At 39.6% G+C, this 134,169-nt stretch overlaps 1 protein-coding gene and 1 pseudogene across 4 annotated transcripts; one reads left to right on the plus strand and one right to left on the minus strand.

Annotated features, from left to right (window-relative positions):
• Nucleotides 1–34,049: 34,049 nt before the first annotated feature.
• On the minus strand, nt 34,050–95,938 carry SOCS5 (suppressor of cytokine signaling 5). Of its 4 annotated transcripts, XM_074331945.2 has the most exons (3): nt 95,429–95,662; nt 59,965–60,048; nt 34,050–38,685 (listed from the first exon to the last, which is right to left on the minus strand). In XM_074331945.2, exon 3 carries the CDS (start codon nt 38,671–38,673, stop codon nt 37,063–37,065), a length of 1,611 nt encoding a protein of 536 aa, XP_074188046.1. In that variant the 5' UTR covers nt 38,674–38,685; nt 59,965–60,048; nt 95,429–95,662; the 3' UTR covers nt 34,050–37,062. The 4 variants fall into 4 exon arrangements, with proteins under 4 accessions (XP_074188046.1, XP_019604195.1, XP_019604198.1 ...); XM_019748636.3 differs by lacking the exons at nt 59,965–60,048; nt 95,429–95,662 and adding an exon at nt 95,763–95,938; XM_019748639.3 differs by lacking the exons at nt 59,965–60,048; nt 95,429–95,662 and adding an exon at nt 95,713–95,733.
• LOC109456346 (AP-3 complex subunit sigma-1 pseudogene) lies at nt 60,196–67,633 on the plus strand (annotated as a pseudogene).
• Nucleotides 95,939–134,169: the final 38,231 nt, after the last annotated feature.

The raw sequence follows: 134,169 nt of genomic DNA on the forward strand, positions 1-134,169 counted from the left end.
GCTAAAATGTTTGGGTTTCTTTACCACTGAGCCTATCTGACTGACAGTAGGAGATATAAATAGGGGACTGGAAAGATTGCCAAGTGCAGGGGTGAGAAGAGGAGAAAGAGCGAGAGAGAGGGACAAAGATAGGGATGGAGAGAGGCAGAGGTGATGGAGAGAAGCAAAGAAAGGAAAGAGAGGAAGAGAGAAAGGAGAGAAGGAAAGGAGGGAGAGAGGGAGGCAGAAAAGTGGGCAGGAGGGAGGAAAAGGGAAGGACAGAGAGTGAGGAAGGACAATGTTTCCTAACATTGTGTCATCTGAGTGACCACCCTCTGTGACTGAGGCGGTGAGGAGAGCACGTCAGGAACCAGCCCGAACATGGAGTGACTTTCTGACACCCCACTTCCTGGGTCAGCACTGTGCTCCCACAAAGGCGGGTTCCGAACCTCCTCATTGCACAACTCTGGGAGCATTATTTACCTAAATAAAACACAAAGTGAGCAAGTGCCCTGGAGCTGTGCAAAGAAGTAGCAGGCCCTGGGTGGCTGGCAAGTCCTAGTAACATAATTTGATGGGGATATAACTTAGTACTCAAAATACAGCATGTATTGTCCCATTCACTAAATCATTAAATATATTTTTAAATCTCTTTGCTGGTTCTGAAAATAAAATCCCCTGTTTACTTAATGCAATCATTAGGATCTCTATCCATCCATCTACTTATCCTTCTATCCATTCATCTGGAGCCTATTCTGTTTTTTAACTTTTATTTATTTTAAGTGTATTTTTCCAGGACCCATCAGCTCCAAGTCAAGTAGTTGTTTCAATTTGGTTGTGGAGGGCGCAGTTCGATCCCATGTGGGGATCGAACCGGCAACCGTGTTGTTAAGAACACCACGCTCTAACCAACTGAGCTAACCGGCCGCCCCTGGAGTCTACTCTTTGAACTGACTTTAGTCGAGAATCTACAGTGTGCCAGGCACTCTACATTACCAGGTCAACCATGAAAACTTCTCAATTGTTGCCCTCACCGAGTTCCCCCTCTCTTGGGGAAACACACATAAATAATGTATTGTAATATACCATTACAAGTGGAACAATAAAAGTATTACCAATTGTTAGCTAGGAAAAACAAGACAAGAGAAATCTATGGCGCCAATCAACTATTCCAAGTTGTCTGTAATGTGGGTCCCCTGGCTTCCAGTAGGAGGCACCCTGCTCTCTGCCACTCAACCATACGTGGTTGTTTGGCTGGAGTGCCCTGAGTGTAGAGTTGGTATCTACATCTTTCTCAATATATTTTTTAAAATGTCATTTTAAAACTACACAAAACATTCATAGTTTAAAAAGAACGATAAAGCAAATATCTTTGTGACCACTCATGAGGTCAAGAAACAGACTAGAACATCTCCAGGACACGCGAAGTTCCCCTCCATCAAAACTCCTTCCCTCCTCTCCAGCGGTAACACTATCCTGACTTTTCTGTTCATCATTACTTTGCTTTCCCTTGTGGTTTTATCGCATAATAAACTATATTAGGGTGAATCGCAGAAAATTATCATTCTTGTGAGATAAAACTGACATCTTTTTAATACCGACTCATCCATCCATGAATATAGTATAATTTTGTATTTCTTAGAGCATCTTTTAATGTCTCTCAATAAAGTTTAATACTTTTTTTATAGAAATCTAGTATAAATTTTGTGAGATGCATTCATAAAGACTTCATTTTTGTTGCAAATAATCACTTTTAAACTATTTCATTTTCACAATGCTTATCGTTCATGTATTGAAATAAACTCATTGTTTGTACACAAATCTTATACCAAGCAATCTTTTTTTGGGGGAGAGGCAACATTTCTTCCATTTTTAACCTACACGTTTGGGTCTTCAATTCTCTTAACAGGTTCTGCTGACATCACCCTGGGAATTAACAAAGTCCAATGCAGCCACTAGTCTTGCAGCTCAAAAGGAGGAAAAAGAAGTTATGTGTTCACAGCCAAAACAGGAGTTCACAAACTTTCATAAAATTACTAGACGTGTGTCATTTATGGCTGAGTCCCTGAGGAGCAAAGAGGAGACTGCGAGGAGACTGCATGGTGAGAGGACAGTCGTGCAGCCAACAGGTTCTCAAGCGTGGGGAGCAGCCGGTGATGGGCTGTGGGCCCAGGAGCAGTGTAGGGAAAGAGGGGCCACAGCAGTGCTTTGATCAGTTCTTGTGCCAGGATGTTTGTGGGCTTCATACACACAGAGCACCTGCATGATGGCCTGCTTCAAAACACCATGTGGGCCCCAGGTGCCCCCTGGGGGTAGTGATGGCTGCCCAGCTCACCAAGAGCCCCTAGAGATTCTTCCTGCTTCCACGGCCCTTCCTGCTGCAGCACAAATGTAAGATGCCTGGAGACAGGGATGTCACCAAGGCTGGGCTGATGACCTCAGTGCAGGGCAGCTGCACGTCAGCCACCAGCTGCCACCCCAGATGTACCATGGGTGTTCACTCGTGGAGCATGCACAGGTCAAGAGAGCATTCTTTGTGCAAGATGGCCCCCCAAAAGGGAATCAACAGTCAACCTTGGTGCAGGAAGTGGAAAAAAAATAAAGAAAAAACTCTGCAGGTGTCTCAGGACACATTCCTTAAGGACAATGTGAAACTTTTGTGTATCTATTTTTCAGCAAGGACACACTGAGGTATGGGCAGCTCTGACCTTTCCAAGGTCACACCGGTGATGAGTGATGGAGATAAGATTCCAAGTCCATATCTGACAGCCTAACACATTCTCCACCACCTGCTTCTCTCTATGCCAGGTGATAAACAGGCAATGCTGGTACACTAAGCAATCTTGCTAAACTTTCTTACTACGTCTAATAATATTGAATATTATCTGTATACATTTAAGCTTTTGTTTCTTCTTTCTCAATCTTAACCCTTACGCTTTTTTCTTTCTTTGTTTGAAATGAGTAGGACTTCCAGTACAATGTCGATAGAAGTAGTGATAGTAAACCTTCTGGTCTCGTTTTCCGTCACAAAGAGTGGTTGGACAAGATACCCTCTTGCAATGCAAAGATCTTGATTTTCCTCATGATCATATGTATTCTTACTCATGGCTTGCTAGTCTTTCTCCTGGTCCAGAGTAAGCATCATAATGTGTATCCAGACCTTTGAGAGTTTCATATCTCTGGCTTGAATCTAGAACTGAAGTCTGAGCCCTTATTCTTCAACATTTCACACTCATTGAGTCATTTCCTCTGAAACTCAGTTCCTCCTCCAACTCCCAAACCATTTCTGGTTCACATTTTGAATCATGACTAATCTTCCAGAAAACTGTGATGGCCGAGAGGTTGGCTGTGCCCATGTCCCTTGTTTGAAACTCTCTCTGGCTTTCTTTAGGGTGGGAGACATGGACAGCGTCTTTGCTCCCACATCTAAACCCTGCCTGAAAGGACAGCGGCGTGCTACTCTATGCGATGGTATGCTATTATCTCCGGGTGTGTAAGCTGCATCCATGTGTAAGAACATCAGGAATAGCACAACTGGACTCACCAGATTAGCCCCCTTTCATCAGAGAAATGTCTAGTGTTCTAATCTACCATTGTTGAGAATTGATGTAACAGTTATTGGAAGAAGGTTTGCCAAGTAACTACTGAAGTTAGTGTTCACCATGTTATTCAGTGTTCCTTGTATAAGGACCCACAGAATACATTTCTTTTGGAATTTAATATCAGCATACTGCTCTCTCCTGTTGAATTAACATGTTTCTGCCACAAAGTTAACACTTTTTGGAATTATTTTTTAATGAAGTTTTATATCTTGTAAATCTTATTGTTCTAGGGTTTCTTGTCCATTGAAGCAATGTTTGGGGCAGCAGGTAAGGCAGATAAAATACTAGTTCAACATATTCTGTCTGGCTTGTAGCAAGAATCTCAGATGGAAAGCTTTAGAAGAATTGTTGGAAGAAAAGGTTTTCCAAATTCCTTGAACTCTCCTTTAACATATCAAGAGTTAGGCCTGCCTGACTCGGTCTTAGCAAATGAAGAGGGGAAAGCCTATTGCTTCTACTCTAATAGATTGTGAGAGGGAGAAGGGAGGTAGAGAGAGAACAGGGAGAGCAGGCACCAGGGTTTTTCTCTGCCACTGCCATTGTCACCTCTTCTACCTTCCTCACGAATATGTCACTGCACGACCCGGCATGTTGGTAGTTTGAAGCACCCAGAAGAAGTATGAAGGAGAAGATAGCGAATATCTAAGCCAGAAGTGGCCTTATTCAGGCCGGTGGGGGAGACCGCAAGGCCAGGAGAAGCACCCACACAATGGCGTAAAGGCGTGGCAGGAAATGGTAGGTAGGGGAGCCCAAGATAGCACCCCAGCAGGTACTGAGAGAGCCAGCAGAATGGCATAGGACAGGGCTGGCAATGGGACCCAGGGGTCACCTGAGCAGCTGGCAGGGACCACGGGCTCTAGCGCCCGTGGAAAGCAAATGGGGCCCCTCTCACCGCAGTGGTCATCAGTTCAGGGAGCAGGCTAGCTCAGCCCCATGCAGTGGAGAGTGGAGAGGCTCCGAATCACCCCACAGGAATCCAAGGACCCTCTCCTGGGCTGCCGGGAGGAGCTGGTCAGAACAATTCACTGCATTGCATTCCGCAGCAGACAAAACAATTTCCCAGAGGTTGAGATCCACCTGAGTCATCCACATTACCGAGAAAGGCAATTCTGTTACTGAATCAGATTGGAAGTTTACCAAATTGGACAAAATTTAGGGTTTTCCCCCTGATACTTAGTGGAACTGATAAGAAAAAGGAGATTAGTTATAAAGACAATACAAAAACCATTTTTTCCACAATTGCATGATAAAGTGAGTACATGTGCCCGGTTGCACATCCTGTCTTATGACTCTGAGAACTATTTCTCATCACAGTCTCTGTTTAGTTTCAGAGCTAACTTGCATGTTGTACTCAATGACAGCAAGTATATTCGCGTAGGAAAGAGTACAGGTTTGGAGTTAGATGGACTTTGTGGTTTGGGGCTGCATTATGACTTTTTGGGGTCCTAGGCGCTTTTAGATTGCTTAGCTCCTTCCTCCATTAAAAAGTAAAAATTATATCTTATGATCATGTTGGTATAAATATATTAATATTATATATTAAAACTAAAATTACATATTAAAATATTTATATATTAATATTATGTAAAATATATATACTAAAATTTTATATATAAATTTAATATTCTATATTAAAATATATATATTATATATTTTCTCCAACCTAAATGTCCTTTTTTCCTTCTTCTGATTTCAAAAGAAATTGTAAAACATTTTCCTGGGCTCCTAAAAGTATCATGGGTCCCAGACCCTAATGGAGAAGTTTTTCTTTCACCTGCACCTGCCCTGGGCGCACTGCTTTGCCTGTCTTTCTCATCTGTAAAATGGGGTTGTTGCATTAAGTGACCAAGTGCACACAAGAACTTGGTGCATGGTGATGATAAATGTTGGCTTCTTTCCGTCAATTCATGGATTTGAGTTTCTATTTCCGTGATCTTGCTGCGTATGTGGTTTTCATTGTGAGTCACCTTCAGAATCTCTTTGGAAGTAGGTGGGGTCTAACTCATAAATAAAAATTCCTTTTTACCTCCTCAGCCCTTAGCACAATGCCTGGCTTTATATTCTCAATCCTTGTTTGTTGACAGTATCGGTAAACAGCTCCCTCCCTTCCCAGCCTCCACCCACCACCCTATCCCACCCTGGGGCCTCACAGACTAAAAGTATCCTTCCTTTCTTTTCCCTCTGCTGTCTCCCTCAAAATTCTTCTTTCGTTCGTGGCTTTTGCTCAGAGGGTTGTTAGAGCGAGAAAGGCACCCATGAAATGTCAGACACTGAACTGGGTGATCTCCCCACAGCCCTGCTCTATCAATGAGGAGGCTGTAAGGAATTGGCTCTGTACATCATGGGACAAGGATTTGAACCTGGGCCTACCTGGCCATGACATGCTGTGGTGTGTTAAGCCTCCATGATTTGTAGTTTAGGTAGGGCTATTTGAGAAGTAACCCAAAAGAATGCCTTTCCCGAGTCGAGGGAGATGTTTTCAGATGATTTGAGAGGATTTCTGGATGCTGCGCAAATCAAACCCTATAGGAAAACATGAAGTCTCTCTAGGTTGTCATTGTTCAGCGTTGTCATCGTCACCTGGGCCCTGCCATTCACCAAGGTGAAAGTTTGTGCTGAAACCCTTCCTGAAGTTAGAAGGGAGTGACACCGGAAGCTAAGGGGGAACAGTAAGGAGCCACAAAATCAAGTAGGGGGTTTAAAATGGCGTGTCCATTGAAAGAATAGAAACTGAACAGATTTCTTTCATTAGCCAGGCATTTGAGGGCTTATTATCTGCCAGGCGTGGGGACTTTAAGAGGGTGTCGTGCGGGGGACCCTGCTCGCTGCGCCATTGTCATGCAGAGTGTCATGCGTGGTCTCTGCTCCCGCTCCCTGCACAAGAACACAGGTGTCGTGCGGGGCGGCCTGCGGGATCTCTACTCCCGCTCCCCACATAAGAATGCAGGATATGGTGAGGCCAAAAAGGAACACCCACAGAGCCATAAGTAGGGGAGTCATATCACTATATTCTCGCTGGCGGCATCCGCCTCTCTGCAACCCTCTCTTGCTAGCTCAGCCTCCATCTTCTTGCTAGCCCCCCATTTTCTGCTAGCGTAGCCACAGCAGTTATATTAGTGGCCAATGGCTCACTGGTTACAGCTGACGGCCAACTAGCCACAGCTGATGGCCATGCAATCACAGTTGATGGCCATTTACTACCTGAGCTAGCACCCTTCTATGTGAGGCCGAGAGCCTGGAAACTGCTTTCTGGGGCTCTGTCCCCACACTCCACCCCTACAGGCTCTCGCCTCACAATCTTCGTGAAAAGCCTCTTCCGAGAGGGGCCCTGTGCGAGGAGCCTGGAGGTGAATGCAATATCCTGGACACAGCCAGGCTCTCTGGACACAGCCAGGGTTTCTCAGGGCACCACCAGTACTTCTGGGCACAGCCAGACTTCCTGGGCTTCTTAGGGTACCACCAGTTTCCCCGGGCATAGCCAGGGTTTCTCAGGGCACTGCCACTCTCTCTGGGCACAGCCAGACTTCCTGGACTCAGCCAGGGTTCTCAGGGCACTGCCACTCTCTCTGGGCACAGCCAGACTTCCTGGACTCAGCCAGGGTTCTCAGGGCACTGTCACTCTCTCTGGGCTCAGCCAGATTTCCTGGGCTCAGCCAGGGCTCTTAGGGCACTGCCACTCTCTCTGGGCCTCTCAGGGTACCCTGCTGGAATAACAGCGGCTCACAGTCAAGGTGCTTACATATTCTCGATGGCAGCTGGTCAAAACACAAAAGGAAACGTCCACCAGTTCCATTACATGGTGGTATGTTCCCAAACAGTCAAGCGGTCCATTAAATTAGGGATGGAAGGCAATTCCCCATAGTCCATAGTCATTTGCCAGGGCTGTCCTGGGGGTGAGGAATGACCTTGATCTCACCCTCAGCTCCCACGGAGGACTCAGCAAGCATTTCCTCCTGGGACTACAAGTCCTGCATCTGGGCTGCCTGAGCAGGAACTTCCCAGCCCACAGGGCTGCAACGACTTTCGCTTTCTCCGGCCTGTGCTTGTTGGCGGAACCGTCCACGTCTTCCCACCCCTCCACCTTCACTTTCTCCGACCTATGCTGGTTGGCAAACCATCCACGTCTTCCCACCCCTCCATAGGAGTCCAGCTCTCCGGCAGCTGCTCCTCCTGGTCTTCCTCAGACTGGGTGTTCATACGCACAAACTGCTCCACCGCCCTTCGGAGAGCCTTGGCCGTCACCGTACCCTGCCGACTACACCATGTGTCGTGTGGGGGACCCTGCTTGCTGCGCCATTTGTCGTGCAGGGTATCATGCGGGATCTCTACTCCCGCTCCCCACATAAGAACGCAGGACATGGCGAGGCCAAAAAGGAACACCCACAGAGCCATAAGTAGGGGAGTCATATCACTATATTCTCGCTGGCGGCATCTGACTCTCTGCAACCCTCTCTTGCTAGCTCAGCCGCCATCTTGCTAGCCCCCATTTTCTGCTAGCGTAGCCACGGCAGTTATATTAGGCGCCAATGGCTCACTGGTTACAGCTGACGGCCAACTAGCCACAGCTGATGGCCATGCAATCACAGTTGATGGCCATTTACTACCTGAGCCAGCACCTGTCTATGTGAGGCCGAGAGCCTGGAAACTGCTTTCTGGGGCTCTGTCCCCGCAGAGGGTACCAGAGCATTCAAAGAATTAATGTGTGTGAGGCACTGAGAACAACATCTGGCACGTTGGCTCAAACAGAACCAAAAGAACCAGCACCCACGGAGCACCCACTGTGTGCATGCTGGGGAGATGTGCATAAAACATCTTCCCTCTCATTCAAGAGAAGATAAAGCAAAAATTGCTCATTATGGGATGAACCTGAAATTTAAAAATAGAAGCATGAGCCAATTTATTTATGTCCTGTTACACAGCTCCTCTATTCTCCACCCCCTCCCCCACCCCCTCGATCTGTCACATTCAGGGATCTGAGCATTCACATGAATTAAACAGATTCAATGGCATCTTGGGGTTGGAAGGAGGAGAAAAGAAGAAGGTGGAAGCATGAGATGGAGGAACAAATTAAAACGAGAGCGGATATTATAAGTCAATACACAAATCTCTTGGAGAAGAGACTGGGGATCAGACAGGGACCTGGAATGTTCCAGCTGGAAAAGCCCCGTCCTTAATGACGGTGATAAAAGCTCACATGTATTGAGTACGTCCAGTGAGAGGCACTATTACTTGTATTAGCACATTTAATCCTCCAATTATCCTGTGAGGTAGCTTCTATCACAAACCCTGTCCTGTTGATGAGAAAGCAGGGGGCTCAGAGAGGGGCAGTGACTTGAGCCACCAAGAGGCAGCCCCCCAGCTCAGCCTGCACGCCACAGCTTCTGCTTCAGAGCCTGGCACGCGCGGCGAGGCAGGTGCGGTCACGGTGAGTGCGCAGCACCGTGACAGCCTGCTGCGAGGGGGATGAGAGCAGAAGTGTGGGGCGAGACTGCCAGCCTCACCATTTATTAACTCTGTGGCCTCGGACAAGCTTTTGCCCTTTCTGTGTCTTAGGTTCCTTAGACGTTAAGTGAAGAGTGATGATGATGATGATGACGACGACACACCTTACAGGATGGCTGTAAGGGTTTAATACAATTCTGCATACATAAAGGGGTTAGCACAGTGGCCGGGCCCCACCAGTGCTCGATAAATAGCGGGCTTTCCCGAGAAGGTGATTTGCTTCCTGGGAGAGCTCCCCGCCATCCCATCGCAGGCTTCGTGGATGCCCTGTGGACTCATGTTGACTCAGCACCAGTGTCCAGCCTTCAGTGCTCACACAGGCAGGGGCTGGAGGCCTGGGGAGGAGGCCAAACTGATGGGCAGGGTGGGAAATGAGGGTGACTGTGCCAGGCCTGTGGGAACAGCTCAGACATGGCCGCCTGTGGCTGGCCATGGGAGGGCGAAAGATTCTTCTGCACAGATCAATTAGTGGGCCAGCCAGGATCTTCCCAAGAGCCTGGCAGTCCTGGCTCGTCAGAGAGCAGGTCTGAGTGGAGCAGTGGGGAGAAGGCAGGGGGCTGCGGGAGGCAGCATGGGGGAGGGGGCTGTGCCTCCGCCACCCCAGAGGTGAGCTTCAGGTCTTCTCTCCCCACCTTTGGTCAGCTCTCCACTCTTTTGACCAGGTAGGTGTGGTTTTTCTCCTTTTATTCCTCTTGGCCACAGGTGAGGCACAGCGAAAGCAAGGTCCTCCTTTCCAGAGCTGCTGGGGCTGGGCTGACGGCGCCGTTTGACTGTGCAGGGCTAATTCTGCAGTATGCCAATAAATGTGCCAATAAAAAAGAAGACCTTTAGAGATGTGTTTATGCAGATGATTCTGTCCCACCTGTCACAGAGAGAGAAACACGGGAACCATCTGCTACATTTTTTATTCCCACCCCCCACCCTACCCCACCCCCCGGTTCATTTTTAACCACAGATTTTCACAGTTTGCATTACTTATTTAAATCTGTTATTTAAAATGTCACATGGATTGCTAAGTAAGGCAATGGCAGCTTTTGCCCATTGAAGCCTGTTCTTTCCGTTCTCTGTAGCTGGCTGTGGCCCCATGAGAGATGGCCGTGTACATGCCTGGGTGTCCCTTGACCAGGCTGGATTTCGGACTATGTCTACCTTGGACTATCCATGTTGGCTGGATTTAAGACTTAAGACCTGATACTCTGTACTTGAGTCGGGGGAGAGGGTGCAGAGACAGGATTCCAGCCTTGGGGCATCATTGCTGGCTTTCCTTGTCACTTCCTGTGAAATCTAAAGCGACACATCTTTAAGACGAACGATGGGACCCCAGTGTCTTGAACTCTCCTCTAGGGGAGGTTGACCCCTACTGTAACCCAGAGACGATACTGTGTGTTCAAAGAAGCACAACGCTCTTCAAGGCCTGCTGTGTAGCCAGACCATGGATTCAGTTATTCAGAACCTACTATGTGCCACTGTATGCAAAGCACCAGTGATACCAGGATGAGAGATCTCCCACCCCCATGGAACTGACCCTTTAGTGGGGAGAGACAGACAAGGAAAGTCAACAAGGACAAAATGTCTTAGGTGCTGTGAAAGGAACAGATTGGGTGCCATGATAGAGAAAGGAGAATCTCGAGGAAGACCCAGGGGTAACAAGGGCTTCTGGGGAGGGACGTGAAGCTGGGACCTGGAAGATAAGGGGTGTTAACCACACTCCACACAGAGGAAAAGCATGTATGTATGGAGGGGAGGGTGTTTCAGGCCAAGTAATGGACATGAGGAGAATTTTATCTATTGAGGAGCAGGACAATACCCGGCCCTGGGCCTCTTTCACACCCGCTACCTGCAAGACCCTCCTGGGTCCCGTCCTGGCTCTCTCTGCCTCTGGAGCTTCTCAGGAACGAGAAGGACCAGACCCTGTGCTTCTCCCCTTCCCAGCAGAGCTCCCTGGAGGGCCTGGTGTCCCTGCTCACCCAGTAGCCCCAGGCATCGCCTGTGCCTGCACCTGGCCGAGTCCCGGAGGTGTTGTGAAGCCTCTCCCCTCCTTACCATTCACATCCTGCCCTGCCCCACCCACCCTGCTGCCACCTCACATCTCTGATCAGCTCTCCTGAAGCCTCTTCACTCTGTGTTTTTCTGCTGTAGCCACAAGGCACCGCTCACTGCTCCCGCCCACACCTTCAGCCTTCAGCCCACTCTCAGGAATGGGCTCCTGCCTACGTGCCTTTCTTCCTGGGGACATCTGATGTCTCCTTCACGGTCTCTTTAAATGCCACTCCCTCCCACACCCCCAGATGCTTTCCTTTATGTTCCTGGCACTTCACTAGGACACTTACCCAATTGTGAATATTGGAGTCTTTCTCCTTGGCTTGCCAGGGACAGGCTTTGAAGTGCTTTTATATTTACGTATTTAGAACCTGATGCATGGCAGAGTATCAGTAAAGGTTTGTTGAATGAATCTCTCATGAACCTCTTAGAATAATAATCTGCTTCATTTATTCAGCATTTACCAAAGCTGTTTCAAACCTGTCCCATTTTATGCCCACAGCACTCTATAAGAGTAGGTGGTGACCCACTGCACCGGGCGGGCGATGAGAAAGGCTATTTGAGGAAAAATTGAGGGGTGCTAGAGGGGCGGGGGGTGGGGATAAGGGGAAGGTGAGAGGTTTAGAAAATAGTCGGTAACCACAAGATGGCCACGGGGTTTTGAAAATTAATTTGGGGAACATAATAATGTAAAGATGTTGTAGGGTATCCGATGGACACGTGTCCCATTTGGGAGACCACCTCAGGGATGATGTAGATGCCTGATCTCTGCACAGTACACCTGAAGCTGAACAATAATGAATGCCAACTATAATTTTATATAAATATATATATATATATGTATATTTATATATTTGTATGTATATTGTTACAGGAAGCGGAGTACAGCATTAGGAATAGAGACAGTGGAAATGTATTGGCTCTGTGCGAGGTCAGTGGATAGTGGATGGGGGAGGAGGGCTCACACAGTGTGAGGGATATAAATGATAAACGTCTAAGTTTTGCTTTGTCTTGTGCACCTGAAACTAATAAAATTAAAAAAAAAAAAAAAAAGAGAGGCTATTTGATTCGCTCTGGAGCACACCCAAACCGGTGACAGAGCTGGGCCAGGGCTCATGTCTTTAACGCCTAGCGCAGTGCTCTCCACCACCCGCAGAGCCCTCCAAGCGTGGAGCCGGAGGAAAGCCAGAGTTCTCAGTGATAAACATTAAGGGGTAAATGGAGTGTACACATTTGTTAGGAAACAACGTTGTTAAAAGTGCATCTTAAAATATGAGGTAATACAGCTTTTCATTCTTTCCTTCAAGGAGCACGTATTGAGCACCCACTGTATACTGAGCTATGCACTCTGGGAGACATCAAAGAATTACAAGTCCCTCCTTTGTAGCATTCAGAGTTATTCAGGGGAGAAAAACCTAGAATAACACAACAAATGGAGAACGCGAGTCAGTATAAGACATGTATGATCAGGTAAGTGCAGAAATGCCGCATGGCACAGGGTTATTCCAGAAAGGGCCTTTGGAAGGCTCCAGGAAGTCATTCCCATGTGGGAAGAGGAGTGAGAGCAGAGAGGGAGTGTGGGAAAGAGGAGCAGGGATAGGAAGGGGCAGTGGGAATGGAGGCAGTGGGGGTGGGGTGGGGGTGGCGGGAGGGCTTGGCTGCCCGGAGGAGCTTCATGGGGGCACCTGTGGGAATGTTGCTTTTGGAGGCCAGAAGAGAACCCTGAGAGGATCGTCTTCCTCGATGTCTTGTCCACAAGTAAAGCATTTCTCTTCCTCAGTTGTTAGAAGCAGTTTTGAGGAAAACAAACTCAATCTCAGCACAGAAAGGATGCTTCGCCCCAGGAGATTCTAAGAGGGTACCTACCGATCTGTCTTTCCAACTCAACTCTCAGCTCAGCTCAGCTCAGTTAACCTCGCTCCTCACATTACCTGCCAGTCACAGGTCAGCACGCCCTATCTTCAACTTCCACAAAGCTAGTGAAATAGGTAAGACACACAAAGATTTCTGTCTTCTCTGTCCCAACCTCAATCGTGACAAGTCACTTTCCTTTACCTTCACCTACCCCCATCCCAGGCTCTCCTAACCAGAAGTAAGGCCCAGCTCCTTTAGTGAACGTGGGAGCTGGGGGGTGACAGGCAGTCTCCAGCACTGACAGCAAAGCCCCTGGAGGACACTCGGCTCAGGTGAGTGCGACTCCTCCCCTTGCAAACCTAGTCCAGGGAGAAATGGGCAGGATGAGAGAAGGGGTAGTTGCAGGCCCCTGGCTCTGTCTGACCTGACCATTGAGGTTGCGCTGGAACCCCAGAGAGGCTCCAGAGTGTCCCTAAGTTGGCTTTCAAGGTGGTAAGGAGGTTCCTGAAGGACCCAGCACATGTGAGTCTCATGAAAAAGCAGGATTCGTGGGGCCCTTCTGTATTTCCTCTTTCAGAGCCAGGCATCAGGGCTGGTTGGGCGCCAGGCAGGCTCTATGTCTTTTCACTCTGTCATCAGGCAGCACTAATGCATTCCGGCAGTTCTTTAACCTCAAAGACCTGTGGGTCACTGTGGAGCAGATCACACGCAGAAAGAACATCTCTGGCGGAGCCCACGGCCGTCGCAATGTCCTTGAGCTATTCATGGCGGGTAGAGGCTATCAAAGGAAAGGTCATCTAGTCCCACATTACTCTCGTGAGTCAACACAAGAGCTGGTCACTGATGAAAACATAGATTGTGCACCAACAGATTTCCTGGGGAAACATTCCCCATCTCTTTTTATAACTTCTCTCAGTGTTTGACCTTCCTTGTTCGTCTTTAACCTGAATCTAATTTCCTACTACAATATAAGCCAGTTCTTTTGGAGACAGCTCACTGAATGAGAAACTCCTGGCTCCGCAGCATTATACTGGGAGTGCGAGGGTGGGGCAAAAACGAGACAAAAGAGGGGAAATTCCTACAGCCATTTTAAACCAACAAGCAAGACTGTGGTAGATACAGCAACAACTATAACAGTTCCCATTTAGTGGGCACCCACTCGGTATTAGGCACTGGTTATGGACTTTCCAAACATCTCATTTGATCATGATGTGTAGCCTCCTTATTTATTTACGAATGAGGAAACTGTCATAGTACTCGAGGGCAAAGCTCACATCTAAGCAGAGGCTTAGGATTTCAACCTTGTAATACTCAGCTATTCCAAAAACATTTGTAGAGTATCTACTGCATGGCAGGCACTGTTCGAGGCCCTGAAGAACACAGACAAGTACAAAAGGAGACAAATGTCTCTGCCTCCCTGGTTTAACAGACGTTCACAGAATCACAGCGGCAATGGAGAGGCCAGCAGTTACGCACAGATGAGTAGCAGAGGCCCAGAGACCTGCGTGGCACGCTCTTGGTCACTCAGGAAATCCAAAGGCAGAGCTAGGTGTCCTGACACTTAGCCCCTCCTTGCTATTCTGCCCATCTTTGGAAGTGAATCTTTACTAGGTAGTCAAAAGAAGTGTTTATTTTCTAGATTCCCTACTCAGGAAGTTCTCTTCACTGCTTTGGAGTTTTCCTAGGCAAAGACCACTAGTCCTGGGGACCCGGGCACACTGGCCTCTGGGGTGCTGAGCTGTGTGGATGCCTGCCACTGGCGGAGTTCCTTGTCCTAGACCTTCGTCTTTTGGAAATATGTGAATGCACGGCATTGCTTTTTTTTTTTTTTTTTTTTTTAATGCATGGTATTTATGAGTTTTTTCCCCCCTGGGGCTTACCATGTTCTGAAATGTGAACATGGCAAACAGGATGGATACATTTTTAGATCAGTAAGTACAACCAGATGTGTGGATGGGGCTGAAGAAATACAACAAGCTTTTGTGAGGATGCAGAGCCCTAGACACAGCCGATTTCTCTCCTCTCTGGGGAAATGAGTTCACAACTGGCAAAACTCCAAAGGCCTAGGTGTTCTCTGAATAGGAGTACCAGCTCCAGGTACCCACTGCCAGGCTGGGGGCCTGGTCCCGCATCCATCCACTCAGCTCTCAAGGACAGCAGATGTAGCCAGGCGCTTGACGCAATTCTCTCATCTCACTCCAACAATCATGCCCATGAAACTGATGAGAAAACTGAGGTTCGGTTTGGCTAAGTAACCGGGCCAGATTCACACGGGTCGGCAGCAAACAGGGTTGAGATTCAGACCAGGATGACTGGGCTCCAAAATCCATTTTCCTTTAGAACAAACCTTCTCTCTAGACCCGCCTCTTTCCCCCGGGGGCTTGCTGGCGGGGGTGGGGTGGGGTGGGGTGGGGGGAGACCTGCGGAACTCCATTCCAGGTAACAGACAAGGAGAAACACCTCCCGGCAGTAGCAGCAGAGGGCAAAAAAGTAGGACTCATCCTTGAGGCATTCAAACCCAAAGGTGAGGCAAGACACAGACGCATTCATGAGTCGTGACTGACACAGGTCAATATGCAACCATGCCTGATTCTGGAGAAGCAAGTGGTGAGTGCTTGAAGAGTTCCAAACTGTGGCCTGGCGTCACCTGGCAAACATTCAGGGTGGAGGGATTTAAGATGCATCTTGAAGTGTGGGAGGAATTTGGAGAGGCAGAGGGGTGTGAGAAGCATCCGAGGCTGAGAGCGTCAAAAGAGCAGGGACTCAGAGGCAAATTAAAGAGGTGGGGTTGGGAGGTGAGAATAATATTAAGCACCTATTGTGTGTCATCACTACACACAATAGCTTGTATATATTGTTTCACTTATTTAAATCAATTCTATTTCATTTTAATTTACATGTAAGAAAATGCACTCATTTTAAATGCAGAGTATAGCGTCAGTAATCTGTGCGCTAATATCAAGAAGTCCAGTGTTCATGAAATTGGAGTTCCAGAAAGACAGATGAAAAGGGGAAACGGAAAAAGTGTTTGAAGAAATTATGACCAAATCTTTTCTTCCCCAGATTTGAGGAGAACTATAAATCTACAGATCCAAATGTCTTATGCCATGCCACAATATGATCAAGTTTCTGAAAACCAGTGACAAAAAGAACATCTTTAAAGCAGCCAGAGAAAAAAGACACATTTTGTACAAAGGAATAAAGATAACACGTATCACGATTTATTATTAGAAACAATGTAATGTTTAGAAGGCAGTGGAATACATCTTAAAGTGTTGAAAGAAAAAAAAAAAATCAACCCAGAATTCTAAATCTAGCAAAAATATAAATCAAAAATGAAGGCGAAATGATGATTTTTTCAGACAGACAAAAGATGAGAGCATTTGTTGCCAATAGGTCTGAACTTAAAAAATATTAAAGTTCTTCAGGCAGTAGGAAAATGATGCCAGATGGAAACTTGGATCGACACAAAAGACTAGAGAGAGATCAGGAAATGGTAAATATGTGGGCAAAAATAAAAGCCCTTTGTTTTTCTCATTTAAAAATTAAAAAATAATAATGATTTAAAGCAAAAGAATGTATTGTGTTTATATAAATGTCTAACCACTATGCTGTATACCTGAAAATAATATAAAAGAATATTGACTGTCAACTGTAACGGTAAAAAATAAATAACTAAAAAATTATTTTAAAAAAGGATGTATTGTGGTGTTAATAACATATGGAGCAGTAAAAGGCAAGGCAACAATAGCACAAAGTACAGAAGGGGAAAATGGAAGTATAGTGTTGGTAGGTTTTTTATATTATATGTGAAGTAGTATAATATTATATGAAGGTAGACTGTAACACATTAATTATGCACATTTTAAACCCTACAACAACGACTAAAAAAATAAAACAAGGTGATATAGTTAGCAAGTCAATAGGAAGATAAAATGGAATACTGAAAAAATGCACAATTCATGCAAAAAAAATGACGAAAGGAATAAAAAGGGCAAAAAGAACAGATGGGGCAAATAGAAAAGAAGTAGCAAAATGGTACATAGAAAGCTGACTCTCAATAATTACATTAAATGTAAATGATCTAAATACCTTCCCTTGATGAGCAGAGGGGTTTCAGAAACAGAGACCCTCCCCTTTGAGGTGGCTCAGGGAAGGGGGTTAATTCAAGAATCTATGTGGAAGGAACGGCGACTTCTAGAGCAGGAGCTTTGACTCAGCTGGCTCTCCTGGGAACTGGGACTGAGATGGGAAAACTATTCCAAGCTAAGGCCACGTTTCCCATCTTACCAGGGACCTGTGGCCTCTAGTTGCTGCTGTTGTCTGAGTGTCTGCTCCATTCTCCTGTCGCTGCCTCTGGGTCCATCACGTCCTCTGACCTCAAGTGATCATGGTGGCGACCCCCTCCCCCTCGCCCCTTGCTGTGCCATAACCTTTAGCTTTGGCTCCCATTTCCAAATGTCAACAGCTTCTCCGTTTCCCACACTTAGGTCCTGAAGGGGGACTTTTAAGTGGCTCAGATCATCTTTTTCACCAGGTCACAGCTCAATGGCCTTAGGGGAGGTATCTTTAGATCAGAGGTCCACCTGGTCCAGTTAGTTGTACCTGACGTGGGAGGAGGGGCAGTTTTCATGGGAATGGGTCTGGGAAGGTGAAACAAGGTTGGCTTCTCATCTGCCATCTTTTTTCTTAATGGGAACAGAGGAGACAACAGCCATTCTTTGAATTCAGAGATGGCCTCTCTTCTCCAAAGAGAAAGCAAATGTTATCTATAAAGTCCAGGGTAATTTCATGGCAACTGTGGAATGTTCAAGAATTCACACAGAAAAAGTTTCTATGTGGCAACATCTAGATTTAGACCATGAAGGTTTGAAAATGAGATAAGAGAACATTAGTTCATCGTTGCCTTCTTGGAAAAGTAGGCATAACAACACAACATCCGTAACTGACTCTCTATGTAAAGATCTCCCTTTTTGTCTGATTGCAGCAGAGGAGTTTCATAATTTGCCTTGTTAAATCCTCACTTTCCTGGGAGGAAACTGAGAAGGTTAAAGTGAAAAGACAGGCTGTAATTCCCTAAAGGTGGTGGGCACGACAAACAAGTGGGTATAGCGTAGAAAGGGCATTGAGCAACATACACCCTCTTTGCTCCCCGCACCAAGCGGGAGACCTAAGCCACCTCTGGGATTCTGAATTCTCCCGTCTATGAGGCAGGCGTCACTCCATGAGGATTTAGAGTCTGTGAGGATGGAGCAGGGCCCTTACTTCCAGTGCCTCAGCCAGCCTTGCCAGGAAGGCTTGGAGCTACTCCCTGGCCTGGGACTACCCCTGGGAAGCAACAGGCTAAAAGCTCTGAGCTGGGGCATCAAAACTGCTGGAAGGGTCACAGAACTCTGCCAGAGCCAAAGCTGACATGGCCACAGAGCAAGCCACCTCTCCCGAGGTCAGGAGAGCAGGAAGCCCAGCCCTGTTCACGTAGCCTCTGAGAGACCACCCTTCATTATTATTGCTTTCATCACATTAACACAAGGAATAACAAGCATTTTCAATACCCAAAATCACATACTTGGAAGTTGCAGGAGGTTATAATAATTCAAGCCTACAAAGACTTGGCTACTTGTCTGGGCTTTGAAGTTCAGATGGACTTGAGACGTGTCACACTTGATCCTGAGCTCGGCCTCATGTCACCAGGTTGCCCTGCCTCAGCAAGGCCAGACAGCACCGGCCAAGTTCAATGTTCTAGCCAAACATTGTCATCTCTAGACACAAAGACTTGCAAGAACTAGGACTTGGAAATCTGCTTGGTCAAGAGAGCGTTCCATGAGCAAGTCCCGCCAGTGGCAGCGGGATCCGGAGTGGCCCAGGCCGCAGGTGCCTTCATCCAGTGCTGGTTTTCTGCCCCCAGGGGCCTGCTTTGCCCACTATTGTCACAGTGATGGCTGGCCGCAGATGGGAGTTGGGGGGCACATGCCAGGCTCTGGGAGGCCCCACACACTCCTACAGGAGAGAGAGCGAGGGAGAGACACGGGGAAGGGAAGAGAGCCACTGAGGGATATGCCAGCGAGCTCTGGCCGTGAGCTCTGGTCATCTGAGAGGCAACGCTGCCGAGGCCTCACCGAGGGCAGTGCAGAATGCACCTGGGAGTCACCCCACTGAGGGCGAGGAGGGTGGAGTAGCCGGATGCTGGGGTTCCACCCACTCTGGTTCCTTGTGATTTGAGGGGTGCTCCTAAAAGGCATTACCTCCCCCAAACTTTCAGTCCAACCTGCTGGAGGACATAGCACACTTCTGGGATCTGAGGTAGTCTCAGGTGATTGAGGTAGGAAGTCACCTGCATGTACAGGAACAGTCCTCTGAGCCTGCAGCTGACCTCCGGTGGGCCAGAGCAGTGTGCGTGGGACTCAGACCATGCCACGCTGACCAAGGCCCCAAGGCTGGCTCTCACTGCAGACGCCATCCATGGGGACTCAGGAAGCTAGCTCTGCCCCCAGCGTCAACCCTGAGCAGCTATCTTTACCTCTAAGCCTTGTTTTGCTCTTCAGTTGAAATGGGGGCACTCATACGTCCCCCCCAAGAATGTTGTCATCCCCAAAGGAGGAGAGGGCTCTAGAGACATAAATGATCATGGAGAATAAGCAAGTGCCCAACACCTGAAATAAACAGGCTATCTGCCACCCCTGCACACCGTAACTGTCCCCCAGCTCTGAACGCCACTGCCCACAGCTGAAAAAAGTCCTGAAACGGCACTGCTGTGTGGTTTTTGAGAAATGACACGTGCCAAAGCTTAGTCTATTTGATTCATTTACCACATCCTGCAGTTACTGTCATAGTCTTGACCATTATGGAAGCCTCAGTGTTAGGAAGAGCCGGTGCGGCTATCCGGTGCATTCCTGCTGATCAGCTACTTGCCTACGTCTTCCTTGCCTGAGCCCAGATTTCTCCCAGCCTCCAGTCCTGCTGTTTCTTCTCCTTCCCTTCTTTCCCGCCAGCGTACCCTGCACCCTCCCAACAAGAAGACATTCCTAAGGTGCCGTTTTACCCTGGCATCAGCCGGCGGAAAAGTCAAGAGGGCTTTCTTCTTTCTCCTGTTACTGTACTAGACACCTCATGAGACATTCAAAGAAGCAAACAAAACAAGACACAACCAGTTCTTTCAGCGGGTTGGGGGCAGGGCAAGGGGAAGCCATGTGTTCAACATGCAGCATCCCTGAGGCCGACTACCATGACCGCGCTGGTGATGCGAAGATAAACAAGGCCCTGCTCCTGCTCTCAGGCCTTCACAACCCAGTGGCATGAACACAAAGCGGGGGAGGTCTGTAGTGTAAAAAACCCCCCGCCCCCCAAACCCACCCCAGTTATAATGGAGGTGTGAGCAGAATACTCGCAACACGGAGCAGGGGGGAGATGTCAGAGAAAAGAACAGAGAGGTGGTAACAGGGCCTGAGGTTGAGCAACGCTTTGCCAGGCAGATGGGTTGGTGGATAGAGGGAAGGGCAGGCAATCTAAGGAGAAGGAACAGGACGTGTAAAGGCAAAGCTGAGAGCAGTGGTGTGTTGGGGGCTGCGAGAGTCCAGAGTAACCAGAGCACAGAGGGCACGGGTGGGAGAGTGGCCAGAGGGAGGCGGGAAAGGCCGTCAGTGATCAGACCACAGAAGCGCTGGTGTGGGAGGAGCCTATGGGACCTGGGTTGCATTTATGGCCCTCGGGAGTCAGTGGAGAAGTGACCTGGAGAAGGGCTATTCAGGAGCTGTGGTGAGAGAGGCAAGCCTGAGTAACCAGGGCAAGGCAAAGAAAGCAGTGGTGGGGAGGACACCAACCGCGGCCTCTGCTTGCTTTATAGCCAAGCCCAGGGCTGGCCCCCGACCTGGGCTTCATGAAAGGAATGCTTGTTTCTCATGATGAGTTCTAGGGGTGTCACATTTGCTTGCTGATGTTTTACGTAAAAAGCTTTGCCTAAAACAAAATTTTAAAATCACCACTTAATCTACTTCTCAGGACCCCAAATAACCCATGTGGCAACACAGCACAAAACTTGGGACCTGGGATGTTAGGATAAGAAGGGATCTTAAGGATTCTCTAGTGCAACTCCTTCTCTGATGGCAGTTCTTCCAGAAACGGCTCAAGTTTCCTGCAAACAGATCCACTGTGATCAGACCACAGTCCTCTGCACGGCACACAAAGCTGAGGGGCTCAGTGCTACTGAATAGAGGGTGCCAGAACTAAGAGTCATGCCAGGTACTGTTGAGAAAGTGGCTTTTGACCTTCCAGATACCGTAGTTACCAGTGGAGTGACGTCCATTCTGACCAAGTACTCACAGTTATGATTAACGTCACCGAGGCCCACACAGTAATGCTGGGAGCAAGGACCTGGAGCTGACCGCCATGTTTCCTCGAAAAGAAGTCCAGGTCTTATATTAAGTTTTGCTCCAAAAGACGCATTAGGGCTTATGTTCAGGGGATGTCATCCTGAAAAATCATGCTAGGGCTTATTTTCCGGTTAGGTCTTAATTTTGGGGGTGGCTGGAGAGCACACACAACAGCTGCAAGAATAATAAAGACTTCCATAGTTGACATTGCTGAATGCCTGCTGGATACAAAGTCAGTAAAGGAGACCAGTGCCCCTTTTCAAAGACCCCAAAACTTGTCAAATTATAGATTTCACTGTAACATGAAGTTAGTACCTCATCTACAGAAATACACGTTTGCCTTAAAAATGGACAGATGTGGCTGGATATGATGTCTTGCTTGTATTTGTCCATATTAGCCCTCAATGAATCACTGAAGATCTTTTGTTATATGAATGCTTGGCAACAAACACATGTGCTGAAATGGTCAAAGTGTTGAATAATTTCTTCAACACACTGTATCGAAATGTTCATTGATGGTGCAAAAGCAATGATGGGCAAAAATTGTGCCTTCACACCAATCAAGCAGTGGCACCAATCTGTACTAGGAGTTACTGCATTCTTTACTGATCATGTGCTGGCAAAAAAGAAAAAGCCAGTTCAAGCTAAGAATGTCCTTAATGAAGCAGTAAAAATGATTAGTTTTATTAAATTTTAACTCCTTGAATACACATCTTTTTAATATTGTGTGACAAAATGGAAGGGCATGAAAGCATTCTGCTGCATCCTGAAGTAAATGGTTGTCTCCAAGAAAAGCACTTGTGTGACTGTTTTGAGTTTCAAACTGAACTAGCTGCTTTTTAATGGAACACCACTTTTATTTGAAAGAATGACTGATAGGCAAACTATGGTTTATCAGACTCTAGTATCTGGCAGACATTTTCTTAAAAATGTCACTTCAAGGAAAACAACTGACAGTATTTGTTGGTAATAATAATATTTGAGCTCTCAAGCAAAAACTAGAATTTTAGAATACTTGTATCCAATATTAAGAGTTGCTCAATACTTAAAGATGAGATCAGGGGTGTTACTACCAAATGTGACTTTTTTTTCAATATTGTATATTGAATGAGTAAACAGTTGGAAGAACTGCATAATTAGTGAACTAATATTTTCCAAATGACCAATGTATGATGCTATAAAATCCACTCAGAGTGCAAGATGAACCATTTTAATGTAGTAAGTTCATTGATAGAATTTCAGACTCTACTTTGCAATGAGCCTTTAAGAAACTACCATTTGCTGAGTTTTGCTCTGGTATCATTAAAAAATATCCATAATTATTTGAGAAGGCTATTAAAATACTCCCCAACTTTTACAACTGCATATTTATGTGAGGCCAAATTTTCTTCATATTCTTCAACCAGAGCAACTTATTGCCACATATTGAATCCAGAGGCAGATAAGAATATCCAGCTGTCTTCTATTAAGCCAGATATTAGACTTTGAAAAATTAAAAACAATATTGCTCTTCTTGCTAAAGTTTGTTTTACAAAATATAGTCTTTTTCAAAAAATGTTATTTATGTTAATATATAATGGATTTTTATTATATTTAAATTTCTGTTTTAATTTCTAATATTATAAATATTGATAAAGCCACAAATGAAAGTTTTTTGGGGTCATCAATAATTTTATAGAGTGTAATGGAATACTGAGACCAAAATTTTGAGACCTTCGTCCTAAACTGACGAGAACCTAGGGTATGTTAATAAATGAACTCAAGTGACCTGAGGTATGCATCAGTTAAAGGAAGTAAGTAGTTCTAACTAATTCCAGAAAGAAACAAGAGAACATAGACACAGGTAAAAGGCCACGCAATGGCCATGCCTGAATGTCTGGTGGGACTAGAACACAGGTTTTGTAGGGTTGGGCCATGTCTTTTCTTGGAGGAGTCATTTATTGAGACTTCCTGGCAAGTACGGTGACATTCTTTTTCCAAGATGTGGGGTTGGAACATCCCAGATGGTTATTATTATTTTTAACCACTGAATATAATGAACCAAAAAAATTCAAATGAAAGATATTTTGGGTCACTCTTTTCCTTTCATTCAGTAACAGAATAAAATAATCATGGGATCAAAAACTATAAAGCTTTTACACCTAAAAGAACTAGAATCACCCAAAGACAGATCAGGGGTAAATTGGGATTGGAATTATGCTCTCCTCAAAATGTTTCTGGTTTCGGTAAAAATATCATGGAATTAGCTTTCTTGAACTTAAAGAAGAATCAAATGATTTAAGGTAGAATTGAGCTTCGATTCTAAGGCTATGGTCAGAGTAGTTTGTTTTGGAATTCCCTTCGTTCATCTTGACCTTCCTTCCCACACTGCCAGACCCGGGCGACATATGGGCCTGGGCACTGAATAGCACACATGCTGTTACTCAAGCCAGGGCCTAAGGACGAGATGCACACGAGGAGGACAGAACAGAAAAGTCAAAATACCCCTTTCTTTGGATTGATCTATATTGTGTGTGTAGGGACACTCCTTCGAAGGGTAATACAGTTTTCAGAACATTCTGTTAGAAACCACTAGGTAGGTCCAAGGACAAGATCCTTAACACTGTGCTTTCTAGAATGAAAGCGCCACTCTGGTATCCATCTGGCATAAAGAGAAACATTCAGGAGTGACGGCTACGTGGGCTTTTACCGATGTCCCATTGTCTCGTCTCTTTTACAGGAAAAAGTTTATGTTAATTAGGTAGAAGCACTTTCCTCCTTTTAGTGATGCACCGTAGGACCTCTGGGCCCCACTTCTCAACAAATGGTAGAAACTTGAACTTCAAAACTAACATCTTTGACTATGTCTTTCAATAAAACTCCATACTAAGCATCCTCTACAGGTCTAGAATCAGATGTGAATGCACTCTCTTTATGATTTAAAGGAGGTATGTATACATATATATACATACCCTCCTTTAAATCATAAAAAGAGGCCTACGAGATTGAGTCTCAATTTTAAAATTAACAAAGTAAGAGACTTTTAATTATAAGGCAGTTAGCTAATTGAGTCATAAGGTTAGAATAAAGAATGATGACTTTTTATTAAAGTTTTTGATGTAAGGTGTAAAATTAGCAGTGACACAATGCTATCTTTTTCTTTAATTCTTTCAAATCAAAGAGATTTAGGTTTTAGGGCAAAAGACCACGTTTTATGCTTTTAAAATATATGCTCAATAGATACTTACATGATTTTATCTTTGAAAATTAATTCTTTCTTTCAAGCAGTACTTACCGAGTGCCTGCCACGAGCCCAGCCCTGGGCTGGGTACTAGGGGTACAGTTGGCAACACAATGGTAAGGTCGTGGCCCTAAGGAGGCCCACAGTAACAACCTAGCTATGATTCTGTGTATAAAATGGGGAGCGTTGAACAAATACGATGCAAAGGGACACAGGGAATTTTTCCAGAAATCTCAGTCATGAAAGGAGCCACACTTGTTCTCAAAGTCTCAGGCACCTACTGGTAACAATGTGGATTTCCCACAGGTTGACACAGTTGTGATATTTTCTATTGGTGGTACAAGATGGCTACAACAGGTCTTCTGGCTCACTGCAGCCATGCCCCATGCAACGTATGTGTGTGTGTGTCCCAGTCCTATGGTCATAGCCAAGGTTATAAAATAGAATGGTGCATTTAGAGAAAAATAAACTTTAATGAAACTTTTCTATGTGTATTGTGTATTGCCACATTTCTATCAGGATGTAAAAACATGAACTAAATTTATAATAACTATCCTTCTGCTGACTCCAGAGATAGATTCTTTCACTTTGTGAAAACACTAAAACATTTTATGAGCATAGAAATAAAAATTTGCATAGAATTATGGTTGGCTTTCTCCTGCTTCCAAGTAATTTCCTGAGCAAGGAGTTTTATAGACTTATTCATCATGAAGATTTAGAGATAATGTTTCAACGTTTTGACTATGTCTTTCAATATAACTGCACATTATACCAACAGTATCTAGGAGAATTACCGGCTGAATTTACATTTTAGTCAAGCCTTCAGCGGTAAAAGGAAAGACCAGTTTTGTTCTGGAGCTCTAGATTTCAGTTCTGCATTTCTACGAATGGAATAATGGATATAAGGATAAAGAAATCAATAACAACATTTATTGAGCACTTACTATATGCCAGGCACTGTGCTATGTATGCACTTCTCAGGGATTGTTCAATGTAGTATTCCCACAACACAATGAGGTAGGCAGACGAGGTAGATGAAGAAACTGAGCCTCAGGAATTAAGAAACTTACTGTTTAGTGCGTAGCTGAGCTGAATGAAGCACAACCCAACCAGTATGACAATAGCTATAAAGCTATGAAATTTTTGAGTTCATCAGAAGAAAAAAGTGATATAAAGAATAACTTTCTTAGCTTAAAAATTATTTTAAATAAATCTATCTTACATTAACTCATATATACAAATTACAAAATGTTCATTTTTCCAAATGCAACAGAGTTCAGAAAATGATTGGTGCTGTATCTGCCATTTCTTATCTGAGGTGGTTTCCAAATAAGATTCTGAGATAGGCAGATTTTTTTTTTTTTTTTTTTTGACAAGAAACAAAGGCCAAGAGAAACTGTGGTTTGACCAAGACCATACAAGTCTTTTAAACTGAACTCAAGTCTGCTACCACCCCCGACACATCGCAACTCCCTAACATCTCATAAGATCTTGGACATTTATTCAAGGGGATTGTTTACCACTGAAAAAAGACTTTCAGTACCGTGTAACTTAGATCCTGTATTTTCACAGGTATAGTTACCTCCAGTGACATGAGACTGTTGCCTTAGTGCTTCCTAAGGCATTCATTTGTTCTGTGTATTATTCACTGGCTTCATCCATTCACTACAGGAAAGCCATTATGTTAATTATCTCCTTATGTCTTTTTTTTTTATTAGTTTCAGGTACACAAAACAAAGTAATACTTAGACGTTTATCATTTATATCCCTCACACTGTGTGAACCCCCCTCCCCCCATCTATCCCTCTGACATCGCACACAGCCATTACATTTCCACTGTCTCTATTCCTAATGCTGTACTCCGCTTCCTGTAACCATATACATACATATATATACACATATAATTATAGTTGGCATTCATTATTGTTCAGCTTCAGGTGTACATCCTTATCTCTTTTTTAAAGCTACCTGGACGGACAGCTTTGTGCCCACACCACAAGAGAACACATACTTACACTTCATCCATTCGAACATGAACATGAGTCCCCCTGAGTCTGTTCCCTCATTTAATAAGGATTGAAGAAATAGCAATCCTACACCTGCACACTAGACGTTTAGTTCAGTGAACTGAGACTACAACCACAATCCATTTGAAAACACGATACCATACTTGCATTTCTCTATTTCCAAAGCATTTTTCATGGCTTTACTAGTTTTAAGGTTATAAAAGCAATTGTTTTATCTATCTATCTATCTATCTATCTATCTATCTATCTATCTATCTATCTATCTATCTATCTATCTATTTATCTATCTATCATCTATTTACAGTGCTTCCCCAAAAATAAGACCTACCCCGAACATGAGCCCCCGTTAAGATCGTCAGCCAGACGGACGCATTTAGTACATTATGACGATGTTCCAGATGATGACATGACTGTATTTGGATAAATGCAGATTGTTGTACATGAAAAAACAAGACATCCCCTGAAAGTATGCCCTGATGCATCTTACGGAGCAAAAATTAATATAAGGCCCTGTCTTATTTTGGGGGAAATACGGTATAAGACCCGGTCTTATTTTCAGGGAAACACGGTTATCTATCTATCTATCTATCTATCTATCTATCTATCTATCTATCTATCTATCATCTATCTATCTATCTATCATCTATCTATCTATCTATCTATCTATCTATCTATCTATCTATCTATCTATCTATCATCTTCCCTCTTTGTATTGGAACTCACTAGAAGCTACCCAAAGAACTTTGAAAAAAACACGCATGCTTAGAAAAATCACAACATATAAGGAAGGAAGATGATCTGAACACTAAGTAAGAAAACAAGATTGGGGGAAACACGTGAAGAGGGAAAAAGGTAGAGCTCTGTCCTCTTGATTTTATCACCCCCAGGGACCTGCATGCTGGATATTCAGGCAGAAAATACAATCTACGTATTTTTTTTTTTTTGGTAGGAAATTTACTCTGAAACAACTTTTAAAAGCCTCAGATATGGCTATTTCCAATTTTCTGCTCTTAATAAGTCTGCATTCTTTTAAATACAGGTATTTTCAAAAGTTCACATTATGTCCCTTTGCTTTTATGAAAGACCTACATGAATCCCTGTTTTTGCTAACCAAAAGAAATCCAAAGAGGATTTTTGCTTTTACGATAAAAGACAAAAAGTGAAAAGAACGTTCACCGGTTTAAAGTGAGCCATTAAAGAGGCAGCAGGCACCGCAAGCAGGGAGAGTGGTCGCGCCAGCTCCTTCCCCGGGAATCACACCGTACATTTCAGCATCAAGCCTCCACAGCTTGGAACAGTGACTATGAGCATCTGTGGTATATCTCCATTTACTTTGTGCATCGTTAGCAAGATGTGTCTTATTTTTTCACGTTATGCCATTTCGGCTTATGGAAAGTTTCATAGAACTCTCTACTTTTGGATAGTGGAGGAAGCCTGCCTCTAGTTGTACTTTTTTAGTATCTACAACAGCATATTTCATCTTAAATTGCAAGCTTTTCAAGAGGAACTATTTTAGAGTCACCTGTTTCTGCTACACAGCTGTGGTATGCTGAAAGATGACCCAAATGAATTGACAAAGATAGCTGACCTACTACTACGAAAGTAGTTCAATTTAAACACACATACTATTTGTTATGTTTGAGATAAGCAGATGATGTATAAAGAAATAGTCAATGGTATGTTAATTGATGATGAGAGAACTCAGCTACCCAATTTCTATTACACTTTTACCTTTTTCTGAAAAAGGCAGAATACTGGCAAGAAGAAATTGATGGTCCAAATGGGTGAAGAGATTCTAGAAAAAACATTAGCTGCTATAAATGTTCAAACATCCTGGCTTAGACTGGTGTTTTCCAGAGAACTGAGTGTCTCCAATGAAGGTTTCTGTGAAGACTCAGGCAGGCATCAGAGGTGTTGAGGAAAATGGAAGGCATGCTGGAAGACTAGAGCGAGTCCGATATTTAAAAAAGCGGAGGCAGGTGGTTCCACAGACTTCAGAACATTGAACTGGGCATAATCCTGGGCAACATTCTGGGATGGATTACTAAAGGTAGGCCTTGTGAGAATTTAGAAAAGAGTGGTAATCTCCAGGAACCTGCTTGGGCTCAACAAGAACTGCATCTGTTTTCATAGGACAAAACAACGAAACCAATTATGGAAATAGAGCAATACAGATTTTAGAAGGGCATGCAATAAGATTTTCATGATATTTTTGTCAGTAGTGAAATAAATTAAGTGGATTCATTCATTCATTTATAACAAATATTAAGTATCTACTCTGTGTTAAGTACTCTGGTAGGCATGGAGAATAAAATAGCAAGACAGACATGGTCTCTGTTTTTAGAGTTTCTCGAGGGAGAGTCAAAACTCCAAAACTCCAAAGTTTTTGTAATAAAAACTATGAAGAAAACAAAGCCAGGGCAACAATAGAGGATAGTCAGGAGGTAATCTCATTTATATGGCTTGATCAGGTCTCTCTGAGGTGACATTCAAGTTTAGGTATAAAAAAATGACAAGAATCTATCTTGCTTTGTGGAAGAGTGGGAAGATGAGAATTTCGGGAGGGGGCAACATGTGCAAAGGCCCTGAGGTGGGAAAGATAATGAAGTGTTGGAGCTATTCAAAGGCCAGTGTGACAGGAGAGTAGTGAGCAAGGGGGAGAGTAGTGCTAGATAAAGTTGGAGAAATAGGCAGGGGCACGCCCCAGGTAACTGGAAAATATGCATCAAGGAGACGCTAGTGACCTGTTCTTTTAACATTTTTATCAATGTTTAGAATCTATTTTTATCAGTTGCTTACAATCTAGTCTCATCTTAAGATGACAATAAGAGGACAAAGTGTCAAAAGACATATTAATTTGGCTGACAAAAATTAAGATCCAACAAATATAGTGGGTAACAGCTTAGGTTCTGGTCTCAGATGTTTGAACTCCACCTCTGACATTTACTCTGTGACCTTGGACAAGTTACTTAACCCCTCCAAGTCAGGTATCAAAGACAAGTAGAGGATTAGACACAGGCAGCTCAGGTGAACCTTCCCTATTACATAATAATCTGTCTGCTGCATCAGGATATATACAGAGGGTGCCAAAAAAATACATACACATTTTAAGAAAGGAAAAAACTGTATTAAAATTGTAATACTCGATATATAGTCACGTTTGACTTCCGAAATTACAAGAGGTGCTCAAAGTGGTTACCATCAGCATCTAGACACTTCTGATTACAGCAAACTACTATTACACAGATAGCATCTCTTAAACTGTGTATACATTTTTTTGGCACCCTCTGTATATGGTTTGCTTGCTGGGCCAGGAAGCCATTATGGTAGCTTTTCCTCTAGGGCTATTTTAGATAGGTCACACAGCCTCTGACAGAATTGTTTATAGATCAAATGTAGGCCCTTACATTTATTTTGTTCATGTCACCAATAAACTACACCGCCTCTCAGAATGTTTGAAGGATGAGAAATTGAGCATAGCCAAATTTTAGAAATTAATTTTAGCCTTTTAATCCTATTATCAGTATTAGAAAATTGCTAAAAGTTAGACAATATTTTAAAGGTACAATTTATAAATTTATATCATTCAGTGTTGGAACTACACTACCAAAACACTTCTCTATTCCTATAATGTCATTAAAATTCAATACTATCTAAATTACACCCAAGGGCACCTAAAAATATTTATAAAATTAGGTGACAAAGCTTTAAATTATTCCAGTTTTTAAAAAATATCTTAAAAGGTTTAAGAAAAGCACTCAAAATTTAAAATAATTCATCCTAAAAAATAGAAGCAAATAAAGTATTGAATTAAGTGCATAATTATATTCAATACAGATGAGAAAACATTAAACAATTTGGTGTAGTGATAGATTTACATTAAGAAAATACCCCAAAACCTTGGGTTTCTAGTTAGAAAGGGATGCTTTGTAAATACATACAGAAAAAAATGTCAGGCAGTAAACACTATACAATTCTAAATGTAATATTAACTACTAAATACAAATTGAATGCAGTTTTCACTTTACAATTATGAGAAAAGCTATAGCAGGTCCTCAATCATTGTAACATTGATGAGATGCTGTAGGATCTTAACTCTTGCTTATATCAATTAGCATGTGGTAAAATTGGTTCCATTATATGTCACTTTGCTTAGGATCACGGGACCTATTGGCGACCTTAAGTGACACCTTACTGCACACCAACACATAGCATTTTGGGGATCGAATTCAATTAACTCCCTCGTAAATCTTATTTTGCCACCTTTTCTCAGCACTTTATTCAAATAAAAAAAAAAAACCTTTTTTTAATGTTTAGGTTTTACCTAATTTTCTTATTTTCTCTATGTAACTATACCTAGGAGTGACGTTTTTATTTGATCAAATGTTCGTTTTTTGCATTAAAAATGTGCCTCTCAAAATATACTTTCCATATTTAGTTTTATTGAAAAACAGGATATATATTTATATTAAATGGAAGATACTAGCTTGGCTTTCTCACGATTTGTTTAAATTTGGAGAAACCATGACGTATTTAAATAAAAAACTCCTGCACAAATTGCTTGCTTTTCCTTACCTCAAATTGTGCTCTTTTCTTTTGCACCTTCTCTCAGATGTACTCTTCAGTTTAATTCCAGGGCTATTTGATCTAGGCAAACTTCACAGGGTCTCCTGCCTCCAGTCTCTCCTGGTTATACTCCATTTTGCAACTTCTTGCATAATTTCTAATTCTATGATTAAGAACCTAAATTCAGACTCTTCAGTCTCACATACACAAATGCTAGAGTGAATGGATTCTTCCACCTCAGCCCTGCGTCTCTTCAGTTGCTACTTACCACTGTATTTCCCCATCGTGTTTCTCCACCATCTTCTGCTAAGTCAAATCTTAGACATTATTGTGATGAAACAAATCCAAGACTCCAAATCACCGTGCTTCCACTTGGGTCACGTTTGTTTTTCCTTATCAAATATTTTGTTTCCTTATCAAGTATCCAATCAGTCTTTGCTTAATTATTTGTACTCGGTCGATTTCCCTATATTCTCATCATTATACATTGATATATTTGCCCGTGTCCTCACATTATAAATCCCATGAGGTGAGGGTCCTCACCTTCTACTAAAGTTTTATTTCAAGAAGCTATCAGTGACGGGGACTTTGCAATCTGTTATTCTACCACTGAAGGACCTGCCTCAAAGTCTGAAGTGACCTAAGAAACTGAGGCCCGCACGAATCAGGTGAAGAGTAGAATTTGGAGCACATCTAAATGTACAAGTAATTCAAGGCCTACAACTCCCTTCCCATCTCTGTATGTTACCATCGATCTCTATTTTATAAACTTTGATCTTTTAAGTGTTAAAAATAGTGGAAGGGAATAAATGTTAATAGCAGTTACCCCTGGAAGATTACAAAACGGGAGTTGGGAAGGGGAGTTGGGAGTTGGCCATGGTTGAGAAAATGATAATATGGACTTTTTATTTTAGTACTGATTCTTTATAATTTTCAGTACTTTCTAAATATTCCCTAATGAACTTGCATTTCTCTATAAAAATTTTTACCAAAAAAAAAAAAAAATACACAAGTAAACTTGACATGGAGAGCATGACAACCAAATTTCACATGAATAAAGTTTTAAAATTGAGTGCAAGGTTTGATTCCAGTATTTAAAAACTTTTTGAAAGGTAAATTTCTTATTAAAATTAGTTGGCTTTATAAAAAAAAAGGCACAGAATCTTGAATGGACAAACTAAGATAAATGTTGCCATAATTATTTTCCCCAAAGAAATAACTGCATGCAAAATCCCTAGCTGTTGCCATCCTGTCTTATGGTTTTAAATACTATCCATATAGTGACTCGCCATATTTATTTTTCCCCCTTACCTTTACGTTTATACATTCAATTGCCTAGTCAATGTCTCCATTGGGATAATTAATACGAATCTCAAAACTCAACATATCCAAGGCAGGATTCAATTTACACCAAGTTTGCTCCTCCCCTGGTTTTCTGAAATCTCAGCTAATGGCATCACCCTCCTTGCTCAGATCAAAAACTGGGGTCATGTTTGATTTCTTTTGTGTTTTCTTCACATTTAATTCACCACCAAATCCTGTCAACTTTACCACCAAAAGACATCCTGAATCTGATTTCTTCCTACAACTACCACCCCAGATGAGGCTCCAAGCTTCTCTCACCTAGATGACTAGGGCAGTTTCCCTTATTTTGCCCCACAATAGCTTGTTCTCCATAGGGAATATGTCACTCCCCTACCTAAAACCCTCCAATGCTTACCAACACATTCAGAATAAAATCTAAATTCCTTACTATGGGCTCATAGCCTTAAGTGGTTAGGCCCTCACCAAGCTCTATAACCTCAGAATCTACCATTTCCCACCACGCTCACTGGATTCATTTTAGTGGCGTATTCTTTCTCGTTCTTGCTTTGAGACATTTAGTTTTATTGTTCCTTTCATCAAAATGCTCTTTTCTTTGATCTTGGTGATTATCTTCTCTTCCCACCACTCAAGGTCACTATTCCCCAGGGACCCTGTATCTTTGTCTTATGCCCCAAGGCACACCCATCACTTAAAATGGTACGTGTCTTCAAAGAGTATTTGTTGAATGAATGGCTGAAGTCTAAATATTCAACCAAGCTTCCTGAGCATATAAAGTTGTTCCAATTGATCCACACTTTGCAATGGCAAGCCCTCCACCTAACCCCCAAAACAACCAAACCTCCTCCCACAAAAATCCCACCCCAAACCTTCTTAGAAGACACCATTTAGAAAGTCTATGTTCTGTATCGACTGTTGCAAAAATGTGAAACAAAAATATGAAACAAAACCTGAGCCTCACTGATAAATAGTTTTTATGCATACACACCAAGAAGTATTGTTCCCTTTGGAAACTTTTCTCACCTTTAAGTCAGCCCTTTGTGTGCATTTTTATGTAATTTCATCTAGGTGAAACTGCGTTGAGGTACAGCACAAGCGAGTGAAGTGGTGTGATTTGCTCTGTGATAACACTCTCAGGGATGGCTATAGTGTCTGCATCTTTCCTAGGAGAGTCCTGACTCACAGCCTCTTTCCCTCCATCAAAAAGCAATTTTATAGCTTTCTTTGCAACAAAAATAGGAGATCTAAGACCAAGCTCCATAAAACTTACCAAACTAGTGTTTAGTGCCAGGGAGCAAAGGAAGCTTGGGGTGAAAATGAATAGCAACAAGATCAAAATGTCAAATTAAAAGGGTCATAAACATTGAATTTTGTCAAAATGAAGCTCAGAAGTATCAACTTATATGATTCAAGCCGTTAAAATCTCATATAAATCTTCTAAAATCTCATATAAATCTTCTAATAGACCATAGGGAACAGATCAGTTTGTGAGGTATGATTATCGGGGCTAAATTTTTGCCTAAGAAAATAAATTTAGTTATGATTCTTAATAACTGTATTTAAACCAAGCTGTTTTTCAAAAAATTTTTACTGTGTTTAGCCAGAAAAGAAAATACTGATGAATGCTTTCTTTTTATAGTGATTGTACAAACAAGACTAATAGTAGCAAGACTAAACTTTAGGTGCAGATAATCAAATTTGAATGGTACAAGGATAGTCTATATATGAGTATACAGAATAAGGCCTCTAAATGATTTAAAATCAGATGGTAATATTACTGTCAAAGTAGTATTAACACCATAAATGTATATGTGCGCGTGCGCGCGCGAGTGTGTGTGTGTGTGTGTACACATGTATGTACACAGAGGGAATGAATGAGTGAAAGAATGAGAATGAATGTAAATCAGAGCAACCTGTCTCTGGATTAATTACTTCACTATGAAGATGTGTCCAAACTTCTAAAGAGTTTCCTGGTTTGTATTAAAATGCACTTCAAAAAGACCATGAAAACACAAATTTAGTTGACAGACTACAATGGGATTCAGAAAAAGACACAGTGAATATAGACTTAGGTGCAATTTCATGCTGGTGGTTTTTCTTTTTTAAAATGTAAGCCACTAATTTTGTAAGAAAAAATTTTAACCCAAAAGTTGCATATTAATATTACACACAAACTGAAACATAAGTGACTTTTAGCACAGTGTATACATGCTTACATAAACTCAAATATTTACACATTTAAAACAATTTCCATTTAACATATGAAAGTTCTGAAATACATAAAAGCATTAATACTTTCTATAAAACTACAGTTAGAACATCAATTTGCTACAAGCATATAAAATATTAAGTGCTTTCTTGGAGTTTCAAGTTACCTCTTTAAAACAAGATCTTGCTTGCATGTACAGTTCTTCTCCAAAAAGCAACATGAACTTTTTCTTTTACCAAGAGGTTTATTTTCCAGGTACATTATAAGCTCAAGAAAACGAACTCAACAATTATGCAATATAATTATGTCATTAACAACATAATTGCACATAATGCTTTAAAGTAGGTTTGGATAAAGTTCTCAAACACTTTGGTATATGTTTTTCAGGGACTTCTACTAGAAATAACAGGAATTTTAAGTCCCTTCAAGCCCCATTTTGCTTTAAAATGGACAAATCTTTGGTTAAAGTTCTACATTTTGGGCATTTAATATTAATTAAAATGGTCCCCAAACCAATAAATGGTACTGATGTGTTAGTTTACAAGACTTCCTTTAACCTGTTTCTAGTACAGTGGGAAGCTATACATACTCATTTACAATGACATGTCATTGATACTTTCAATTTTTCACTTCTAAGCAGAGAAATCAATAGGTCTAGTCAATATTTCTCTGTTCATTTTGTTATAATCTAAACTGTACAGTAATTTGCAGTAACTATATTGTTTCACAGTATATATGATTGGAAAGATGTATAGCATTAAATTTAGTTAGCTTACTCAGAATAAGTCAATATTAGGCTGTACAGTAATTTTGTATTGACTATAGTAGGTTGTCAGGTAATGCTTATTTAAAAACCCCAAACCATTCCATTTACAAGAGAAATTGTTGCAAATGTATAAAACAGCAGATATACAAGGAGAACACCAAACATACTTTATTAGCACAAAAAGCAGCCATAACAAGGCACGGCAAGCAGAAACATACATTAGCAGTCAAAGGGTTAGTGTTGCATACAAATATAGCTTTTCTTTTCTGTAGCCTTGGCAATAGCCATCAGGATGTAAAATAACTTTCTGTAGCAGCAGGTAAGGAAACTCAGGAGCACTCACCAATGGTACAGAGCACATTGACAAAAAGACACAAGAATGGATTCGACTACTTTAGTGCAAAATGTCTAGGACAGAACTGTAAATTCAGTTCAATACTAAGAAGCAAACACTAGAACTTGGTATTACTTCCAAAATAGCTCACTCAAGTAGTATTGCATACTATTCTAAGTGACAAAAAGGTGCTAAGTAAAGTTATTTACAGACACAATGGTTGTACAGTACCTTTAAATCTGCAATTTAGGTTTCAGATTTTCCATTAAAAATTGCACTGAAATTCTATAAATTGTACTTAAGCAATTCAGCTATGAGTTTACAACAAAGATAAGTACTGCCATCCAAATTATTACAGTTTAACAATAATCTCAATATCAGCAACCACTGTAGTTATTATTATCTGACTTGTTTGGGCATCTAGTCTCATTGTTTTCCATGGTTCACAAACTCATCACGGGCATAGGAAAAGATCCAACATTAATCAATCAACAATTAGACTGCACATATCAACTTTAAAAAAATCACAGATGGGACTATACTGCAGCAGCTATTTCCAATGTGTTTTAAGTTAAAGCACTCATAAAAAAAAAATTAATACCCAAGGCCTTTAAATAAAATTCTCCTACCAACTTTATAAGTCTGAAATTTTAAAACTACTATTTAGAAAACCTGGTTTACTTAACAGTACCTTTTGCAAAAGAGAAAAGGAGACTGACTATAAACTATATCAACACTTAAGTGAACTGCACTATGCCCTTATGGCCAGAAAATTGCATTTTTTTTTTAATTCTAAAAGGAAGGCAGTCTTTATTTTTTGGACTTCCAAAGCTTGATTTATAATAACTACAAACATCACTACTTTTTGGAAGGTTATAGAAAAATTCTTAGAAAAAATAACAACTTTAAACATTAGTCGCATTGTTGAAATCCTCATCCAATATTAGCAATTTGTTCTTCAGTAAGAAATAGAATTCTTCATAGCAAATGCCCCAGAGTTGCTCACTCAATTACTACAGCCATTAAAAACCAAATGGTTAGCTAAGTCGGCAAAACGTTTTTGTAGCCTTACTGAACACCTGTAGTTCTATTCTCTGTTGTCTCAATAGGCACCACGTTTTTCTGAGTACGTAACAGCAGATCGCATCTGACAGATACTAACACTAAGCTTACATACTGTACTGAGAAAAACCTAACACTGATATGTGTGCTTGCTACGGGGGACTGTCTGATGCACATAAAAGCAGAGCTAGTTAAAGCCATTTGGGGACCAGTTACTTTGCCTTAACTGGTTCTCGTTCTAACCAGCGAACTCTAACTTTTTGTTTATAATGATACTCTTTTAAAAAATCCTGTAACATTGATGGTAAAGGAAGCCCATCAATTCCATCGTATGTAGTGCATCTGCAGATCACTGCCCGGCAGATATACTGCAGGCTAAAAGGGAAAGTCCGATTTAGTGAGATAGTAAGCAATGGTTCAAAGAACATGCAAGAACTGGGATCTTTATAATGTTCCAAAAGTCCTGTTACAGTGGAGGAGTGAAATACACACGGGTCATGAGCATCAAAACTAAAGTTGTGATTCCACTGTTCAATTCGGGCATGCAGGGATCTGTTGTAGCGACGGAAGCTCACAGAGAAGAGGTAGTCCTCTTGTGCAGAGTCCCTGAGCAAAAACGTGCCTTCAGGTTTCCCTTCAAGAAGGGCTTCTGCTTCATAACGGTCCATCACGCCCCAGTAACAGGGATTACCTGTAATCTGAAGCAAATCGGGCACGAGGCAGTGTATGTAATCAATCTGTGTGTGGACTTTCCACGCTCCCTGTCTGCTAACGTGGGCATGGCTGTCTCCAGACACCTGACGTTGTTTCTGCCTGCGTGACTGCAAACACAGGGTGGTCGTGTCCTCTTCAGAGTCACACTGAGCTTGTGGAATTGCACAACTGTCCCCACTTACTTCAGTCATTCCAGGAGCTAACTTTGGTCCCAGTTTATATAATGGATTAACCTGTGCAGTGGCTTCAAATGTATGGATTTGTGCATTGGGAGGGGGGTCAACCCCTTCTTCAATACTAAGCCGCCTTCGCTCTCTGAGCCGATCTTCTTCATCTTCTGTAGAAACCAAGGACGGGTCAAACGTATCAAAAAATGTTGAATGTGGGCTCACAGGGGCTGTATGCTGTTTAATCAAATGCCATTTTTGGGCTAAATCTGAGCCAGCAGGAAAAGGGCATTTCTCAAGCATTAATTCAGAAAGGTGTATTTTCCTTTTATTAGAAAAGAGAGGCTTCGACTGCTTGTTGTAAGTTCTCACGGGAAAACACAAGCCCACGGTATCCTGCAACCGCTGCCTCAGAGAGCGACTTCCTACAGTTCTGCTGGAAATGCTGTCCATATCGTGTACGGAGCTTACGCCGTATCGCCTCTCTCTCCTTTGAAGTCCACTTCGAGTTCTACCAAACTTTTTATCAGTATCCAATGAACTTTGTGTCTTTGTAGAACAGGAATGTTTCTTCTTCCCACCCCATGGAGCATGTCGAGAGTAGGAATCTCTTCTCGCAAGTCTTGTTCCTGGGGTGACACATGAGTCATTATCCTTTTCAATGCTTATTTCAACAATCTGAGGAATTTCAGTGGCACAGTTTTGGTTTCTCCTTGAAGAATTCTTTGAAGGGCTTAATCCCAGTTGTAAGGCAACATTTTCTCTTAAGGGGCTGCTTTGTTGTTGAGGAGCTGAGTCTCCTATGCTGATGTTTTTCTCTTTGACAGACAAACATCTGTTGGAGTTCACATCCACATTTTCACTACGGCTTCCTGCCTCATGACTGAAGAGATTCTGACATCTGTATTTGAAGTTATTCCACATTTTCCCTACTTTATCCATTGATTATATGATCTAAAGACAAAACAGAGAAAGGAGAAAAATAAGTTAAAGTGGTGTGTGAAGACAGAAAAGGCAGCACTCACCCCCTTTCTCAATGGAAATTTCAGTGATACTGGCCAAGAATTCACCTTACTAAAAGGCATCCAGATTGGGAACGAAGAAGTCAAATTGTCATTTTTTGCACATCACATGGTTCTTTATATAGAAAATCCTAAAGACGCCACCAAAAAACTAATATAAACAACAAACAAATACTGTAAAGCTGCAGGATGCAAAATCAATGCACAAAAATCCAGTGTTCCTATGTAACAATGACATTTCAGAAAAAGAAATTGCTTTTGCAATTGCAACAAAAAGAATAAAATACCTAGGAATAAACTTAAAGAATGTGAAGGACCTATACAGTGAAAATTATCAGACATTTTTAAAAGAAACTGAAGAAGACACAAAGAAATGGAAAGATATTCCGTGTTCATGGATTGGAAGAATCAACATAGTTAAAATGGCCGTATTACCCAAAGCAATATACAGATTCAATGCAATCCCCATCAAAATCCCAATGGCATTTTTTAAAGGAATGGAACAACAACAAAAATCATCAGATTTGTGTGGAATCACAAAAGATCGGAAGTAGTCAAAGCAATCTTGAGAAAAAAGAACAAGGCCAGAGGTATCACACCCCCTGATTTCAATTTATACTACCAAGTGACAACAATCAAAACAGCATGGTATTGGCAGGAAAAAAATGACACACAGACCAATGGAATAAAACTGAGAACCCAGAAATAAACCCATATATATATGGGCAAGTAATTTTTGACACAGGAGTCAAAAACATACAACAGAGAAAAATAAGCCTCTTCAATAAATGGTGCTGAGAAAATTGGAAAGCCATCTGCAAAAGAATGAAACTAGACTACTACCTGTCACCACATACCAAAATTAACTCAAAATGGATCAAAGACCTAAACATAAGACCTGAAACAATAAACTGCATAGAAGAAAGCATATGTATTAAACTAATGGACTTTGGGTTCAGAGGGGATTTTATGAATTTGACCTCAAAGGCAAGGGAAGTAACAGCAAAAATTAAATGCATGGGACTATATCAAACTAAAAAGCTTCTGCACAGCAAAAGAAACCATCAATAAAAAAAGAGGCAACCAACCGAATGGGAGAAGATATTTGCAAACAACGCCTCTAATAAGGGGCTATTATCCAAGCTAAAGAATTTGTACAACTCAACAACAAAAAAACAAACATGCCAATTAAAAATAGGCAGAGGACCTGAACAGACACTTCTCCCAAGAAGACGTATGAACGGCCAACAGATATATGAAAGAATGCTCAACTTCACTAGCTATTAGGGAAATGCAAATAAAAACCACATGAGATACCACCTCGCACCTGTTAGAATGGCTATTGTCAATAAGAGAAGTAACAAGTATTGGAGAGGTTGTGGAGAAAAAAGAACCCTCATACATTACTGGTGGGAATGTAAACTGGTACAGCCACTATGGAAAACAGTATGAAGGTTCCTCAAAATATTAAGAATACAATTACCATATGACCCAGCAATCTCTCTTCTGGGTAACTACTCCCAAAATATGAAAACATTTATTCATAAAGATATTTGTATCGCTATGTTCACTGCAGCATTATTCATGGTGGCCAAGACATGGAAACAACCAAAGTGTCCTTCGATAGATGATTGGATAAAGAAGATGTGGTACTATAGACAACAGAATACTACTCGGCCATAAGAACAGATGAAATACTGCCATTTGCGACAATGAGGATTATCATTGCAACAAGATTATCATGCTAAGTGAAATAAGTCGGACAGAAAAAGTCGAGAAACATATGATTTCACTCATATGTGGGCTACAAAACTGAAAGCAACAAATGAATACAAATAAATAAAAACTCAGTCAGAGACAGCAGTCTAGTGGTTACCAGAAGGGAAGGGGGGAGGTGGGATGGTATAAAAATGTAAAGGGGGTCAAATATGTGGTGATGGAAAGAGAAGTGACTCTGGGTGTTGAACACACAGTGCAATATATAGATGATGTATTATAGAACTGTACACTTGAAACTATATAATCTTATTAACCAATGTCACCCCAATAAATTTAATAAAAATTTAAAAAATTCACCTTATACTGCCGCACTAAAGTGACAAGGCAAAGGCAAACATTCTGTCTGGTAGTCGTTCAGGTCACCAGGCCCTTTTGTGGCACTGCACCATTATGCAAGCCAGTCCTCACTTCTCATTTCCTGTCAGATAGAACACTCAGAACTCAGGGGAAAGGCAATAAACCCTCTCAAGGAAACTGGTTATTTTTGCCATGTATCAACCTAATTTCATCATGACATTGATTGTCTTCTTACTCCGAATAATTTAGATACTGCCTCATGTATTAAAAGGGAAAATATATTTTGTATTGTTGAAACATATCTGTATTCAACTTCTCAAACGTTATAATCAGGCCCACATTTGTGTAACACATTAAAATTAGTTCAAAAACCTTTAAGTAGCAATCTTCACTTACCAATTGCTACTCCACTGATCTAGCAACCTAAAGCTTACAGGTTAATGACTTGTAAAAATTCCCTATCTTCCTTCCCCACCCTACAATGTATCAAATTTTATCCATGATTTTGAAGGAGTTTGAGTAGAAAGGAAAACAGGAGGAAAGAAAGAGAATATAATATTTAGGCTTGAATGAAAAGGTGTCTTTAAGCTTCCCAATTTTTAATCTTAGAAGAGCTTAGAGTAATAAAAAAAAGTTACGATACTGTAATAATAAACAAAACAAAAACAAAAAACATGCAAATTTGGCATCTTTATTCTTGCTCCTTTAAAAAAATCTATAGCAGTTTACGGCACTCTACAAATAAATTATTTTAAGACTACAACACTGACAGGCACACCGTCTCATTCAGCAACCTAGAAGTCAACATTAGAAGAAATGGAAAACCCTGAACTTAAAGTTCAACTGGTTTTGTCACAACATGACAGCAGAAACTTTTAAAAAATGTCTTTTTCTATTTTGCTATTTAATCAGTATGATACTGCTTTTCTCCAGAATTTTTTGTTCATATTTATTATCTCATTATGTACTATTCTTCAATTTAGAATCAGTATTGGCAAGGTATTTGAGCATTGTTTTCTTACAGTGGTGAAGAGTCATTAGAGCTGACCCTTCCATAATTCTGACTAATCCTCTTTGCCATAAATACTTGCATTTTCAAGAAGTTGACTAGGGTTAAGAGAACAATAAAGAATAAACTTTCTTAAAATGAATGATAAATCTTCCCTTTAGTTTCTTACATAAAGAGCTCTTGGACTAATAATGCTCTTGGACTAATGACAATGAAAACAGACTTTGTCTCTGAAATCATGAAATATATTTTCAGATTATTCTTTATTAAAAGCATACTGCTAGGTTCATATGAGCTTGCATGGTAGGTGGTATGTGTTTTAATAAAATCTATTAGATGGAACTGTTAAATCTTATTAAACTTTATCAGAATATTTTGTCTCCTCCCCTTAAAAAAATGTTTTGTTTTGACCCTTTTCTGAGGCTTACCCCACTTGAACTTAACACGTCTTGTTATCACTTCTTCTTTTTTTTTTTTTTACATTAAGATTTCTGTTCTTCACTCGTAGTCCGATTATATGTACAGGGTTAATTTCTGCCTAGTCACTCACTAATTCTTGGTGACTCCAAAATCTTTGTAGGTGTACTCTTCTAATAGCCTAGCCCTTCCTAGCCTAGTTTTCTTCTCATTTCTTTACTTTTAAGTTTTTTTCACCTTTATTTTTACCCTTTTATTTCTTCTTATTTTATTCATGCATTTATAGTTTCAAAGTTTAAATATTACTACAAAGCTTATAACAACAACAAAAATAGCACCGCCTGCCACATCCTTTCCATCCTTGAGTCCTAGGGAATCAAGGAAAATTACTTTAAATTCTTTTAAGCTGTTCCTGCTGGTATTTTCCTCCTCATTTCTAGATAACACGCTCATATTGCTATTCGTTGATAACTTTCTAAGTTGGAAATAATTTACCCTCAGAATTTTGAGGGTATTACTCCACTGTTCTAGTAGCTTCTAGTGTGGCTGTTGAAAAGTCCAGAATCATACCAATTCCCAGTCTTCTTATGTGATGTTTTTATTTCATGAAAAATTGCAGCTTCTTCTGTTTATCCTTAGCCTAAGTCCTTTCAATATCCTTCCCCACCCTCCCCCGAAAGTCCTTTTTATTAGACACTAGACCATCTTTTGATTATATTTTATTTTCAATATTGCATTTCTTTTCCTTTTCTACTGTCTGGTAGATTTCTTTGGCATTACTTTACAACACTTCCATTGCAGTTACAATTTTTCCTATTAACAGTTTTAATTTCCAAGACCATTTTCTTGTTCTCTCAATGTGCTCTCTCTTTTTTTAAGATTTTATTGGGGAAGGGGAACAGGACTTTATTGGGGAACAGTGTGTACTTCCAGGACTTTTTCTTTTCCAAGTCAAGTTGTTGTCCTTTCAATCTTAGTTGTGGAGGGTGCCGTTCAGCTTCAAGTTGTCCTTCCAGTCTTAGTTGTGGAGGGCGCAGCTCAGCTCCAGGTCCAGTTGCCGTTTTCTAGTTGCAGAGGGCACAGCCCACCATCCCTTGTGGGAGTCGAACCAGCAACCTTGTGGTTGAGAGGATGTGCTCCAACCAACTGAGCCATCCGGGAGCTCAGTGGCAGCTCAGCTCAAGGTGCCGTGTTCAATCTTAGTTGCATGGGGCGCTGCCCACCATCCTTTGTGGGACTCGAGGAATCAAACAGGCAACCTTGTGGTTGAGAGCCCAATGGCAACCTTGTGGTTGAGAGCCCAATGGCCCATGTGGGAATCGAACCGGCAGCCCTCGGATTTAGGAGCATGGAGCTCTAACCGCCTGAGCCACAGGGCCGGCCCGAAGTGATGTATTTTCTCCTCCTCTTGTTCTCCTGCAGATCTGCCAATGTTCTTTTTAACAGCATCCTATTTTAACTTCTTGAATATAACATCTCATTTGTCTAAGGATATAAAACTTTTAAATGTTTTCCTTTTTTTCTTTTAACATTTCAAATATTTTTATCTGTTTCTTCTCAGTACCTTTTTTCCTTAAGTCTTTAGGTCTCTTTTTTATTATTATTTTTAAATTTTATTTTAGAGGCTTCAACAAGCGTCTGATGATCCCTGGCTACCCACCAGCGCTAACTAACATGCTAATCAGAAGCTCTGTCTAATTGGGGGGGGGGGGGAGTTGTTTGTCAACTGGTTGGCTTCACTACAAGGTGATGAGGCAATGAGTTAGTTTTCTATTAGGGAATCCCCAAAAGTCAGTATCTGTAAGCCTGTCTCCTGACTGCGTAGCTCAGAGAGAAACGCTCCAATCGCCTGTCTGGGGCATATATACCTGACTGCCATGTTCTGTGAACAGGGCAAGGAAATGGTGGGGTCTTAACCTGAATATTCAGACTTTCGCTTAAGTCCCTGATTTTTCAAAAGGTGTCCTTATTTATAAAACATATCCCAACTCCAGCTATGACTGAACCTCTTAAATTTCTCCAAGCTCTAACCTCTGGTTATATCCAAGGTAAAAGAACAATAGTCTCCTGGCTGCTCAGGGTGAAGGAGTCTGATACACACTTGAAACCATTCCTGTTTTCAGCTCCATACTTCATTCTTACTTTCTGAAGTAACTGGCTCCTCTAATTTCTGAGCCAGCAGTATAAGTTGGTTTGCTTCTTTTTAATGTACTTGTTTGTTGGCACTTAGATCACCTTTCTCAGTTCTCCTAATTTCTGGCTACCTGCTTCTACCAAAAACTTGACGAATCAGGCCTACTTCTATCTTCTCTCACCTGCTTTCTACTTGTGAGTTTATGCCTTATATCTTTTTTTATTCCTTTAGTTTTAGTGGGGTTCCAGGAGGGAGTAAAGACAGAATGCCAAATTGACATATTATAACTAAAAAGTCCTCTTTTCACTGTTAAAGACATGAATGGTACCATACAGAATATCGCCCAATCAGATCAGTAATTCCTTCCAATTGCAGAAATAGCAAATTTTTCTAGAATGAGGGATCTGCACAATAATGCTGGCTGCATAATATAATCACCTGGAAACTACATGATACACAGGCTCCCTCCCGAGAGATTCTGATTTAACTGGTCTGGGGTTGGGCATGAGCACTGCTATGTTTTATAAGCTCTGGGTGAGGCTCCAATGGTAGCTCCAAAAGAGACAAGTAAAAGAACACTGCTCTGTTGTGGGGTGTGAATAGTACTAAATAAACTAGGTGCCACAATCTCATCACCATGTCTCTTCTTTTTATTTTTGTCACTGTATACAAGAGGCCTACAGAATCTTAGGAGAGATCGTCTAGAGCAGTGCCTCTTAAACTATCCATTGTAAAGAGCGAGTTGCTTTTTAATTTTGCAGACTGATTCTTTTGTAAGATATAATAAGAATAAATTACTGGAAATATGAACTGTAAAAAAAAAAAGACGTGAAATACAAGTGCCAATTTTCTTATTAGTTGAACAAACATAAAATAATTGTCAAACTGCTATAAAATATTTCAAATGCTTGCTTTTAATTTCTATACCTAAACTTGTCACAGGCTGGTAATGAACTGTACAGCGGCACCAATTGGTGGTCCATATTTCGAGTAGCTCTGGTCTAGAGCCGCGCTGTCCAATATATGTGGTTATTGAGCCCTGAAATGTGGCTAGTGCCACATATTGAAATGATAATAGCTTGGATATAATTGGTTAAATATATTATTAAAATGAATTTCATTTGCTTTTTAGTTTTTCAACGTGGTTACTAAAAAAATTTAAATTACATATATGGTTCAAATAATATTTCTTTTGGACAATACTGATCTAGAGCAGGGGTCAGCAAACTATAGCCCAAGGACCAAATATGGTCTGTGGCCTGTTTCTGTATGGATCTTAGCTAAGAATGGTTTTTACATTTTTAAAGATACTAAAACACAAAAAACAAACAAACCCACAAAGAACATTGACAGAGACCACATGTAGCCTGCAAACCCTAAAATAGTTTCTATCTGGCCCCTTATAGAAAAAGTTTGCTGACCCTGGTCTATAGTGTGTAAGATTATAAACCATACCACTGTATACATTAGAATATTACTATTCAAGAAGTACAGAAGTCTCTCTTCTCTGTTTATAATACAAATTTTGTAGCTATCTGAAGATACTTCTTTGACAAGCAAATTATACCTGAAAAAAGTGATTGTTTTAGAAAGCCAGCAAACTTAAAATCACTTATCTCCGTATACAGTTGTTTGTAAGTTGAATAAACAAGTAGGACATACAGAAAACATTTGTACTTGCCAGGTTACAGAAGGCAGTTTCTTCTCTTTTATAGACAAAGCATGGAATTTAGTGATTTCTCTATTTCTAATCTGAATACAGTTGATAGACTGCGTCGTGACAAAATATTCCAATTTAAAGAGAGACTATTATGCTTCCACACCCCATGGGGATAGAAAGTGGAATTTTTCTTGATGTGGGAAATGCTATGTGGGCGGCTATAATACTGGGAATAAAAAAATTCTGAAAGTGATTTATAGAAGAGTCCACCTAAGAATCAGGAAGGCACTTCAACTATCTTAATATTTACAATGTCATTTTTGAGGTTCTTTTGTTTGTTTTGTTAAATTTTTGGAAATACATTTAGCTAAAACCCCTTGAAACCTAAATTACAACTCTACATATGGTTTTATATAAAGTTACACATGGCTAAGTGTTAAATTTCAATTACATTGATTCTAGAATGAAAGTTCAACATCCATTACAATCTTTCACATTTCTACACCTGCATAGTTATCCTTAAACTATCCAAAACAAATTTCTAAAAACTCATTCCTTCCTTCAAGGACAATCATAATTTTAAAAGAGTTTTATAATGCTGTTGCAAGTTAAGCAGCTTTTGTTGAAAAATGTTATTTAACAGGATAAGTTATAAATCAGAATTATGGAAAATAAGAGGTCAAATTCCATTACTAGAAAAATTTACATATATAAAAAATTAAAGACTACAGTCAATAGTTAACTGCCAATTTGTTAACTATTACAAAATTTTCACAAAATAATTGAAGTAGTTTCTAGGAGTTTATTTCAATGGGACTTAATTCACACTTTACTAGAAGAAGAATTAAATTCAACAAGTTTTAAGATTACACATGGGTTAGAGGGGTAGTAGATTGGGCAGGGGGACAGTTATCACTTTGTGAGGGGTGTAAATGTCTATTACATTGCTTTGTACACCTGAAATAAATGAAAAAAAAAAAAAGCCAATCCATAAAAAAAAAAAAATAGTGTATGGCATGCCATAGCGGGTAAACAGGAAGAATGTGACAACTCAACTCCCTCCTGTACTGTTCAGTCTATCTAGACTACTTAGTCATGAGATACACTTCCAGTATAAATTCCTTCAGTTACAGTAACAAAAATTGGGACACATGGATTAAAGTATTTCCGTGCCAAATTCAGGTACAAGAGGCAGTTTAGGAGATTCAACGTTTGATTGATATTTTGGTGGCATTTCAATAATTTTTAGAAAAAGGTAATACAATATTCAGTATTAATATGACCCAGAAATCCAGGGATGCATGGCCATCATAGCTATAGGCCCTTAAATAACCTAAGAACCAGTTGGGTTTTTAAAAAAATTATTTATTTCTTATTGTTTACACTCTTTATTGTGACTATCCGACTGGATGCCTATTTATCTTTTATATTGCTATTTAATATTACGTTCAACCATATAAAATTACTGTTTTGTGGGTAATAAATGGTCATATAATTCAACCTCAGAGTTCAACTATTACAATATACATAATATATTCACACAGTAGATGTACATGTGCGCCCAAAAACATGGAGCCCACTGATCTAGTACACAGATACTTCTGTACCCACTGGTTGAGTTGTATTTTTCTGAGTTAGTTATGTTAGTTTCCAAATATGTTCATGCCACTTATTACTGAAATTATGTGATTCAATTAAGTGTTCATTAAACTAATGAAATATGGGAGCGTAGGGAAGAATGAGTTGAATGACTCTGAAATACTTAACAAAAGTGAGATACTTATGCTGTTGAATTAGGTATAGGCAAGAAAATAGTTTAAGAAATTAGAAAACATATTGCAAAGATCTATAAGGATTCTAAACTCAGAATGCATCAAGAGTCTAAATTTGTGTTCTATTTAAAAAACCCAAAAGGGAAACCTTAGATGATACATTATGGATGTGGTTTCTGCTGGATAAATAATATGGAACTGCAACAAGAGGACCTGCCTTCAAAGAAAAGACCTTCCTTGGCCCCTTAATCGAAAGACTGACAAGAGAACATGCAACCTTATTCTTAGAGTAAAACATTCCAGGTGTGTATCCTTTCTATGATTTCCTGCTTTATTAGACTTTGTAGACTGCTGATCCTGATTAAATCAGATAAGAGGTCTTCCTCAATAACCATTTAATTAAAATTCATAGTAATGTCAGGAGAGACAAATACAAAGTCCTAATGTTAACAGGGAGACACGATCTAGTTTACGGGATAGTAAGCAAGAAAGACCTCTCTGAGGAGGTGATATTTCAAAACCTTGTGCTAAAGGATGAGTAAGAACGAATTAGGATTGTGTTCTGTATGCAGAAAGAAGGGCATCTGCAGAGGTCCTGAAGCAGGAACGACCATGGCACGAATAATGGCTAATGTTAACATAGACTGAAGAGTGCCCAGATGAAGTTGAAGACGTGGGGCTTGTAATCCAGGCTAAGAGAACAAGAGAGGATGCTGACCCTGCACTGAAGACCACCGCAGAGATCTGAGGAAGAGCTGGCCTAGGGTGGTGATAGTACAGATGGATTTGAAATGTTTACCAATCAAATCTACAGGATGAATGATTGATGGCTAATGGGGAATGAGGAAGAGGGAGGTGTCAAAAACGACTGCCAAGTCTCTGGCTTGGGGAAATAGTTGGAGAGAGATGCTATCTCAGAAACAGGAAACACAACAGAGCAGTTTTGGCAAGTGAAGGGTTGGAGAGAGTTAATAAATTCAATTTAGAAAATGTTACAGTTGAGACTGTCATTGAAACATCTAAGTGAAGTCTCATTAGTCCCTTAGTGTGTATTTATATTATGGATTACGATACAGCAGGGATGATAAATTATAGTTACTTATATCTGTACACACAAATCTCAAAAACATAATGCTTAGAGAAGTAAATGATACAGATGAAATATTCATTATGAATTCATTTACCTTTTAGACAGGCAAATCCAAAAATACATTGTTTAGGTATACATACACATATAATAAAAAATATAAAAAGCAAGGAAATGGTTACCTATTTGGGGGAGGAATACAGAATTAGGAAGAGGTACTCAGAAAGCTTCTATTTCTTAGCCTGGGTAATGGGTACATGGTTTGTACTTATTAAGTATTCTTTAGATTGCACTTATATTTTGTACACTCTTTCTTGTATATGATACATTGCATAATAACATTTTTAAAATTATACAGGCCAAAAAAAAAAACTATACAGGCCACATTTTGACCACAATGGGATTTAGCAACCAAATATTATAACAAAACAAAACAAAAAACCACCAGGAAAATAAAAAGTTCTCATAATTCTTAGGTAAAACAGGAATTCAAAAACGAAAATTACAGACTGTTTAGAAAATAGCATTATTAATATTTTGCAAACTTTCTGCTGTATAGCAATTTGGCAATATTTATCAAAATGCTCTTACTCTTTAACTTGACAATCACATTCTAGACTAGATGGTTACCCTAAAACCAGGAAAAGTTGAAAAAGAAAAACAACCAACAACAAGAACAAAACACAGTTTTCTTTAATGTAGTACAAAAGGTCAGCAAACTTCCATATAGTAAGTAAATATCTTACGCATGGTGGGCGGTAGGTTCTTTGTGACAACTACTGAATTCTGCCATTGTAGTCTGAATGCAACCACAGATAATATGTAACTGAATAAGCCTAACTATATGTCAATAAAATTTTACTTATGGTCAGCGAAACTTAAATTTCATATAAGTTCCACTTGTCACAAAATCATTCTTCTGCTGATTGTTTTTTCCAACCATTTACAAATGTAAAATCCATTGGCTCAGAGGCTGTACAAAAACAAGTGGCAGGCCAGATTTGGCCTAGGGGCCATAGTTTGCCAACCTCTGATACGGTATATCATAAAACCTTGCACAGTACATTTACTAAAACAATGTTCATTCTATAGAACAATTTGGGGAAACAATACTCTAAGAAGATAATCTTGAGTACATAATAACAAAGATATATGGATGGTCCCTAGAGCGTAATAGTGAAAAAACTGCAAATTATTTGTAAAAATGAAACATATACATATTATAGAAGTAAAACACTACTTAAACATACCAAAAAAAAAAAAAAAAAAAAAAAGTCTAACCTTCACCTGAAATCCTACCACCCAGAGATGACCACTGTTACTACTCTGGTGAAAATCTTTCCATATATTCTCTTTTAAGCAAAAAGTTGTACACAATCTTTTATAATTAAAAAAGTCTCCTTCATGTCTGTGACTATATTCCTTTCTCATTTTTTGAATAGTAGTGTTTTCTTTTTTCTTTTTTAGTTATCTATGTCAGAAATGGGATCAGACTAGTAAAACAGAAAAACTTCTGGCAGCTGTATTTTTTAAATTGATAAATAAATCCAAGAGCATCTGAAGTGAGCAATAAGACAAACCCCTGGGAAGCTCAAAAAAGAGAATGACGGTGATGGCTGTGATGCCTGTTTACCTTACTGAACACTAACCACGTGCCAGACACTGGTATAAGCATTTCACTTCTCCCAACAACCATATGAGTAAAAGTTTTCTCAATTTTATAGATGTAGAAACTGGTACACAGTACTAGTCTTCAGTGCAGTGTTAATATCCTCTCTTGTTCTCTTAGCCTGGATTACAAACCCTACGCCTTCAACTTCATCTGGGCACTCCTTAGTCTATGTAAATAATAAACTGGGCTTATTAATAATAAACTGGGCTTAAGTTTCCTCCATTATTATTAATCTATTCAGGTTTTCTACCTATGCTTGAGTCAGTTCTGGAACTGTATGTTAACAATTCTTAGTCCGAGGAGTGTGATTAACAAGCTCTTTAAAACTTCAAGGAATACATCATTTCTATATTTTTTCAGTAACAGAAATGGAAAAGTTTCAACTTTTTGAAACTGCAGAGGAAAAAAAGTGATGGAACTGATATTAAAATTTGACAAAGGTAGCACATGCACTCTCAAAAGAAAATTACTGACTTATTCCATTTTATTGTAATGTGTGAAACAATACTGACCAAAAGAATCCAGAGAAAAAGCTAGATTCATAGGCCAACTGTGAATGTATTGGTGTTTATACTCTATGCCTATCTATTATGAAAGTCATCACGCTTTGTATAGGCTTGTATACCACTCAGAAACGTTCTGATATTATTATAACTAGTGGATCTACATATATGACTAAGTTCTGTTTCTTTTCTAGAATACTACTTTTAACTAACTACATGGTCAGTTAAGAATGTGTTTTGAAACCACATGCTTAATTCAAGTGATTAAGTTTAAGAAGTTCCTATATTTCTTTCTGCATATTAAGAAAAATATAATAATCAATTTTAAAAAAGAAGAAAAAAGAGGACATAAGAGCAAATTAAGAGTCATAGTGGTAAACAGATTCTGCATTAATACCTCCCCAAAATGATAATTTAAGGGCTGTTTCTTTTTCTAATGAAAAATAAGTATCTAAAATTTGCATCTCCACTTCTCGAATTTTACTCACACAGTTCTCACTTCCCGTGTCATGTATGAGGGCGCTCTAGGCCATCAGAATGCCATTCTTAAACCCAAATCACTTGTAGAGACACCGCCTGTGCTTCGCTTAGGTGATAAGCATGAGAGAGTCAATGGGAGGCGGTGGGAAGAGAGCAGGTTAAACTCCAGCTGTACCTCTAAGAACACTGTGACCCTGAATATATTCCTTCACACTCCTGAGCCTAAATTTGTCTCTGGGTAAATGAAGTTAACAATACCTACCCTCATGGGTTGGATATGAGGATTAGAAACCTTATCTACAAAGCCTTTGGCTCACAGGAGACACTGAAAAGACAGTGGCTTTAAAAATGTTACCAGTACTATCTAGCGTAAAGCTTTAGCTTTTCTTTCCTTTAAACATAATCCTCCCTTTCATTTCTTGTGGTTCATGCCACAAATGTCAGTATTGTCCTATGGACAATATCTGCCAGACTGCAAGTTCTATTCATCATTTAACCTTCTGTTATTTCCCAGGAAACACGATGAGGATTTCAATGCTCCTCGGCATTGAAGCTACAGCTCATCTACAACCTAAAAACTAGCACAGCTGATCTGTACAGTCCTCGGCAAAGCCCAGGACCGCAGTCCTCATTTTTTTTTTTGGCTTCAAAATTCCTTTTTAGTCTATAAAACACTGCCACAATTTAAATTTTACTATATAGATATTGCACACTAGAGAAGTATAAAATCCTAACAAGTTACACTTCATTTTCTATGGAGAAAGTATCTTATGTAATATACTAACAAATGCACTACTCATTGAAATGTTTCTTATCTGGCCAGTATTACTGGCAGACTGGGATGGAACACAAAGAACATGTGCTTTAGCTTCAGAGGGCCCTAAAATCAAACTCAAGCACTCACTAGCTGTGTGAAATCTAAGTCTCAGGCTTTCCATCTAAAAACAGGAAAATTGCCCCTCTTTTACAAGGGGTTTTAAGAGGATAACACGACATAAGGTAAGTACAGCTGAGTATGTAATGGTGGCTCAAAAATGGTAGCTTATGTTATATAACCGATCCAAAGTAGAAGATTTATGTTGGTGCTAGTGGCAAAAAGCAAAGCTATTTTTTATGTCTAGGGAGAGATCATGGGTAAATTAGTCCTGCCTTTATCTCCCCCCTCAAGGGAGTCTACTTCAGTTAGGTAAATCAAGCAACTTCACTAAGCAAAGCAACTCTGTGTGTTTTAGTACTGTAAACACTGCCTCTATGGCTCATGCTTCCTAGAGCACAAGCCATTACCATCCCATAAATCTCCCTCAACAACAAAAGGCAGCTAGAAGCAAACAAAAACCAACAGCTCTCAGTTGAGGAATTTAGTGGATCAAGCTACTACACTGGCTTTAATCCAAAACAGAATCTCTAATTTGGGGAACTGCTTAACAGTGAGCTTATTGTGATCCTACAAATAATTTATAAAGAATATTCAGTTACCAATGGTAGGTGAGCAACTGCAATCTGGACCATTTCTTTTTCTAAAAAGGATAACCAATTCATAACCCCGGCAGTTTAGTGTCACGAGAAATACAAAGACTTTAAGGACTGAAATAAAATGATTTTTTATAACAATACTTTCCTTTTCTTTTTTATTTGAAACTACTTAAAGACATTTATCAACCTTTTATGAACTAAAGGACACTACTGTCTTCTATGCCAAATTTTAAGGCCCGAAGAAAGCTGCAAGTTTCCAAATAATGTGACAGTTATAATGAATGAATGAAAGGAAGGAAAGAAGGAAGGGAAAAAGGGAGGGAGGGAGGGAGGAAGGGAAAAAAGGAGGGAAAGAGAGAGGAGGGAGGGAGGAAAGGAAGAAAACATAATCAGGACAAGTTTCCTTTTTTTGATCTAGATTCTTTACTAGCATAAGAAGAAAGAAACTTTAAACATCTCAAAATTAGTCTGTTCTTTAGAAAGAGATGCGGGAGGGGTACCGGGAGAAGTAAAGGCAAATAAGGGTATCTTTTAATCATCTAAGAAAACTAATGCTAAGAGAAGCATTTTGACCAAAATTACAGAAATTCCAAGTAAACACCCCAGTTTTGTGTTAGTGTTACCATATAACACACAACTTTACTTTTTAAAAATTAGGAAAATTAAAAAATCTTTGCTTGTAAAAGAACTGAAATAAACCTCACCTATCAAAAGCTGAGAAACAAGCAAGCTGAAAAGGTGATAAAATATATTCATTTTAACATTTACTGACAGCACATGCGGAAAACATAATAAAGCTCAAGTTCTCAGACGATAATACTTAAAGCCCTTGCTCTACGCATAGGAGGACTGACAAATAAGTTCGAACTCATTGCAACAATGTTGCTAACCTTTTTTTTTTTTTAATTTTTTTTTTTTTAATTGGGGAAGGGGAACAGGACTTTATTGGGGAACAGTGTGTATTTCCAGGCCTTTTTTCCAAGTCAAGTTGTTGTCCTTTCAATCTTAGTTGTGGAGGGCGCAGCTCAGCGCTAGGTCCAGTTGCCGTTTTCTAGTTGCAGGGGCACAGCCCACCATCCCTTGCTGGAGTCAAACCAGCAACCTTGTGGTTGAGAGCCTACTGGCCCATGTGGGAATCGAACCGGCAGCCTTCGGAGTTAGGAGCATGGAGCTCCAACCGCCTGAGCCACCGGGCCGACCCCTTGCTAACCTTTTTTGATATCAGAGGCATTATTCATATGAATTTGTACCAACTGGACAGTTAACAAAGTTTACTATTTGGAAGTGCTGAAAAGGCTGTGTGAAAAAAGACAACCTGAACTTTTCACCAACAATTCATGGCTCTTGCATCACGACAATGCACCAGCTCGCACAGCACTGTCTATGAGGGAGATTTTAGCCAGTAAACAAATAACTGTATTGGAACACCCTCCCTACTCACCTGATCTGGCCCCCAGGGACTTCTTTCTTTACCCGAAGATAAAGGAAATGTTGAAAGGAAGACATTTTGATGACATTCAGGACATCAAGGATAATACCACAACAGCTCTGATGGCCATTCCAGAAAAAGAGCTCCAAAATTGCTTTAATGGGTTGACTAGGCAAGTGTTGGTGCATAGCTTCCCAAGGGGAGTACTTTGAAGGTAACTATAGTGATATTCAGCAATGAGGTATGTAACACTTTTTCTAGGATGAGTTTGTGAACTTAACTGTCCATGAACTTAATTGTATTTACTCTAAACGAATCCATAGTTTAAGTAAACTTCATTCTCTTGACAACCAGTCCATAGTAGCTTAGAAATTGCCAATCAGAAAAGGTGGTGTGAAAGGATGGTCAGAGAGAAGTGCTATGAGCAAGTACACTTACCAGAACAAGACCAAAAACCTTAGAGAGCATGAAAGCCTGGGGTCACTAACTACATGGGCACACACTGTAAGACAAAAAAGTGAACAAGTAGAGATATAAAAAAAGATTTAAAAGATAAGAGACTATTATGAACAACTTAATGTCAATAAATTGAAAAACGTAGAAGAAATGGCTAGATTTTTAGGAAAATATAAATTTCCAAAACTGACTCAAGAAGAAATAAAAAATCAATGGCCTGTAACTCTTAAAAACTGAATCAGTAATTAAAAATCTTTGCATAAAGAAAGTACCACTCCAGGCAAGTGTTCCAAGCAGACGTCAATCTGTCTGACAACTATGATTTCTTATCACTGGTGGCCATAGCAAGAGGTCAGGGTCAAAAGAGAAGTGACAGCCAGCACAATAAGGCAAGAAAAAGAAATGCATATTAATTGAAAAGGAAGAAATAAACTCTCCATTTGCAGATGACAAGATTTTCCACATAGAAAACTCAAAGGAATCTTCCTTAAAAATTAAAAATAAAAAAAGGAAAGAAAATCCTAGAACTAAGTAAGTTCAGTAGGGTCACAAGATATATGATTAACACAAAAATCAAATCGTATCTATATGCTAACAAACACACACATGGAAACTGAAATTAAAAGAGATACAACAAGGAATATGACATTAAAGGGCAAGGAAACAGACTGACAGGATATTTCTTTAAAATTATTCCATTAGTAAAAGTCCTAACTTCTGTATGCTCCAGAATGAGATTCAAATGGCTGGAGAAAACTATGCTCGATACCCTCGAGTCCCCACTGCCTTTATCCTTCCCCCAGGGAAGGTGAAGTGTAAGAATGTGGTCTCCAGTCCGCTCCACAGATACATCAGGTCCAGCCCTCCTCTGTACCCCCACTGCCCTCTCCCAGGCTGTCTTCATCATCATGTGCATGTACACATTAGTTGTAACAGCTGCCTCAATAGTCTACCTTCCTCCATCTCACTCCCTTCTAGAACATCTTCCATGATATTGATCCCAGGATTTCAAGCAGCTTAGGAAAAGTCAAGAAGACTCTATGTCTGGCCACTTCCTCCACACTTTAAGAATTTAGCACAAAAGAAGCAACAGTTCTCAGTATTATAATTTAGGGATATAAACGAAACACAGCTAAAATTATGTCATCTGGAGAAAAAAGGTGACCTAATGGTTGTTTTTATGTATATGAAGAGTCTTTCTCTAAAAAGGAAAATTCTGGTCACTCTTCAATCTATCTAAATACAAAAACAAACAAAAAAAACACTTAGAAAAAAATTAGTATTTCAAATATTAAAAATGTAAATAAACAACCAAAAGAGATTTGTGAGAAGTCTTTCATGGGAGATGCTCAAGAGGATAAGCAACCCTCTGTCTCCATCCAGCCCAGGTATTCCTTCCTCTACAAGCAACTGAATTAACTAACCTCAAAGATCTGTGATTTAAAAAAAAAAATTGAATTTAAAAAATAAGCACAGCACTCCACAAATAGACTCAAGTTATTTAAAGGTCTAGCAATAGCACAGCAGTTAAAACTGATTCCTAATCACTATCCAATTAAACTAAAGTATAATCATAATGTCCAAGGTACCGAGTTATCCAAATAGTCTTATACTCTATATGTAGTCATGTTTCAGTCAGGTGCTAACTTAATGTTCAATTTAAACACTACAAGTTTAGTGCAAGCTGCAAAAATACTAACAAAAGCAATACTGTTCTGTCAATACAAACTTTCTCCTTCCTGTCTCCCCTAAAAAAAACAAAACAAAAAACAAAACAAAACAAAAAAAACAATGCTTCCTACACAGTTTAAGATATAGTTTCTTCCCATAAACACAACTTAAAAATGAGGGTTCTTTTACAGGTAAAGAAAAGTAAATTTAAATAGTTTCAAAGATGAACTGAGCAATTTAAAGTACAGTTAATTCGTAGTATTTTTTGCTAATGAAGGAAGCAGTGCTTCATGAAAAAAAATTCTTCAACATTCTGTCAGATTTGAAATGAAATAAGATTTACTATTTACTTAAACAGTTCACATTACAATTGTTTGAAGGGCAGCAGGTAAAAATAGTCTGTTATTGCTTGCAAGTAATCCTGGAAACCCACTTTATGAGGTAATTATCCACCTTATCAAATAACAATAGACTCTAGTTTTCACAATAAAATATCAAACTTTTCAGTTAAACACTTGGATCTAAGGTGGATGAACCATTCCACAATTGCTATTTCTAACTAGAAATCATAAACATACATAAATCAAAATTTGATTTTTAAAAACCATTGTTGTGTTGAAAGAGCTAGTTTAAGAAATAGCTAACCATCCACAAAGACTTTCTATGCTCTGTCCCTTATCAAATTACTTCACCAGAAAGATAATATGTGGTTTGTATTATTATGACTCCCTACAGATACACTTTACCAGAATTACAACTTAATATTATGCCCTTAAGCTTCATTGAGTTTATAAAACAAATGGCCTTGTATCATTTCATGTTCTATAAAAATAGTATCGAAGACACCATTCCTTATATAAAGACTCACATAAAAAATTCCTCTTTGACTTTACAGCCAACATTTCTCTCCTGAAAAAACTGATACGCTTCCTTAAAGCGGACAATGAGAAACATATAAATCATTGTGTTCCTCTTCTTTTCTGCTATTACCAACAGGAAATTCAAATCGAAGGCTTAGTTTATAAATTTCTGATAGACTTAGAGATCCCCTCCACTTCCTAGTATAATTCTGTATCAATTATCATTATACTAAATGTCCAAGTATGAGTTTATTATTAATCATCTTTTTTCCCTTCTTTTTGGAAGTAGATAGGACTAAAAATAAAGTTAACAGTCAAATTTTCAGAAACTTAAAACTATACTTCTGGGTCTAAAATCTAATAATCTCAAATGTTCCTAGAGAGCAACTGATGAGAATTTCAATGGACTGTAAAATAGATAAACCCACCATAAAATAAAAGTAGTAAATTATAGGAAGCCATATGATCTCTCAAAGAAGAGACGGAAAGCCTATTTAAGCAAACTGTTCAAGAAAGAAACCAAAAGAGAAATACTTAGTGACAAAACTTTAAACTTTTGCATATTAAAAAATATGCCATACATAAACAAAATGATAAGCTGGATAAAACATGTTCAATATATGACAAAGTGTTAATGTATTTATAAGAAAATGATAAGATGCAACAACTCAAAGGGAAATAGCAAAGGACATGTCCAGAAAAGTCACAAAATCAGATATATACTTGGCCTATAAATGTATGAAAAAAGTTAATTCTTAGAATTTATTAAAGATATCCAAAATAAAATGTGATATAAGATTTTTCACTTACCAATTTGGCAAAGGTTTTTTTGTTTTGTTTTTTTCTTTTACATTTTAATGGTAATATCTAAGCATGGGTACTGGGAAACTAGCATGTTCACATGTTCATATGAGAATATAAATCCATGTGGCATTTCAAGAGGGAAATTTTATATTACATATCCAAGCTTTAAAAAGTTGTATACATTTTGACCCAAGATTTCACAATTAGAAATTATTTTTAAAAATAGTCAGATAAGGACACAAAGATTTATATACAAGAGATATTCCTCATAGCATTAGTTATAGTAGCAAAAAATTGGCAATAACAGTATTATTCAGTTAACAGAGGATGGATTAAATAAACTGTGGTACTTTCATATGCTGGAATAACAGAAAGACATTAAAAACCATGTTTCTGGAAGCATTTAATTTTCTGGAAATGTTCATATTAAATTAATATGGCTATAAAACAGTATGTGTAAACTGACCTCCACATACATACACATACGCACACAAACATATGTTTTAATAAAAAGATTATGGGTAGGAAATTCTACTGTGGTTATCTTGGGTGGTTTTTTACTATTGTAATTTCATTTTTTCTTTTTTTTCTGTATTTTCCAAAACATTACATTCAAATGTTTTAATTTCCTAGCTGGAAAAAAAAAAAGCTATTTTAAAAGGAAGTAGATCTTGAAAAAGACCAATCTAATTTCATATTATAACTGAAAATTATGCGTAAAATGCAGAACAAATAAATTAAGAAGTCTTAAAAATAAACTTTTTTAGAAAAGGTAGGGGAACAGTGTGGAAGCAAAAGACACACAAAGAAGGGATGAGAGGGGCAGATTAACACAATCAGGGGAGAAAGGAATAACAAATACAGAGATCTTCACTAACCCAGACTGACTTTCTCAGACAGTACTGGGGATGGATGAGTAGTAACATTAGATTGGGAGGTAGGAACCACCCTTTCCAAGAGAGTACCAGAAAGTAATGTGCATTCGTTTGGATATAGAGATACTATTTATAGGATAACCAACAGAAATAGATTATGTGATGCCATGTAACATTAACATTTCCAGTACAGCGGAGCTTCGATTAATTTCCAAAATGTAATAAAGGTGGTAGGAAAGGTGGGTATTTCATTGTAATAAAAAGTTTTCTACTTGTTAATCAAAAAGTAGCACTCTGATATGAATTCAACTCTTACATATCAATCTCTTAAGGATTCAACTCTTTCTTTATATATCAGTCTTTTCTCATTGCTGGGTACTGACCACATTCACTCAGGTTGGCAAATGTAGGTGTGCGTGGTGATGGAGAAGTCCTGGTTTGAAGTGTGAATTTGATGGTAAGAGAAATAAGAATTCTCACTGAAATCCAAGAACAAAATCAGTAACACAAGTGGGCCTAGTCCTCAAAGCACTGGAACTGAGAGCCTGCTCCAGTTCCACGGTTGCCCTAGAGATTAAGCAGCAGGAATTTCTGCGTCCTCATTCTAGTGCTCCTGCCATTACTCTGACTCAGCAAGTCCCTGGGTACCAGCTTTTGGTACCTGATTTGCCTCCAGCTCCCAGTTGGTCTCCCTGCTCCAATACTCTATTCTTTTTCTACCTCACAGCTGCCACTTTGTCAATGTCATACCTTTGGCTAATTCTCAGTCTATCACAGGTCCCTCCTATCTCTTTCTCTTGACTTTTCAAATTCTGCTGATTTTCTTTGCTTACCTGCCAAATCCCTGTTTCTTATTGTGCGTTTGTGATCTACATCATCGTGTATATTCTTCCAGTAACCACCTTTACTTGTCAGTCCTGAAATCATCCAGACAGAAAATTAAAAGCAAGAGCTATATTTCTTTAACCAGACAATGAGCTCTGTGAGAACCTGACTGGTTTAGCTTGTTCCCATTTGGACTAAACTTATCGTGCTAGTGCACCGACCTGGCCGGTGGCTGATCTATGACTGGCATCATCTCTGATGTGGGCACCCATGCCAGTCCAGCCACCTATGGCCAAGTAAGGGAAGGTTATTCCAGGCATAGCTGCCTTGTTTTACTCCCTCACAAATGTTCCCCTCAGATATGACTGTGGGAAAGCAGGAGCTGAAATTACTCTGTGACAACGTGTAGTAATATAGATGTTTAATGCTTTAGTACTACTCAAGCAGCTATAAATCATGTTCCCTGGGATTCTAGTATGCTACAAGATGTTAAAAGGTATTTTATAAATAAAGGTTTCAGTTCAAATAAGTTTACCTTAGCTCTCTGAAAAGGATATCTTCCTTAGCATTATTTCCCAGCCTTACTTGACAATGGCAACCTAAGGTTTAACAGGACATTAATGCTCTGTCCTATTGTTCTAGGAAAATGTTGTCCTATTATGTTGCATCTTTCCCCACAATCCAGAATCCACTACTACAGTGTTAATTTCAAGAAAGCAGGGACTTTGTTTTGTGTCATGATTGGTACATTTTAGATGCTCAATATATGAACTAGACGCTCAATATATAAATGTTTGTGAAAAGAAGTCATTAATATAGAGGTGGGAAAAAAAATATACAGAGGCGGAAGTAAAAATGCAAGGTAAATGGAAGAGAAGTGGGGAAAAAAATCAAGAGGACTACCATTTTTGGTAATGACAGACTAGGATTTTTCAAAACAACCCTCCTGCTGGAAAAAAGTAAAAATCCTTCGAAACCAAAAACCCAAAACCTTAAAATAAAAGCTGACAAGATGGTAGGAAACAACTGGACCAAATTCTAGGGACAACTGGGAACCCAGAGAGGTAATAAGAAACCCCAGAAGACTGACCCCTTAGGGCACTTGCAGATAGAGATCAGCAACTTAGATCTTTGGTTTCAGTGGCCTCACAGAATTAGGGGAACAAATGTCAGTGTACAGATTCCTCAAAAGGGGGAGAGCCCAAGGGAACATCTCCCCACATTAAACTGGGATCCCCAAGATATAACCTCAGATAAAGGTAAACAATAACTAAGCCTAAACCCTGATCCCATGCCCAGGAAATGACAGGGGAGGTTGTTTCAGCTCAGACAGAAGTGAAAGGGAAAAAAAGAATGGGGGTAGGACATCCAGGACCTGGGTCCCTAAACAGTTTGACCAGCCTGGGCAGGGTATATAGTCTGGGTTTGCATGAACTCCTTCAAACTGTGAAATTCTTTAAAACTATTACTGGGATAGTGATACCTTCACATCTTAAAAGAAAAAAACACAGGCAAGTTTGGAGCGGGAGGAGCACAAAAAGAAGTGTACTGTTATGCGATACCAGGTAGCATCTGGAAGGAGTTTTAAAAATTTTTAAATAATTATAGATTAGCCTTGGGCAGTCAGGCAGTGGCTGACCTTGCCCTGCAAGGGAGCCCCTCCCAAGAGGCCCCAGAACTAATATTCTTGGTGGCTGGCTTCAGAACACAACAGAGCACCACCTAATTAGCTCCAAAGGGGGGTCTCAGCAGGCACCAGCGCTCACTGGGGTGAATCCTGCTCTGTGGGGTCAGATTCCACACAGCATCTCATGCTCTGTGGTCATGGGCAATCTTCACAGCCTGTCACTGAGGGTCAATCTTATCTACAAGAGACCCACTTCAGAGTAAAAGACACAGAGACCAAAAGTAAAGGGATGGAAAAAGATATTTCATGCAAATGGAAATAAAAAAAAAATCTGGAGTAGCAATACTTATGTCAGACAAAAAATGACTTTAAAACAAAGACAAAGAAGGGCATTTCATAATAATAAAGGGACCAATCCTACAAGAGGGTATAACCTCTGTAAACATTTATGCACCCAACATAGGCGCACCTAAGTACATAAAGCAAATACTGACTGACATAAAGGGAGAGATAGACAGTAATACAATCATAGTAGGGGACTTTAACACCCCATAGACATCACTGGATAGATCTTCCAGACAGAAAATCAACAAGGAAACAGCAGCCATAAATGACACATTAGACCAGATGGATTTGATATTTTTAGAGTATTACAGTCCAACGCTGGAGAACATACAATCTTTTCAGGTGCACGTGGAACATTTTCCAAGACAGACAACATGTTAGGCCACGAAATAAGTCACAATAAGATTGAAATCATATCAAGCACCTTCTCCAACCACAGTGGTATGAAACTAGAAATCAATTACAAGAAAAAAAACTGAAAAACACACAAAAACATGGAGGCTAAACTAAATAACATGCTACTAAACAATGAATGGGTTAGCAATGACATCAAGGAAGAAATCAAAAGATACCTTGAAACAAATGAAAATACAATGACCCCAAATCTATGAGACACAGTGAAAGCAGTACTAAGGGGGATATTCATAGCAACACAGGCCTACTTCGAGAAACAAGAAAAACAAATCTCAAATAAACAATCTATACCTAACGGAACTGGAAAAGGAACAGCAAACAAAGTCCAAAGTGAGTATAAAGAAGGAAATAAAGATCACTGCAAAAATAAACAAAATAGAAACTAAGAAAACAATACAAAAGATCAATGAAACCAAGAGCTGGTTCTTTGAAAACTGATAAACTTAACTAGAACCATCAAGAAAAAAAGAGAGGACCTGAATAAATAAAATCAGAAATGAAAGAAGTGACAACTGACAACACAGAAATGCAATGGGTTATAAGAAAATACTACGGACAATTAAATGCTAACAAAGTGGACAATATGGAACAAATACATAAATTCCTAGAAACATACAATCTTCCAAGACTGAGTCAAGAAGAAATAGAAAATCTGAACAGACTGATAACTACTAACAAAATCTAATCAGTAATTAAAAAACTCACAACAAACAAAAGCCTTCGATTGGATGGCTTCACAGGTGAATTTTACCAAACATTGAAAGACTTAATACTTATCTTTCTCAAACTACTCCAAAAAATTCAAGAGGAGGGAAGGTTTTCAATCACATTTCACAAGGTCACCATTACCCTGATTCCACAAGCAGACAAAAACATTACAAAAAAAGAAAGTTATAGGTTGATATCCCTGATGAACATATATGCAAATATCCTCAACAAAATATTAGTAAATGGAATTCAGCAATACATTAAAAAAATCATACACCATGATCAAGTGGGATTTATTCCTGGGATATAAGGTTGGTTCAATGTCCACAAATCAATTAACGTGATACACTACATAAACAAAATAAAAAATAAAAATCCTATGATCCTATCAGTAGATGCAGAAAAAGTATTTGACAAAACCCAGCATTCATTTGTGATAAAAACTCTCAGCAAAGTGGGGACAGAGGGGACATACCTGAACATAATAAAGGCTATCTATATATTACAAACCTATAGCTAACATCATACTCAAAAACAAAAAACTAAAAGCGTTTTCCTTAAGATCAGAAACAAGACAAGGATGTCAACTTTCACCACTTTTATTCAACATAGTATTGGAAGTCCTAGCTACAGCAATCAGACAAAAAACAGAAATAATAAAAGGCATCCAAATTGGAAAGGAAGAAGTAAAATTGTCATTATTTGCAGATGACATGATACCATATGTAGAGAACCCCAAAGATTCCACCAAAAAACTATTAGAACTGATAAATGAATTCAGTAAAGTAGCAGGATACAAAATTATTTTTCAGAAATCAGTTGCATTTTTATATACCAATAACAAACTATCATAAAAAGAAATTAAGAAAACAATCCCATTTAGAATCCCATTGCAACAACAACAAAAATAGCTAGGAATAAATTTAACCAAGGAGGTAGAAGACCTGTATTCTACCTGAAGAAAGAAATTGAAGAACGTACAAATAAATGGAGGCATATACTGTGCTTATGGATATGAAGAATTAACATCATTTAAATGTCCATACTACCCAAAGCAATCTATAGATTCAATGCAATCCCTATCAAAATACCAAGGGCATTTTTACAGAACCAATGGCATATTTCACAGAAGAAATCGTTCCCAAATTTATATGGAACTACAGATAGTATGGCAATCTTGAGAAAGAAGAACAGAGGTGAAGGTATCACACTACTGATACCAAACTATACTACAAGGCTGTAATACTCAAAACAGCATGGTGTTGGCATAAAAACAGACACATAGATCAATGGAACAGAATAGAAAGCCCAGAAATAAACCCATGCCTATATGGTCTATTATTCTATGGCAAAGGAGGCAAGAATACACAATGGGTAAAGACAGTCTATTTAATAAATGGTGGTGGGAGAACTGGATAGGTAATATGCAAAAAAATGAAACTAGATCACCTTCTTACACCACATACATGAATAAACTGAAAATGGATTAAACACTTAAATGTAAGGCATGAAACCATAAAATTCCAAGAAGAAAACACAGGAAGTAAACTCTCTGACACTGCTCTTAATAATGTTTATTTTTCTGATATATATCCTCATTCAAGGGAAACAAAAGAAAAAAATAAATGGGACTACATCAAACCAAAAAATTTTTGCACAACAAAGGAAACCATCAACAAAACAAATACAACCTACTGAATAGAAGGAGATGTTTGCCAATGATACATCCAATAATGGGTATAATATTCAAAATTTATAAAGCACTCACACAACTCAACACCAGAAAAACAAAAACAATTTAAAAATGGGCAGAGGACCTGAATAGATATTTCTCCAAAGAGGACATACAAATGGCCAACAGACATATGAAAATATGCTCAGCATCACTAATCATCAGAAAAATGCAGATTAAGACCACAATGAGATACCACCTCACACCTGTGAGAATGGCTATCATCAATACATCAACAAACGACAAATATTGGTAAGGATATGGAGAAAAGGGAACCCTAATGCATTGGTGGTAGGATTGCAAATTGGTGCAGCCACTATGTTAAAGAGTAGGGAGATTCCTTGAAAAATTAAAAATAGAACTACCTAAGACCCAGTAATTCCACTTCTGGGTATATGCATATATCCAAAGAAATCCAAAACACTAATTTGGAAAGATATATGCACCCTTATGTTCACTGCGGCATTATTTACAATAGCCAAGACACGGAAGCAACCTAAGTACTCATCAATAGACAACTGGATAAAGAAGATGTGGTACATATATACAATGAAATATTACTTGGCCATAAAAAGAATGAAATCTTACCATTTGAGACAACATGGATGGACCCGGAGGGTATTATGCTAAGTGAAGTAAGTCAGACAGAGAAAAACAAATACCATATGATCTCACTTATATATGGAATCTAAAGAACAAAATAAACGAACAAACAAAACAGAAAGAGACTCACAGATACAGAGACAAACTGATAGTTGCCAGATGGGAGGGGATTGGGGGGCTGGGTGAAAAAGATGACAGAATTAGGGAGTACAAATTTGTAGTTACAAAATAGTCATGGGGATATAAAGTATAGCACAGAGAATATAGTCAATAATATTGTTATAACTATGTATAGTGCCAGGTGAGTACCAGACTTAACGGGGTGATCATTTCATAAATTATATAGATGTCTAACTGCTATGCTGTACACATGAAACTAACATTGAATGTCAACTGTAATTGAAAAATAAAATTAAAAATTAAAAAAAAGAAGAAAACATGAACCTTTACTGAAGGAAGACACCTTCATTCTTGGCCTCAAAGAATACCTACAAGTAATTTTAAGCACAATAAGCAGTAGGCACAGTCAAACGTAGGCATACAGAAGACATCATGAGTGAAAAGAAGCATCCACAGGAAATAAAAGTATCAATAGTCAAATTTTTTCCAACAAGAAAATCCTAGGCCTCGATGGCTTCATTGGTGAATTCTATTATTATTTAAGGAAAAACAAAAAATTCGAATCAAATTCTTCCAAAGACTAAAAGAGAGAAACATTCCCCAGCTGATTTTATTAGGCTAATACAACCTGATACCAAAGCCTAACAAGGACACTGTGAAAAGAAAGGATACACGCCAATCTCAGTCATAGGTATACATAGAGGTTTTTTAAACAAAATATTAGCAACCTCACTCCAACAGCATATAAAAATGATCAAGTTAGCTATCGTCTAGGAATAAAAGGTTGTATGAACATTAGAAAATCAATTAGTGTAATAGATCACACTGATAGTTACAGAACAAAAAATATATGATAATCTCTTTAAATGCAGAAAGGCATGTCATGAAATTCAACATATACTTGTGATGGAAATTCTTAGCAAACTAAGACTGAAAAATAAACCTTACCTAACTTAATAAAGAGCATTTCCAAAAAATGACAGCTAACCTTATCCTTGATAAAATGCTGAGGTTGGAATAAGAGAATACTTATTATCATCACTTCTATTTTACATTGTCCTAGAGGTGCTAGTGAGCAGATTAAGGCAAATTAAGAAGTAAAAGGCAATCCAGCCCCCACCCAGCGCCCACCCTGCAGACAGGATCCAAGTGATCTTATCCTCAACAATCATGGAAGCCGCAGCTCTCCGAGTTCTACCAGCCTCACAGTGAAGACATACAAAGCAAATCATCAGGGAGACCTTCCATTTGGTATCTATAAAAGATGAAAATGTTTGTAATTTCCTAGAAGGATTACTAATTGGAGAATCTGACAACAAACTGATTTACGGATATTATGCAATGTTATATTTTGTCTTTTGTGGATTCTTCAGAAAGTGAACTTGGCATTTCCGATCTATGTTAAGTATTTTGGAAATATTAGACAAGTGTTTTGAAAATGTCTGTGAACTGGATTTAATTTTCCATGTAGACAAGGTTCACAATATTTTTGCAGAAATGGTGATGGGGGGAATGGTATTGGTGACTAACATGAATGAGAACTGTTACACCACAAATTGACACACAAAATAAACAGGAGAAATCTGAGATTGGCTTAGCGGGAGTTCCAGCTCATGATATAGCAGCTGTAAAGAATATGAATCTTTCCGGGAACCCAAGAAATATCAGCATTGGTGAAATCAGTATAAAAGTGCCAAACCTGTCCTCTTTTAAATAAAAAATTTAAAAGGCCACTTTCCCAGGTAAAATCCAGGGGGAAAGTCATCTAAGTTTACCATGCAGTTTATTAAAAATAGAGGAGTGTCTTAACTTTTTCTCTTGGATTTAAATCAAGGTACTGGACAAAAAAATACGTAACATCAGTATGGTGGTTCAATGTTGCTTTTCTTGCTCCATTTTGAAGAAATTGAGTAGTTGCAGTGTGATTTTTCTTCTTTTTCTAAACTGTATTCCTATGCCCACCTAAGCCATGCCTCTATGTACTAGTTACAAGAATATTTCAAAAAGTGTTTGAGACTTTTTTTTATATTATAATCAACCCAAAATGTTGGTGTTTTATATGGGTCACAAGTACAGCATTCCTTAATTCTTTCTGTTATTTTTCACAATTGTTAAAGAACAAAGTATGCATTGCACAAAAACATTATGACCTTTTCTTTTTAGTTTGAGAGAGAAAAAGGCATTCATTAACTTCAACTCTACAGATTTGAAAGGAACAAACAATTATTATTCCCGGATGAAATAACTGTGTATTTCAAAAATCCAAAATGATCCACAAAAAATCAAAAAGGAAAAGAAAATAAAAACAAAAAAAGATAAAGACAAAATGATCTACAAAAGAAAAAAAAGATTAGAATTAATAAGGCAATTTAGATTCCACTTTCTTATTTAGTAGCACGGGGGAAGAACTTCAGTTTCCTGAATGTAATTGACGAATTTCATCTATTTAACCTAGAAGAGTCAGTTGCAGTGAAGCTAATGGGGGAACAAATTATCCGATTTTAAGAGTTTTTACATGTATCTAGAGGCTATGAGAACAGATGTTCTTGCCTTTACAGTTATAACCGGGATTTTTCTGGATGTGTGCCGGAAGCACATTCAATCCACACATCCCACCCACTTTACAGTCCACTAATAGCCTAAAAAGTCTGTCTCAATTTGGCTATTCCTCATTGTACCTCAAATTCACAGTATCTAAAATTAACTTAAGATTTCTCCCCAAAGGGGGTTATCAGTACCACATTTCTATGCAAGTTCTTAGAAAAATTTTATTTTACTCTTCTTCCACTTAACACCATTGTTATTTAATGTTACCTAGTTCAAGTTTCTTTTCCCAGAATGGCTCTCCAATTTACCTTTTCTCTGCACCTACGCTGCCAGTAAGCTTATCCAGAGTTCTAATGCCACCCACATTCCCAGATTTCTACCACCTTCGTCTCTCCTCTCTTTCTAGACTCATTTCCTTTCAAGAACATCCAACAGTCATACACAGCATCCTGTGCCTGACTCTCACTCACCGCCATCCATGATTAGGCCCCATTTTATCCAAACTTAGTTCTCTTTACTCTGAAATATCTCCACTACTTTGTCCTTCACCATTCAATTCTATTTTTAATGTCTACATCAAGTTCTAATTTTTCTAAAAGGATTTACTACGAACACCACAATTTGTTCTTTTTTTCTCAGATCATTTCAGGCATGTCAAATTATCTCTACAACAGTACACCAAGGGGAGGGATAGAAATTTACATCCAAATTTTTTAGGAAAAGACAAAAGGTGCCAGAGCCAAGGTGCCCTATTCTATCCTGGTGCCTGGGTCTTGGCTCAGGTAATTAAGTAAATCAACAGCTGGTCTGTGAGTTGGCTAGTGAAGTATGACTCACCATTCTGCCAAAAGGACTAAACAATTAGCTGCAATGGGAAAGTGTCTATGAGATTCTGTTTAAACTGCGGGGCATGTATTCCACTTAAGTAATTATTAGGTTGGTACAAAAGTAATTGAGTTTTTGCAATTTTTTTTAACCTTTTAAACAGCAATTACTTTTGCACCAACCTAATATTTGAAAGCTTGATCAGAGAATTTTAGTAAAAGAATTTGATTGCTAATTTGGACTATGTCCCCAGTGGGATAGAGGCCAAAATCAAGAATTTTCTAGGCATCAGTCTTATTATTGGCAGTCAAACATTCAATAATAATTATTGTCACTAAACAAACTTCCTTCTGATAACAAATGAGGTCAGGTGATAGGAATGGAGCCGATTTTCCTTACTCCACCAATTCTTAACCCTTTTCTTTTCAATGCTAGAATATATGGTGATGGAAGGAGAGCTGACTGGGTGGTAAGTACACAATGTGACATACAGATCATGTATTATAGATTGTACACTAGAAACCTATGTAATTTATTAACCATTGTCACCCCAATAAATTTAATTTAAAAAAATGTTACCGAAATTTCATAAAAGCAAACCCACCAAGCTACAGCTATAATTTCTTTCTCATTGTCCAGTCATGGTATTATAATATCTTCCTATTTCAAAAGGATAGGGATTCACAGGTTGTACTCTCCTGTCTCATTACCATATAATCAAGAGATTCTTCATTAAAACAAATCTGATCATTTCCTGTGAAAAGCTACCATATTTCCTTCTAATTCCACTCTTGTGCCTATTTTCCAGATTTACACCAAAATAATGTTTTTCATAACTTAATTTTATTTTTTGAATTTACACTTCAGAAACTATGATTGGGAGAAGGGGGTGTATTACTTCCTATAAAAATAAATTCCTAATGTAGATGATTGTTTTTGTCTTCTTTGCACTTTTCTTAAGTTTTCTTATAAAATGGTATGTAATTATATGGCTTCTGTTTGAGGTTAGTTGTGGTGAGATTACCACAGAGTAAGACACTACTTCTATTAAAAATACTTGTAGAAAACAAATTTAAAAAATCTTGCAAAAAACAGTGTAACACAGCAGCCCAAGCATTCACTGACAGTTGAAAGGATAAACAAAATATATATATATATGAATATATTCAGCCTTAAAAGGAAATAAATTCTGACACATGCTACGACATGGATGTACCGTTAAGATAGTATGCTAAGTGAAATAAACCAGGCACAAAAGGACAAATATTGTCTGATTCCTCTTACATGAGGCTCCTAGAGTAGTCAAATTCAGAGACAGAAAGTAAAATGATGGTTGTCAGGGGCTGGGGGGAAAGGGGATTGGGGAGTTAGTGTTTAATGTGTACAGAGTTGCAGTTGGGGAAGAGAAAAAAGTTCTGGTGATAGATGGTGGTAATGGTTGCACAACAATGTGAATGTATTTAATGCCACAGAAAGGTGTACTTAAAAATGGTTAAAACGGTAACCTTTATGTTTATTTTACCAAAATAAAAAAAACAGTATAACACAGAGAATACACAACCTTTCAAATAACTTTGTATCCTATCTGTGTGGTCAATTCTGAGGCATTATTGAAAAGGAGAAGCTATGCCGTCTATTATTGGCAGTGTCCACCTTCTTGCTACATAATAAGAGAAAACAGGAAAAAAAATTAGGTCTAAGAAATCAATGTCTACATAAGCAATTACCCTTGTTCACATGGGTATTTAAATATCACCACCTTTTTTGTCTCTGATAATTTTGCTGTAATCTTCCTGAATGTCTTTATCTCTTCATTCAACACTTTATGAGTGCTAAATTTTATTTAAAGTGCTAGAGATTAAACCATGAAATAAATACATGCAATCTCTGAGAAGTCCACAATTGGTGGAAAAGGCAAATAAATTACAATACAACCTAAACGCTAACTAATTAGAAGAGTGCTGTCAGGAACACAAAGCGACTACCTCTACCTGGGGAAGTGTAGCACACTGCTAGTTGCACCCTCTACCTGTCCTTCCTTTCTTCCATAATATAATCAGCTGGTACAGAGCCACAAAGAATAAAGACTTAGCTCTCAGCCTTCCTTCAAGCCAACGAGATACAAACAGAAATGTAGTGTGGGAGCTTTAGGGAAACTTTAAGAGACAGCTTGCATGTGCCCTTAGTCCTTCCCTTCATACCCATTCTGTTTAAAGAAAGATACTTCGATTTTGGACCATGAGAACAAAGGTCTGAGAGATCTGAGAGATTCTGAAGCCAGGAGTTGGAAATTACTTCCCTAGTAACTTCATGGAACAGAGCTGTCACTTTAGCCCTACACTGCAAATTCCAAATTTTTATAGGAGAGAAATAAATCTCTTTTGTTTTTAGGCCACTGTTACTTTGATAGTTCTGTTACTTGTCACTGTACATAATCTTAATGAATGCAGGGGTCAGGGAAGGCTTCACAGAAAAGGTGACCTTGAGCTAGGTTTCGAAGAATGAACAGTTACCTGCCAAATGGAGAAAGGCATTTCAGGCAGAGAAAATGTGAAGGCACAGACTCAGGAAAGGGTCTGGATTCCCAAAAGATGAGGAGTGGTTCGGATGGATGGCTGAAGTACAGGGCAGGCGGAGTGAAGTAAAAGAAAAAGCAACCTGAAAGCTGGGGAAAAGAGACTCTAAAACGTCTTCCATGCCATGCTAAAAAAAGATGCTTTTACTCTTCCCATACTTGGTCATAATTAAATAACTAAGAATTCACAGACGATTCTCTGCGTATTTTAGAAGAGCCAAAAGGCTCTGTCAGAAAACAATCAAAGCAGTATGGATTAAGGTATGGTAAGGGGTAAGGGAGAAAAAGAAAACCTTGTTTCTATACGAGAAAGGCACACTAGTATTTCTGTAAATGTGGAGGACTAGAAGAAATCTCTGGCACAAAGAAAAGATTAGGGCTCCTGACATGGTTAGAGGGGAGAGGAGTCTGGACAACAAAAAAAAGGAGGGTATGTATAATCTTGCAATGTTTGCATGAAGTAAACATTAGAATACTTGCCTTTAAAAGTGAACTGAGGTCAATGAACTACAGTATAACTATGACCATGTGATTGTAATACATTTTATTTTGATTATTTACCTATACCCATGATTTCCTTTTACAAGTGGCTGTCATCGTAATAGCTGAACAACATCTAGTCTATAGCAGGAACTTTTTTCCTATCAGAGAAGTTATAAACATGAGTGAGGGTAAAAGAATTCAGTGCTCCTTAAGGTTATTAGAGTTTTAATTTTTACTCAAGCAAGTAGTACTGTTTTACTTTTCTGAAATAATCACGTGTTATGTTTGTACATTTATGAGGTGTGAGCAAACAATATGGTGACTGCTCAAACAAAAAAATTTATTACAATAAAAGCTATATTGCCATTAATCCCCCTCAAAATACTTCTCCTTGCTTCAAATACACTTATCTCATCACTCTTGCCACTTTCTGAAGCAGTTCTGGGAGTCCTCTTTCTTGAGTGTCTTTAGTTGCACTATTGTGGCTGCCTGGATGTCCCGAATCATTTTGACTTTGAGGAAAAGCCAGAAGTCACACGGTGCCAGATCTGGTGAATAAGGTGGATGAGGACACACCGTAATGTTACCTGACAGAAATTGCCATATACCACAAGCAATGTGTGACACAGAGCGCTGTCATGATGGAGGATGATTTACAGCACACTTTAAAACACACCTTCTCTCAACCGTAGCTCACAGCTGACTGATTCCAACCAATAAGTTGAAACTTGTCACACCCTGTTACGAAGGTTCGATGCGCTGCTTCCCATATTGAAGTTCCCTGCCTTTCCGTTGGATGGCACTGGACAGCAGCATGCACCGCGTTTCTAGATCATAATGGAAAGGTTTCATGTCACACATCGCTTCTGGTACGGCAATTTCTGTCAAATAAAAACATTACCGTGTGTCCTCATCCACCTTATTCACTGGATCTGGCACCGTGTGACTTCTGGCTCTTCCCCAAAGTCAAAATGACCAAGAAAGGTAAACGTTTTCAATCAATTCAGGACATCAAGGCAGCCACGACAGCACAACTAAAGACACTCACAGAAGAGGACTTCCAGAACTGCTTCAGAAAGTGGCAAGAATGATGGGATAAGTGCGTTCAAAGTGAGGGGGAGTATTTTGAGTGGGATTAATGGCAATGTGTCTTTTACTGTAATATTTTATTTAAACATTTACCGTATTTTTTGATCACACCTCATATAGTTTTATAATTTAAAAAACCACCACCCATGCCTTATCAAAAAGAAAAGACAGCAACTATTACCTCATAAAAGTATCAGAGACAATTTACTCAGAGGATATATGGCTTCTCTGAATCCATAATCCATTAATTATACTCTCCAAAGTGTTAAAGACCAGAAAATTCTTTAAAATTCTCATAATGTTTCCATTTATTTTTGTCTCTAGCTCTTCTTAAATACTGCCTTTCAGCCTTTAACATATATTTACTACATGCAGATAAGACCATACATACTGTGTGGGATATTGGAGTTTATTAACTAGAAAACTGTAGGACATGGTTTTTAAATGTTTTAGCCTGATATTCCTGTTTTCAATTAGTTTTAGAAAGTGTCTCTGGTATCTTCAACCAGATTATCAGTACCCTACTCTGGTAACAGACATCAAAACACTTGCTGAGGAACAATAAAAGAAAAGATATAATTTTTTAAATGATGGGATAAATAGCTTTCTTAATTTAGACTTGGTATTCAAGTGTTTTGCATCTAACTTTCGTTTGAGGGAACGCAGTTATATCATTTTTTAAACGCTTAAGTTTCACCTGATATTTATTCATCCCTTACAATGTTAATTCTACATTATAAAATAATTCGGACAAAAATAGTAATCCAGAGGGCAGAGAGACATTTGACCCATGTAATTATTTTTCAATGAATGCACATTACAATAATAAAACTTCTCCAATGATGATTCATCACACCATTTTTAAGCATTGTAAACATGAAGCTAACCGTGAAACTGGCTATTGTGAAGGCAGGTTACAAATTCACCTGGCTTGTCACTATATAGAAGACTAACTCTCATGGCCCTAGACCTTAAAATTAAGAAATAGGATTATAGTAATAATGACTTCTAGGGACACAGAAAGGAATAGTTGCTAGTAAGCATCTATAGTTTTATGATATTCTCAGAGGTCAAGCCTATGAAAGATTCACACTAGGTCCTCCTTACCTCACTAGATTCCCAGACTGCAGCTGGACCTCCTTCAATCTGCCCTCCATACTGTCACCAGGGAGTGCCATATCAATTAGTGTTAGAAAATATAATTCTCTGTCCAAAATTTTTCAGTGTTCTCTACCCCCTGAGGGATTAAAATGTAAATTCTTTCAAGTGGCATCTAAGGCCATTGAGAATCTAACTATCTCCTACCTCCCTTGCTCCCTCCAAGCTTTAACCTTCGTTTAACACTGAACTACATAAGGATTTCCTGAACTCACCAGGCTTACATCTGTGTGCTGTTTCACAATGCTGCTGTTCTGTTACCTAGAATGTTCCACTACTTGTACAATGCCTGACAAAGTACTGTACTCAATTTGTCAAGTCTGAGTACAACTGCCATCTTCGTCAAGTTCTCTAAGACTCCTCCAGGACAACGGAAGAGATCATTCTCCAGTGGTGTGCTGGTAAACTAATTCTCGGAAGGAAAAAAAAGCCCTGATATAGTCAGTCCTGTTATAACATGTTTTGAAAACTCAATTGTTTCAATGTGCTTGTTATATTAGGAAGTAACATGAGCACAATATTAATCCCATTTGCTTATGTGCCATTAAATATTAGATGGTTAGATGAATACAGAAAACTGTACCCAGCTGCACCGAGCCCTGAGCAGTAGGAATACATAGCACACACATTCCTCAAACATCTCCCAGCTACCTTAGTTCACCTCTTGTGTCACATCACATCAGGTTTTTAACTTTTCCCTCAGATTACAGACATTTTCCTTCCACCACTTCAAAATAACTCACAAGAGGCAACCTTTCCCATGCCCACTTCCACAAACAAACTTCAAGTATTTTTCAAGGCAAAAAACCGTATTTATTACATTTATGTACAAGTTTTTCTGTGAACACAAGTTTTCATTTCATCCACACAAATATGGTCAACTGATTTTTGACAGAGATGCAAAGGCAATTTAACGGAGTACTCTTTTCCATAAATGGTGTTGTAACAACTGAACATCTGTAAGTAAAAACATATGAACCTCAACCTAAACCTCACAGCTTACATAAAAATGAACTCAAAATGGATCATAGATCTAAATATAAAAAGCAAAGCTATAAAACTTTTAGAACCATACGATAAAATTGTTGTGACATGGGGTTAGGTGAAGAATTTTTAGACATGATACTAACAGCACGATCCATAAAAAAAAAATTAAAAATTAGACTTCAAATTAAAAACTTTTGTTTTGTGAAAGACACTGTCAAGAGAAGAAAAAGCAGACTACAGACTGGGAGAAAATACTTACAAATAAGCATATCTGACAGAGGATTTGTATCCAGAATACGTAAAGAACTCTCAAAACTCAACAGAAAACATAGACCCCAATTAAAAAATAGGCAAAAGACCTGAAAAAAGAGTTCACCAAAGAGAATAGATGGAAGGCAACTAATGAAAAGATGTTCAACATTTTTAGCCATTAGGGAAATCCAAATTAAAGGCATAATGATATCAGTACAGCTAAAAAAATTTTAAAAATTGGTAACACCAAATACAAGAGACTATGCAGAGCAACTGCAATTCTCATACTTTGCTAGTAAGGATACAAAATGGAACAGCCATTCTGAAAAAGTTTGGCAGTTTTTTATAAAGAATAAATGTACACTTACCATATAACCCAGCAACCCCACTCCTTGGTATTTACTCTAGAGAAATGAAAACTTGTGTTCATAGAAAAACTTGTACATAAATGTTTGTTACAGTTCTATTCATAATTACCCAAAACAGGAAATAAGCAAGATGTCTTTCAACAGGTGACTAGATAAACAAATTGTAGTGCAGTTTATCAATAGAATAGCACTAAGGAATAAAATGAATGAATTACTGACACATGCAACAGCTTGGATGAATTTCAAAAGCATTAGCTGAGTGAAAGAAGCCAGTCTGAAAAGGTTACACACTGTTTGATTTCATTTATATGATAACAGAGGTTGTCAGAGGTTAAGACAAGATAGCCAGGAATTAGAAGTGTGATACAAAGGGATAGAATGAGGGAGTTTTGGGGATAACGGAAAAGTTCTGAATCCTGGTTGTGGTGGTGGTTACATGGATCTACATCTAGGTTAAAATTTATAGAACTATACACCCTCCCCCCAAAAAGTCAATTTTACTATATGTTAATTTTAATTTTTTAAACGTTTAAAAACATATACATACCATACCTTAGAACTTTCTAATTCTTTACAAATTAAGGCTCAAAAGTAAATGTTTTCAGTTGTGTGTATATCAGCGAAATGGGAACATGCAGAGACAGCTAACAGGAGACTTAAAATGTTTTAAATCACCTATAAAGATATGGCCCAAGTATAAATTCTAGACTCAAAAACAACTATATCCTTAAACCAACCATAGAGGCTATTAATAACTAATGTCAACTAAACACAAATATTTACTATCACATAAAAAAATAAAAACGGTAATTTGAGACAAATACAATATATATCAAATCAAAGGAAGTCTAAATGAAGATTCCACATTCATACTAGATGCTATTTTGGTCCTTGGAATAGAAATGACATTACTGTCCATTATCATTATGTACTATATATAGATACACAGATAGATATAATGGAGTATTAGTCAGCCACAAAAAAAAGAAAAAAATATCCTTCCATTTGTGACAACCTGGATGAAACTGGAGGACATAAAGCTAAGTAAAATAAGCCAGACATAAAAGACGAATATTGTATGATCTCACTGATACTCAGAATCTATAAATACCAAATGCACAGAAGCAGAGAAGAGAGTGGTGTTCCAGGAGCTGGTGGTAGGGAAAATGGGGAGATACTGGTCAAAGGATATAAACTTTCAGTTATAAGATAAATAATTTTGGGGCATCTAATATATACAGCATGGTGATTACAGTTAATATTACTCTACTATATACTTGAAATTTGCTAAGAGAACAGATCTTGAATGTTCTCACTCAAAAAAGGGGGGTTAACTATGTGAAGTGATGGATATGTCAACTAGCTTGATTGTGGTAACCATTTCACAATGGATACATGTATCAAATCGTCACATTATACACCTTAAATATATACAATTTTTGTCAACTATACCTCAATAAAGCTAAGGGCAAGGGGAACGCTGACTGGGATTAAGTACTAAGACTGGTCACAATTGCACTATTCTGTAAACCATCCTGAGAAGGCATGAAATATTATTTTTTCTCCCAAGAAATAAACCCAGAGCAAATCAGTCCACTGTAACACCAGAGAATTACAATTCAAGACAGCTATTTTCTATAACTACACACACACATATATATATATATATATGGATGGCTGCCATTAAAGTTAGTAGATCTTAGACTGTGATTTTAGGAAGCAAAACAACCAAATGACCAAAGTCACTTATTTAAATAAGTAAACAACCTCACCATCTCTAACTGTGTCCTAGTTTTTAAAGCATTAAATGTAAGTTATCCGTGGGAGCACTCAATTCCTTTCAAATTACAACCACACTTGTATAATTTTTCAATCTTAAGTCTTCTGAAGATATGAGCTTTCCGAAGCAAATCCAGCTCTTTGTAGAGCTGAAGTATGTTAAAATGTAAAGTTTGGTGCAACTAAAAAATTGACAACAAATATTTACCTACTGTTCAACAGGCTAATTGAGTGCTTAAACATTCCAAGCCCTAAGGGGAGGTCACACAGAAAGATCGCCATGGTATAGATTCTCAAGGACTTGGCTGAGGAGACAACAGACCCCTGAGAGAGACAGACACCAGAACTATAAATAAAGTGCTATGTATAATAACATCTACATAAGATATGAAAACATTCTTTGACAAATCTCTCATGTAAGTCAAACGGTAACTCAGAAGAGAAAATAATTTCATCTGCTGTAGAGAGGCACTGGGACACAGTGAAAAGAAGAGCATGCTGAAGTGTAAAGACTTGTCTCAGCTCTGCATGAAAAATTCCAGGGTTAAGTTCCAACTGCTCCACAGTGCAGTTAGTAGACATAGTACCTGACACAAAAAGGACATTTGTTCATTTACCTCTGATTTGGATTTGGCTAAGCAAGGAAAGAGGGGTAGGCAGGGGCTCTGTATAGAACGGACTCACTCAGAATGTCTGCAACCAACACCTATGGCAAGCTCGCTGCTTTAATTCAATATTGCCTTCTCAGAACCATGTGAGAGGAAAGATGCTGACACCCAAAAGAAGGAGCTGGCCACTCTCCTTGCTCCTCCAGAGCACAAACTCTTCTATCAAGGGCCTCACTGTCCTGGACCCCAGCTGCGCTGGTACCTCAGGCACAGGGACCCCCTATGATGCACCAGCTGTGTGGCTTAGTGTCAGTCTGGTTCTGAGTCTCAGAAAGCTCAGCTGAAAGAATGGAATCGGATTAGGTCCTTTACAGCATCACAATCTACAAATACAAAAATTAGAAATATTAACCATAGAACACAAACCTTACTAAGTTGTCAGCTGTATGAGTAAAAAGAGCTTATTATATTTGTTATATGGACTTCACTTGTTTGTTCTACAAGAAATATCAAACTGTTTGAGAAATGCCAAACTGGAAAAGCAGACACTACTGAATTCTTTAAAAGAACGATTCTTACCTTAGTCTCAAAATATTAAAATGGCTAGATCTCACAGTGAAGAATAACCTATGCAAAGATTCATCACAACTCTTCACGAGATTGACTCAGAACAATGTTGTTGTAAATCATGTAGTGTTAGTGCCTCTACACCACCAAGTGCAGCCGAGATCCCAGCAGGTCTGCATGCAGCAAGAAAAGGTCAGGAGGCTTCTGTGCAGCAAAAGAAACCGTCAACAAAACAAAAAGGCAACTAATCGAATGGGAGATGATATTGGCAAACAACGTCTCTGATGAGGGTCTAATATCCAAAATATATAAAGAACTTGTACAACTCAACAACAAAAGACAAACATGGCAATTAAAAATAGACAGAGGACCTGAACAGACACTTCTCCCAAGAATACACATAAGTGACCAACAGATATATGAAAAAATGCTCAACTTAACTAGCTATCAGGGAAATGCAAATTAAAATCACAACGAGATACCACATTACACCTGTTAGAATGGCTATTGTCAACCAGACAAGTAATAACAAGTGTTGGAGAGGCTGTAAGGAAAAAAAGAACCCTCACACACTGCTGGTGGGAATGTAAACTGGTATAGCCACTATGGAAAACAATATGAAGGTTCCTCAAAATATTAATAATACAATTACCATATGACCCAGCAATCCTTTTTCTGGGTAACCACCCTAAAAATCTGAAAACACTTATCCACAAAGATATGTACCCCTATGTTCACTGCAGCATTATTCACGGTGGCCAAGCATGGAAACAACCAAAGTGTCCTTTGACAGATGATTGGACAAAGAAGATGTGGTATATATATACAATGGACTATTACTTGGCCGTAAGAACAGATGAAATACTGCCATTTGTGACAACACGGATGGATCATAAGATTATCATGCTAAGTGAAATAAGTCGGACAGAAAAAGTCGAGAACCATGATTTCACTCATATGTGGGATATAAAACTGAAAGCAATAAATGAACAATACAAACAAATAAAAAACTCACAGACACAGATAACAGTCTAGTGGTTACCAGAAGGGAAGGGAGGAGGCAGGGTGGTAGAAGAGGGTAAAGGGGGTCAAATATATGGTGATGGAAAAAGAATTGACTCTGGTCGCTGAACACACAGTGCAATATATAGATGATGTAAAATAGAATTGTACACTTGACATTTATACAATTTTATTAACCAACGTCACTCCAATAAATAAAAATTTTTCAAAACAATCACCTTTCTTAACTTCCAGACCTCAAATCCAAAAAAAGAAAACAAATCATCTTAACAGTTACTGATAAAGAGTTAACGAATGGCAACTACATATTATGCATTGTATTAGTCACTTTACATGGGTTACCTTATTTAGTTCTCACAACAATCCTATGAGGTAGCTAGTAATTATCACAATTGTAATGATGAGAAAATTGAGGCTTGGGATTAGGAAATTTGCCCACAGCTACACAGCACTTCACAAAGTCTAAAAATAAGATAATCAAAGACGAATGTACCAGTATCTCAAGCCTCCAGGAAAACACACACTGATCACTGCACCCAACTGTCCACATCCCTTTGGTAGATGTAGCCCTACAATGAAGATGTGGGCTACTACACTATCGTGGCTTGATATTATTATTTCTTAATGTAAACTAGAAATTAGCTTTGCTTTCCATCTGAGTCTTCAGTCAATTTGCTGAGCATGAAATCAGTTCCCCTAAGCAAACCGAGTTATTTAGATCTGCAATCGCTGAGGAACAGACACCAGACTATTCAAGTTAAGGTCACTCCCTGGTGGGCATGTCTATTTCTTTACTCATTAACCACAACATTCCTTTATCTCTTCTTTTGAATATTAACTTTCTCTACTGGATTTCTAATATGTTCTATATATAGCAAAAAATGTGATGCTGAGTCACTAGAGTGAGTTCCTAAAGAGCACCAGGTCCATATGCTTAAGATGCCAGGGATAGACAGCAAATACATAATATTTTATTGAGAAAACTAAAGACTATGACTTCCATTCTTTCTTTAACATAAGGACATCTGCAAGGAGGTGGGCAGTAACAGTGGCTGCGAAAGCAAGACAAAAACTTCTTAAAAAAAAACAGCTCTGAAAAAAAAGGAAAGAAAGCAATATTAAATCTCTCCAAATATACAAAGAAGTACTTGATAGAAAAGCCACAATTTTAAACTATGAAACATGAAAGACCGCCTTAATTTGGAAAAAATTCAGAATATATATTACACATTTAGTGTACGAATAAATGTCTTTTTCACTAAATCTGTACTGATAAAGCTCAAGCTAAAGTATCTGCAAAAATAGAAAAGAGGCATGCATGGTCAAGATGAAAAAAACTAAAATCACTTAAATCCTTCTTCCCTTATCCTCATAATCATTAATTTTATCAAATTTAAAAAATTAAAGTAAGTAGTTTTTCAGATCACTGTGAGCCAAGGTACATGCTTATTGTAGAAAATGTGAAAAATATTAAATACTATAAGCGATGACTGAAAAACCTAACTACTCAGCACATTTTATTTTATATCCTGTCTTTTTAATAAATGTTTCCTTTTTGAGACACTCAAAAGTACCATCCTACTTTTTTCATTTAGCATATTGTGAACATCTTCTTACACCGTATACTCTTCAATATTATAATAAAAATAATTGGCAGGTGATAAAATCATGATTTTATCACCTGCCAATTATTTTTATTATAATCAATATAACAAACAAAAATTTTAAAGAACATGATTTATAATGGTTTTACAGTATTTGGTTATAATGGCTGTAGCATAATTTAATCATGTAAGAGGCCTCCAATTTTTTAACATTATGAATAGCATTGTAATGAGTAACACACACATGCACACACATATTTGTGCACATCTCTTATTTCCCTCTTAATAAATTCCTAAAAATGGAATTTTGGACAAAGGGTATGAACATTCTTAAGGATTCCAAATACTGCCAAATTGCTATTGCAATGGACTAAAATGTTTATGAACCCCCAAAATTTATATGTTGAAGTCTAATCCCCAACGTGATGGTAGTTAGAAAGGGGGCAAGGTAATTAATTAGGTCATGAGGGTGGAATCTTCATAAAACAGGATTGGTGCCCTTAGAAGCAGAGGCCAGAGAACTACCTAGCTCTTTCCTCCATGTGAGGATACAGGAAGTCTGCAGTCTGCAACCCTGAAGAGGGCCCTCACCAAAACCCAGTCATGCTGGCACCTTGATCTTGGACTTCCAGAACTGTGAGAAATATACTGCGTTGTCTATAAGCCACCTGTTGTTTATGATACCATAAATTTATGGCATTTTGTTACAGCAGACCGAGCTAAGATAGCCATTTAGAAAGTTGTACCAATTTATGCTTCTATGCTTCTACCAACAGCAAATATTTGCCGACACTTGATTCTTTTTTACACGAGAGATCTATTGAAGCATGCAGTCTATGACATAATGATTCTAACTTCTTAGGCTTTTTCTAAAATCTTAGTTCATAAGCTGAGAGGAAAGTCTTTTAGAAGTAATATCTCTTGTAGTAAATAAATACTTATCTACAGTAGACCAATTTTTCCAGTGTCACATTTGCTTAACAAATTTACTTGTGTTAATTAAATTTAAATGCTTTTAATTAAAAATAGTACGAACTGCATAAATCTATTTTTAAAATAAGACTATCCTTCTATGTGTATATTTGCAATAAGAAATGTCTGAAATGATGAAGATAACCATGGTAAACTAAGGATTTGAGGATAATGAGGTTTTTTTCCCCCCAAACTTTCTTCTTTTTACTTCTCTGTATGACTTACTTCTCTATGAAAATTAAACTATGAGCTATCATTATTTTTTTAATGAAGCCACTCTAAAAATTATGACATATAAAAGTCATAAAGTTCTTAAAATAAGAAAAATTAAAGTAAAATTCTACACTTCCATTTTCAGTGATGATGGAGTAGCTGGTACTGGGCTAGACCCCCTGCTGTAAGTGACCATGAAACTGGGCAATATATATGAAATATTATTATCAGATGTTGGACAATAGACAGCTCAGGACTGTGAATCCTGAAAGAAGGGAAACAAAGACTCATGAATGCTCTGGCTTTCTGCTTATGCTATAGGGAAGAGAAACCCCAAAAGAGCACAGAGAGCTCACCAGGCTGAGAAAACAGAGATCAAAGTTTGAGGCTACTGAAGTCGCTGGAATTTGAGGGGCAGATTACAAAAAAGAAGGGAGCTATGGAAAGAAAAAGTTTCAGAAATCTGTAGAGATCTCCTAATTCATTGCCTGGAGATTAAGCTGTATGTACAAGACTCCATGAAGCCAGTCAAAGAGTAAAATCTGGGGAAAGAACAAGTAAGGAATGTGAGCTGAACAACTTCTGAGCTTGCAAAGGTCTGGGAGCTGTTCAAATTACTGGCAGCTACAGTGGAGAGACCTTACTATCACATGCATCCAATAGAGATCCCAGAAAGGCTATGCCTCTGTATTAGGGATAAATTAGTCCTGGAATTAATAAAACTGCTGAAAACCAAGGATAAAGAGAAAAAGGAAAGATCTTTAAAACAGCCAGAGGGCGGGGGAAGCATATCAAATGAGCAATGGTAGGAATGACCACTAATTTTTCATCAGAAAACAATTTAAGCTAAGAAATACGAAAATGATTTTAAAGTGCTAGAAGAAGGGGGAAAAAATCTGTCAACTTAAAATTCTATATCCAGCATAAATATCTTTCAAAAATGAAGGCAAAAGGGAATAACAACATCCAGAATTGTCCTCCTGATATAAACAAGTAGAAAACTAGACAAAATACAAAACAATTGTTTTCAGATACTGTATGACAGGCAGTATGGAAACATGATCCCTGAAAGAAGGGAAACACATGAGGTGACCCCTAAGATTATCCCAGCTTTCTGTCTGGAACTACAACACAGACAGTGGGAACCCAAATAGAGCCAATGGTCTCACTGAGTTGAGGTGATATAGCTTAGAGTTTGTGGAGTCTGAGACAGTTAGAATTTGCAGGGTATAGTACCACAGAGGAATAAACTAAACAGAAGTGCTCCAAATATCTACAAAAGGGGTCTCCTTGAGTTTCTGGATAAATACCAATCTGCATATGTGTGGTGTGTAAATTTATGAGGCTAGACAGAGAACAGTTACCAAGCAAATAACAAATACTGGGGATCTCTAAGCCAAACAACTCCCAGAGTTCACACAGTGCCAGGATCATTCAGTTGCCACCAGCCAGGGTGAATAAACCTCGATGAATATATAGGGCAACCAACGGTGACACAAGAAGACACACACCTCAGCAACTGGCCCAAACTAGCCCTAAACTGAAATGTATTCTAGAACTGCCCAAATCAAAACCCAAAAAACCCTAAAAACAAAACTCAAAAGGTCACACTGATCCACAAGTAAACTGCCTGTCAGAACAAAATATTCGAGGGAAAAAAAAAAAAATCAAGATACACAACATAATAACTTCATAAAAAATTACCAGACATAAGAAAAAATAAAAGTGGTAACCTATGATTGGGACCCAGAATTGGCAGGTATAAAGAGAATTTTAATACAAGGTATTTAAAATAGCTATTAGAAAAGAGTTCAAAGGCTTAAAGGAAAAGATGAACATAATGAAGAAAATTAGAGAAAAATCTCAACAGAGAAGAGGAAATTACTTTTTAAAACACCAATGGTAATTCTAGAACTGAAAAAAAAAACCTGACATAAAAAATTATCTGGATGGGCATAATAGCGTATTAGACAAAGTTAATGTTTAAAAAGAAATCAATATACTTGAAGACAAGGAAACAGAAACTTTTCACACTAAAGGAAAAGAGATTGAAAGAAAAATGGACAGAGCTTCAGTGACTTGTGAGTTAATATTAAGTGGTCAAACACATGTAGGACTATAGTCTGAGCACAAAAGAAATACTTGGGAACTAAAAAATCTGTAGTTACAAATTTTATAAATATGATGAGAACAATACATAGATCAACCTCAATAAACTCCAAGAATAAACAGAAACAAAACTACACCAAGAGGCATAATAAAGTTGCTGTGAAAACCAGTGATAGAGAGAAAAATCTTAAAAGTAGCCAAAGGAAAAAGTATATTACATACAGGAAAACAAATATAAGGATCACAACAAAGTTTTTGTCAGAAACTATGCAAAAAAGATAGTGGCATAATATCTTTAAGGTGCTAAAAGGGGAAAAAAACCTTGAAAACCTAGAATTCTATATCCACTAACAATAGTAACTTTCAAAATAGAAGGTAAAATGACAGAAAGAAAAAGAGAGAAAGAGAGAGAAAATGTTACACTATAAGAAATACAAAAGGAAGTTTTTCAAGCAAAAGATATATGATACCAGACACAAACTTGAATCTATATAAAGAAATGAAGATCTGAAGAAATGGGTAAAATGAAGATAAATAGTAAAAATATATTTCTCATTTTTAATTGCTCTAAAAGGTAACTACCTGAGAAAACCAAAAAGAATAGCAATGCGGTTTAAGCACACATAAAATCAAAATATGTGTCAAGCACAAAAGATGGAAGGGAAGAATTAGGAGTACACTATTATATAAGATTCTTGCATTACACATGAAATGGTATAATATTATTTGAGGGCAGACTGTTATTAAGTAATTAATAAGTTATAAGGGCCACCACTAAAAAAATTTTAAGAGATATGTTATAAACCAATAGAAGAAATAAAATGGAATCATAATAAAAACCTCACCTAAAAGCAGATAGTAAACTAAGGAAAAAAAACAATAGTAAGATGGTACATTTTAATCCAACTATATCAATAATTACATAAATATAAAAGGTCTAAACTAGTGGTTGGCAAACTTTTTCTGTAAAGAGCCAGAAAATATTTCAGGCTTTGAGAACCGTATGTTCTCTGCCCCAACTATTTAACCTTGTCACTGTAGCACAAAAGCAGGCATAGACTTTATGTAAATGAATGGGCATGATTGTGTTCCAATAAAACTTTATTTACACAAACAGGTGGCAGGTCAAGTTTATTCTGCCAGCCAGTTTGCCAACTCAGAGTCTAAACACACCAAATTAAAAGAGATATTACCAGACTATATAAAAGAGCAAGATCCAATTCTATGCTCTCTACAAGAAACCCACTTTAAACAAAATGATATAAATACGTTAAAAGGACAGAAAAAGATATACCACGCAAATATTAATCAAAACGAATTTTAGTATCAGAAACAGACTTCAAACCAAAGGGAGTTCCCAGGGATAGTAACTTCATGATGACAGAGAGGTCAAGACTTAGCAATCTTAACCGTGCTTGTATCTAATTTATTTTCAAGTTGATAAATTTGACAAGTTAGATGAAACGGACAGGTTCCTTGAAAGACACAAATTACCAAAACAGGCATAAAAAGAAATAGAAGCTCTGAATAATCTTGTACCCAGTCTTTTAAAAACTGAATCTTTAATTAAGAACCTTTCCACAAAGAAAACCGCGGGCCAAGATGGCTTCATTGATGACGTCTATCAAACATTTAATGAAGAACATCAATTGTACCCAAACTTTTCCATAAAAGAGAGGGAAAAGAAACATTGCTGGTAGAAGTGTAACATGGTAAAGCCACTTAGGAATTTGTTCTGTCAGTCATAATGTTAAACACACACCTATTCTATTCCCCAGCAGTCCCACTGCTAGGTATTCACCCACAACAACATGAGTCACAAAAAGCCTTCCACAAGAATGTTCAGAGCAGCATTAGTTCTAACAGTTGAAAACTGGAAACAACCCTTTCCATAATAATAATAAATTACAGATATCCATACAATTGAATACTAGCTAGCAACTAAAAGGAACTAACTACTGTTACATGTAACACAGATGAAATACATATTTTAAACCAGAGCTTCATGTAATTTTTATTCCCAGAAATATAAATTTATACCACAGTTATATAAGTACTGTAAGTATATTAAGTATATAAGTAAGTAAAAAAACAAAAAGAAGATATAAGGGATTTAGGTAGTTTATAAATTCATCAGTGTTACATAAGTCATAAACTATATGTAATAGCTGTCATCTTACATAAGTGCTTAATTGCCATTTAAGTCATGTTACAATACTCTGTTAAAGTTCAATTTTCTACTTTTGTGCTTCAAAGAGTTCCAATCCCAAAATTTGGTCTTCAATCACCTAACTACCCTAATTTCTCATTAATCCTAACTCAACCTGTACATTTTAGATAAGAACTCCTGCTCACCAGTTCCCTTGCTCTTTCTTCCCTGGTACTGTTTTTGCCACCTCGTTACTAGTGTTCTCTTACTTTTCGCTGCACAGACTTGTCTTTCTACCTCCTTTAAAACTGAACCAAAAACTCATCTTTTCCACAAGTGCTAAACCACCTCAGATTCTTTCCAAATTCTCTCAGCATTTGAAGATCTTGCTCCTAAATAGATGTATTTATTTTACTGAATTTGGACCTCTCTTCTCAATGACTCACCACCTCCATCCCCTGGCTTAGAGAGTATAACCTTTGGGGGAGAACTGAAAAGATTACAGTCCTCTTCAAGGTTCTTTCTCTTGTGCTGTTTTTACTTTTCTTTCTTGGAGTGCATTCTATTTGCCAAAGGCTTAAACTTCATAGGGATGGAGGGGGTAGGAGAGAAACAGAGGCAAAGAGATGGTAGATTAGGGCTGCTCTGGACTCGATTTTAAAGTTGAAAAAACCTTTAGGCTTCAATATCTGTTCCGACTACTCCACAGCCCAAAGAAAGCAAACAGGATTTCAGAGACTTTAGGTGAGGAATAAGGAAGTGTGTTTGTCTACGAATTCCCTGTATTGTACCGGATGGCCGGACAGGATGAAGCACTGTTTCAAGGACACTAAAATATTTCTGGCTTTCTGGCAGCAAATATTTCTATGGATTTCTTGTTAAGTCTTAGTGGGTGGGGGTTTGACTGGAGCTGGGCAAAAAGTAAGTATTAAAAAATGTCTACACTCTCAAACTAAGTGCCAGTATTGGCAGTTACTTTTTGTTCTGCGTGCATTCTTACTTAGGAATTACGGTCATTACTCATCTCATTTCACAACTTTCAACTATAAACTTTATGCCTGCCAAATCATATCTATAAACCTGACCACGCTCCTGAGCTAGACCCGTATTTCCAACTGATAAATCGGTCTTGCTGTTACTTATCTCAAAACGTAACTATTTATCTGAAAGCAAACTCAGTATCCGCCTCTCAAACTTGCACATATCATTGTTCTGCCAAGTCAGGAACCTTGGATTCCTTCTCAACTTTCTCTGTCATCTCCAAACACTAACCAAGTCAGAAAGACTTAAACTCCTAAATCTCTCTGAAATCAGTGCTGTTTCTACCCCCACTACAATTCTGTAATTCAGACCATCATAGTCTCTTTCCTGAACTAGAGCAGAGCCTTAAATAGTATCCTTGACCGATCTACCTACCAGAGGCCAGAGAGACGGCCCCATCCACTCACCCTGCCATATGTATTACTCGGTGAATAAATGTCTCCATTCTCTGTTCCTACACACTATTCTCTTCATTACTGCTATAATCAGTTTTCTAAAACACCAAACTATGTGCATCACTTCCCCACCTATAAAACAAAATAAAAATCCAAATCACTAGTATGGCATATGAAACTATTCACAATTCGTTCCCGTTTTACCTAGTGTGATTTCCTAATTTTCTTTTTGTATTCAACAGATCAAACTTCACCTTTCTCCTTAAAAACACTATGCCCTTTCATTTTTAATAATCTAGAATACATAGGAACTCAGTCCAGCTTATTTTATTTTTATGAGCTCCCTTATACTATTTAAAGCCATTAGCTAAAGCTGTACAGTGGTAATGAGTGAAGAAACAATCAGGCGACAGAGCCAACTCTCAGCTTATTTATTAACATGGTCAGTGCAGACTAAATGGAAGTGAATAAAATGTTCCAACCACCTACTGAGTTTCTTCCTTAGAATAAGTTAATGTTAAAAGTCTTCAAATACAGACATATTAACCCTTCTTTTGATTGACAGGCACAAAGAATACTACAATTCAAGTTTCTTCACATGTGTCCATTTTCTTTCTTTCACCTTTCACACCTCCCTTCCCCATTTCCGCCCTTTCTTCTTACACTTTTCTCCTCCTGCGACCTACGTTTCCACAGCACCCCCTTCGTCCACCTTCACAAGATCATCAGCATTTCCTCTATCATGCTCATCGGTAGACGCTTAAAAATTTACAAAGCACTTCCACATATACTTACTTGGTTCTTAGAAACTCATTTTTGGGATTGCAAAATCAACAAATATAAAATTGTTTTATATGTGTAACATTATATACAACAGATGTTGCCCTTATAAGTAAAATATAAGACACTTTTCTTATATTTTAACTTGAATTTGAGGAAATTGCAGTTCACAAAGTTCAGTGATTCATCTTACCTACTTCTCTATTCCCTCTGCCTAGAGCTCCGTAATTCCTCCTTTCCTGCTCATCTCTTAAGACACAGCTCACGCCTTCCCCTCCTCCCAGAGCAAGAATGTTATTCCTGTTTCATTGCTATCAGAATATTTTCACACCACTAGAAGAATCAAAGTCTCTGGATTCCTACTCTGGTGTCTTTTTTACCAAACAACATTTTCCTTATTAACTAATGTTATCTTTATTAATGCCCATTAATGATCCAGCATTTTATAAAGTCAACCGGAGAAACATTTCATGGGTAGCCAATGTTGATTTACCAATGTTGAGGGTAAAACTGTACACCAAAACAGCCCTAGCTTTCCTTAAAAATCAGGAGTTTAAGGAATGTCTCTAAATCCTCTAGAAAAGATCTAGATACTATCTCTTGAAGTAATGACATCTGAAGCTGCCACAGCAAAGGAGTGAAACAGCACTTCATAAACCCTAAATTAAACTACCGTGTTTCCCCGAAAATAAGACCTAGCCGGCCAATCAACTCTAATGTGTCTTTTGGAGCAAAAATTAATATAAGACCCGGTATCATATATAATATCATATCATATCATACCCGGTCTTATAGTAAAATAAGACCGGGTCTTATATTAATTTTTGCTCCAAAAGATGCATTAGAGTTGATTGTCCGGCTAGGTCTTATTTTCAGAGAAACACGGTAGCACAAGTTTTAAGAGATGCCTCTTAATATCCTGGAAACACTTAGGATTTACGTCCCAATTCCACCACATATTTGTCTGACGTGGGCAAGTCATTTAACCTCCCTGAGTCAAATTTCCTCTTTGACAAAATAAGGTAATGCCACCTACCTTTCAGAATTAAGAGAATTAAATGAAAGTATGACTGCAAATCACTTAGCCTGAAACATAATAGTGAAAAAATGGTAACCCCTTTTATAATTGTTTTTATGTACACCATTATTGTTTTCAAAACCATACCCAACAACCAACTCTTAACATGTCCTAGGACTTTGTGGCCCAGCAGCAACCACAATAAATGCCTTCAAGGAAGTTATCTCCATGACTTCTGGATCCCCTTCCTGGGTCATAACTCAGGTCCTAGAAATATAATTTGGAATATCTCCTCCTAAATGCATTATCTTGTTCTCTGCTGCACGAAAACTCAAAGGACGTTCCTGTAGCTTCTCCTTGTTGGCTTGGCTTTCAACTACCTGGAACAACACACAGAGTCAGCTGCAAATCTGGCAAATTTTACTGCCAATCTGTTTTTTCAATCATTTATAAAAAAATAAAATAAAATGAAATAAAAATGGTCCCAGCATTGATCACCTGAAAGATAATGAGGCTGGACTGTTGTTTCATGTTAATAACCGAAGTCAAAGACTAAATAAATATAGATAAAAGAGCTCCCCTTTGGTTACACACATATTTTAACCCTTAAGAAATTACATGGACTTCTCCCAACAGATTATATTTAATGTTTAGTAAGCTTATCCTTTAGCTTTAGAATACACTTCAGCAGTTTTCCTGATACAAAAACATGCCATCTATAGAACCCAGAATCTACTCTAGGGCTAAACTCCTACAAATTCTTGGTTTTCCTCAACATTTTTCTCTATCCATCTTCATATTGCTTCCTGAGCTCCCCTTCTGACTACCCACTATAGATGTAGGCTTAAGGTTCAGCTCCCAAATCATTTCCATTACATCATTCTACCTTTCATGTTCCATTTTAAGGACTTACATTACTTAAGGAAGCTTTTATCCTTTTGAATTGCTGAAATACAGCATATCATACACTTGACTACCATCTCTAACTGAAGAATCTTGCTTAGAATAAAAAGACTGGATATTTTTCCTGTTACAATAGTCTAAATAAAATAAAGAAGACATACTTTGAAGACAAATGCAGAGTAGATAAACCCATTTCAAAAATAATTTTTTCAAAGTTATTTTCATCATTGCTTCCTATTATTACCTTTGATAAAAGAACAGTGTATGCCATTTCATCACAGTAAATTTTGGTGTTAAACAGCATAGAAGGGAAATGCTTACGAGCTATTAGAGAACATGTGGAAACATATTATTATTATTACTACACCACATTTGGCAATAGTGGCATTAAGGTCTCTCAAGTCATCCTTAAAATTTTTCACCTACATATAGAATAAAGCCAGGCAACTAATTCTCAGTTAAGCCACTGAAATGTAAATTTACCTAATATTAACATGAATCAACAGTCCAGCCAATTACCCTTCAAGACTACTTTTGCTCTAACCAGATTCCAAAGCCCTTTCCCCCCTTAAAAGCTGGAAGGTTGGCTAACCCAGAAGAATTTATTAAGCTGGGCAAGGCAAATGAATCATATTTTCCCTCTGTCATTCTCTAACATCTACATTGAAGCTAAGCAGTTTGCATGGTCTATAGCTACTCAGTTCATATATCCATGAATTTTAAATATGAGTACCAAGCAATTTACAATGCCATAATTATTCTTAAATAAAGAAAATTCCGACTTAATGAAAATTTGAGCAATGGTTGTATTTTATTATAAAATGATATTTCTGATGTCTTTTGAAACCATATTTAACTAAATATTTTATTCACATAATTGAATTATGTAATAGCCCTAAAGAAAAGATCTGTATGTCTAAGTTCTATAAAATTCCTAGAAGCATGTCATGTGTCCAAAAATGTACAATAAACTGTAGTAATTTCATAATCTTTATTATAATAGCAGTCAAAAGAAAATTAGGAGTTGGTTACTCTGAAACATCAAAATTCTGTATCAGTTAAAAAATAATATGACCCTGGAAACTTTTGATGGCTCCATGTAACTCTCTTAGCCTTGCTAGCATTACTTCAGACTAAAGGGATGACCCATGTATTTATCATCTGAAGTACCACCAACATAATGCCTGTCTGAGATCTAAAGCAATATAGCAAGAATCTATTACTGCCATAATGAAGATGCTTTTGAGTTATAACTTGTTTTTAAATTTAATCTCTAACCTGTGAATAAAGTTGATTTAATGAAATTCTAAAAATAAGGGCAATTAAAAAATATTACGTGATATACTTTAAAAATAATTGAAATTAATGTTTTAAAAGAGGCATAAAAAAGTAAGCTCATGTGTGACAAATAGTAAGAAGTTACACGTTGTTACAGGTAAAGATGTTGTGAGCTGCCTAAGAGTCAAAGTTAAGAGGACTATAAACAGAAGAAGAGCTGCTATAAAAGCAATAGAGGAACCTCTTAAGGCAGAAGCAGAGAATATCCAGAAGAAATCTACCACTGTCACTGCAAAAAACATTTGCTAAACTACATATTCATGACACTAATTAGACCTGGGTTATAGCGAATTAAAAAGAACAAAATGTAACAAAACAGGAATTACATAAATTTTATCACTAAAACCTAACAGTTTAATGATGTCACCAAAAAATTCACTTAATAGAAAGTAACGTTCAATGATCTCATGGTTCCACTCGGAGAAAGGGGTTGCAATTAATACTAGACCTTAAAAACTCCTGGTTTCTTCATCTAAGCTTATCCAGTAGGCCTCTAGAACTCAATGCAATGTTAATAATTGCAAATCAATTATTAACATTTTGGTTCTAGAATAATGAAACTGCAACAAGGCTCCCAATGACATTCAGAAAAACTGACACCTTTAGTCTAACTTGATATGCACACCTAATTAAAGTGAACAGAGGAAGGAGGGAAAAAAAATTAGAGCATCATTTGCACTAACTGACCCTTAAGGCAGACTATTATTTGATCATGTATTTATCTAGGAATTTTTTTTTTGTAGCTTCAAAGTGACTTTGTTAACAGCAAGGAAACAAATTGACATACAAGTGCCTGTATATACATGATGAACCATAAACCTACTCTAAGAAGTTCATCTAATATTTTAATCTAGATGAGTTTCTTTTCAATGAGAAAAATATCAGCAGTTCCACTAATAATGCATATTGTTTTAAACTTTTCAGTAAAAGCTCATCCAGTGTTACACCATTTCATGTATAAAAGTAGTCAACTCAAACGTCTGCATCCTTAGAAGGAACAATACCCAGGGACCTGCCCAACAACCCTGGTTCCATCACTAGCAATTGCATCGTCCCTTTTTTTGACCGCTCTGGTTTCCAGATCTGCAAAATAATCATCTTCATGATCTACTCTTCCAGCTCTAGAAGAAATGTGACTCAACACATAGGTCTTTTTACCAAGCTTTCCATGCTCCCTTCTATTTAGTTATTACCACTGATTTGCAAGCAATAAGCATTATTGTCCCTTAGTTCTACAAGTGGAAAAAACAGCCCACTCTCATCAAAGGTGTTAGGGGGATACAGCCTTTCCAAACACTGTTGTGCTACAGAAATAAGTCTCAAGGTGAATAATATAGAAGCAATTAAAATGTTAAAAGGTGTTAGGTTTCAATATTTCAGGCTACTGTTTTATGTGCCAGTACATTCTCCCTACCAATGAGTAGTAAAACTCAAGGACAATGGGGAGGGAAAAAACTGTAATTCTCCACTAATTATTCAAGAACTAAAAAGGTGCCAACTGAAAATATTAACACTTTTTTGCAGAAATGTTTTCTCTGACTGATGAATTACATTAAAGGGCAAAATCTGATCTACAAAAATTTCTCAAATATGTTTAAGTACTCCCTAAAAAAAGCTTTCACTGTAAAGTATAAGGAATTAGTAAGATTATATATATATATATATATATATATATATATATATATATATATATGATTAAGGAAATATTTAAAAGATTAAAGAGCTAGCTGTGCAATTCTTAACTGCTGCTTCTCAGTGACATGAAGAACCTCCATGGGCTGCCAGAGACGGATTCTGTGGACTGCCACTGCCTAACTCTGGTATGCATTTTCTGTGTCCCTAACTCATGCTTAAGAGTATTGTGCAAATACAAGATTATTAAATTAAGCATGTGACATTCTAAGCAAGATTCCCAACTGTTAGAAAACTCAACCTGATTTTAGTATTGCTTTCTAGAGCTGCTAGCTTACCAACATCTTTCCAGTTCAACAATTAAAGTTAAAATATCTTAAAACTTATATCAATTTTGCATGATCTTGTAAAGAAACAATTCAAAGCAAGGGAAAGAAAGCATGCCAATTGCTTATTAATCTTGTAGAATAAAACTCAGTAGCAAATTATAATAGTACAGTCCAGTCTAAACGTTAAATTGGGAAGAACTACGCCACTGCTTTAGATGGAGAGACCTGAAGAAAGGATCTTTTGCAGATGGAGAGGCTTCTACAATAACTTCAAGGTGCAGTTACAAGAATTTTCAGCAAAACTAATAACTTGTGAAATACCATCAAACACAGAAATACATTAAAAAATAAAGGATAACTGACAAGGTCCAGCTGCGAGCCACCTTTCGGTTGGAATGTCAAAAGAAAATGTCAAAATCACCTTGTGACTGTAATCCCCCAGCCTTCAAAGTTCAGAACCAAGCCAGGATGTGTACTTAAACTGTTTCTCAGCATCCTTCTTTAAATGCAACTTCCTCTCCAGAAAGTCACTTCACTTCAGTTACTTGAATGCCCAAATTCCAGCACCCAAGAATCTTAGGACCCCAAGTATCTGCAGAGGAGCCTTCCAGCGACCGCCTGCGCATCCCTTTCCACCTCGGGTTAAACCTCGGAGGTGCTCCAGTCACTTCCCCCATTCAAGCGCCCCAGTTCCCTCTCTCACCTCCCAGTGGACCTCTTCCCGTCGACCTTGAGGGGCCCCCAGGTCGGAACCTTAGAGCCCCAAGTGAATTGACGGGAGCCCCCTTCCCTGCAGCGCGCGCAACTGCCCCACACTCTCCGGTGCCCCCCCTTCCACCACGACCCGGATCACGAAAGCCCTCCTACTAGACCGAGGCGACCCCCTTCTCCTTTGACGCCCTACGTTTCTCCAACCAGAAAAACAATTCCAGGGAAATGCATCGAGAGCCTACTAAACGCAAGCTCCCACTACGCGCGGCGCGGTCTGTACGGGGCTCGCCGTCCTCCTCTTCCCGACCAGAGGGCCGACGCTGCCTCCACCCCGGTGTGGAGACGCCGGCCGAAGCCAGACTGCGCCGGGCGCGGGCACCGGGGGCCGGAGAGGCAGCCGCTAACGGCGGCGTGGGGGACGGGGAGCGGGCACCGGTACGGCCGGGCACGGGCCGCGAGGATACTCACCGGTCAGGGCGCGCGGGGCGGCCTCATCCAGGGGCACCTGCGGCCAGGCAGGACGGGTCCGGACGGCGCAGTCACCGAGAGGGCGAGTCCGCCCGCCCGCAGGTCCCGTCCGGTCCCCTCCGACTGCCCGAGCGAACGCAGTCTCGCTTCCTCCGAACGGAGCTCGGGGACCCCAGCTCCGCCGGATGCCCCCGCCAGGCCCCCACCCCTTTCCCCGGCCGCCTCCCCTTCTTCACCCTTTTCCCCTCCCCCCACCCCCCAACCCCCACCAGAATGGAAAATACCTCCCGGGGCGGGGGGCGGCGGGAGCACGCCTCTCTGAAGGGCAGCCTACCGTGACCAATAGCAGGCGGGGCTCTGGAGGGGCGGGATTCCTAGAGGCCAATCCGAAGGCATGTAGGTGATGGCCGGAGGAGGGAGGCAGGGAGCGAGATGGGGGCGGCCCTGGAGTCAGGGAGGTCTGGCCGCTCCGGTGCGCGCTGTGCGCGGCTGCCATTTTGGAGTCTGGCAGCTGTGACGGCGGCCGGGTCCGGCCTGAGGGGAAAGGGAGGAGCCAGTCAGGTGGCTGAGATACTGTCACGTGGGCTAGAGGGGCGGGGTAAAGCGGGCAGCGGCTGGAGGGGAGAGGTCGGCGGCGGCGAGTCACTAGAGCTGGGGAGGATCATGTGGTTGGAGAAGGGTCATCGGTGGGCTTGGGGGCAGAAGGTCAATCCGAGGTGGGAAAAGGAAAAAGGTTTGGCTCTGGTTTCAACTCCGCTAGGGAAAAGGAAAGGAAAAATGATGAATGGATGGCGTGAGCGCGGGGTCGGAAAATGTGAATGAGTCTCCCTAGCGTCTTCCAGCATGGAGCCTCCTTGTTACTACGTTCCAAGATCTACTGGAAACTGGGAACTTCATTTAATTCAAATATTGCCATTCCCACTCCCAGCTGGCACAAACATAACTCACAGATCAGATGGAGGGATGTTTATCTCCCACTTTTTGCCTGCACTTTGTATGGAAGGGCCCCCGCCCTACAAATGGCTGCAAGGGTAGAAGCATAGTTGAGGCCTTATGACGCTGCCGGGACTCCATCTGCCCTTCTAGAAACCTGTCCTCATTCACAAACTTAGCGGACAGTGCTGTGTTAGGCATGCCCATGATCGTGTTCCAACGCCTCCAAACTTAAAAAACAAACGAAAAAAACTTGCCAAGAGACCTTGTCTAGCTCTCATCCTTAGTTAATTCACGCTTCAAATATAGACTAAATTATACTCCCTACTAGTCCACTGAAAGTGCTCCTCCTAAGGCTACCAATGACATCCATGTGACCAAGCTCCAGGGTCACTTATTAGTTATTTGATCTCTGTTGCAGTAGATTCTGTGGATTACATCCTTCTGGAAGCTTTTTCACCTCCCCAGTGCACCGCTCATCCCAGTTTCCCTGAAACCGTAAACCTTCAGGTCGTCTTTCTCGTCAGTTAACCTAACTCGGTTCTCTGTTGGCTCTTTAAGAGAGTCCGGGGATGTGATCCCTGGTCCTCTCCTCAGTAGTACATAGTCATTCCGCTGCATACTTGGTGATTTAACCGTTTTGATGGCTGAGAATACCTTTTTTTTTTTTTAAGATTTTATTGGGGAAGGGGAACAGGACTTTATTGGGGAACAGTGTGCACTTCCAGGACTTTTTTTCCAAGTCAAGTTGTTGTCCTTTCAATCTTCGTTGTGGAGCGCGCAGCTCAGCTCCAGGTCCAGTTGCCATTTTTCTAGTTGCAGGGGGCTCAGCCCACCATCCCTTGTGGGAGTCGAGGAATTGAACTGGCAACTTTGTGGTTGAGAGCCCACTGGCACATGTGGGAATTGAACTGGCAGCCTTCGGAGTTAGGAGCACGGAGCTCTAACCGCCTGAGCCACCGGGCCAGCCAAGACTACCTTTAATGAGGTCCAGCTCTGCATATATAAGTGCTTTTGGACATCACCACTTGAGTCTCATCATGACATATTCAAACTGGCGCTCAAATGCTTTCAGAAGTTCACAAAACCTGCTCTTTCTCTGTTCCTGGTCGTATTTGATAACACCACCATCCATTCACTTCGCCAAACCAGGAACCTGGGAGCAATCCTGAATGCTACTCCTTCACTGCTGTAATACCTCCCTACTCCTTCTAACTTAGGCGTGTTGGTTATATTTATTAAATGCCTTTTCCTCTCCATTTCTAAAGACACTGCCTCACCTGGGCCATTTATTCATTAGGCCAATATTTACTAAGCACTTTACTGTGCTCCAGACATTGTTTGCGATGCTTAGGATATAGTGATGAACAAAACTAACAAGGTTCCTAAATGGGTGAGACAAAGTACAGGAGTAAAGTAGCCAATAAATAAGATAATTCAGGCGTTGCTAAGTGCCATGAAGACCAAAAAAAAAAAACACAAAAAAACAAAAAACAAAAAATGGAAACCTGCAAAAATCTGAAGTTGCCCAGTTCTTTACCTCACTCTTTCCCCCAGTATTCCCAACACCTTCTCATCCTTTTTATTCTCAGAGAATAAGGCCCTGATCCTTTCACCTGGAGTCTTGAATTTATTCCTTTCATATGCCAGAACTTTCCACTATCTTTATGTTACAGCTGCCTGAATACAAATCCCCCAACTAGAAGATAAACTACTTTGAGGGCAGGGATTGTACCTTATACATCTTTGTGTCTCCTCAGTGACTTGGCTCAGAATTGGTACCCAAAAAATGAGTGTTAAATGAATTGGTGAATCCCCTGACACCTGAATCAGGCTGCCACAAAAGTGTCTCTGGCCCAAATCAGAATGGCGGGTCAGCGAAGTCACCTATTAGAGTAGCGGCAGTGATTGATGCCTCACGTCAGGGGACAGGGTAATAATGAATGAGATTACCTGTGTTGGTCCCTTCCAGGCCTGGGATTCCATGATGCTGTCCCCCATGTGTGGTAGTTGCTTCATAAACATTATTTACTTGACAGTGCCAAGTACATGTGGGCAATTTAAAAGTACTGGTTGTTTCTGGTGATGAGCTTCAAACCCAGAGCACTCTGGGTGAATTGCCAGGATAGGCTCTGGAGGAGAAGGTTGCAGTTGCCACTTCACTTTGTATTTCCAGGCCCCTGAGTACTGCACCCCAACAGGGAGGGAGATGTTGCCAGTTCTATCATAGTCATTGCAATTAAACCCAAGTTCTGGCAAAGGGCAGTACGTAATTATGAAGCATTATTATGGTTTTTATCATTATTAGGCCCCCAGCTGCCCAGCCCAGGAAACCACAGTAGTAAAACACTTAGAAGCCAAGCTCCTCTCCCAGCTGGCATGAATCAATACCAGGTGTATTGGCACACAGTCTTGCAGCTCCACTCATCAAAATGAGTCCTCTGTCCCCTCTTTTAGGCAACATAAAATTTTAAATAAATGGAAAGAGGAAATGTAAAGAAAGACCTTTGACACCACCTCTGCAACGAGTTCCTTTTTATCCCCATCTCCCCACAATGATCTCTTATATTTATTGTGTAAGTCCTTTTCAACTTTATCCTTGACTTGGCAGCTTCCTAAACGTCATTTCCCAATGTCTCCTGAGGATGTATTAGTTAGGGTGGGAGTACAGAGCACAGGTAAGAGTGCTTTTACTTTCCAAATATTTATGATACAGACTAAATAATTCATAAAGTATAGCCAGGTTTGACAAGACAGCTGCCTCTTATTAAATGCCTACTCGGTGCCATACTCAGCATGTTCACTTATGCCATCTGACTTAATCCACACCACTCTGCACGGTAGGTTTGTGTTGTCCGCATTTTCTTCAAGGTCTCAAAGACTTAGCAAATGACAGAACTGAGATTTCAACAGAAAGATACAAATTTGGTGATTGTATACTCATGGTAGATGTGTCCACATTAGTGAATGGATGCAGATAGCGGACTTCACCTCCCTCTATCAAATTAAAAAATGTTTTTCTGTGCAAAGTAGATTTTAAGCTGAGCACTGAAAGGATGATTCAGAAGTGATGCTGAGGGAATGGAGCCAAATGAGACCCAATTGGCCATAAGCCTAAAATCAATCAATAAGGAAAGATTTTTTTGTTCAGCGATGAGTCATATTATATTCTTCAAGTGCCTTTATTGTCTCAGCAATTCCAAATGCGGAAATCAACGCAGGTGGTACCAGGGTGGGCTGAGGATGGAAGAGGGTGGTTTGGGGAGGGAATATGATTTTGAATGGAAGACTCCCAAATGGCCCATAAACTGACACATCTAGCACTGGCTTCTGGAACAAATGAAACCATGGCAGCTTTCCATGCTGCCAATCAGTTGTTTTTAACTGATGGGTGCAGAATATCCCATTCTCTTCATTTTTCTAAAACAATTGATTAACAATTAAGAACAAAACTATTTAGCACTTACTATGTTGTATAAAGCGGTTCATTTGTTTTCAGTTTTTTTTTAAGGGATTTAAGATGCAATAAAATGCACCGATTTTATATATCGTTTGATCTGTTTTGAGACATGTATACCCTTGTAACCATGATCATAATGATGAGATAGAACAATTCCATCATCCCCCAAAACTTCCCTTGTGCCCCTTTTGCAGTAGGGATTTTAATACAACTTGTATTTTGATCACTCCAAAGTCTAGATCTCCGGGTTCAAACTTGCTTTCAAAGTCTAGGCCCATATTTTTAGCTACCTGCTTGACATATCTGCCTGGATGTTACAAACAGGCACCTCAAATCAAAAATGAGTGAAAGAAAGCAAATGCTTTATCTCAGTTATAAGAAAACCCCCTTTCTCCCTCCTCCAATTCCCTTCTCAAACCATTTTTCTGTATTCTTCAGTTGGGTTGAGATAATCAGCTACCAAGTCATGCAAGCTAGAAATGTTTAAAAATAATCTTTACTCCTCCCTCTCTTCCACCTCTGCAAAAATGATTCTAATTCACATAAACGTTTTGTAGTCAATCCTTTCCATTTCCACTATCCTCCCTCAGACACTTAAACTCGCTTGCACGATCGCAAAAATGCCTAACTTGTTTCTTCATGCTCCAATTCATCCACCAATCTGCCACTAATTTTCTTTTCAAAGCCCTGATCTGACTGTTTCAATCCTCTGCATTCAGAGACTGCCCAGCTGCATACAAAATGGCACTGAAAATTTTTTACAGTATGGCCTCAACCTCTCCTTCTGGACTTCTCTGCTCCCTGCCACCTGGAGCATGCTACACATTTTAATCTTTTGCTCTTTTTCATCAGATTCTGTCTGAAATGTGTCTCCTTCTCCACCTGAACACTTTTATTCACCTTTCAGAGCCCCATTTATATATTTTTTTCCTCAATAAACGCTTCCCAGACCTCTCCAGATAAAAAGTCTTTTTCTTTGTTACACTTGACCTCCCATAGCAAGTTGCACATATATTTATCACACTGAATAGACATAAATGGTGAACAGAACAGAGAGCTGAGTCAAAAGATCTGGGTCTAACTGAAAAAATCTCATTCATTACTTGCTGTGCTATCTAAGGCAAGTCACATAACCTCTCTAAGCCTCAGTTATTTAATTGATAAAATTGTAATAATAACATTTATGATAATACCCTACCTCATAGGACTCTTGTGGTGATCATATGAAGTAATTACCAATGTGAATGTGATTGGCATTATGTAGATGTTAGATATTATAATTACAAAGTTGTATCTTTTGATAGATTTTGAGTCCCCTGAGTGCAAAGCTAACATCTGGTCATCTTTATATCCCGTCTACATAACATAATGCCTGGCCTGTTGCCTGATTGAGTTATGACAGAAGTTACTATTTTTTGTAGAATCCTGTTCTTGCAGTTAGTTCTGTGAACCTGCTTTCTAAAATGTTTCTTCAACAGTCAATCATGACATTCTCCTTTTAAAATAATTATGTATTGCTTTTATAATTATAAAGCCTCTAAGGAAATGAAATAAATATGCTATCCACAATCTTAAATTCCTTCCTTTATTCAATAAAAACTGTTTGGAGCCATTACATGCCCAGCTTTGTTCTAGGCACTGGTCATACAGAGGCGAACAAGAGACTTCATCGAACTTACATTATGGGGGGGGGGGGGGCGATCAGCACAAACCAACAAGTAAAGATGTGAATCTATGAATCTATATAGTTAAAGGTGCTACAAATACAACAACGTTGAGTGCAGGGTCTGATGTAAGTGGAGTGGTCAGAGTGGCCTCCCTGAGAAAGTGGCGTTTGGGCGTCAGGGATGAGAAGGAGGCAGCCATGCAGAAAGAAAGGGGGAGAGTGTTCCAGGCAGGGGAAAGAGCACAGACAGAGGCCTGGGGACCGGAGTCGGCAGAGTAGATGTGAGGAACTGAAAGAAGGCCTATGTAGTGCAGAGGGAGGAAGGGGCAGTAGGAGGTGAAATCCAAGCAGCAGGCGGGGCCAGATCATGTAGGGCTTGGAAGGTGAGGGGAATGAGTTTAAATGGTATTCTAGTTGTAATTTTTAAAATTATTGAAGGGTTTTAGACAGGACTGTGATATGATTTCATTTGTTTTTAAAAAGATTGCCCTAACTGCGTACAAAGAATGCCTTCTTGGGGCAGTGGGGGAGAGGAGCAGAAGGCAGACTCGTTGATTTGGTCCAGACTAGAGATGTTGGAGGTCTGGTTAGGCTGGTGATGCTAAAGATGAGGAAGAGTAGTAGGTTTGGGGCTTTGTTTTATTGAATTAGAGAAAACTGACAGGTCTAACTGATAGACTTAATGACTGAGTGAGGGAAAGACATTAAAGAGGACTCAGGACTGTGGGCTAAGCAATTAGGTGGAGGAAGTTGCAGTTTACCGAGTTTGCACAGCACCGGTAAAGGCTCTGGGAATACAGAGCTCGATGAATAAGACGCAGTCCAGTGGGGAGCACTGCTTCCTACCGTGGTGATTTCTGTGGGATGTTTTAAGCCCAGTGACAGAAATATGCATGGCTTACAATGAAAGCATCAAAAAGGAGCCCCTAAGCCCTGTCCAGTTAAGTGAACCTGGAGTCCCACGCTCGGGAAGATAACTAGGGGACCTCCCTGATGTTGTGAATAGGCAATAATCTACATTCTAGGTAAAGCTTTAACTTAACTCTTTATGAACAAGGCATAATAGTAGTCAACAGATCCTGGTTTTGGGTTTTGGTTTTTTTTAAAGAAGTGGAAAGAAGAATGTTTAAAAAGAGCCAGGAGGCTGAAGATACTGAGGCAAGGCCCTCGGCTAACAGGAATGGGAGTCAGTATGGTCTGGGCTACTGCTGCGGCTCCCTTCTCAAACCTGCCCAACAGTAGGCCTTCAGCTGAGGATGGATTCAGGCTTTTTGTTAGTTTTAATTGCAACGATAACGTTAATGAAATCACCACATGATTTCCTGATTGACTTCTCTCAAGCTTTTTTCTATCTGTTATTTCTTTAATTACTTATATTTGACCAAATGATACATTCACCTATTTCAAAGATCAAGGCAAAAGAAAAGGGTATATGGTGAAACGTCTCTGCCCACCCTGCTCCTTCCATCCAGGTCTCCACACCCACCCACACTCATAGGTAGAGATAACTTTATATTGGTTTCTTTGTGTCCCCTTCCAGTATTCTTTCATGCAAATACAGCAATTCTTATATTCTGCATTCTTACATATCTGCATCTTGCTGTCCCCTCTACAATGCATCTTGGAGATGTTTCATATCAGCACTAAGAGAGCTTCCTCCTTCTTTTAAACAGCTGTATAGCATTACACTGCAAGGTATGCCATAGTTTATTTAACCATTCCCCTATTGATGAACACAATCTTTGCTATTTATTACAAACAATGTTGTAATGAATAACCTAGCAGGGAACCTAGCAGGCATGTCTGCAGCTATGTCCTTAGGATAAATTCCCAGAAGTCTCCCAAACACTTTAGTAAAATCTTCCAAAGAAATGTTCTACAATGAATGGTGTAACTAAATTTCCAAATTAGAATCTCAGTGGTGAACACACAGTGCGATATACAGACGATGTATTATGGAACTGTACACTTGAAATCTATACAATCTTATTAACCAATGTCACCCCAATAAATTTAATTTAAAAAAAAAGAATGTAAATACTGAAAAAAAAAAAAGACAAATTAGAACCTCAGCTTTCCAAGGATTAACTCACAGTCCATTAAGAATAGCTCCTCATTCTTTGGCCTATAAATTATATCTTTGTATTTTTTCCAATAAGGAAAATTTTTTTCATATTTAATCTGCCACTCCTGCATAATAAAATTCAGTTTGATGAACCACAAGCTCTAAATAATGCTTGCATTTTCTTTATTCAACACATAAAAGCATCTCTAGAATGAAATCTCAGGTGGGGATGATGGGTTTAGAGTTGAGAACTTGTAAGGTGTATACTGCCCCAAATAGCTCTAGTGCCACTCTATCCCCAGGGCCAAATACTCCTTGGCCATCTTTTATTAGCATCCCTTTTCATTTCCCTTAGGAATATTTCATTTTCGCATAGTTGATTTTGGAAAATAGATTTAAGGGCTTGGTAAAAAGGTAGACTTTAGTAAATGTGCTTAAAACTGGGTCATGTAAAGTAAGTATTCTATCTTTACACTAGCCCCCACCCCCAAAGACTTTTTCTTATTTATTAGCTTCCAGAAACATGAGAACAGGATGGAAGAATCCTAAGGCAGTTAGTTCACATGAGATCTTTGGGAGAAACATATACAGATACAGAAATATGTATAAGTGATATGACAGTGAGAGCTGCCATTAATATATATGGGTATGATTGTATACAATTAAAATGTGTATACATTTTTTGGCACCCTCTGTATATACATATATATATACATAAGATGCAAACTCAGCTATATTACTATTATTATTATTATTAGAAAATAAAATTATCTTTCCACATTAGAAAATAAAATTAACTTTCCGCATAGTACTTCTCGTTCGTTCTGTTCCATGTGTATGGAGGTTTTTTAAAAAAATTATAGCATGAGAGAAAGTGTTTAAAATAAACCATGAGGTTTACAAGGTGTAGCAGATAGCTAACCAGGAAGTTTTTCATAGCTCTAAAGCTCTCTTCCTCAGGAATCACAAAATGTAGACATTGGAGAACTGTCCAATCTCTCTGAAGAGTAGCTAGCCCTGGCCCTAGCTGAAACTATCTCCCATTTAAAAAATGTCTCACATGAGGATTCTATAGTGTTTCTTTTGGCTATTACATTTTTCCCCCTCAGCTGGTAAGACTTGGACACTAACCTTAGGATATAGCCAGAACCCCTTCTTCAGTGAAAAGCAATATTTGATGAAGTTATCTGTGCGTCTGGTCCCCGAGTATCTGCAGAGAGTATCAGTTCTACTCACCACACTCGCATTTTTTTCTGGGGTCTATGGTCCTCCCTTACTGTCAGTCCAGGGCTTGGGGAGAAGAGTGCTATTTCCACCCCTGTGCCCACCCCCCTGCCTCAGAGGGGAAGCATGTGACCTTGGTCTCTGGCATCTAGTATAACCTATTCCCCTGGCCACAGTAATCCATTCTAAATTTCCTAGAAAAGTTGGCTCTGGATTTGAACCTAGAGGCAAGTAGTCCCTGGTGTGGTTTGTATCCCTAGTGACTACACAAGGAGAGAACTTGCCCAAGAATGGAGCCAGGATTGAAGATGCTGGACAGAGACATCAGCTCCTTGGTCACACTCACACTGTGTGAGCCCTGGATCAAGCTTCACCTGAACCAGAAACTTGAAATTCTTCAGTTACACGAGCCAATACATTTACCTTTTTGAGTAAGCTAGTGTGGATTATGTTTTACATCCCTGGCAAGCAAAGGAGTTTTAGTTGATTCAATATCTTCCAACAAAATTAGGCAAATTAAATTCATGTTGTTCCCATGGTTTGACATATGACAAGATTTCCCCAGATAATTCCCAGACTCTTCTCTTCTTGCACTTGGAGTGACTCTACCATTGCAGCATACCTGTCCAGACACCAAGCCAGAGTTCTGGCCCTCTCCCTCCAAGGACTCCACCAGTTACACGTTTAAACAGAGCCCATTGGTGAGGTAAAAGAAGGAAGGGAACAGATGGCAACCTGATTCATATTCCTCTTACAGGGAATTACGCCAATTTATTTTGGGGGTCAGTTCCAGTTCAGTTTCAGTAGTGAATGAAAGTTGTTTGGATGTACTTCTGGTTCAGGCCTGTAATCATTTGCAGTAATCCAAAGTCCTTCACATGGGAAAATATTTTGGGAGGTTAAAGTTTTGTTCCAGTTTGAGAGAACTATGTAACACGGCATCAAGTTGCACCTGTCTTATTTGGTCTTTGGTGCTAAAAGAGGTAGCATATGGTCAGGATAGGGAGGTGATTAACAGAATACTTAATACGAAAATAATCAGCCTAGACTGAATCCATTGTAAGCAGTGTCATAAAATCTACCCAATGAATTTACTTTTAGTATTTCAATCTACAAGAGAGCACACTTAAACATATCATATCATATAGCATCCAACAAATTTCTAAAATATAGGTTGAAACATCTTTTGAAATTTTTGCCTCTTTTAGAGGAACAACTATCTTATAGGTAAAACATTTATGGCCTCTGAGAATTATTTCCAATTAGAGTGATATTCTGTCAATATCTTAAGGCCCTAAGACATAGTGAGCAATTTGGGGACAGGATTATTCTCTGGAAAATGTTATTAAAAATCTAGACTCAATATCAGCTGGACCATTTTTGAACTTCTTCAGGTAATCTAATGGATACGGTCTGATATGAAGTATCCTTTGTTTTATTGCTTCATATGTGTGTGTGTGTGTGTGTGTGTGTGTGTGTGTGTATGTGTGTGTGTGTATGTATATATATAATATACAATGTTAATTATATGAATAGATTGTAGAATATATAAATATATTATTTATCATTTAATATATAAATATTATATATATATTATATATATATATATATAAGTAATTTCAAGAAACTTACAAAATGATCAGCTCATTCCAGGATATTTTTTGTTAGTGGGTGGTATGCAAACAAAAGAGAGAATGCCAGATGCCATCTATATATTTTACAAAAACACATCTTGTTTATGCACGTGTAAGCAGGAAGTGGGATTTGACAAGATGCAAAGAGATGTCTTACAGATGGCACACGCGAGCAGGACAGGTCTTCTCAATATGATGGGGCTGTAAAACCAGTTGTCATGAGTCTGTGCACGTCTGTCACACCTGTTCTGCAAAGAAATTCCCACTTGCAAATATGGATTTAAGAATTGGGGCCCAGGGATAGCTGAAGTTAGTTCAGTTTTCCATTAGTTCGAGAAAGACTAAGACCACCAAAATGGACTGCTTATCTTTTTGTGACTCTTCTGGGACCTTGTGTTTCCCCTGGCTCTGTGTCATTTGAAGTTAATGTTTAAGATTAAAATCCTTTTACCTGATCCTCAAAGAAATAACCATAATTAATCTTATAGCATTAAATTCATTGGCAATGTGCCCTGGAAGAAATAAACTCATGTTCTGCAGAAGGGCTTGGATATACAGAATTTCAATGCTTCAAATGAAGTAATTTTCTATAATATTTAGCCTGCCATTTTTAGCTTGGTATTCATATAATAGGAGATTTCGAAGAAAAAGCTAAAGAGAGGATAATTTGCCTGGTAGTGCTTCTGTTCTTTTGTTCTTTTAGAATCTAAAATTAACCAACATCTGCAGTGTCAACAAGAACTCCATATGGCATTTAAGTTTGTACTTTTCCTAAATAATGCATTTGAGGCAATGTATTCTGAGAGGAATTCTGCGGTGATAATGAGTAGAATGCCTTATATTGTATAGCACTTTATAGTTTCAAAAGATTTAACAATTAGGACCTTATTTGATCCTCACAACAACATGAAGAGGCAAGATCAGGTATTTCTTAATCCAGTTGAATCGTTAAGACGGAGGTCCGAAGTATAGGAGAGAAATGACCAGAGTCACAAACCTGGTGAGGAACAGAGTGAGAATGACAACCAGGTCCTATGGTTCCTAATCTAATGCCTTTTCTACTATATTACTAGGATCAAGTTATGTTAAAATAGCATGTTTTCAAAATAATAGATCCCACAAACAACTCTGAAGGCAAATAAAAATAACTCAATGCCAGAAACTAAATAATAAACATGCATGTTTGGTTTTCCAAAGTTTAATGGAGTTCTTTTGTTCAATTAAGTTAGCAGATGATTTCCACAGAATCTAGTTATTCTTGTGATTTCTTATTTTACCTACAAAAAAGGAGTTTTCACCAAAATACTTTTCTACTTGTGAAATCATACCTCATATATCTTTATTTGTTGTATCTAGACTATTTAAAAACTTTCTTGTAAGAGGTGTTGCAACTAAGAGTGTTTTCCTTACAGTAATAAATTATAATTGACTTCTATCTGAGTTTTGAAACGTTTGATTTCAACTCAAACTTCTGTAAATTTCTGCATCATAGCAATCAGTCGGAATTTCTGGGACAAGAAAGTAGTTTGAAGTTAAGGAATGTACTAACTTGTGACTGATACTCCAGCATAAATTTAGAAGGACCTCCTTTTTGAAAGCATAAATAACATTATTGCCAATCCACACTTTATAGAGATTTCCAGCTATGTAACATTACCATTTCTACTTAAAATGCAGAGGAATTCAACTGCTTCCATTTCTTGAAAGTTTGAGACGTAGAAATTATGAATGCTGGCATTCTTAAAGAGGAACACTGTGAGTTTTTAATTTCAAGAAGATACTGAGGTTCTCAAACATGGACAGGCAGATATATTTCCAACAAGTGGAAACACAGAACTATACTGGCAAAAGGTGCAGCCAGCAAGAATTTTCATCATGATTTGGCTCAGTCTATTCTGATTCTGACTTCACAAAAGTGCATCTCTAGGAAGCATCTTCTACCAAGTGGGAAGCTGTGAAGAAGCAACATTAGAGGTTGCTGACACCAAAGCAACCAGAGCTTACTTAAAACTTACATTTTTCACCCCGTGGGTCGCTTGAACGTGTCTCAAAGAACCACAAATGATAAAGCAATATTTAAATTTGATGTTGCCCCAAATATTCTTGCGACTCTAACATGCTACCCACTCTGTGTCTAGAATTAGTGGAAATACATTAAACATTTTGCAAAAGTCCTCTAACCTAAGTAGATGAATGTTATCTTTCCACACATGCGAATACTTGGACATGGGAGCAATGAGAGAGAGAGAGAGAGAGAGAGAGAGAGAGAGAGAGAGAGAGAGAGAGAGAGAGAGAGAGAAGGAGAATGATATGGAATGTAACTTTGCTAGAAACAAGTTATTGGGAGGAATTGGGGTAGAAAAGTGTTGAGAGAGGGGAGGTCTAAATCATTTGAGTAGGCAGTAATTCCATCTGGCTAGTCCTGGGAATGTGTAAGGAGGGAGCCAAAGGTGATAGAAGGAAATGACTACGGTGCCAGCATTCAGAGGTAATCTGATTACAGAGAAAAGGCACCATGAAAACCTGAACCACAGTTGTTTTCTCTTTGCTTAGTATTAAAAAAAAACAGTCAGACCTAGTTTTCTCTCCCTTTCCCCGCCATTTCCACACCTCTGCCTCCACTGCAAGAAAAATCATTGTTCAAAGGCCCAAGTTTGTTTCACTTAGTCTTTATTCACCCACTGAATGATTTGTGGTAACTCTGACTGGTAATCATTATTTAGCAATGACTTCAGCGTTAATCAATCAGAATTGGAATGATATAACTGTGTTCCCAACCAGCCCACTCCCAACCACAGATCTCTTTGGGCTTTAGCGCAGTAACTACAGCTATTCTGCTGCTTGATTAATGGACTGGACAGAGAAATATTGGAAGGACCAATGCAACTCTCACAATGCCCCAATGCTTTTTTGCCAGATTGGCTTAAAAAAAAAAAAAGGCAGCTGATCATGTCAACCCATGTTAGCCAATACATGCATTGTTTGCCTGAATTATGAAGCATGACAGTACATCCTGTTCTCTTGCGATTTATTATTAGAAGAGAGAGTATGAGAAAGTCTTAGACTGTGCCTATAATATACAAGATAACTAGACAATCCTGCACACTCCTACACTGTCCATTGGAACATATCATTTGCACAGATACAATAATGATTGCTCTCAAAATTAAATGCAATACCACTCCCTCTTCCCCTCCCTGTCTAGATGCAGCTGAATGGTGACTCTCAGAGGCAGTGGGAGAAGGACGTGGCCTTGCCAGCTGTCACTAAGAAGGACCAAAAACTTAACCACCTACGTATAATGCTCATTCACCAAAATCACCAGTCCACAAACATCATTGCCACGGAGGAATCAGGTTCCAAGGTGACCCTAAGGGTGTCTGTGGAGGGTGCCTGGACTCATGCGACTTTGCCTTTTCCTCCACAGAGGGAATTTTCCTCGCAAACACTGCTAGGAATGGCCTTTTGGGGCCTGTGAACTCTCAGGAACCGGATTCCTCCCTGTGTGAAAATATCAAGAGCCAGAAAGAATGAAACACACCATAATTTATCCCAGAATCCCTCATCCGGCTGGATATGCCCCAGGGTGGAGCTATTCTTGCTGTCACAAATAATTCAGCCCTGAGTGGATCAACGTGTTTAAAAGAAGTTTCCAAATATGTCTAAAACTTGAGGTGCAGGACTTAAGTGCCAATTAACAAGGGCAATTTAGAATAGAACAGAGGTTGGAAATCAGAAAAGCCGAGAGGCACTGTGATCTAGCAGAAAGAACCAGCTCTGTCAGTAACCAGTCATATGCCCTTGGTCCTTATGCCCAGGTCTATTTTCCCAACTCTAAAATAAAAGGAATTTGGAGAGAAAGGCTTTTAAGAAGTATTTACTTTTGTTCTCTCCGTATTTCCCCCCTTTCTTTCTCCCATTCTAAAGGGTTCTGTGTATCTTTGCCTCAGGAGAGACTTGTGGCTGGACTTCCAGGCTTTAGTTCCAAATAAACCCATGGAGGGGAATATGGTGTAAGGAGAACTGGATTGCCCCAGACTGTGAAGATCTGTTCTCCTAGAAACAGCAAGGATGCCACACTGTTTCTTGGCACTACCCCTGCTATGTATGCTCCAGGGAGGTTGTGTCTTTGCCAAAGAGTCCCTTTTTTCTAGGAAATAGCAGAGGGGTGAACCCAAAGACCCTGCAGATTGGGACTTGCCCATGTGGAGTCATGATGGTAAGGACCTCCAGATGTTCTTGCACTGCTTAAAATGTCTTGTCCCTGCCAGCTCCCTCAATGAGTATACAAAAGGTACTTCAGACTGACCCGAGTTGAATTTCCTGTCCACCCAACAGCACAGGGGCTCCGAGTTTAAGTTGAATTACCATACTCTGAAGACCCTCAGGAACCATCAGTGGTAAGATGACCATTAGTTTAATTTGTGTCTCATGATTATTTATTAAAACTAAGTCTAAATAAATCTTGCACACGATAGGAAATCTGCTTTCTTTGAGGTTGAATTCACCAAGGGTTTACTTTTGCCAGCCATCCTAACAGACTTTTCCTGCACCAGCCCTTTCTGGCCTCCATGTTTTCTCATTTGGGATATTTTATTGAAAATGTTTTCAATGCAAATATAATGTGTGTGCATGTGTGTACACATATGAGATCATCATCATATTATTCTACACCTTCCTTTTTTACACTTATTGATACGTGTGAGATATAGATCTATCTCATTTTTCTTGGCTGCCTAATATTCCATTGTAATGATGTACCATAATTTATTCAATGAGTCCCCACCTAACAGGCATTCATCTCTACCACCACCCCAACTTTTTAGCAATTACAAACAGTGCTGCAGTGAACATACCTGTCCATGGATCTTCCCATATTTCAATGAGTTTATCTTATAGACTAGCAGTGGAATTGCTAGGCCCAAGGATATGTGCATTTTTTTAATTTTAAGGCCATTTTTAAATTATACAATAAAACACAAATACAGAAAACCAAACAAAACAAATGCAGAGCTTAATGGATTGTTAGAAGGTAAGTACCCTTTTAACCATCACCCAGATCAAGAAATAGAAGCCCTCCATGTGTTCTGTGGTGATCACAACTGCCTCCCTTCCCCTGAAAGTAACCACTAAACTGACTTCTAGAGAAATCACTTCATTCTATTTTTTTATGGTTTTCCCATCCAAGTGGCATCCCTGAACACTGGTTGTGTCCATATAATTTCTCTGTTGAAGAACTCAGGGCCTTTGACCTGCAGAGTTTCCTGCAGGCTGGATGATGCCAGTTGCTTACTCTTGATGCAGTTCAGCATGTTCCCTTGTCCTTTGTATTTTCTGCAAGCTGGCAGCTGGATCTGGAGGCTTGATGAGACTCGGGTTCTGAATCTCACCTTTGGCAAGATGCTGGGTAGTACATCAGGAGGTACATAATGTCTAGTTGTCTCTCTTTGTGACTTTAGTAAATATTGATGCTCAAGGACTAGATCCAGGAATTCACTGTGCGGTTAGAACATTCTAATTCTGCTTTTTCTTTTTCATTTATTAGCTGGAATATTTCTAGAAAAAGATACTTCCTCCTATCTATTATTTGTTTAATCAGTGATAAGGGTCAGATAGGAAAGGCAAAGTAAATGCTTGATTATTTGCCTGAATTTACTGATTTTCAAGACAGTGAATGTTTTCTGTCATCCTACAAAGATGACTTTTTTTATTTTAGTCATCATGAACTCATATATTCATCATATATTATGGGTTTCAAGTCATTGCAATCGTTATTTTTATCGCAGCTCAATTTGTCCCATCTTTGGCCAGTGAGAGCCTCTCCCATTAGCACTTGAATCCTTTTGATATGACCCTACTAGTCTTTGACAGCTTCCTTGTTATCTGATATGACAAGATATTCTAGCTAATCTTGTACATCTCATGCCCCAGACCTGGAATCTGCCATTTCTCCAAAAGCCCTGATTTCTTTTAGTAGGAAATGGTGTTTCAAAACCATAATCTAGGCTCTAAGTATGTTCATCACTTCTATGTTGGTCATGGTTTCTAGGCCTTTTCAGTAGACAGAGCTATGAAATATCTCTATATATTGAAAGATAAAATATCTTATGAGTTCATTTTGATAATACCAATTAGAATATAGTACCATAGGTTTAAAAACATGATAGACTCAGAACAGTGCTAGTACTGTCACCGATATGATTGTTCAGAGTTATATATTTTTTCATTTGCATTCTGCATTTGCCTCTATTTTTAAAAGTAATTTTTACTATATCTACACTGTCAGAGTATATAGCCATTGCATACAGTAATCACTCCCTTTTATCTCCCACTTTATTCTGATTCTACAAGTAGCTATATATTTTAACACTCATTAGTCTTCATACTGATGTGGCACTTGTCACTCTGAAGCCTCTTTTCTAGTAGAGACACAGGAAGGGTTCACAGGAACAATATTCCCTGATCTCTTACATGTTGATGACACTTTGTGTCCTCTGTACCTGAAAGTCAGTTTTTCTGGATAGGAAATCCTGAATTCACATTAATTATGAATCCTAAATATGTTACTCCATTTTTCTTCAGACATTAAGTGTTAGTGTTGAAACATCTGATGCTAACCTAATTTTATTTCCCTTATAACACTGTCTTTTAAAAACTATATTCAGGGGCACCCGCATTCAGGATCCCCTCCCACTCAGGAGCTCTGACTCTTTGCTTTCAATAAACTATCCTCAAAAAATAAAATAAAATAAAAACAAAACTATATTCAGCAGTTTTATTAGACTATGTATTGGTTCATCATTCTGAATCAATATTCTCAGGTACACGGTATGTTGTTTTCATATGTAGTTCTATATAATTTTTTAATTTCAGTAAAGTTTCTTGATTATTTTAAAAGAAATATTTGTTCTCATCACTTGCTTTGGGTTTCTTCTTTAGGGACTCCCAATATTGTATGTTGGATCTTCTTTGGCTACTGTCAATATTGGTCACTTTTTCATCAACCTTTTTATTTCTTTCTTCATTTCATATAGTTTGTAAGATTTTCCCTCCTTTTTACCTTATATTTATTTTAAAGCATTGTTGATGTATTTATTTGTGTTCCTTGTAATTTCATTTTTATTTCTGAAATAAATTTTTCTTTTATTTCTAATTCTTTTCTCAGTTCTGGCTCCTTATTTCTCATATTTTTCTAATTTTGATTTATGTCATCCTTTCATAGGTTGTGTAACTTTCCTAATGTCTTTCACTCATTTTGAAATGGTAACTTACAGTTTTCATTTTGTTTAAAGACTTGCCTTTCTAGAGTGATTTCATTGTAGGAATGTTATTCTGCTCCTTATGGTCTTTTCTCTAACAATGTTTGCACAGGATTTGTTCTTCATGGCTCAGGAGTTAGAAAAGTTAACTTCACAGAGTTCTCTCATTTGTTGTTTTGTGGAGTGTTCAAAAACAAGGTGTTTGGCTTTCTGGGATTTCCTGGCTCTGTTCTCCTCATTTTTATCTGAAATTTCTTTTCTTTTGTCTCTGTTGTCCTAGTCCAGCTGAATTTTGGTGCTACACCCCAAAGTTTCTCCTGACTGTCGCCTTTGACCTGCAAAGATGCTCTGGCTTGTCAGTCTCAAGAGTACATAGAGATTTCATGGTTTCAATCCCTTTAGTTCTCTTACTGTGGGCTCCATGCACTCACCCACTATGGAGGGCAAAATTCCTCCAGATTTAGCAATTGGTATCATATTGGCCCACTATACTTTCCAGTGAGTACCTATTGGCTATTTTTTTTTTAAAATGCTTTTTTTTTTCCTTTTTTTTTTTTTTCCCCCAGGACTTTATTGGGGAACAGTGTGCACTTTCAGGACTTTTCTCCAAGTCAAGTTGTTGTCCTTTCAATCTTAGTTGTGGAGGGTTCTGTTCAGCTTCAAGTTGTTGTTCTTTCAGTCTTAGTTGTGGAGGGCGCAGCTCAGCTCCAGGTCCAGTTGCCGTTGCTAGTTGCAGGGGGGCACAGCCCACCATCCCTTGTGGGAGTCGAACCGGCAACCTTGTGGTTGAGAGGACATACTCCACCCAACTGAGCCTTTCGGGAGCTCAGCGGCAGCTCAGCTCAAGGTGCCATGTTCAATTTTAGTTGCAGGGGGCGCTGCCCACCATCCCTTGCGGGAGTCGAGGAATTGAACTGACAACCTTGTGGTTGAGAGCCCGCGCTCCAACCAACAACTGAGCCATCCGGGAGGCAGCTCAGCTCAAGGTGCCGTGTTCAATCTTAGTTGCAGGGGGCAGAGCCCACCATCCCTTGCGGGACTCGAAGAATTGAACTGGCAACCTTGTGGTTGAGAGCCCACTGGCCCATGTGGGAATCGAACCGGCAGCCTTCGGAGTTAGGAGCATGGAGCTCTAACCACCTGAGCCACCGGGCCGGCCCCTATTGGCTATTTTTTAATCTTTCCTGTTCTCGGATCTTTTGGAAACACTGTCCCTTCCCTTTGTTTATTCCTGCCTAGGTGCAATAAAATGCAGTGTCTAACCCTTTCTGTTTGTATTTTGAAGTTCATGGAGGTACTTTGTCACCTAACTTTTACTGTAATATTTCAAGTTTTACTGTAATATTTCAACTTTTACTATAATATATCAAGTTTTTTAGTTTTGCTATCTAGTTATTCTGTTTTTGTGAAGGGATCTGGGGAGATTCAAAGCTATGCTGCTACCCATTCTATCTTCTCAGAATCTCTTCCAAATTTTAAAATTTGGTAGATATTACTACACTACCTAGAGGAGGATGTGTTTCCTGTGGACATTTGCTTTAAATCATTAGACTCCTATGCCTAAGCAGCAAAAGGAAAATAGTGATTTTTCTAGGAAAGGGCTATACATCCTATGCATTTTCATTCTGAACCAAAAGTCTGTGAATACGTATCAAAGGGCTTTGGAAATAAGAGCTGGTGGGATCTTAAATTCTGTAGAACGCTTAACAGAATCTTTATGGGCTTCTCTGAGATGACTAACACAGCCGGAGGACAGGGAACATACTGCCGTTCAGAGGTCCTCTCAGGAAGAATGTGCATATGAATTCTTCCATTAGCCATAGCATCTTTAAAGCAGAAACTGAAGATCTCTGCAGGGTCAAGTTTGAATATAAATATATTGGAGGAGATTATTTGGGCATCTCTCAAATCCCAGGTCACATGTCTAATTTTTCAGCTTCCTTCAAAAATTAAGTCAGCTGGGAAGGACACTTGGTTTTTATTATATTCTCTATTTCAACAGGCTTCTCATGAACAATAGACAGCTTCTGACAGGGACTTTTTGTCATATTCTCAAAAAACTAGTTTTTTTGGACGTCATATTTGGTTTATGTCTATACTGTAAAAATGAGTCCAATGCCTCTAAAATTAGCAACTCACATAGCATTGTCTAGTCAACTGGTACAGATATTTACAGTAGAAAAAGAAAACATTCTGTACTTGACTTATCTTTCCAGACTGATGTGTGGAAGAGTTCCTAGACATTGACTAATTTATAATTTTAAAATATTAGACTCAGCAATCTTCTTCCCTATGCAGTGTCAACACTTGTCCCTGTTAATTTTATGTTCACTCCCAATTCACTGAAATATGATGCCACCTGCTCAGCGGCCTGATCATAGAAAAGTGAAGATCTCACCTACATCTTCATGCAGCCCGACTAGCACTGAGCCTATCACTAGAAAACTCAGGATGAAAACTCAGTAGAGGCTTTCTTTGGAGGAGTTTCAAGGCCAATGATGATTCTCTAGACTAAAAATACTTAGAATGGACAATTCAGGGGAAGATTACCAATTTTTATGTGTTTTTTTTTTTTTTAATAAAAAAAGCTTTTCCTGAATGAATGGGTACAATGCTGCCTTTTTTGAAGATATACCAATGAAACATTAAAAAGCATTAGCTTCTAGAACCAATTCGTTTATTTAAATGTATACTAGTTGTATTCATTTTACAGAATACTAGCTCACAGACTATCTTGAAGGTCCGAAGGCAACAGTACTTCCTAAAAACTTAAAACCCACCCATTCCATCCATTGCTCATCAGTCCATCACATGATTTCCATCCACAACATTGAAGTCCAGTTTTAAAGTAGTTATTACCTAAATGCAAGTCTCACAATTGGCATTTGTGAAGTGTGAAGTATCAACAACTGTATTTTTAAATACCATTCACAGAATAGACTGTTAATCGCTGGATAAGAAACAGAGATTGATGACAAATGGTTGTGTGAAATACTGTCCTGTTTATGATTAAGTAATTATCTCAGCGTCAACCTGGATATACAGAGAGTCATGGTAGTCTACACCTTACATGCATCGCCTCCTTTTCTGGAAACCATACACATCAATACAAACATGAAGAACTAGAAAAGTTCCACAAAGGCCTCAGAAATGACTTGAGGACTGGTGACTTATTGCAGCAGGAAAAGGACTTTGGAAAGAAGACTGGACAGGAACATGACTAAATTTTATGAAAATATGAAGTTTATATACTGTATAATTAGGAATGATTCACCAGATTACCCAACACTAAAACTAAAGGGAAAAAGGAGCCCCTGAACTTTGAAAGAAGTAATTTTAGAACATGTGAGAGGAAACTCTACTTTAGTCCTTGAGTTATAAATTCATCATATCAAGAAGTGCTAGAGACATGAACAAAGTAAATGCTATAGGATTTTACGTAACTGCAGAAAGAACGCATAATGAGTTTTTATTAAAGGGAGCTAGAGCTGTTTAGGATGTGGCTATAATTTTGTAAAGATGATATAATGATGATTATTTTTGCCTTCTACAGAAACATTTTTTGGTTTGTCTATCAGAATAGTCTTTTGAATGAACCATACTAGCTCTTACCTATTGTGGCATCCGGTATCTAACATAGTAACTGGTAGGAAGTGGGCAATTGGTTTTTGTTTGATTTGTTGAATCCTTTTTGTACTTCAGAGACGTATAGCCTTCAAAAAGACTGATCTTGTTGACCGAATATCCTAATATTTAATTTGGATGAGGAAGTCATTGGAGCAATGCAGATCATTGTCATTTATAAATAAACAAATGGAATGAATTGCCCATAGCAATGGGATGTTAATGCATAGGCTGCAAGACTGGGTTAAGACTCCCGAATTCCACTGCGGCTTCTGCTACTACTGTCCAAGGAGTGGTCCACTCCCTTTGATAAGTAAAATGACACAAACAAGGCTAGACCAAGATAGACTGCCATCTTAATAGGCCAATTTGGTATTACTTCAAACACATCTTCTTTAAATATGTGCTTAATATTTATTTAAAGACAGTCTGACAACCACAGGGGAAAGAACATAGGGTAAGTCTTTGCTCTATTGGCTTGAACAATTTAATTCTGACCCAAACTGGTACCCTCGGCTCAGCAAAAGAGATAGTTAACCACACTCTATCCTTCTGTGAAGGCAGGTGAGTGGACTTGTTATTGCCTGAGCAACTCTCTTGGGAGTCTCCCACCCAAAGAAGCTTCTTGAAGGAGTCCTAGCAAGCATAATTATCTCTATTTTACTCTATTACTGTATACAGATTGATTCAGTATAGATTGAGTATACATTTCATTTACAGAATGCCTGGAATCCCATTCTTAATTCAACTCTTCAAATAAAACAAAAGGAAGATTTCTACTCCTACTATGGCAGTAGCCATAAATGGTTACCAGATTGACATTCCAGAAGGTGGAGATTTTGTGTTACTTCTGTATCCATAACATCTAGCTCAGTGTGGGCAGAAAGAGCGTGCTTAGTCAATGCTGATGGAAATAGTGCATGGATGACTGAAGAAAGATAACACTGGGTCAAGCTCTCATTCTCCTCTTTGTTTGGTCCATGAAGGCACCTTAATGACCACCATACTTTATTTGTACACTGACCCATCATTAGAATCAATTCAAGTTTATAAAAGAAGAAGGCATCCTTAGGAGAGGGCTACTCATTTCATGCCAGATAACAGCACAGGAAGTTGTTTTTAAAGCCCACTATTTAAACTATTCTATTCTTTCTGAACAGCTCAATATGCATTGTATTAGATTGAGCTATATGAAATAGCCTATGTTCAACCATTTTTGACCTACACTAACCATAGTGGAAACTGCATTGTTTTCAGCATAACTTGGTGGAAAGTAGATGGAGATCAGATTTTGGAGTTCTGAATTCAAGTCCAAGTACTGTGAAACTTCAGAGAAGCCACTTAACCTCCTCATGTCTCTGCTCGTTTGATAAATATTGAGCTTCTATTATATACAAGACTCTGTGGGGAACACTAAAATGTGTGGAACACAGTTTCTGCCTCCCTTAGGCTTACAGTTTACTCGGGGAGATAAAATTCACCTGCAAAAAAATGAAAATCCAAAGCAATATATGATGGCACCAAAGTTACCTTTTTAAAATTAACTTCCTCCCCAGCAAAAGAAATTACTTCCTGCTGCAATAATCAGGAGGGCAATATAGAAACAGGTGAGCTTGGGCTTAAAGGATGATTAAGTTTCATTAAACAGAGACTTGGAGGAGGGCAGTTCAAGCAAGTCACATGGCAGGAGCAAAGGTGCAAAGGCTGAAAACAACCTATTTTGGTGCGGCTGGACAGATGGTTTGTGTGGGTGGGCTGTGGGAGATAAGACCAGAAGCCTGTTTCTTCCATGGCGTGTAGTAGGCACTTTGTCATTTTAGTTGCTACCCTGAATAAATGAAATAAGGAAGATTGATAGAAAGAACCCCAGAATGGGAGTCATATATGAGTTTTGTCACCAATTCCCTGGACTCCCTCAAACAAGTTACTATGCGGCTGTGTTGTTTTCAGCTGTCAAATGGAGGTAATTTGTGTAGTCCTTCGGTAATTCCGAGCGTTACAGGGGTAAAATGAACAATCAGAAGGAAAACTTTTGGAAAAAGAAAACTGCTGTGCCTTTTTTCCTCACATGAATTGCTATGGATTCAAGTAAATTGAGATACTCTTGGTAACAATAAATCTGTATACCTTCTTCCTAAAATACTTATTGCAGGGTAATCTCATTTCTCAGTTACAAGTGAAAGAAGCTGGGGGGGGGGGGGGGAAGCCCAGACCGTGATCACCTGGGTCAGTCAAGAACATAACAACGTCTCTTAGATGGAGGCACGGACATTCATTGTGGAAATAGCTGCTCAATATCAAATGTAAGGCCCATCACGGCACCTGGAGAGAAGCCAGGGGAGGAAGCCTCCTGGAAGTAGGAGAATGGATGGAAGAGTTCACTGAGCCCCAGGAATATCGTCAGAGGACAAGAGCCTCCTGGTGGCCTTCCAATTGGACACCATGCCCTTGCTCCCGCAGCTCATGACCCATGTATAGGTTTCTGATGCAGTGGGGGGAGAAGCATTCTTTTCTTTGCCAGTGACTTACCTGGAGCCAATCCACTTTGGCAGACATCCACCAGGGCAGGATGGGTGTGCCTCCATCCTGTTTCTTGGATGAGTCTGGATGTTTTCTGCCAATTTTCCCCTGCCCTTAGGTCCCAGAGTGGACTCTACCAGGTCAGAGTCTAAGAACAGCCCCACATTTCCTAAATGAGATTTGGTTTGCTGGATTCTCCTCTGCTGACTCTAATTAGGTCAGATGCCACCAAGAAATCCCCTATGCAGATCCCAGGGAATGTGGCTTCTTTTGGTGCTTACACTCTGTGGGTATGAGAAGGCTACCGGCAGACTGACCCATCCAGGCGGCACTACCACCAAAACCGCAGGGAGGAGAAGTAATCTTCTGGGGAGTTTTCCTTGGCACTGTTGACCAGAGTCATTGCCATCTGTTGGGTCCATGACCAGATGAGCTCATTTCCCACAGTGCAGTGAGTTATTCTAGAAAAATCTAGACCAAACTCCTATGGAGCAGAGTCTCAAGGACTCCAATTTTCATCATGGAGTAGTTCCCCAGGCATCTTCTTCCTAAGCAAACACTGGGGCCTACGTCTCAAGTAGAACTTATGGGCAGTTCCAGGAAAGTAAATGAGGACTGCTGGCCATGGAATTTGGGGCTGGACAGAGATGCCCTACATCTATTCCTTCTGTTCCTTAGGCAAGTTGATGTGGGGCCCATTTCAGGTGTCTCTGGGAAAATCCTGAGCTCCTGCATTCAACCTGCCGTTGAGGAGCACAAGTCACACAGGGAAAGGTCCCACCATAATGGGAAAGTACCTACCATCATGCAGAAGAGCAGGGCTGCTGGTGACCAGGGAGGGACAAGACGAGAACTGACATTGCTCCAGGTAAACAATCAAAGCAACACTTGTCTGGACCCTTTGAAAAAGTTTCTCTTAGAATTCAAATGAGCAAGAAACATTCAGTCCAGGGAAGTTCTCCACCACGTAAATCTCCTGGTCTAGGAAACAGTATCAAACATCCCCATTGAAATCTGGAGGTAAAAATGCCTGTCATTTCCTTGGGTGCCTGTCACTTCCATCAATATTATTTCAGAAGGATTGGCAGGCACTCATGTTGTGTGTCAGCTACCACAAGATGGTTGGGTTTCAGGAGATTATTGTTTATGGCATTTGAGAGTCTGTCATTGTCCTTATATTGCAAAAGAAGATAAAGGTTAGGTCTGAGGTGTAGCTTGATAAAGATACGCCCAGAGCCCACTGGTGAGCTATGATCAGGGCTGGCATTTCACAGCAGAGCTGCCATGAGCAAGCTCAACATTAATTTATAACACCTTGGCAGGGCGTTGTTTGGCAGCCCAGAAAAGCCTTGTCAAGACAGGTGAGGGTCTGAGCCTCAAGATCGTAGATTTGCATGCTGAGGCATCCAAGAGGACTAGGGTCAAATGAGGTCTCAAAAATAGGGATACCGATACTCTTGTCTGACTCCTGAGGACATAGTTAGATAAAGCAGTGAGGAGCGTGAGGCTGTGCTCTGCAGGGGTATGTCACCGCGAGATTGCAGTCTATAGATTTATGTATTTGCCTATTCATAGCTTGTTTTTGTATAATAATATATGCTTACAGTAGACATTTATGTACTGAATGCCATTATTTTCCCCCAAGGTGGACTATACTGAAAATTTTAGGATGTATGTTTTTACCATCAGAGGTAGTTTATAGAATTTGGAGATACATATAGATGACAGTTCCACTCCTCAAACAAGGTGACTTTGAGGGGTTAATTGGATGTATATGATTTTAATTCTCTGGTATTTACCTTCTGGAAATGTGTCCAAAATAGTTTCACTAAAGCACAATTCCAAAAGCAGCAGAATAGACATTGGAATGCTTTTGCAAGACCTGTACCTGGGCTTCCTTCGTGTATGACAATTGGATAGAAAAGGGTTTTCTCTCTTTTAGCAACTCTTCTTCCAAATGACCCCAGCCTGTTCTGTTCACTCCTTCACTGTGTCCCCTCAATAGTTATGGACTCAGTTCCCTTGACATTGTTTAGTGCATGTTGCTCTGTGATCATTCTCTTCTAGTAAGCCAGAAGCTCCCCAGCATTGGGACCTGCTGCTTTGTTAGCTAGGCTTCCCCCAGAGACAGAGCTGGTTCTCTCCCATCCAGCCTCGGACACTCATTGGGCAGAAGAACGCTCTGTACCTCCTGTCTCCTCCCCAGGCTTCTTGGAGAGGGGGCTGCTGTTAGCTGACTGACCCCAGCTTACCATCCAATGACGAGGTTGCAACAGGACCACAGGCAAATAAGCCTTTATTTCACAGTAAAAAATTCAATCCTGGTCAAAGCTAATTCACAGAGCATGGAGTGCACTGGGAATTTTCAGGTGGCTCATCCACTGAGTCTGCTTCTTCTCCATTCTCTCACGTGTTCTTCCTGTCCTTACCCTTATCTCTATCGAATGCTTATTTTCTGTAAACTAGTCAGAAAGCCTTGGACGTGGAAGAAAACCTTCTACCTCTGCCTTATACATTTTGCACAAGCTAAAATAAAACAAAAACAAAAAGTGAAATAGACTGCAAAGCCCTAACATTGCCCTTGAGTCTGTTATCAGTGGGTGGCGTCACTGCTTGTGAGCTGATGAAATTGGGAGGTGGGCGTGGGTGTGGTGATTGGACATCTATTAGAGAATTTTGGCGCCCTTCTCTGAGCTCCACCATATAATGTAGCCTGAAATTATTTGGATCTGTTTGGGGGCAACTGGTTGGCCTGGACTGTCCCCCGAGTGCTTCTTCTGCTTCTTCTTTTTTAATGAACTGGCTGTATTTAGCAGAGTAGTGTTTTTAATAGCCTGAAAAATGATATCCAGATGCTTCACACAAAGGAGGGGGCCCTTCCGCTAATTTTTAGCCTGCCCCAGTCATCCTGAGCCTGGTCCCTCCCACTGGACAGTTGCCGTGAGCTCTCTGGGGGTCTACCTTGGGAGACCGCCCGAGAGCTCCAACTGGTCCCAAACCCAAGGAAGGAAGGCAAACCATCTGGAATGCATTGTCCAGATCAGCTCCAACATTGCCCAGGCACCCTGACAGCTTTTTGGGACCGTTCGAGGCTTGGATTTAATCCATCAGGCTCTCCAGTCAGAGGCCTCCAGACCTCTCTTTGTTTCCTTCCAGAATTTGGATTCCATAGAGGCACAATTAGACTTGCTAGTCACTTCCAAGTTTGGCTTTCTCAGGAAAAGTACCAAGGTGTGCTCTGGGACACACTTTCCAGCAGCTCTTGGACTAGGAACAAATAAAAGAAAGGGAATGGTTTCAGCAAGAACCTTTTCCTCTCTTCTCTTTCTGTTCCCACTGCAATAGCCTGACCATCCACAAGCCCTGATGATTGACACTTACTTGGAGAGGAGAAAGAAAACTTGTCCCATTCCAGGATACTTTGGGGAGCCTTTAAAAAAATCTGGCACCCTAGCTCTCCATATCATCTACTCATCATGAAAGATCCACTTGGGAGAAATAAAAGGGAGAAAGTGGTTAGAAGAGGTTTGGAAGTCCCCTCAAAACAAATTGTAAAAAAAAAAAAGGATTGAGAGTTTAAATTTTTTTTTTCTCTAAAATCATAAACCCCTAAAACTATGAATGCATTTGTTGCAAATTATTTTTTCCTCGGGTGATAAACAGTTAGAATGCAAGAATTATTAAATCATTCCTTTATAAAGGCTAAACATTTTTCCTACCATCTTGTCTCTATTTTTGATTTGTTTCTTCAGCGACAAGAAAAAGATTATTTTCCCCAAATCCCTGACCAAGGGAGCAGAGATTCCAAGTTAATTGGATCCAAATTAAAGAGAATCTTGTATGTCTCATATCAGGCTAGTTCTCTCAAATGGTCCGAGTACAGTGACAATGAATCCCAAAATAACCCTGCCCCATCACCTAACATTTGCCTTTGAAGCCTCTAGTATGTTTAGCAAACTGGGGATATGTTTCACTTCCCTGCTTGAGGCGTCCACCTGGCAGTTGTTTCTGGGTCAAGCATTCCTCCCAGCTTCTCCCAGCCCCACTTTTAGCCACTGCTTACCCCTTGATGTTGACCACCTGGAATTAGTAGACAGCCTGGAATCGAGATACAATGCTGCCAGCTACCTGAGTCTCCGCAGAGGTGAGCGGAACAAGCCACACTTTTGTATATTGTCCTCCTTTATCACCCCCCACGTCACCACCACAAAAGATGTAGACATGTATCAAAATTTGGAGCAAGGACGAGATCATATTGCCCCACAGGAGACAAATTAAAATTGAACAGCAAAAGTTCACGCCATATAGGGCATCTCTTACTGACTACCTTCCCTTCAGGTTCCAGCTTCCTGCTGTGTCACTCATACTACTCCAACGTTCTCCAGCACCTTCTATGTATTTTCTCCCTCACCTCCAGTACCTAGCAATTCTTTCTGCAGAATAATTTAGCCAGTTCAGACCATGCCTTTGGAACATCACCTTCATGTGAAAAGAGGCCTCTAAGGTATTTCATGGATGGATCAGTGTATCCTTTCCCCAGGCTGGGGGAAAACGGTACATGTTTGCCCTCTTGAGAACATCTCTGTGCTGGATCTCACTGGGCAAATGAAGGAACGTGACTAGGGTGAGATGGGGCTGGGGAACTGGTCCAATTGCAGAAGCTGGCTCTGGAAGTGGCAGTGATGGGTAGATGAGCCTCACAGGGCGGTGAAAACCTCAGCTTTGATTTCTTCCCAGGCCAAGCCTGGGGTTTCCAATCTGACAGCCAGAGTGTAGCCCTAAAGAATTCAAGAGGCAGTCAGTGCTCAGAAAGCCTCTGGGTAGGCAGACACCATGTAGGAGGTTTGCCCATGGGCTGCAGGCTTTGGCCACTAGGTTTGGGTGTAGGCCAACACTCCAGCCCAGGAATGGGACCTACAGAAGCATAGTCCCCCTCTGCTGGATGGTCATTCAGAGTAGAGCTCCAGCCTTAGAAGACAGACAGGTGGTAGGCAGGCTAAATGTCAGACACCAATGCCAAAGCTCTGGTGAGCAGGGAGGATGTAGAAAGAGCTATAATTCAGAGCCAATACGCATTATCAGTGGTCACCGAAGGGGACCCCGATCTCCAGTTCATTTACCAGCAAAGGACATGAAGGGAGCAAAGTAGGCACTAGGCCTTTGGAAGTGGGTACCTGGCTATGGGAATAGGACCTGATTCTAAGTCCCACTGCAGGATGGGGTGAGTGGGCTGGAATGGGCTATTTATGTACTGAGCCAGCAGCAGGGCCAGTGATGCTGCACTGAGGATGGCAGAGGAAGAGGAAACAATGTGGAGACTGGTAAACTTCAGCCATAAAGGGTAACGTGTTTATTATTAGAATAGCACCTCCCTGGCACTCTGGCCATGTAGCAGCCTGAAGTGGTGGGGAAAGCACCAGATTAGGAGTCAGGAGTCTCTGTTCTAGTCTGGCTTAAGCAGGGAACCAGTTGTGGGCCCTTGGACATGTGCTCTTATTAAGTGGTGGGCTTCAGTTTCCTCCTCTGGGACATCAGGAGGTTGGGCTAAATCAGTGGTTCTCCAAGTGTGGTCCTCAGACTGGCAGCATCGGCATCATTTGGTAGCTTATGAGAAATGCAAATTCTCAGGCGCCACTCCAGAGCCATTGAATCAGAAACTCTGGGAGTGGGACTGAGCAATCTGGACTGTAACAGGCCTCCAGGTGATTCTGACGCATGACAAAGTTTGAAAAGCACTGGGCTAAATGATTTCTCAGTCCCTGCATGCTCAAATGCCTTCGGATCTGTTAGAAGAGATGAAATCCATTTCTCTCTCTCTCTCTCTCTCTCTCTCTCTCTCTCTCTCTCTCTCTCACACACACACACACACACACACACACACAGCCACATATAACTTGGCCACCAGTAAAATACCAGTCTTCTGATCTTGTAGTTAAAAGCCACATGAGCAGGTCTTTACTACATGTCCCAGAAATCCAGTCTCTGTCCTTTTTCTCTTCTGCCTGTCACTAAAATCAGAGCCTGGCTCTGAAATAGACACATTAGTGTTCTATTCAGCAGGTGGCAAATTGTATAATAAATTCTTGTCTCCTCTACCTCCTGCCCAATTAGCCAGAGATAAGATAGGAAGACTGACTCTTTTCCACAAGCAAGGTCACAACCTGGAATCGTAATAGAAGCCTGTTTCCATCCTGGCTCTCCTGAGGCTGCTGCAGAGGATTGGCTATGAGGTAGGTAGATCTGCCTGGTAGCAGGGCTTTCATAGGCAACGCCGTGTGGGGAGGAGAACCAAAGGGAAGAATAGCTGTGCTAAGCCTGTTGCCTTCTGGTTAAAAAAAAAGTATAGCTCTATTTATAACCTGTCTTGCTCCACAAAGGATTTGAGGCGCTGCCGTCTTGTTGGAAACCCCCTGATGCCAATACTTGGCTTCGGAGACTGTGGACTTTCTGGCCCACAGCAAGGGGCCAAGTTTTGTTCACACAGCCTCTGTGGAAGGTATAATGGTTACTCCAGGCAGCCTGTTCCAGAACAGCCCTCTTTACCTGCTCACTCCTTCCTTCTGCCTGCCCCCAACAGAGAAAATGTGGTCACCACGATCCAGTTTCTTTTTGTTGTTAAACTACATAACCTGTTTCCTGGCTTTACGTTCTCCCATTCAGAGCAAATGAACAAGGTCCGCTAGGAAAAGGTTCAAAAGCCCAGTTGGGGGAGTGGTTATCAAAGGTCTCTCCATAAAGGGAATTCTTCAACGTCCCTCAGTAATATGTTCCTCATGGGAACACACCAATTGATCAGTTAATCATCAATCAGTTGGACACATGAGTTGATTTGGGTCAGAGGGGGGAATATAAATAAACTAATGCATGGTAAGTGCCTAGCAGAGAGCCAGATCCATAGTAAATGCTGAACAAGTGTCATCTAAACAATAGCAACAACAAAAATACCAGTAGTGGACATGGATTTGTACTGGAACCATCTACATTCTCTTTGGGAGAAAATGGGCTGGTGCTGTGGGTTCATCTAGGTTTAGCTCCCTGTGATACTAATAGATGCCTCGCAATCTGATTCCCCAACTCTGGTCTCTTTTTCCATTTTCACTTCTGTTCTTAGCCTGGAACCGTAGTGAACAATTAAGTCACTGCCAGTTTTTCTCTTTTTCAGAATAAATAATTCCAGATCCTTAATAAAGGAGGCTTATGATTGAAGTGTAATACCTTTATGATGTCCCCGGGGCCTCTGGGCTAATAAAAACCGGCAGAGACAGCCTCGTATCACTTTCTGACATTGGCTGAGCTTCCCCATACCAGGTGGTCTTGTTCTGGCTCTTAGACGCCTCGGTCCCTGGACTTCAGCTATGCTCTATGCTCTATCACTGGCACCACCTTCCGTCACCTGCTCTGCCCCAAGTAGCCTTCGTCGCTCTGAATATGGATGCTGCTCCTTGCTCCTTGCAATATGGATACTGCCTGCTAGGCTTCTTTTTGGAACTGGACAAACCATTACAATTTGTGTTTGTTTTGTTTTTACAGGGAAGATCCAGGAGCGAAGAATAGGCAAGACATTTCTAAGAAAGAAAAGAGACTTACCCTACCAGAGATCAAGACTTATTATTAAGCTATAGAAATTAGAACTGCGTTGCTGGTGCAGGAATGTATTAACAGACCAAGAATCAAGAAATAGACCCACACGTATATAAATATATAACAGAGATGACACGAAAGATAGACAAGGGCGATGAAGGCCTATTTAATAAGTGGCACTGGAAAATCAGTTTCAATTAATATGGGGAGAAAAAATAAAATGGACCCCTACTATACACAAAAAAGAACTTCTGATAGAATAATAATTTAAATGTGAGAGGCACAATTCCAAAATTATTTTAAAAGAAATTACAGAATAACTTTATCAACTCAAGATAGGAGAGAATATCTCAACTCATAGAAGGGACACACCATAAAGGAAACGATTAATACATTTTTTTGTACATTAAAAGTTAAACTTCTATTCATTGAAATTCACCTTAAAGAGAGCACAAACATAATCCAGAATCTAGGAAAAATATTTGTAACATATGTAACTGGTAAAGGATTGGCATCCAGAATATATGAAGGGCACCGAAGAATAAAAAATGAAGAGAAATATCCTAATAGAAAAATAGACAAAATACATAAACAAGAATTCACAGAAAGGAAACATAAATGACCAGTGAACAAGTGAAAAGATGATCAACATTTGATTTGTTTTGCAATGAGATACCTATTTCATATCCACCAGATCAGCAAAAATTTTAAAGTCTAACAATAACAAATGCTGGAAAGAATGTGGAGAAACCAGAACTGTCATACCTTATCAGTGTGAGTGTAAATTGGTACAGGTTTAGGAAAACAATTTGGCATTTCCTGGTAAGAAGCAAGATAGGCACACCCTGCAACCCAGCAATTCTACACCCAGATATGTACCTTAGACACGCCATCCCTCTATCTCTATCTCTATCTGTGTCTCTGTCTCTGTCTCTGTCTCTGTCTCTGTCTCTGTCTCTATCTCTATCTCATCTCTATCTCTATATCCATACCCAAAGACATGTACAAGAATGTTCCATGCCACATGTTCAGAATAACCAACCCAAACGTCCATCAACACTAAATGAAGATGTAAATTTTGATATGTTGATTCAATGCAATACTGTAGAGCAGTGAAAATGAACAATCACTATACACACTAATATGGATGAATTGCACAAAAAATATTGAGTGAGAAAAGCAAGATAAAGAAAAAAATACACTGTGTTGTTTCATTTATGTAAAGATTAAAATCCAGAAAAACTGAAAATATATTGTCAGAGACAGATATGTATTAGTCAGTGCTCTGGCAAAAAAGAGATGGCACCCACAAACTGAGTGGTTAGGAGAGCTTATTAGAAGGACTCTATACCAAAAAGTGTGACTTGAGTTAGCGCATGCATTCTTAATGAGGGCAATGTCACCTCCAAGGGGGTGAAAATTGGTTCTTGGGGGCAAAACATATTATTGTCATGTACAAAGCACAGAAGATATTTACAGTACATAAACAGATATACAGCATGTCTGTGGTATTAAAATTTCATGGTGGGGAAGACGATTAGGAAAAAATCTAAAAAGGCTGCTTAGTGGGAGGTGATAATAAAAAAAAAGAAAAGATTGAGAAACACTGTGGGAAACCAACAAAGAATGGTGCAGGGCCCTAGAGAGCTAACAAAAGTCAGGAAGAGGGGAGAGAGGGAAGAGCTATAAGGAGAGGTAGCTGCCTGTCTTTGGTAGAGGATTGCAACCAATTTATGGTGGTGACCCAACAGGGAGCGGGCACGGGGGCAAACACCCTGACCTCTTTCTCCTCATCCTCTGATCTCCTGGCAGGACTTCACTTTAGCCACACGGATCAGAAAGCCAGGGATCGAGGGAGCCCCCAGTGGGGCACAGGGCTGGATGGAGAATGGATCTGGGGGAGCAAATGGAAATTACACCGCAAATACATGTGGTAACATTATAAGGGAAAAAGGAACCATTGGCACACATTTCAGCATTGTGGTTACCTCTGGGGCCAGGGAGGGAGAGGCATATGTGGGCTTCAAGAATATTGGCAATATTTTATTCTGTCACTTAAGTTGGGTGGTGAGTTCACAAGTGCTTATTTTATTCCTCTTCAACAATGCATATGTATTATTCATGTTCATTTGCATACATTTGTATAAAGTTAGCATGCTAGGAACTAGGTAGGTGAGGTATAATGAAAGGGAGCAATCATTGGACCTGGAGACAGAAAAGGAGGATTAGAATCTAAGTTTTACCACAAACTACCTGCCTGTCTTTGGTAGAGAACTGCAACCAATTTTGAGATTAAGTGAGTAAGTTCATTTCGTTAATGAACCCTGTTAAAGGCTGGGAAACCCCAGCCCCACTTACTTCCAGGGATGTTAGGATTACATATAGTATATGCAATCATGTGATATACTAACTGGTGAATAATAAATATGTTTTCCTCTTCCCTATTCTACCTATGCAATTCTGTGTCCTATTGTTGACCCTCTTACAAGTTCCTGTGCTTCAGGCAACCCACTCTCCCAGCCTGGTCTTCCCTCAGGTCAATCAGCCTGGCTCAAGCCCCGCCCCAAGCCTCACCCCTCCAGGATGACCTCCCTTTGGCTCCAATAGTATCTTCTTAGTCCCTTACAAATTGTGGACATTAATCAATATAGGAATTAAGATCTTAGTGCAGAAGCTCTCATCGAACGTTAATTGGGACTATTGTTGATGAGTTACTTGAAAAAGTGGGTTAGAGCTGATAAGACAATGAAACACCAGCCTTAAATGTCTTATTTTAACTTACAACATACAGATACAGGTTTGTTTGCCAGTCTTTTGATGAGAAGCCTAGGATTTTCATCTGCGCACAAGTTCCTCGTCATCTTTCTTGCATCATTCCAGTTTTTCTAAGGTGGAGTAAGAACACGGTCACTTGAGAAGCCCAAGGTCACAGAGCTTGCAACAGACCTGGTACCGGATGACTTTGTATTCTTCAGCGCAGTGATGAGTGGGGCAGCGCTCTATAAATTTAGTTGACCTGCACAGAGCAGCTTGGATGGGTGCCCGAGAAAGGCTGGGATAGGAACAAAAAGGATAAGCTGTGAGATGCCCGTGACTGCCAAAGAAAACTTGACTTAAATTACTATAACACTGCGTCTGGAAGTCATCCCCAGAGCAAGTACTGGGCACAGCTACGCACATGCCCACACAAAGCTTCAACCACCGTCTGTCTTTCTCATACCTGCTTGCTCATTCTAGAACTTCATGCGTTTTTGGTGTGTGTGTTAAGGGGTAGGCTTGGGAAGGCTGGGAAGGAGAGAGGGATAGGGATGGTGAGAGGGGCAGGCATTGGCTTCCCTCCTAAATTCAGCTTCCCTGGCATCTCTGGGCCCTACTTTTTCCAGTCTATGCTCCCAGGTCAGAATCTAGTCCACGGCTATTTAAAAGTCTTGAGTTGGCCCTGGAATGCTGGCAAGTTCCAGCAGAATTAGACTTCATAAGTAGTTTCCTAAGGTTGTTGATGTCTCATAGGCGAGGCTTACCAAATCCCAAAGAGACAGTCAGCATACATATATGCATATATACATATACATATATGTACGTGTATACATGTATGTGCATGTACGTGTGTGTGTGTGTGTGTGTGTGTGAAAGAGAGAGAGAGAAAGAGAGAGAGATCCTTCCTCCACCTAGGCGAGGCAAGTACAAATTTCACAGGGAGTCAAGAAGTGGGCTTTCATTTCAAGGCTCCTAGAATTTCATAGTTTCTCATACATAGTATGTTATTTTCCCCACATGGGCAGCGCTTTTCCTAGGGCGCAGGGGAGCCATGCAAGTCCGGCCTGTTCGCCTTGGGTGGGCCTGCCCAGGGATGAAGCACGGTGGGCACGGGCTGTTCCCAGGGGGCTGGCAGCCAGCTGTGGGAGCACATGACGGCAGAGGGAAGAATGGCAGGGTCCAGGCACACTGGCTCCAGCTGCTGAGGCAGGGCCTGTGGGGGAGGAGTGATGTAGAAATCTAGGTGACGTAGAAACCCTTTAGCTCTCATTCTGTTTTCTCAGCCTTCTGCCCACTCACAGGTCCTGATTTACGAGAGTTAGAGTGTGGCTGTACAACTGCTGCCCCACTGGGGACAGGATGGAGATTCTCATGTACTCCTGATTATTACTGTGTGAGTGCTAATCATTTTATTTCCTACATGATTTAGGTTCTCGAGAGATTTGGGCTGGGCAGGAGGAAGTGCTTCTTTGAGGACAAGGGTAATTAAAGACTGGGTCAGAAGCTCTTAGATGGTAGAGCCTCTAGAATAGCCTCCCAATTTTATAGATGTTCAAACGATAGCCCAGAGAGGTTCATTGACTTGCCCCAGGTCACATAGCTCAATGGATGACATGCTTCATTAATCCTTTGTTAAAAAGTACTGAATCATCCAGAAAAGGTTCATTAATTTTTATGCAAAATAAGAGCAAACTAGTAATGGGCTTCTTTGTGTACCAGCCCTGGTACTTTGTGCAAGTTATTTACCCTCCATGTCTTGCTCTGTAAAATGGGATACAAGACACCTCCCAAGACCCCTGGAAGGATGAGTAACTTAATGGGTGTCTATCTCCAGCCCTCTAAGGGCTCAATAAATGCTACTTCCCTTTTCCTTCCCTCCGTGTTCGTTTGTTTTCTCCTCCCTACCCTTGAAAATCACAAGAAACAAAAACAAGTTCATGCCTTATTTCATCCACAGTGCACCTCAAGTCCACGTTGTAATGAAACGTAAATAGAAATGTCCCAGCTGGCGCAGATAAGCCCAGGGCATTGTGACGGGGACTGTGAGAAGGACACTAGGTGCCAGGGCTGAGCTGGGGCGGCTGTGGATTTACTGAAAAGGAAAGGCCTCCCGATGGAAGGTCAGAAGAGACTCTCTTCCTAGTTAAAAAAAGAAATGTGCTCCAGAAGGAGAGGCCACAGAGAGGGAAGGGGAAGATGACAGTGACCGCAAGAGATGAGTAACAAGGTTCCATTCCCCGGTGAGCCCTCGGAACGCCATCCGTGGGAGTTGTGTAAGCAAGGAGGCCAGTGCACAGGGCCTGGGAGGGCACCGGCGGGGTGCTCGTCAGTCCCCAGGGCAGGAATGGGAGGGTCAGAAATGTCGGGGCTGCCTGGGGATGGCGTCCAAGGAGAGGCAGCTCCCTCTTCTGCAGCATCCTGAGCTAATGGAAGGGCATGCCCAACCAGGTCTGTTGTTGGTGGCATGGGCAGAGAGGGGCTTGCCAGCCTTCGGATCCCAGCGACCAAAGTTGTGATTCTAAAAACCGTTTTATGTTCATTACACTTTGTATAGCTCCTGTGTCGGAGCTGCTTGGCAATGGAAAGCAGACTACTTGATTTGTGTACTAGATTATTTTCACACATAGCCTACATTAAAAAAAAAAAAGTGCCATACAATATTAACTTATTCTCTTCGTAACAGCAATAGGAAGCCAAATAGCATGCCATCTCCTATAGGATCTGTAGAACAAAACAGAACATTCATGGAAAAGAGAGCGTTACTAAAATGTAAAGTGGGACTGGAGGACAACTTGGAGCAGAAAGGCAGACCTAAATGCACAATGTGCGTGGATCACCCCAAGAGCTCAAACGAAGCCCAAGTCCAGTCTCTTCTTGGAAGCTTTTTTAGTGGAACCCTAGGGACACACGGTGACTTTAGCTGAGTCACCCCAGGCAACATCTGTTTGTGGGAAACAACTCAGTCGCCTTTGACCATCAGGGTTTCCAGGTCATGTCCTCCCACAGAACCCCTCGCCCCTGACCCTTGCAGGGGTTCTCCCCAGTGCGTGCCACTCTACCACATGCAGCTCCACTCTGCAGTATCCCACCCACAACACAAGACCCAAGAAACCCAAATCCTCCACACAGACAAGGGGCCCCGAGGCGCTGGCCCAGGGTAGGGTGTAGCATCCACCCAAAGGGGACAAATGGAATTTGCTAATACTGGTTGCCAATGATTTGAGGAGGGCAGCATCCAGGCGAGCAATAGAAATTAAAATCAAGTGCCTTTGATCAAATACCATCTATCCGGAAGGGCTTAGGAGAGATGGAGAATCCATCTGGAGGCAAAGCAGTGCCATATGAAATAATTCTCTGAGCCCGGGTACACAGCTCCAGCCACTTTTTAAGAGGTGAGAGATGAGCAAAGGGATGGTGGCTTGGCTGGACAACCAGTGTCCTTTCAATGCTAATTGTTCATGTAACACACCCTGTATAAGGTTCTTGTTCTCTTACTGCTGCTAATTACAACTCTTACTAGGTTTCCAAAATGTAGCTTAACGCCCTTTGATGAAAAACTTGGGGTGAGTTTTTCCTAGGACTTGGCCAAGAGTCTAGAGCTATCATCGCCACATCTCTTCTCGGAGAGATTCCTCTCACCTCACCCACCCCTGGCCAATCCTCTTTGCCTTCAAGGTCCCTCCACTTAGGACACATAGAGCGAGGTGCCTTTTCGGGAATCAGGGGGCACAATCAAACACAGAGCAGATGAAAGATGAAGGCTGAGTTTAGTGAGTCAAACGTGAGTCTAAATGGATGGAGCCAGAGAGATAATGCCAGGGCAACAGTGGTTTGAAGCCTGCAAACAGGAAGGCAGTCATGGTAGAAATCTGGAACGTGGGCTGGAGCCTGTCCCTGCCCAGGTTTTCTACAGCAGGAGGCAAGAATCGGCTGCATTTGTGGGCCACGTCAGCCATGCAGCCCAGGCCCAGGTGAGGGCCTCTCCAGGCAGCTCAGCTCATTGTCTTAGTTCAGGAAA

The sequence above is a fragment of the Rhinolophus sinicus genome, chromosome 2 (genome assembly GCF_057876585.1).
Source record: "Rhinolophus sinicus isolate RSI-liver-muscle chromosome 2, RSI-T2T, whole genome shotgun sequence".
NCBI lineage: Eukaryota > Metazoa > Chordata > Mammalia > Chiroptera > Rhinolophidae > Rhinolophus > Rhinolophus sinicus.

Excerpts from the sequence above, each read along its gene's own strand:
- SOCS5 (XM_019748636.3), bottom strand. The coding sequence starts at position 38,673 with ATGGATAAAGTAGGGAAAATGTGGAATAACTTCAAATACAGATGTCAG.